Source organism: Tetrahymena thermophila (genome assembly GCF_000189635.1).
Source record: "Tetrahymena thermophila SB210 genomic scaffold scf_8254379, whole genome shotgun sequence".
Lineage (NCBI taxonomy): Eukaryota > Ciliophora > Oligohymenophorea > Hymenostomatida > Tetrahymenidae > Tetrahymena > Tetrahymena thermophila.
In genome coordinates, this window is record NW_002476163.1 from 185,169 (window position 1) to 328,537 (window position 143,369).

Here is a 143,369-nt window from a genome sequence, read left to right on the forward strand (position 1 = left end):
AAATTATTATTAAATTATTATTTTCAAAAATATTTTGCCTTCATATGTAAGAATCTTTTATGTTTTAAAATAACTTCGAATTTATATTTTTGCATAATTACTTTAATTTATATTTTTGAATAATTACTTTAATTTATATTTTTGCATGATTACTTTAATTTATATTTTTAAAATTACTGAATGATATGTTTTTTAGAATTAAATTTTTATTTGATTAGATTAAATAGAAGAATAGATTTATAAATTAATTAATTTGATCCCTATCTAATAGTTAAAGTTAAAAATTATGTAATTAACTATGAAATGTTTGTCAGAAAGAAAATTAAAAGAATGTTTTAGGAAAATTTATAAAAAAAAGTAAATTGATTAAAATAATTAAATTAGCAGCAAAGAATTGTAAAAAAGAAAACAAAGATAAGTATAAAATTGTAAGTAGAAGATAGGTAATTTGTTGAAGTGTTATTTATGCATTTAGGCTATGAAATATTTATTTACTTGTTTTTAAAGTGTTCTAAGTAGTAATTTTGAGTAAAGTTTTATGTTTTCACTATAAAAGATGGCGATGCATAGCAATAAAGAAAATAAATTTAATAAAAGTAGTAAAAAAGTGTGTATAACGTTTACTACCAGAATAATCCAGAACTGGATTTGTTTTTTATTTATAATGACAATTTGTATTAATTTTAATAAGAATATCTTTTCATTCTTTTTTGATAAAGAAGATTTAAGTGATAAGTATATGTATCTAATTACACCTTTTATGAATTCATAATATAGTTTTTTTAAAAATCAATTAATAGAACTCTCCCTCATTTCGTAAATAAATAAATAAATATTAAATAAAAAAGAATCATCCGAATCAAACAAAAAGAAGAGGTATATTAATTAAATATTCTTTATTTTGTAATTCCATATTTTACAACACACCTCATCCCTTTAACAATACTAAGACATTAGTTTATTTGCTCCTGCATTATACTTTACTTTACGTAGTTAAGCAATGAATATTATCCCATTTAGAGATGAATATACTTCATATTATTACTTATTCTGATCATTTTTCAACTTGCATATTAATTCTTAATTACTGATTAATTTAAAAACTAGACCAAACAAAAACTGCTTATATCATGTTTTATAGAACTGCATAGACCTTTGGCAGAGGATTATTTAGAGCCTTACAAAGAAATCAAAAACGTATTGCCATGACAGCATTGCCTATCTTTTTGTTTTCTCAATAGGTATCTCAAAGATTTATGGCTCAAGAGGCTGAAGCTCCATAGGAAACTGTTGAAGTTAGCCAAAACGGAAAAAGCTCAGTAACTCCTAAAGTTGATGCTACCGGAGCTATCTAACTTTGCCATAAGAATGACCTTAAAGATGGTGAATTGAAGTTATACACAGTCGGAGATAAGAAAATTCTTCTTGCTAAAATAGGTGGCTAATACTATGCTTGTGATGCTGTTTCTCCAGTAGATAATAAAACACTACTTGATTCTACTTTGCTCATTGGTGATAAAATCTACGATATAGTTAATGGTGCTATCTTCTCAATTAAGGATGGTAATCAATAAATATTCACTTACTAATTTTAAATGATAATAAGTATCCAAAATGTGTGTAATTTAGAACTAACACATGATACTAAAGATTTTACTTAATTTGTTTTCATACTTCTATTTTATTTTAAAAGGTGTCACTGAATACTCTCCTAATTTAGAACAACTTAAGGTATTAAAAGTAAATGAGACAGATGACCATGTTATCTCTGTCCGCTATACAAATGAAAAACCATTCTTTGATACTGTTAATATGAGAGGTTGGGTTCCCGATTTCACTAACTTGGTTATTTTAGGTAGTGGCATTGAAAGCATTAATATTATTAGAACTCTCCGTCAAGCTAAATACAGAGGTCTTATCACTCTTATGTTTGGTGAAGATATTGATGGCCCTTATGATCTTAACCTCTTGTTCGAAGATTTGGAAAATACTGAAAGACCTCCAATTAGAGAAAAGGAATTTTATGAATAATTCTAAGTTAAAATAGCTAAGAATAAAGAAAAAGTAAAATATATCAACATTGATGAGCAAGTCATTAAAACCGTTTAGGGTAAAGAAGATCCTGTTCCTTATTAAAAGTTAGTTTATTCCTTAGGAATACGTCCTCGTTTCCATGGTGTTAGTGGACTTGGTTTGCAAGGTATTTATCAACCATGTTCATTAACTGAATTCAAGTAGATCAAAAAGGATAGTGCAAATTTCAAGAACATCGTCATAGTAGGTGATACTGTTAATAGTATCCGTTTAGCTTGCAATCTAAAGAAAAACACTAAAGCAAATATTACTTTAGTAACTGAATCTAGCAATGTCCTAAGCAAGGATAATTTAGGAGAAGACATTTCAGCAACTTTAGTTTAAGAGTTGAAGAACACTGGCGTTAAAGTTGTCAAATCTCAACAATTAAAAGGTAAAATATTTCTTTTTCAAAATCTTTATGCAAAATAAGTTAAGTTTATGTAAGCAAGCTCGTTTAATAAGCTAAGAAGATACAAAAGATATGCATTAATTATTTAATTAAAAGTTAAAAGCAATTCAATCTATTTTAATATAAAGAAATTTACTTGAAAAGTGTAAGTCGAAAAAAATAAGGAAATAAGAAAAATTTTAATTAATTTTTAGAGCGAATGCATATTAAACTTTACTTAAATTTAATAAATTAAAGATACTGAACTTAATTAATAAATTAATTAAATATCTAATATTTAATAGCCATAGAAGGAACAAAAGCAGTAGAGTAAGTAGAATTATCAAAGGATAAAATAAAGTGCGATGCCCTCTTTTTAATGAGAGAAGAATTCCCTAACATAGATCCTTTGGAATCTAGCATGAGACTTTGCAGCGATGGTGCTCTTTATACTGATTCCTTCTAAAGAACTGTCAGTTAAAACATGTGGACTGTTGGTCCTACTGCTTCAATTATAGCTCCTTTCATTGCTTCTCGTTTAGCATACAGAAATTCTGGTGATGTCTTATTGCAAGCTCACACTACTGCCTTGAACTTAATTGAAAAAAGACTTGCTTTAAGAACCATTCCTTTTGATAAGGTTAAAGTTGGTAATACCCAAATCAATAAGATAGGTAATTTATTAACTCAGATCCATTTGATACTTAGATAAAAATTTTATTCAAACATTTACAAAAACTTATTAAGCCTTTAATATGATTCACTAATTTAAATAAATAAATAAATTAATTAATTAGGTTTCCCAGAAGTCAGTAACAGAGCTGAAATCGTTGGTGATTAGTAATCTAACAATTATATGGTTTACTACTTCAGAGATGATCAACTAGTTGGAGCTGCTACACCTTCCAGATATCGTGACTTAACAATTGTAAGAGAAGCTCTTTTCTAAGATATTATTCCTAGAGGAAAGTTTGAGATTAACATTAAAGATTTAGAAAATAAAATTTTCAGTCTTTCTGCTAAAAAATTGAACAGTAAGTTCATGGAAAATATGAGAAAAAGACCTCATATGACAAAGTGAAAACTGTTTCTCTTTAGAAAAGTTGGCACTTTGATCTTCTCTAGTAATTCTTAGACCTTCTTTATAGTAAAAATAGTAATAAAAATAAAACAAATAAAAAATAAATGCATACAAAATAATTCAATTCAATCTATTAATAATCCATCCATCCATCCATCCATCCATCCATCCATCCATCCATCCATCTACTTTAATACTATATCTATGAAAACAATTTCATCATCAACCTATTTTATTCATTATAAATAGCATTTTTTCATATCTTTGTTTTTTATTGTATACCAATCAATTCAAAACTTCTAAATATTTTTAAAACAAAATAAATAAATTTTATATTTTTAAAAATATTTTTATTTAATCTTATTTAGTTTTTTTAAGTTTAGGTTTTTATATGAATTTCATTGTTAAAATTGTTATTTACATTTATTATATAAATATTTGAAGTATTAGATCTAATTAATACTAAGTGAGTAACAGATAGTTATTCAAAATTTATAAAATAATAAAAAATAAATGATTATAATTTAAGGAGAAAAAAAATTCGTAAATTATTGAAGATATTATATTGTTTGATTCTATTGTACTTTTATTGAAAAAGAAAGAAGAATGTTTAATTAAGCTGAATTAAATGATAAAGATTAAACAATATAAAGAATTGACAGAAAGATTGATGGAATACATGCATGAAAATTTAAAAATAGTGATTGATATATTAGTTTTTATATCTGTTTGTAAAGAAAAAAAAGAGTCTAAATCATTTAATTTGTAATCTCAAAATTTATATTAAATATATTATATACATATATTGTTTTTCTGTCGAGTTTTTGCTTTTAATTAATTTTATAAACAAACATTAAAGTTTGTTAATTAACAATTTCTTTAAAATACTAAATATTAAAGAAGAATCAAATAAACAAACAAACAAACTAGCTAGCAAATAACTAACTACAAATTCAAAGTATTAAAATAGGGTAAAAGCTACTAAAGATCTTGTGACTTTAAATTATTTTTATTTTGTTTGAGTAAATGAATAATGAATCTAACGTATACATTCGCAAAAGGTTTTATATTTTTTAGTTCTTATTAGCTAATTAGTTTCACTTAATTAGGTCTTCTTTAAGATCAAATGACTATTATTTTACTTTTCAAAATAATTAAATAGACATGATCTTATTCTAACCATGTGTTTTTAACATGAATTAGCAAAAATATTAAGCAGCAAGCAGTTCCGAGAAATTCTGATGAAATAGACATGGGTAATAGTCGAAGAGCCAATGAAAAAGAAAACAGTTCTCGCTTGTACTAAAATATTGGTGGTAGTTTGATGAATAACATAGGACTTGATTAAATTAAGATTGGGAATACCTCTTAGTATTACAGTGCAGGAGGAACACAAACAAATTTACCTTCTCATATGGGTTTATCTTAAAACAGTGGGATTTCAAATCAAACAACTAATAGCTAAGGATCAAATAGCACTTAAAATGTGATACTTACTGTTACTAGAATTGTTCCATATTAATAACACCCTTCCTAAACATAACAATTGTAATAATAAATACTTAATCATTAACAATAACAATAGTTAATGAGCTCACTTTAGAATAATATGCTGTAATCTTCATAGTTTTAATAATAGTCAGGGAATCAAAATATATACTACCAAAACTATCAACAAAGTAATTCTTAGAAGGGCTAAATGAATTCCCCCACAAGAAGATTTGTTCAAAATCAAAAACCTTTACAAAATGGATAATCAAAAAAAACACAATCGATAGGAAATATACAATAATAGTAATAATAAGTAACAAATGCAAGTATAGGTATTTGAATATTATTTTACAAATTTTATTTTATATTAAAATACTTCAAACCCTCAAACTAATTACCACTATCTAAATTCTACTTTTAGTTAGAGGGTTAAAAGTTAAACTGATATTTCGATATTTACATAAAAAATATTTTCATTTATAATACAACATTTTATTTTGATTTTGAATTTTACCATCTAATTCATTCTAATCAAATAATTTTTGTATTATCAGAAAAAACTAACGAGACAGATGATGTTAATTCACCCGGAGGCCCAAGATAGATCTCAATACATGTATTAAATAAATATGTTTTGTTGATATTTTTGGTTCTATGTTTCATAAGAAATATAAATACTAATGATTCAATTTATTAAATATTTTTTAAAAATTGATTTTCAATTATTAAACAAGTTATTTTTAATATTTTGAATAATAGTATTTAAATGGATAAAGCTCTTTCTAAGGTTAAGTGTAATAAAATAATTTATCAGGTTAGAGTATGGGAGTCCATTACAATGCACAAAAAAAGAGCATGAATCATATAGAAATGGAGGAATCGGGAGGTTAAGGTGCTGATTAATCTGGTAATTGTTCAGGATTGGATAAGTCACCTAAATTTAAACCATGTAAATATGTTCTTTTAATTTTTTTCATTTTCTCTTAAAATAATTCTAAAGAAACAAAGTTTCCACCAATAACAAAGGGCTCAAGTGCACAAAGTAGCTAAAATACAAGCAATTACAAATTATAAAAAATAAAAATGTAAGATAAAGAAGTTCGAAAAAATATTGTAGCTCTTGATTCTATTTCTAGTAGTATTATTTATTTTAGAAAGTAATACAATTAATTGATACTATTTTTTTGTAATTTTTTAAGGAATGGATTAGTTTACAGGTTTAAATTAAGTTGGCGGTGTCTTAGGAAATAATACATTTAAAATTCTAAAATAAGGTTAGCAATAAGGAAGCTATTACAATTAGTTCAAGTATAAATTTATATTTATATCTAATTATTTATATATATTTATAGTAATTATTTGATTTTAGTAAAGCCATTTAGGAGAGCAATGGAATATTAGCTGTGGGAAACTCTTTGAATCAGCTTGATATGGATATAAAAGGTATAATACCTTAAGAGAATCCTCATTATTATCCATCTTATAAAGTAAAAAGAGCTAATCCTAATTAAAAGCACTCAAAAGATTTCCATACAAATAAAGATACAAAAGAAAATGGAGATAACTTATATTTAGAAGTGGTAAATTCTAAATAAATGAACGAAGTCAATCACAACTTTATTTCTTCTTAGCAAGAATTCAATTAGAACTACCCTTCTACTGCAGGCTAAGGGGAAGGAAGAGAAAATAAATTTATCGAAAATTACTCAGCTGGATAAGAAGATGCAAATAGTAATGATATAAATAGATCTTCTAGCACTCCTATGCTATTGAAGAAAGAAGCTACTAAGCGTCTTGAAAAGATAAAACATCATAATACAATAGAAGGTAATGGGAATGAAAACGAATAGTAAAACAACCGCTATGAAAAAATTACATCTCAAAAGATCAATGCAGTTTTAGGAAGTAATTCATCTAAGCATGTTGTCACTATTCAAAAGAAAGAAAAATCAAAACTAAATTTAAATAGATTTGAAGATTCTGATAGAGAAAGTGATCATCCCTAACTGAATCCACTCACTCAGAAGAAGTATTCTCATAATGGGCAATCAGTGAATGCAAAAAAGCCTATATCTGGAGCCATTTAAGCAAATACAAGTCTTAAACCTATTAAAATTTTAAAAAAATAGTAAGAAGGCGAACTTTCAGAAAATTAAAATGCTGAAACTGTAAGCATCCGCTCATCTAACATTGATTTACAGTAAACTCCCCAATAAAGCGTAAAAGAAAGTGGTAAGAAAGCTCCAAAAGAAGAACAAATTTCTTCATCGAATAATACAAATTAAGAAGAAGATTATTAAGGAGATGATGAAGACTTTAAAGGATCTTCAAATCTTAGTAATCAAGCCAAACAAAACTACTAAAATAATAAAGGAACAGATTTTTTCAAGATTAACCCCAAAGAAAATCAACTAAATTAAAACGAGAGAGCCAGCAGCAATATTAAAGGAGCTATAATAACAAACGATCAATCATCATTTGAAAAAACTCCATAAATGAGAAAAAAAACATACTAACAAAAATAAGCTATGAATTTGGGAAATAACTAGATTAAATAAAATGGCGAATTAGACAATATTCTAAATGATAGCATTCAAAAAGCTCCTTTGAATATAAAGACAACAAAAGAAAAAGAAGCCAAGCTATCTGAATAAACTATTTAAAATAATGCTGACATAAACGCCTCAAATAAAAAAAAATAGAAAAAGAAAAAGAAAAGAAACACATTAGTTGGACCTCAAGGTGGCTAAAATAATGGTTTATCCTCATTAAACTAAGGTTAAATGAAGAATGGCTAATTAGTAGGAAAATATGATAACCTTCCTAAAGAAGTGTAAAGGATAAACTAATATTAAGATTTCATAAGAGCAGTTAATTTCTCTAACAATATTGATGTTATTCCAATTTAAAAGCCTTGCTTTAAGATGTATGTTGGCAAAGGTAATAATTCTTACTTAATCAAATCAAGCGTTAAATAGAGATGGTGGCTTCAGTTAGAAACAAACAAAGATAAAGTTGATCAATGCCACATAGTGTGGACATAGCTAAGATTTAATGAATTTCTTAATAACCTCAAAGCTTTTACTGGACCCAGGATCACAACAGACAATTAAATCCTTGGTTCTGAATAAAAGATTAATATAAAAACTAACGACTCATTTGCAGATACAAACAATAACAACGATGCTTCTACGAACTTTGGTAAAAAGAATATAAATTTATTTATTTACTTAAATTATTTTATCTAATTTTATTAAAAATTAAAAATATAAATAATGTTTCCAAATTAAATAGAAAACTCCCCACTCCTAGACCACAAAATGAATTCATCAATAAATAAAGATTTAGACTCATAAAGCCAATTATAAGGAGACTTAGGGAATGCAATTGATTCAAGTGATTCAGAAACTGAAAAATTAAGATCTTTAACATCTCGTCCCACAGTTAAAAAATCTAACTCTTTAAATAATTCCCTCTCTAGTTTAAAAGCAGAGTTAAAGAAAGGCTCTCCTAACCCAGGAACAGCAAATTCATAACCATAAAATAAAGTAAAAAATCTCCATAAATAATTTTTATGCTTAGTTATTTATATTTTCAAAAAAGGAAACACGTTCTCTCACACCAAGCACTAGAGGAAATGCCCCATAGAATTAATTGAAAGTGTAAGCAACCTATAATGTAAATGCTAAGCGTTTATTCCATCCTAATGACTTTAAAAAAATTATGGAGATTCAACCTAACAAAGACTACGATTTAAGATATTTCTTTTCCTAATCTCTGCCTGATTAATTTTAACAATTCCAAAAAGTAATATATGATTTAATCTTTAAAAATTTTTTAAAAATGCTAAAAATTAAAAAATGATTTAGGAATTCGACACTTTTTAAGATCCTAACTCATTAAAAATGCATAATCACTTGGAAAATAATTGGAATCTCTCAAATAAAAAAGCTCTCTTTTATAATTTAAGAAACTATTACACAACAATAAAACAGAACCCATTCGAAAACATACCATTAACTTTTCATATTAAAGATGGAATTAATGATCCTGAATACACCAAATTTTTAGAACACTGGAAACAAAAAGAAGATGAATGCAACTAAAAAGAAAAGTTGAGATTAGAATACAAGTATTCTTCAGATAAAGCAAAGCAATCAATAGGAAGTAATATGAAGAAACCCAGAAATATTTGGATTATAAAACCAGGTGAAATTACAAACAGAGGAACAGGTATTACAGTTCTCAATGAAATAGATTAAATCACTTAACTTTTAGCTAAAAATGTAATTTTTAAATAATAAAAAAGATTTTATTAAAATAAATATTTATAAAAATTAGGATTTACACCCAAACGGTAAGCCAAAAACCTACATAGTTTAAAAATATTTAGACAATCCACTACTTTATAATAAGGTAAACAAATTTAATTATTTCAAGCAATGATTTTTATCTTAACATTGTCATTGTTTGGCTTTGTTTTATTTATTTATAAAAAAAATTAATTATGTTGCAATTTCTATACTATTTAGCTCATAATTTATTGTCAATTTAAATACTTTAAGCAGCAATATTTTTAAATTATTACAATTTAAAAGTGAAGTATTTTGTATTTAATATATAATTTTAAAATTTAAAGCGTAAATTTGACATTAGATGCTATCTGCTTGTTACTGTTATAAAAGGAAGGATGAAGGCATACTGGTATTAAGATGGGTATATTAGAACTAGTTGTAAGGAGTATAATTGCAAAAGCTTAACTAATAAAGTAAGTTTTTAAATATAAAGATTGTTTTAAAATATACAAAATTTAATAGATGATTCATTTAACAAATGACGCTGTGCAAAAAAAGTGCGAAGATTATGGAAAATATGAACCTGGAAATAAACTTTCTTATAATGATCTTTAAAGGTATCTTGACTAGAATCACACAGAATAAAAAATAAATTTCTAAACTGTTATTTATCCTAGAATGAGAGTAAATAAATAAATACCTAATTAATTTCAAATATTAAATGTAATTTATTCAATTAAGTAATTAGCTCTTGATTGTATTAAATCAACTTTCCTTAAGATGGATCCACAGAGAAGGGAAATCACCTTTGAAGTACATAACTTCTACTCACTAAAATATTTAATTTATTCATTTTGCATATAAAAGGTTTTTGGTTTAGATTACATGATTGATGAAGAATTTAAAACGTGGCTTATTGAAGTAAATACTAACCCATGCCTTGAGCTCTCTTCACCTCTTCTAGCACGTATTATTCCAGCTATGATAGAAAATGCTTTTAGGTATTTCTTTAAATTAATGTATTTATTATTTTTAATACTATTTATAAAATATTTAGAATCGCAATTGATCCCATTTTTGGATTTCCTCCAATTAATGACTGGTCAGCATCTGCTAAAAAAACATTCATTCCTGATTCAATAATGGAAAACAATAAATTTGAATTGATATTTGACGAAGCATTTGATGGTCCATCTTTACAAGCTCTTTTCGCTCAATATAATGAATAATAATGTAAGTTATATTTATACAAACAGTATTATATTAAACCTTTATCAACAAAAACTTAGAGGATATAATTATAGAAGAAGAAGAGGAGGAAGAGGAAGAAATTGAAGATGAATAATGAACATACTAAACATAATTTATATATTTAAAAAAAAGATAAAAACTACTAAATTAATTATTTTAAAGATATGTTAATTATGGAAAAAAATATTTATAATACAAAGTAATTAATATAAAATAAATAAATTAATTAATTAATTATATCTTTTTATTTGCTTATTTATTTTTAATATTGTGATTTAATTCTAACTAATTAACTAATTCAAAGTGAATAAACTAAACTCAACCTTCCTTTATGTTAAATGATAATTAAATTGTTTTTTTTTGTTGACATGAAAAAAATTGGGGTCGTCCGAGAATCGAACCCGGGACCTCTCGTACCCTAAACGAGAATCATGCCACTAGACCAACAACCCTTAATCAATAATCTTTCTTCAATTATAAAAGATTTTCTTTTAACTTTATAATTGAATAAATAAGTTTATGATAAGAAAACTATTTAAAATAAAAAATTGGGGTCGTCCGAGAATCGAACCCGGGACCTCTCGTACCCTAAACGAGAATCATGCCACTAGACCAACAACCCTTAATCAAAATATTTTAGAAAATAGAAAAAATTCTTTTCTTTTTTTGTTTTCAGTTAATAGTTATTGTGGTTTGAACTTATTTAAAAATAAATAAAAATTGGGGTCGTCCGAGAATCGAACCCGGGACCTCTCGTACCCTAAACGAGAATCATGCCACTAGACCAACAACCCTTAATCAAGATGTTTTTTTTCTTAAAAAAAATTCTGATTTGTTCTGAAATAAAATAAATTAAATTTATGAATAAATTGAAGCATTTTAGAATAAAATAAAAAAATTGGGGTCGTCCGAGAATCGAACCCGGGACCTCTCGTACCCTAAACGAGAATCATGCCACTAGACCAACAACCCTTAATCAATATTTCTTTTTTGGATCCAAAAATTTTGATTTGCTAAAAAAAATTAAAATAAAATTAATTTTACAAAAAAAAGTCATTAAATTTGATGGATGAATTCTCATTCTTTACCAATAAAATAAAAAAATAAAAATTGGGGTCGTCCGAGAATCGAACCCGGGACCTCTCGTACCCTAAACGAGAATCATGCCACTAGACCAACAACCCTTAATCAATTATTTTGTTTTGTTTTCTAAAGACTTTTCTAATTACCAAAATATGCAAATCAATAAATATACATGAGATCAAAATTTATATATTGAATTAAAAAAAATTGGGGTCGTCCGAGAATCGAACCCGGGACCTCTCGTACCCTAAACGAGAATCATGCCACTAGACCAACAACCCTTAATCAACAAATTTGATTTAAAATTAAGAGACCTTTTTAACTTGGAATAAATTAAAATTTTACTTTTCTCAATTTTCTTATTTGATTTAATAACAATTTGAAATATAAATAAGAATATTTAAGACAAATAAATATATTAAGTCAAAAATAACAAAAATAAAATTAATAATATTCTCATAGGGATTAAAAATTTTATTGTATAAATTTTATAAAAAATCTATTTTAATAAAAATAGTATTAAAGCTTTTTATGTTCATAAAGAAGTTACTGATCAAGTAAAAAAATTGGGGTCGTCCGAGAATCGAACCCGGGACCTCTCGTACCCTAAACGAGAATCATGCCACTAGACCAACAACCCTTAATCAATAGTATAATTAACTTTAAAAAAAATTTTTTTTATCTTTATATATTTTGCAGTAATTAAATGTTGCGTTGCAAAAATAAAAATTGGGGTCGTCCGAGAATCGAACCCGGGACCTCTCGTACCCTAAACGAGAATCATGCCACTAGACCAACAACCCTTAATCAGTATAAATCGAATTATTTAAATTGATATGATTATTTTTGATAATTATTGAATTAAATTTTACATTAAAAACCAAATTAAAAAATAATCTAATAAAGTAATAAAATTGTGTTAATAATTTAGTCAGAAAAATATTTTTTCTTATGACAAATAAAATTCTATATAAAAATAGATTCATTGTTTAAAGAGTATAAATCATTAAAAGGGAAAAAATAATCAATCTTTAAATTAAATTGATGTAGTAAAATAATATAAATAATTATTCTCAACTATTTTTTTGGATATTTAATGAAAAATAATTCATATTTGATAAAAGCAACAATAAAAAAGACTATAAAAACAAGATTCAATTTGTCTTAATTTGTTTTTTATATAAAGAACACTTTTATATTGTTTTATGATAAGTGTAATATTTTTTTTTTCATTTTTTTAACCAATTTATCTATCAATCTCTCTCTAAACTGAGTAACTTATGAACGAAAGGTACTTAGAGTGTAGAGTTATTATAAATACAGGAGTTGTTTCTAGCCCATTTACAGTTATTAGCATAAATACATTGAGTCTTGTTAAGTTCATTGCATAAACGGAATGCACTTTCAGTTTAGTTAATGTAAGAAGAACTTAAATTGAAGTTTTAAGCTCCTGTCTAAGTGGAGTTCACTGTATAGTTGAAACTATTGAAATCGAATAAAGTAACATTAAAACTACCAGTTGAATTAGTAGAGTTGCTTTATTCAAGGAAGAACTATCTAGTATTATTTAATTAGCAAATATTTCTTGTATAGTTCCAAGCACAACCATTAAACTTACTACAGTTGTAAAAGGTTTGGTTGGTGCAGTTAACAGCTGCAAATTATTGAGATTCAAGTGTGAAAGTGTAGTTGTATCCAGAAGTAGAGTTAGTGTAATTAGAAGTAGAGTTTTATTCAAGGACGAATTTTCTGGTATTGTTCAATTAGCAGAAGTTATAAGTATAGTTCCAAGCACATCCGTTGGTTCTGCTACAGTTTTAGAAGGTTTAGTTGGTGCAGTTAACAGTAGCATATTCAGATTCAAGGAAAAACTTTCTGGTATTGTTCAATTGGCAGAAGTTATAAGTATAGTTCCAAGCACATCCGTTGGTTCTGCTACAGTTTTAGAAGGTTTAGTTGGTACAGTTAACAGCAGCGTATTCAGATTCAAGGAAGAATTTTCTGGTGTTATTCAATTGACAGAAGTTATAAGTATAGTTCCAAGCACATCCACTGGTTCTGCTACAGTTTTAGAAGGTTTAATTGGTACAGTTAACAGCAGCGTATTCAGATTCAAGGAAGAATTTTCTGGTGTTGTTCAATTGACAGAAATTATAAGTATAGTTCCAAGCACATCCGCTGGTTCTGCTACAGTTTTAGAAAGTTTAGTTGGTGCAGTTAACAGCAGCAAATTCAGATTCAAGGAAGAATTTTCTGGTGTTATTCAATTGACAGAAGTTATAAGTATAGTTCCAAGCACATCCACTGGTTCTGCTACAGTTTTAGAAGGTTTAATTGGTACAGTTAACAGCAGCGTATTCAGATTCAAGGAAGAATTTTCTGGTGTTGTTCAATTGACAGAAGTTATATGTATAGTTCCAAGCACATCCGTTGGTTCTGCTACAGTTTTAGAAAGTTTAGTTGGTGCAGTTAACAGCAGCAAATTCAGATTCAAGGAAGAATTTTCTGGTGTTATTCAATTGACAGAAGTTATAAGTATAGTTCCAAGCACATCCACTGGTTCTGCTACAGTTTTAGAAAGTTTAGTTGGTGCAGTTAACAGCAGCAAATTCAGATTCAAGATAGAAGGTACGGTTGAATCCAGTGGTAGAGTTAGTATAATTTGAAGTTGAGTTCTATTCAAGGAAGAATTTTCTGGTGTTGTTCAATTGACAGAAGTTATAAGTATAGTTCCAAGCACATCCGTTGGTTCTGCTACAGTTTTAGAAGGTTTAGTTGGTACAGTTAACAGCAGCGTATTCAGATTCAAGGAAGAATTTTCTGGTGTTGTTCAATTGACAGAAATTATAAGTATAGTTCCAAGCACATCCGCTGGTTCTGCTACAGTTTTAGAAAGTTTAGTTGGTGCAGTTAACAGCAGCAAATTCAGATTCAAGGAAGAATTTTCTGGTGTTATTCAATTGACAGAAGTTATAAGTATAGTTCCAAGCACATCCACTGGTTCTGCTACAGTTTTAGAAGGTTTAATTGGTACAGTTAACAGCAGCATATTCAGATTCAAGGAAAAACTTTCTGGTATTGTTCAATTGGCAGAAGTTATAAGTATAGTTCCAAGCACATCCGCTGGTTCTGCTACAGTTTTAGAAAGTTTAGTTGGTGCAGTTAACAGCAGCAAATTCAGATTCAAGATAGAAGGTACGGTTGAATCCAGTGGTAGAGTTAGTATAATTTGAAGTTGAGTTCTATTCAAGGAAGAATTTTCTGGTGTTGTTCAATTGACAGAAGTTATAAGTATAGTTCCAAGCACATCCGTTGATTCTGCTACAGTTTTAGAAGGTTTAGTTGGTGCAGTTAACAGCAGCAAATTCAGATTCAAGTAAGAAAGTGCTATTATATCCAACAGTTGAGTTAGAAGTAGAGTTGGTATAGTTACTTGCGAATTATGTGAAGTTTGAGTTTAAATTCTATTCAGGGACAGGAGAAACGATTCTTTTACAAATTTAAGATTAGACATCCCAGATGCAATATGGAGCAGTATCACATTAATGTTTTCTATTTAATAAATTTGAAATTAAAATTTCATTATGCTATATAAAAATATTTTCTGGTCAGTGAGTGATGACTTGACAACTCACTATTCAGGGAAAAATTTTTTTTGATAATGAGCAGAAATTTATGAATGTGAAGATAATTATATAAGAAATTCCAATTAATAAACAAGGTTAAAAGAATTTAATTTTAATTGAAAAACTTCTAAGGATAAACAAAAATTAGCTAAAAAGGATTTTTTTGTATGAATTTAAATATAAGTATTACTCATAACCGCAGAAAGCTAAAGCATGATTATCAATATTCAAGGTTGAATCTTTGCTAATTACTTTGGATAAGAAGTTGCTGACAACTGAATCCCAAGCAGTGACTGTGGCAATTAAGCCAAATATAGCAATTATTAATTTCATATTTCTTTTTTTGCAAATATTAACTTTTTTTATAAATAAATTAATTATGATTATTTAACCCAATCTAATAATATTAAAACCATCGAAAATTATGACACTTTAATTAGTTTTTGATAATCAAAAACAAAAACAATTTAATATTCTAAATTTTGGTTTAATCTCAAAAATTTGACAAAATTAGTTAAGCTTCTTTGTTATTATTATTCATTGAATTTAGGCTAAAATAGTAGTCACCTTTTTATTATTATTAGAATAAAACTATCTAAAAGTTTTTTCTAATGTTTTAACCATTCATACTTACAATTTATTTCATTACTCAAATAAGAATGCTCATTTTTCTATTTCCATTTAATTTAATCTATTTTCTTAAAATTTTTTTGTATTTCTCAATCAATTAATCATTCAATCTTTGCAATTAAATTCTAACTTACTTCTATAGAATGTATTTAAATTTTATGTATATTTATTTGATTGAAATTGACAACTAATTATACAAAAAGATTATTTATTAGTAGTTTATTTAATTTAGGTTCTCTAATATTTGCTCTATATTGTTTTGGAATCTTTTTATGTAGATTCTATTACAAATAAAATTAAATAAATATTTTTAAGGTTTTTATTATAAATATTGGATGTATTTATTTTTGCTAATAAGCTGCGATGCGTTTTTATTTTATATAAAAAATGTAAAATATTATTGACTTTGAATAAATTTATTTTTAAACAAACAATAAAACTTTGAGAAATGAATATATTTTGAATATATCATTTAGATTTTATTAATTTTAGCTCTCTGCGTACTAAATTGTATAGCTGTATTTTAAAATTAAGTATGATAAAAAAAATTTTATTTGAAAAACAAAAATATTATTTTTATTTTTAAAAGACATAAAAATATAAAAATTCATTAAAACTGTAAATAAATTGTGTAGAAATATGTATATGTTTTACATAAATATTTTAGAAAATAAAATTTAATTCATAAGAAATAATTATTTGCTATGATAAAAAATAAATCATAGAAATTTATTAATTCTAAATATTTTTCTTTACTTAAAAACTTAATAAAAAAATCAAAAAAAGAGTGTTTGATTTACATTAAAATAAAAATAATTAAATTATTTGATTGTATTAATTATTAATTTATTACCTCCAAAACACTTATTTTGAAAATTTGAATAATTCAATCTCAAATTTAACATATTCATTAATCCTCGTTTTAATAAATAATTATTTTCTTTATAAGATTATTTACATTTTTTTTTTTAATTTTATTAATCTATAATAAAATTTTTTTATTTAATTATTTTTATACATTATTAAATTTAACAATTCTAATATGATTAATAATATTTTCTTAAGTGCTATTCCCTTTCTCCCCTTTTTAGTGCTTTCTCTACATTATAAGTATTTATATAGCTAAATCAAATAAGCTATTAAATGTTACATTAATTTATTCTGAAAATGATAAAGTTGATATTGCTTCAAAAATTAATAATTATAATTCATTGTATTTTTTCATTTTGAATAAATTATTAAGTTATTTTATGTTAGTAAAAATGTTATTCTTTTATTGTGTAATTTTTTTATTTTTTTTTAAAGTAACAAGATTTAAATAATAAAAAGAATAATTTAAAAATTTGTTGTTAATTTAATTGAAATACTTGCATTTTCTAGTTTTAAATTTTCTTTATAAAGAAGATTTTTAAATATATTTGATATCAAAATAATTCTTTAAAAGTTTTGATTATATTCTAAAAGAAAATAATCATCTGTTTGCTTTATTTTATTTGCTTTAATTTTTAAATTAACTCAAAAACTTGATGTTCTAGTCATTTTTTGTGGTATCTAGTCATTCAAGAATAAACTGATTTCTTATTTTATAAAAATACATCAATTTTAATAAAAAAAATTAATGAAGAACAATTTCACATAGTGATAAGTAATTATTTATTTATTTATTTTTGAGTCAAAATAATTAAATATTGAAAAGCATAAAATAAGCTAAAAAATCAAACAAAATAATTAATAAAAAAATGCTCTTTAAATTACACATTTTCTTAATTGTTTTGGCAATTTAGATATCTAAATTAATATCAAGAGAACTCATTTTTAACCCTTAACCAATATCAAGCATTAGAGTAAGTGACATAGATAATTTTACTTCGTTTTATTAAGACATCACTGAGGATAATAAGTGGGCGTTCCTAACAAGAATTGAGGGAGGATTTTGTGTAATATCTCTAGAAGATATTTAATAACCTACATTAGTAAGTATTGTAAAAGCAAAAGGCGCTTATGAAGTAAAAGTAAAAAAAAATTACTTATTTCTATCAGACTTAGAGGAAGGTCTTGTCATTTTTGATATAACAGACCCTCCTAACCCTAAAAAAATATATACTTTAACTACTCCAATGACAGCTTAATCTATAACTGTTACAGATGACATGAAAACTTTATTTCTAATAGCAAGCGGAATAGTTTACTGCTATGATATAAGCAACGTATATAACCCAATATTTTTATCCAAAGCAGGTAATTTAAATTCTCTTAAAAACTAATTTACTATCTTTATAGGTTTTAATTAAGCGCTTTAAAATAATAAGCTAATCTTAAATTGTAAAAAATTTCTGTAATAACTTACTCCAAAAGTAATTAAAACCTAATATTAAAACTGTATTTTATTTAGAAAAAATAGTTGATTTTGAAGTAATTAAATTTTGTTTGTAAGATTGTGATTTTGTTTTTTAATTTACACTCAATAATCGAACTAATTTAATTACTTTTTTTAAAAGGAGTTTATGCACCCAATTCTAATAAAGTAAAACTTGACAGAAATTAATAATTACTTGCTCTTGCCAATCATATAAGCGGTTTATAGATAATAGATATAAGAGATAGAAATAATATCAAATTAAGAGCAACTCAGTTTACAGGATCTTCTGCTTGGGATAGCTATTTTACACATGATATTTCTACCATTTACGTAGCTGATGCTTATTTTGGATTGTTAGCAGCATCCATAAGTGGTATTTTAGATATTCCTAAAGAAAAAGACGATTTATTTTCTTTGAATTTTAAGAGTGTTTTTTAATCACCATAACTAACGATGAGTATAGTTATGACTCAAATGGGAGATTATTTAGTATTAGGATTTAGAAGCATTGGCTTGAAACTTTTTCAAATTATAAATTAAGATTACTATTCTCTATATTATATTTAAGATATAGATGGAAGTTATTTATGCAATAAGTTAATTTTATCATCAGATGAAAAATATGCTTTTGCATCAAATGGGCATTCTCTTGTAATATACTAATCTGACTAACCTTAGATAAATAAAGATTTTCCTAATTTATTTAACACCTTCCAATCATCTTTAATAAGTAAGTTTTAAGATCCTTGGGCATGGGAAATTTTCTGCTTTAACGATAATAAACACGTTGCAGTCGCAGGTGGTAGTTCGTCTTTTATATTTTCTATTGAAAATGCTTATAACCCTGTGCTTCTTTCAACCATTCCTTCAATATAAGGAGCTGCATATGATGGCCTAACCCTAATAAATAATAATGAACCTTAGAATCTATTGTATCTTGGATTAAGTGAATTGGGATTTTACATATATGATATCAGCAACCTATCTGCTCCAAATAAAAAAAACCACATTATACCAAGTAATGTTATGAATGACTCTGATGGGTATTAAATATAATTTCTTTTTCTAATTAAATGATAAATTGAATTTTTTTAACTTAGTTTTCTTATTTAACAAAAAGTATTAATATAAATAAATAAGAATAAAAAATATTTTCAAATAAAATAATAAATTTAGAGTTTAACTTAATCATGATAATTCTTTATTGATGATCTCTAATGGAAGTATAGGAGTATCTGTATATGATGTAAAAACTGATAAATGGAACCCAATATTAATTGCAGAGTTTGTTAACAAAGGATAGTATATGTGCACTTTTGAAAAGTGTGCTATAACACAATTAAATGATTATCTTTTTTGTGCTTGCAGAGAAGAAGGGGTCGTTATTTTTAATTTTCAAAACAAAACACTACTTCCGATGTCAATTATTAAAAGAGTAGGGTCAGAATATCCTATTCTATCTGCTGATGAAATTCATTTATTTGTTGCTGTTGGGTTTTAAGGATTGATAATAGCTAATGTTTAAGATAAGTTAAACCCGAAGATAGTAAGTACTCTTCCTGTTGATGGTTGGGCATAAACTATACACTTCATTCCTATATTTGGAGAAAAGTATATCATCGCTTCTCAATTAGAAAAAGGGTAATTAACCATAATTGATGTAGAAGACTATGCTAATCCATACATATTTTCTATTTTAAACTTCCAAAATGAAAGCTCTTCAAGTTTTTGCATAACTCCAGATAATAAAAGCATTTTTATAATAGGTAATAAATATAATTTCAATTTTCTTATTTTTAAAAATCTTTTTTGTGGATATTTTTTTTTTTTCAATAATCCAAAAAATTTTATTTTTTATAGGGAATGCTGGGATGAGATTTATGCCTCTATAAAATGATATAAAAATTCACACTTAAATCAGCAAATTATCAACAAGTTCTAGCGGTAAAGTATACTATGAAATTTTAGACAAGGGATAAAAATTATAGGTAGGTTAGACAGTTTAGATGGTTTTTGTTCCTTTGGAATTGAGAAGAAAAATAAAATTTACTTAAGTCTACTATTATAGAAACTATGAAAAAAATAGTTTACCTTATTGGATGACCTTTTTGAGTAATTAGCAAATGATACAAATGACTGTAGATAAATAAGGAGCATTCAATACTTTTTCAAATGAAAAAAAGGGAGAAAATATTATAATTTTAGAAGTTATGAAAGAAATATTTGATTATGATTTTGTGAATGATTTGATTAATTAAAATATGGCTTCTGCTATTTATTTTGCTCTCTAAAATTAAGGGATTATTTCGACATATAATTATCTTGATAGTAATTTCGATCCAAATAAGTTCACATATCTTGACTTTTACACTAGTAAAATTCCCTTAAATGCTTCGACTGATAACTAAATCCAAGCTTACATAAAACAAGTTTTAGCTTTCTCAAAAATTGATTACCCTATTAGGTTTTATATTGAGAGTTCTCTAGAATTTAATTATAAATCTTATTTATAAGATCAAAAACCTTTGCTATAAACTCCATCTTATTAAATTATTGCTTACTTCAATATTAAATCGTAAGGTAAATTTATAAGGAAAACATTTGAAGGAGTTTTAAGTTCTTTCTCAGATGATTTAACTAGTGTCAAAATTGAAGGTCCATCTACCAAAGTTAATGAAATAGTTTCCAATAGTTTATAAATAGCTAATTTTACAAACAAATTTCAAGATATTCTGATAACAGGGAGAATTTCTGATTCTTCAAACTATGATCTCGAATTTTCGGAAACATATGATGTCTTTTAAAGCTTTATTAAATTAAATAACCCTGTTACATTAAATTAAAATTTACAACTGCAGTAATAGTTTAACAAATTTTATGATAAAAGCGATGTAAGTGTTGAAGCAAAGTTTTAGTTTACTTTTGATTAAAATACATTTCAAGATGCGGATGGATAATAGCTTACATTCAAAGCCTACATAGTTACTGATTCTAGTCTTGAACCTGTTGAGATAGCTTAAGGATCATCTCAATGGATAGAATTCAATCCTCAGAGTCTTGTAAGAATCAAATTGCAAAAAACTATTTTTTAATAATTAATTTTATAATAATTTTTTAGACTTTTAGTGGAATGAAAACAATAAGTTCATTTTTAACAGCTGAGAGAATAAAAATTACTGCTAGCGATGGTTTTACTGAAGTATCTGACTAGTTTACCATTTATTTTAACTAGCTTCCTTTTATGTTTACAGTTTAATTATTGTTCCAAATATTTGGCCCACTAATTGGAATATTTAGTATTTGGAGATATAGATCAAGCATTTATTTGTATAATTAAAAAACATTTGTTTTGTTAGGTAATTAAATTTATTTAATTGTAAAATAGAATTTTAATGGAATCAAGCTATATGTATTCAAATGAGACTGCAATAGCTGGGGAACTGTATAGAAAATAAATAGTCATATTTGATAATGTTTAAGATAATGCAAACAAATTGTGGACACTTTATAAAAAAGAAAATTAAAAATTCTTAAATGAAATAAAACAGATGTATTTAAAAGAAAAGAGCATAAATATAAGCGAAATCATGAAAAAAATGTTTTAAACATTTGAAAAAAACTAAAAGAAATTCTCTAGTTTAGATCCAAGAGAGTTTGATTTTGATGAAAGCAGGCTACTGAGAGTAATAAAGGGAAAATTAATTAGAATTTTGCTAAATGATGACAAAGAAACAAAATAAGTTTTGAAATATTTAAGAAAATAAGGAACAAAATATTTTTCAAAAAATGATTGGTACAAAAGATATGTATCTATATAACCTACATTTCAGGCAAGTAAGTAAAGGATGCTTAACAAAAACTAAAGCAAGTTATCTAGTTCGTAAATAGATAATCATACAGATAAAATTAATAATTAAATATAAAACGATGATATAGAAAGAAATAATTTAATTAATGAACAAGAAGTAAATTTAGAAACATATCACAATGTGTACAAATTAAGAAATAATGATAAATCTGATGAAATATAAGAATATAAAAATTTAAATCCTTTTCCTGTTTTTTAAGTGTAAGAGCATGCAATATGCCAAGATGCTGATACGATACAGAAGACTTAGTTTGATATTTATCTTTTAAAAGAATATCTTATTATAGAGGCTTCAGGTATAGATTAAAGAACATTTTCACTTAATCCAAGCAAAGGAGAGTCATTAATACTTTAATCGCATTAAATAAGCAATATTTCAGCTTTTAAAAAAGATAGTGTAATTAAATAAATTTATTTATATATAAATATATATTTTGAATAAATAATATATTGTATTCATTTAGGGGTGCTGCATGGGTTTTAGAAGATTACTTAAAGACGATTATAGACCTATAGGATTATCAATAAATAACCCACTTCCGAAATGGCTTAATTGTGAAATAATAGATGGTGTTATTCATATTTGGGGAATACCTAAAGCAAAAGATGAACCTGAAATATTAATCAGAATAGTTAATGAGCTTTAATTTACCGTATTCAGCTTTTTAATCATAATAAAAGATAAGGAAGGAGGAGAATTAAGAGATAAAATTTATGTGAAAAGTAAAGACTAGTAAAATAAAAAGTTAAAAAATTAAATAGATACTGATAGTTATATCAAAACAAAAAATAATTTAGTTTAAGGGAATAAATAAATGAAGGATGAAAAATACAAAACAAAAATATATTAAGAAACAAATTCCGAAACTAATTCACATCAAAACATATTTTAAAATACTCTAAAGTCTAATCAAAATTTATACATAAAATAAATACCCATTTAAGATATTCAATAAATATTTTCAGTTTATTCTGCTAGCAGAAGAGAAATAAAGGAGGAAAAAAATGATTCAAACGAATAAATAAGATAAATTATCAATCAGAAAGATATTAGTGTAAAAGAACTAAACCATTCTAGAGAAACTATTCCTGATGAGAATTAATCTCGATTATAAATAGGAACCCAACACACTTAAAACTGGTAGTAATAGAATGTAAAAATTTTAATATAAATTAAATTAATTAATAAATTAACAAAACATTATTATGATAAAGTAGTAAATTTTGGAATCAAAAGAGAACCTTCACTAATATAAAACATACATAGTAATTAACATTTTAACTAATATTTTTATTTCTTAAAAATATCTTAAATTTATAAAAATAGAATCAAGTCCAATCCACTGAAGATAAAATTTAAATTATGTCATAAAAAAAAGATTTAAGCAGAAAAAATAAGAACTAAGCTTTAGACTAAAACTGTTGATTTAATCATATAAAAAATAATTTAATTTTTAGATAAATTATTTTTCTGATTCTTCTGATCAAACATATTTTGCTTCCTGCTCATTCTTACTCAAGAAACATTTTTTATTATTTGATTATTGAAAAATTAATAATGATAAAAAGGTTATCTTCAAATACTAATTTATGCTAAATACAATAAACAACCACAAAATTAATTACTCATTTATTAAATTTTAGCTTTACTTTTAAAACAAAGATATATCTTTTATTTTATTCATTAAAAAGTTTCATTTTTTTATATTTTTGAAGTTAGTAATTCTATCATGTTTTCTTAGACTTAAAAAAATATTTCAACAGCAATATCATCTAGCTAAAGATAATAAACAAACTTAATTATTTTAATAGATCACTAAATTTTTTAATAAATTTAAAATATATTTATCATTTATTTCAAATAATAAGTGTATGAATGAAAAATATTTTAAAATTAAATTAAATGTTTATTCCAATAAAAAATGTATTTGCTTATAGATTAATTGATTACTTGTATTTATTTATAATTTAACACGTTTAATACATTATCATAAAGATTAAAATTATAATTTATCATTTTTAAGATATTAAATATATAGATAGATAAATAAATAAATAAACTCAACAAAATGAATTACTAAAACTGCGAAGATTGCCCTTTTATTTTAAAAAAAATGAATTCTTGCTTTTTGAATTCTAATTTTAAGGAGTTAACTGTTTCTGAATTGCTATTTGAATTTTTGTTGGTTTTTTGCTCTGTTTATCCATACTTACTTGGCTTCTACTTCTTGATTATCCCAATATTCAAGAGGACTGCAAGAAATATGATACTAAATGCAATGTTTGTTTCGAGTACTATTGGTTGTGAAATTCTAAAAAAATTGTTTAAATAACCAAGACCTGAAGGAAGCTGCTCTTAAGGACACGGATTTCCTTCTTCTCATGCAGGGTTAGCAGGTTTTTTAGTTACTCTATTTTTAGCTGAATTTTTGATAACAAGATCAAAAAGTAGATAGTTTTCTAAAAAGTAATTTTTTAAGTGAATATTTATTTAGTTTACAATAAGATTAAAATTAAAATAGATGGCACTATGGTTTTTAGCAAATTTTTGTATTTTTTACAAGTCCTTTAGTTCTCTATAGTAGATGGTATTTAAATTATCATACTGAATTTTAAATAGCTATAGGATTTTTAATTGGAGTTGTCTCAGGAATTATTATATCTTCTGCTGCTTACTATTAGTTAGATTCATAAAATTCATTTTTTATCAAACTTTTAACAAAATTAAAATTCTAAAATGACTACTAAATTGTAGATAAGCAAGACAAAAGTAAAGATTAATGAAAAAAATTGTTTTACTTGTTATTTATTTTATAAAGTTAATTTACATTTAATTTAAATACTAATTAAAATAACTAATATTTCATAAATTTAAACTAATTTTAAGTGGCTATTTATTTATAAATAAATGAATAATTAATATGATAAACATTTTAATTAAAAACTAACACTACTACATAAAAATGTTTATTTAAATAGTTTTATAAATTAGTTTAATTAAAAAAACAACAGAACATTTTAAATTAATTCATACATATAATAACTTAATATTTTAGTAATAAAATAATTGTAAATAAATTCAAAATAATTCATCGACAAATTAATTAAATTATATTTTATTAATATAATTGTCCTAAATTTTAAAAATTCTTTCTTTTAAATCACAGTTGAATTTTTAAAATCTCTCTTTTTTAATGTCTGAAAAAAGCTTACTTTTAAAATTTGTTATTTATTCTGGAGTTTATATTGGAGGCAGGATTAATTAACTGAATTAAGCTAGTTAATTCTATTTTACCTATGAAAGAGTTCTTTGAATTTGATTTTTTTTCATCTTATTATTTTATTGCTATACTTCTATTATTTTTTAATGCTATTTATTACTCATTTAAGGACTAAGTTATGGTAATTTGAACTCTACAATGCTATTGATATTGCATTACGGAGCTACTAATGCACCATAAATTATGTTATTTTAAAATATTGACAGCGATTTTTTTTATCTGTTTAAGCTTTTATGTCTTCTTAAATTACTAATAGCTTTACCAGCATCCTCTTATTCCTAAGTTAATTATTTACCATCAAATTATTCATTTAGCTAAATTGAACTATTTCTTTCTGTTTATGTACCATTGTCATGAAATGATTGGGTTTATTTATTTTACTTTAATTTGACTAGTTTAATCATATCATTTTTTGTTGTTTTATCATATAATAACAATTTTTCTGTTTCATTCTTTTAAATCAGCTACAATTTCGAGTTATCAGTTACTACTTCATTTAAATTGGACTGGTTAAATTAGCTTTAAGATTATTTTTCATATTTCATAATTATTTTCAGCTCTATTTATTTACCCTTTATAACTACTATTTTCTTTCTTGCTATTATTTTTTTTTAATTTAAGAAGTAGAAGTAAAATTAAAATACGAACCAAATTATTTGAAAAATCAATTTAATTTACATAATTTAACAGATATAATTTAATAAGTTTACTTAATAGACACATACAACTCATATAACCACAAAGAATGATAACATTTGGAAACATTTTACAATTTTAAGAGAAATTTAAACAAAAAGTAGTATAAAGATAAATCTAAATAACTTTTCTAATTAATTCTCAATAGTTTTAATATCTTTAATTTTTAAGATTATTTAAATTTGTATTGACTGTTGTTTAAGTGTTGTAGTTTTTAAAATTTTATTTATTTATTTAGTTATTTAAATTCATGGTTTTATCTTGTTGAACTGGATTGCTTGAGAGATGTTACTAACTCTCTATGTGATAATTCTTTTGATAATAGGAATTCTATTGTTTATTCACTTTGCTATAAGTTCTATCGGGATTTATATCTTAAAAATTATTTAAAGTGTTTCCATAATTCTAATTTTCTTTGTTATTTGTATTCATGTATTATAGAGTTTTACAACTATTTTAATTAAAGTTATTAACAATTTATGACTATCCACGGCTATTTTATTCATTTGGTTCTGTAACAAAATTGTAACTATTGTTTACGCTAGGAATTCTCTGCCTGCTAGTATTTACTTACTATCTATTTGCTTGGCTAGAAGTTTCCTAAATAGGTAAATATGGCCTCGTAAGAGAAGATGATGTTGCATTTCTCTAAGAAGGTATATTATTATAGCTACTAGATCTAAAAACTCTGGTTTAATTTTGATTTCCTTCTTCATTATGTAATGTATTATTTCTGCTTCTTACAGGAGTATTATCAAATATTTTAGCTCTAGTTGTCATTAGTGTAGAGTTATTAAAATTATTATTGTCATTTACATTTAAAATAGTATTTTATTTAATTTTTTCAACCTCATGTTTAAGCTATTGATTCTATAGTTGCAATCTTAAAATTTCTTCATTTTACATCTACTTTTAATTCATCTCAATTTAAAACTGCTAAAGTTATCTTTTTAAACCCTCTAGCTCTCTATTTATATTGTTATTCCCCTAGTTAAAATTTTAAGTTATGCTTCTTCTCTCAACACTAAAGTAATTTTATGATTTTTCTAAAATTTATATTTGACTTCTAAGGTCGTGATTCTTATTTTCTAAATTATTGATTATTAAAATTTATTCTTATATTTTTGAATTCAGCTAGTCTTTTATTTCTTCCATTTCCATGTAAGATTTCTACAATCTAATTTGATATTTTTTTTCAACCTACTTAATTATACTTTCTGATTCTTTTTAACTGATAAGCTCATCTTTCCCACTGTTACTAAGTCTAGAGTTGCTACCTCTCAAATGAGAACTATAAGTGTTTCTATTATTATTATTCGAAGAAGAATTAAAATTCTATAAAAACTATAACTCCCCTTCTAATTGCTGAATCCGTTCCTTTAAAACAGCATTCTCTTCTTATATATCTCTTCTGCTCATTCTATAGTCTTTTCTAGTTTAATATTCTATCTCTTCACTACAAGAAATACCTTATTACTACAAAATCTACTTAAACGTTTAAATAACCAAATGACATTCTTCCTCCATGCTATCTACTTCGTTCTTTTATTAAAATAATAATAAAATATATAAAAAGAAATTTATTTTTTTAAATAATATTCAAACTATTTTTGTTTCATTTAGAAATTTTTCTAAAGTCAATTTTTAAAGTAATTTTCATATTTATTTTTCTAAAGTCAATTTTTAAAGTAATTTTCATATTTATTTTTCTAAATTATATTTAAATTTTAATCTTTACGAGCAAACATTTATTTTCTTCCTTTAATTTAGAGATCAGATACTAGTAATGGCTTTAAATTTTAGAGTGATGAATGTACTTTAAAATTGCTTCTGTGAACTAGCTGAAATCTTTTATGTAGGATTTAGGATCTATATTTAAATTAGAAATTATTTTCTCATCAATAAATGTCTACTTGGCTGCAAGAGAACGCAAAACTATATAAATATAATCTCTAAAATATCTAGATTCTGCTTATATTTCTAACACATTTTCTAACTGTATACATGGCAGAAGGGAATTATTCTAAATTACAGATCGTTTTGGGAATATTAACTTAAAACTTTTTTCGCTTATTGGTCCTTTCTTTTCACTGTATATTATTCTGATATCAGTTAAGTGATTTAAGACTTTCAAACAGTCAGTCTAAGGTTGAGAAGATTACCTGATAATAATATTTTGAGGACTAATAATCATATTTGCACATTCAAAATCTTTTCCGATTTTAACTGGAATATTTACTATGCCACTATACAACACGCTCTAAACAGTATATTTTGTATCAGGATCCATTTATATAGGTCCTACCTTTAATATGATCCTATTTAAATAAAAAAAAAGTTAGAAAAATCCTTTAAAAGAAAAATTTAACATTTTTCTTCAAGCTTTTCAAACATATTTTCTATTTCAGTTTTGATTTTTCGTAAAATTTTACATAAAAAGTATATATTTAAAATTTATCAAAAATATTTGTATGAATTACTCAGTAGATGGGTCCTTTTTTGGATGGATGAATACACGGACATACTAATTAATATCTTGGGCACTAAATTCATACATATTTGTATAATTTTTAAAGTCATCTTATTCTTAAACGTGAGAATTTCTTGATGTAGAATTGTATCCGTTATTGTTGTTGTTGCAATTCCAACTAAAATTACATTCTACTAATTACTAATTTAAATCATAAATTTTTATAGTTAAAACAGAATTCTAAAAAAGCTTATTCGTAAGCGAATGGAGTATTTTGTAATTTTCAGACCCCTTTTCCACAATTATTTCTTCATCTTAATTGCCTTGATTGAATATTTAAGTTTTATTAATAAAATCTTTGATTTTATTCTAAAATTGCTTCATATCCACTATATATTTGCTTTAAAAATTAAACTAATTCTGAAGCTATTATTTTAAATAGTTTATTGTAGTAAATCAAAATTAATCAATTTATTTATCAAAATTGCCAAAATCTAAGTATGTTAAAAATTAAAGTGTAAATTTTTCTTTATCGTTAATTTTTTGAATTTAAATATCACAAACTCTTTTATCAATGAATTTATGCATTTAGTTGTTTATTCAATAGTTGTTTTAATATCAATTTAAAAATCTTTAATTAAATAAAATATTTATTAATTATATGTAGATTAGTGATTTAAAATAAATATTTTTAAAATAAAAACTTTATAAATAAAAATAAATTGACTTTAGTATGTATTATGAGTAAAATTATATTTTATTAAATATTTCTATTTTTAATAATACAAAAAATTAAGAAATTCTATTATAAAATAATATTGATAAATAAATTTTGAATAATTATTTAATATATTTTATATCTAATTTATAATAAAAACATACCTTGCTCATCTCCATCAACAATTACTACCCTTTTTAACAAAAAAGATTAATCTTGAATAAAAAATAAAAATATATTGAAATTAATTGAATATCTTTTAATTTTATATTTAGTCATTGAAAAATAAATGCATGTTTAGCAGGATAAAATAGAAAGAACTAAATTGAATATATTTTTCGTTTAAAAGAATCTTTATTTAATTTAAATATTAATTAAAAGTAAAACAAATAAATTAACTAAATCAAATCTTAAAAGAAAGAGATAAAAAAGTAGAAAGTTAGAGATAAACATCTCTAAACATCTACTTTTTTAAATATTATTACTAATTAGCCATATCATTCTAAATGGTAGAGTAAAGCTGTCTCATTTATTAAAAATGCCAACTAAACGAAATACAAAGGTAATTAACTACTTTTAGACTTTATATCAAATTAATTGAATTAGATGCAATAAAGAAATATTCTGTATCTAGTTTCATTTATTTGATCATTTAAAATGAGCACCTATGGTTTGATTACTAGATTCTAATATGACTATGTAATCCATGCAGGATGCTTAAATTGAATTTTGGTTAAACGGGAGTATTAAATTCATTTTAATAAACCTTCTTTTCCAACCAAAGACATTTTTTACAAAAAAGTTTCCTAAATAAATGATTAATTTTTTCAAATTAAAAGTAGGTAAAATGCTTTATAACAGAAAACAAAGAAAGAACTTTTCCATTTAGAAGAATTTTCACCTGAGAAAGATGAAACATTCAAATATAAAATAATAAATAATTAATAACAATAAAACTTTTCAATTATCTAAAAAACTTATTGACAATATAATAACTACTAATTAAATAAGATTTAATAAATCATCAACAACTTAATAATAAATAATTACTCTTTATTTTACTCAATAACTAAAACAATAATTAAATACTATTACTACTTACTAAACAACTAAACAATTACTTCATTGTAAATCTAATTAAAAATCTAATATTTATTTATTTGTATTAATTCATAATATTTATTCATGAATACCTTAATTCATTTTATTAACTAAAACTTTCATAATTCTACTAGTTATTTAGTAATATATTTTTCTCTCTCTTTTTAAAGTTTTATCTATAAAATATTCTAAAATTTACTGTTTACAACTAAAAATAACAAATTTAAGATAAAAAAATTTCTAATTTCTAATTTTATGATCAAATTCTAGATTTGCGAATTTATAAACATAATTAATTTTCATAATTTGTAAATTATTGTAAAATAGAAAAGTCTAAAGAAAAATGTTGAAAAAAGATGTATTTTTAAGAAAAGATGTCTACACTGTAAGTAATAGGTTTTAATTCAAGCATTTTTAAAAAAGCAATCTAAATCAAATAGGTTTATTCAAGTGAGAAGCAAGAAAGAATGAAAGTTTACTTTTAGTTAACTGAAGGTTCGAGATTATTTTTGCAATATAATTTATAGATTATATTATTTTTTTTAAATTAATTAGAATACAATGAGTGTATGGAGAAATGCACAAATTTGACAGATGAGTCTAAATAAGAATGCGTAAATGAATGCGAGAAAATATATGATTAAGTATTAATTAGATTTATAGAGTTTATATTTGCAAATATTTAATCTTTTTTTAGTATGTTGACAAATTAGAGACAAGATATTAAGGTGAAAATGCATAAAGATTAAATATGGAAGTCAAGAATCTTCCAACATTTGATAAAAAAATAAGAGAAGAAAGAACAGGATTCTTTTATCAACTCTTCGGCTTGAGTTTCAATGAATTTTTATATGGAAAAGATAAAAAAGCTGCTACATAGCAAGGCGATTTCGAAAAGCATTGAAAAATTAAGATTATACATATAATTAATATTTGTAAATAGCAACTTAATATTTATTATTTTTTGTTTCCTCTCAAAAAAAAAATTAAGTCTGTATTAATAAAATCAAAATAATTTTATATTTTTTAACAAAAATATTTTTGATTTAGAGAAAAATGAGAAATTAAAAAAACATATTTATTTAAATAAATAAAGTGATAATATAATTGAAATACGAAAATTAAATAGATAATATAAATATATTAAAATTATTAAAAATTGTAAACAAAAATAAATAAATAAATAAATAGATGGTGTTTTTACTTTTAAAAATATCAAAATATTTTAATTTTTCTTATTAGAAAAGTAAATTGTATGAAAGAAAAAAAAACTTTAAAATTGAACTTAAAAATAAAGCAAATTATCTTCTTTAAAATCATATTGAATAATAATAATTATTAATTTAGTGCTTAGTTTAATTTATCTAAAATCTTTAAATTTAAACATAAAAATATTTTTTATACATTTGTTAATTTGCTTGTTTTATATTATTTTTTTAAAATATAAACAAATATTTAATTATGATCATCACATAACAATAGATAGATAAATTTAAAAAATCTTGAAACAAAATACCAGTCTATAATTAACATTGTTGATAAACATTATTTTAACTCTAAAAAATATAAGAATTATTTACTATAAAATTCTTTATGTATTTTAGTTTAATGTTTATTAAAAATTAAATTGATTTTATATTATTAAGATAAAATGGTTCATATTTAAAGTACTGATGATTGACAAAAATAATTTATATTTTACTTTTATAATATTTTCTTATTAAGTTTGTTAATTGTAAGTAATATTAAATATTATAATTCATATTAATATATTTTATAATTATTGAAGAAAATATGAACAAATTAAACATAAAATAACATTTAATCAAATTCTCTTTAAAATCCAATCTTTAGTTTTTTCGATTGCACTGTAAATTTCTACTTCTCCCCACATATTGTGCCAGCAGTTTTCATAAAAAACATGGGTTTTATCTAATGAAGGAGATTCATCCATCAAATCATATCCCAATAAAGGGTCTACTAGCTTATCGACACCTGCAGTAAAAATTAAGAAGGGAGCTTTATATTGCTTATATGTAGTTGATAACACTTCTTATTAATTGATTACATTTCTAACTGTACCTGGTATTATTTTATCTGTATATGAATATGGATCTTTTGGGAAACTCTCTGAAACAGCTGGGTTTTTATTTGCAAATCCATGTTTTTGTTCTATTTTATTAATTATATTTTAATAATTGAAAAAATAAATAAATAATTTACCTATTGTTTGCATTGATGGAAATAAGGCTCCAATAGCACAAGCAATCATTTTACCAAAGGGACTATTTTTTTTATTATCTTTGATTGCTGGGGCATACATGATAACTCCTGCAAAACGATTAGGATTATTTAAAGTTAATGTATAACAAATTTATCCACCCCAACTTTAACCTCCTATAAATATTTTCTCTCCTTTATATACTTCTTCCACATGCTTAAGAAATTTTTCTACATCTTCTATTAAGGTTTGATGAGAAGAGTTGACTCCTCTTGGACCTTCACTTTTACCAAATCCTCTATTAATAATTCAAGTTTATTTATAAATAAATTTATAATTGTCTTAATAAATACCTATAATCAAATCCAACTGATTCTATTCCACTTTAACTTAAAGTTTTTGCAATATGAGCAGATCTTCCAACATGAGAGTTGAGTCCATGAAATATAACAAAGACAGCAACTCTTTTACCTTCAGCAGGATATTTATATGTATGCAATTTTAAAGGTTTTTTATTGTTATCTATCACTTGAAAATCAAACCAATTTTCAACTGGATATGTAATTCCCTCTCCAGGTACAGGGCCTCTATATTTTTCGCTTTATTCTTACTTCATTACTTCTTCAAGATAAGCTTCTCTCCATTTAGGATCCTTAAAATGAGATCCACAATTTCTACCTTCCATTGTTATTTTTTTACTTTATTTAAATATTTAATTTAATTATTTCTAAAAATTGATTGATATTATTATAATATTTTGATTTTATGTTCCAGTTTCAACCAATTTTATTATATTTTACACAACAAAAACGAATGACATTTGTAAAAGAGCACAAATTCTGACGCATTAAATGTGTATGAATGGAGGATTCGAATATTTTAGAAGATATTCGCCACAAATAATTTACTTTTTTTACAAAAATTCTTAAGACACTTCATCCAAAACAAATAACATTAAGTAAGATTATTTTTTTATTGAAAAAATGGATTAATTTTTTTGTGATTATTTGATAAAATACCAAGCAAAATCATAAAAATGATTAAAAACATAAGTTAAAATAGATTTTAAATTTTATGAATTTGCTATTGAAATAAAATAATTGATATATATGATGGAAAATTTTTTGTTATTAGATTCTAATTACTCCTTAAATTGATAGAAGGCATAAAATAAATAAAAACAAACTTCAATGATTTATAGAAATTAATTTGAAAAATTCGTTACTTAATTTTAAAATAGGAATGAATCTTCAAAAACTTCAAATTAAATTTTATGAACTAACGAATAAAATAAAATAATTAACTATTATGATGAAAAAAATTAATTTTTTAAAAATAGAATTTAATTACTGCTTAAAATAAATAGAATATTGATTAATACATAAAAAATATTTCAATAATTTATCAAAATTATTCCAAAATTTGATTGTATAATTTAAAGTAGGAAAAATTCTTGAGAGACTTTATAGTATAATTTATCAATTTTATATCAACCTAAACTAGGTATCACATTAAAAAAATGATATACTTTTTCATTTAATTCATATGCTGCCACTTCAGTTGAGCAATTTAAACACTCAGCACTAAAATATATAAGAAACAAATCCTTTTGTTTATTTATCTGTTGTTCTAATTCCTCTAAATTTTAATTAGCTAAATCATCATCCTCATGAATAACTAAAGTATTTTATGCTTGTTCTTTCTTATTTTTTTATTGTTTCCTCTTATTTTTTCTAAATTTTGACTTCATCTGTGACCTTGTAGTTGCCTCATTATCTTCTTCTGTGGGTTATATTATTTTGCTTGTATTTATTTTTACATTTTTTACACAGATAGACCTATATTAATTATCATAAAACTCATGTCTCTAAGAATCATAGCTAAGTTATACGAAGCAGCATGGACAACTTAATATAATTCCTGTTTTCTCAGATAAATCGCTTTCTTTTTTATTTTAAAAATAAATAAAATATTTAATTTAAGATAAATATTACTTAAATTCTATTTCACCCAAACATCATCTTCTTCATCCTATATGGGATTAAAAAACACATCTTCCATTTGAATTTATTTTCTCAACTTTTTAATTGCTTCTTTGTTATCCTAAAATAATCTATTTTTATCATCTACTTAAACTTCTTCATCATCAAAATCAATGTTTTCTCCATTTCTTTTTTATGGTTTATTTTCCTAATCATTTTAATCTTTCTACTCTTCAGCATAATAATCATTGAGTTCCTCTTCATCAAAGTCTGCAAACTCTCCTTAATCGAAAACAACATCTCTAAAATGGTTCTCTCCTTGAAACTTAATTTCTTTATCTATGTAAAATAAAATAAATAATTAAAAATCCACTTAAGATAAATTAAAAATAAATTTTCATACTTGTAAAATTCACTTTTAGCTTATTGAGAATGGTATTTTCTTTTTTTGGTGGTGATGGATCCCAATCATCTTCATCTTCCTCTTGTTCTACTTTATTAATTTATTGCTAGATATATTGATTATCCTATTTGTGATTATTCTACTCCTCGATTTCAACTGTTAATTTATTTTATTTTGAATATAATTACTAAGTGTCAGAATGACTTTACTATAGGTTGCAGAAGTATTTCTTAGAATCTCTCTGAAAATGAAGAATGTTAAAATTACTTTAATGAGTTATTTCTCCAACTAAATTGCTTTGTTTATTCATTCACGCTATAAAATTAAATGATTATTTGTAAAATCAAGTTGATTAAGAGCTTATTTATTTTAAATTAATTTATGTCTCTAAAATTATAATAAATATAATATTGCAGAGTAAATTGCTTATTAAATCTATTAATGGTATTTATTTTTTATTAAATAATTTCATTTAGAAATTCTGCTAATTCTTTCTAAAATCTCTTTATTTTGATCTTTTCATTAAATATTCAATTCAAAATAATGAATTTTTTTAAATATTATTCTTTAATATTATTTCAAAAAAAAAAATCTAAAACAAATTACAACAAATAGAGTTATTTCAATTACTAATTTCAAATAATAGAATCCTTTTTTAATATATTTAAAAATTTAGCTAATATTAACACATTCAAAATTTATTTCGTAATGCTTATTATTTTAACCAATTAATAATATCATTTCAATTTTTTATTTATTTAAAAAAAGAAAAATCTTGAATATTTAATAATTGCTAAAATTGTTGATTTTTTAGTTGATTTTAAGAATAAATAAATAAATTTTGTAAATTTTTAAATAATTTACTTGTAATTATGATACTGTAATGTTCTGAATTAAATTTTTAGAGCAATTTGAAAGTAAATTATACAAAAATGTATAAATTTTACATTTTAAATAAATTATAAATAGTGTTAAAAATTATTTTAATTATTTGTTATCGATTTATGGTTAATTAAAAAAGAGCGAGAAAAATTTATTAAATCTAATTTACTTTTTATAGTAGTATAAACTGAAATTTTAAAAAATTATGTAAAAAATTAATTGGTTTTTTAAAAATGAGGGATTGATTGAATGGTTAATATGATAGTAATTTATGAATGATCATTACCTTTAAATTATGTATTATGTTTAATATAGGTTTTATGGTTTAGGTTATAGTAATTCTTTCTATAAATATTTGGCAGAAATTTTAATCAATTTTAGCATGATTATTCAAGGATATTTTCTATGTATTTTTTATGACCATAAATTGAGAAAAATCTTAAAAGATTTAAGAAATTCACCATATAAAATTGCTTTTGTTTAAAAAAAAAAATTATAGGAACAAATCTCAACGCATATATATCTATTACACTGTAACTTACGTCTTTAAATATATACTTTGCTCTTTTTAAAATTAATAAATAAGTATTATCAAATTTGATATTAACAAGATTTTAGATAGTAAAAAAAAGATTATTATTTCAAAAGATGTAGTCAGAAGTGTTAACACCAGGAAATAAAGTTTAAAAATCAGAGGTTCATGATGAACATGTCAATTTGGATTTAAAAAAATAAAATTAATAATAGCTTCATTCTTAAGAAAGTTAAAAGAATAATAATAGTACACATCCAGAACCTAATTAAATTACATAAAAATATGAAAATTTATTAGGAGAGATAGCATTTTAAGTTTAAGATGCAGTTATAGGTACATCTTGTTGTTGCTGTAAGAAGAAAGTAGGAGCTCCTGTATTTCCTTCATTTTAAAATAAATTAGATGAAGTGAGATCTAGGCCTTTTAAAAGAGTTTAAATGCTTATCAATCCTACAAGCGGAGGAGGAAATGGGAAAAAAATAGGAAATAATGTCATTAAGTAGCTTACAAAACATAAAATACCTTTTGTTGCTAACTATAGCGCATCTATATTAAACTTCTATGATTTTGTTGAAACATTTGATTTCGAGGGAGAAGATCTTCTCATGGTTTGTGGAGGAGATGGCTCCATTTTTATGACTTTAAACATTTTAGCAAAAAGATAAGCTATTGAAAAGAAATTAAATGAAAAGCCAGTTAAACCCTATCCTCTTGCTGTTGTTCCTGGAGGAACAGGAAATGATTTTTGCTCATCAATAGGGTTTAATCATATTTAAGTGAGCAATTATGTAGGTAAATAGATATTTTAATTTTCTTTAACAAATTAAGTTTTTGCAAACTTTTTCAGTTATTTAAGCATAATCACAATAAATTAACTGAAAATTTAAATATTTAAGTTAAATAATATCAAAATCCTCAATTTAACTTTTATTAGAAAAATATCTTTTGGAGCCTAAGGTCAGAAAAGTTGATATTGGAAGGTGCAGACTGAAAGATGAAAATGGTAACTGGAAAAACTATTATTTTAGTTGTCAAGGTGGCGTAGGATTTGCTGGTAGAGTTGACCAAAGAGCAAAAAAATTAGGAATATTTTTTAGACTGAAATATAAAGTAGCTGCATTTTTAGAAGTTGCTTCTGCCAAAACTGATATAATGACAGTTATTATTGATGGAAAAACAGTTCTTGATAAAGGTAAAGTTAAGTTTATAGAAGTTAATAATGTACCAAGGACAGGAGGCGGATTCCGTGCATGTCCAATAGCATAAGTAATAATTAAATTTTTAATTTAATAATTTATCTATACTTTAATAATCTTTAAAAATAAATAAATTTTTTCTCACTTTAAATGGGTATTAATATGTTTATTCTTAAACTTTCTTAAATTAAATAAATCTCTAGAGAAATTATTTTTTTATTTTTTAGGTTATTTAATAATATTTCTTCAAAATAAATAATTGAATATATTTAAAAATAGGTAAATGATGGAATTTTAGATTTAATATTAATGTACTCTGATAAGACCAGTAGGATGATTAATGTGCTTTAAGCAGCAGAAAAAGATGGGCTTCATATTTATGAGAAAGAATGCTAGTATTATAGAGGTAAAGAAATAAGAATAATAAGTCATGAAAAGGACCCAATTGATATGGAAATAGATGGAGAAGATTTTAAATGCACAGAAGTAATTTTTGATGTAGATTCTGAATTGGTCGAAGTTGTTTACTGAAATAAAGGAATTTCATGACTTTCTTTTTCCTTCTATTATTAGCAATTAACAAAATACTTAGTTCAATATAAAAAAAATAATTATTACTTAAAACTATTTTTAAATTAATTTAAATTTCAAGTAATTTAACATTTATATTATACAAATTGTTTATTTTTAGACTGTTTGAAAAATATAATGGCTTGCTTTTATTTAACTACTCTTCAAATCGATTAAAAGCTATTAATTTTTTATTTTACAGTTTATAATGTAGTAATAGTATAGTATAGTGTGTTGTTGTGTTGTGTTCTTTCAATTTTGTTTCCTTTTCTGTATTTAAAATAAATTAAAAAGAGTAAATTATATTTAATAAAATATCAAGGTAGAAATAAAAAATTGTGTAATTGATTTTTAAATTAAATACATTCTAACAGCTAAAATTATTTCATAAAAGATCAATATAATTTACGAATACTATTTATTTCATTAATATCTTTACTAACAAGATGATGCCTATAAATTTCAAGTATAAAAAATTAAGCGAAAAAGAGCTTTTAGAGTTATCAAACAGTAAGTATACCAACGAATCTCCAAAAAGTAGATATAGTGATAGTTTATACTACAAAAGAAATTAGTTTTAGCAAAGATAGTAAAATGAATATGACACGTTAGGGAGTGTAAGAAGAGTAACAGAGGAAGCAAAAGACAAGTGTGAGCAAATGAAAAAAAAAGTGAAAAAAATACTTATAGAAGAAGAATTGCAGCAAGGCAAATAAAAATTGCTCAACGATAAAATAAAATTTATGGAAACAATAAAAGCTAGAAAAAATAAAGACTAAGAGTTGGTATAAATAATTTTTCTTTTAAACAAACGTTTTAAATTTAATTAGCTTCAAGCCTTGCCATTTTAATTTTGAATAAGCTTTTATTTTGTGCATTTTTACAAAATATTTGCCAAGTAGAAGTTAATTTTTTATGAAAATGTAAAGCGAGCTGAATTTTAATAGAATAATTTTTCGTTTTTGATAATTTCATTCAATATAAAATTATTTTAATTTTAGCTATAAAAGCTTAAATAATAATACTATGAGAGATAGTAATAAATGACTTAATCAGTAAAAACTTTGAGAGACCAGTTATCTTTGGAGATCAAAAGATCAAAAGAAAATCTTCTTTAATCTAAAAAGCAAGATTAAGAAGAAATTATGAAATAAAGGAAAGAAAATGAATAAATGATAAAATAATTTTCAGGGACAGTAATAGAAAAAAAGAAGGAATAAATTAATAGAGTCAAAAACGATAAAGAGATATCTTACTAAACAAAATGCAAGTTTTTTGAGTAAAAGAAATTAAATTGGCAGAGAATTAATTAAGAAAAAAGAAGAGAATACTAAACTGAGTAGACTTGGATTTTAGAAGAAATCAATGAACTAGAGAAGGAAGAATAAAAGGCACTTTCACGCTATAACAGCCTTCAGTAAAGTAGACTCGAAAAGTAAAGTTTCCTTTCCACATTTATGGGTGCCAAAAAATCTTTCTAACAAGAAGGGTTTTCTAGCAGAAACAGTATAGAAAATTCACCCATAAGAACTATCCATGACAGTGGTGAAAAATAAAAATTTGTTAACGCTTGATTATTTATAATTATTTTACAATTTGTCTTTTACTAATTATATTAAGATAATTATTTATAAATAAATATCTAAGCTGTTAAAAATTTTTATATTAAAATGTATTTACTATAATTAGATTGTATTTATTTATTTATTATTTTCTTTATTCAAATCTTTACTCAATTATTTAATATTAAATATTTATTACACCAGGGTTTCATTTTCATCTTTTAAAAAATAAATATTTCTAACCAATCATTTAAATTTAAGAAAAATAATATTAATTGATTTTTTTAACTTTATTACCTACCTAAATTTAAAATTTTTTGTATTAAATTGATAGGATTGAGGATAGATAGATAATTTGTCTTAAATATCTTAAAATAAGTTAATTTATTTGAGATATTTAAATTATTAGTATATTTGGAATTTTAATTATTTTATTACATTTTAGCATAAATAAATAGGAGATAACATATGTATTTATATAAAAATTAACTTATAAATTAAATTTAAGTTTTATAATACATGGCTTATATTTATTTTTTTATTTTGGTTTCTAAGAATTGAATGTGTTTAGGAATTGAATATATTATAACATGAAGAAAATACCTATGACAAACAAATAATTTTAACATAAATTTAGAAATGTACTCAATAAATAATCAAAAAAAATCTTATTTTATTCCTCTTTATTTAAATATTGATAGAAACAATTTATTTTGGTTGAGAATTGAAATTTTTTACTATTTTTGGTATTCAATTGATAGGAAGCAAAAATAATAATTGAAAAGTGGGAAAAAAATAAAAAAGCAATACTTAATCATGAGTTAATTAAATAACTTTTAACACTTTACTTTGGTTAAACTTGAAATATATTAATTTTGCAAAAAAATACGAAGCAATCAAACAATCCACAAAGAAAGAATAAGAAATAGAGGTTTAATTATTATTAGATTATTGTTTTTTTTAAAGAATCTGAAAATTTAGTTTAACAAAGGGATTTAGCCTAAATGTTTAATATAAAAGAGAATATCCAAACTGATTTTTTGGATGAGCAACAGGGCTCTTAAATATTTAAAGAAAAGAAGATTTTTAAGACATTAGCCTAAAGACTTCTATTGCAATTTAATTCAAAGATTTTAAATAAAATGTATTAGTTGAGATGCTATTCTAAAGAGCAGTTGTTGTATTATCGTTTCTTATTTTTTTTAAACACCATAATTTACTTATTTATTATATTGCGCTTTTTTATAATGACTAATAAATCTGATTGCTCTGATTCTTAAATATAATAACAATATGAATAGTGTAGTTAGAATATAGGCCCTACTTAGATTTAAATTATAGTGGTTCTTGCTATTTTGATTATTTTGAATATTTTAACAATAATATATGCTCCTAGATTAAGTCCTTTTTAATTGAATGTCTACATATTTATTTAGCAGCTCTATAATTGTTGCTTTTTAGTTTTTAAAGTTGATAACTACACAAGCAAGTGCTTGACGACTAGTTAATCTGGAATATGCATTAACTTATATTTGTTGATCTTAGTTTTCTTAAATATATTTGCATTAACCTATTGGATATTTAAGTGTGCTTTGTTTTCATCTTTATTTTGTAGCTTAATGATAAATTAATACCAAAAATTCTAAATAGTGGATATATCAATTAGTTCAGTATTGATTTTAATCTCTCTTACTTCAATTTATTATCATGAATCATTAAAAAAAAAGGATTTCTATAAAAATTTTAGCACCCAAAAAAAATGGTAAAGGTGGTTGTAGATATTCTAGTAGAGATTACCGTTTCCAACTATTGTGCTTACAGCAGATTAAGATATATAGGATGATTTTAAAGTTACTTTTGTAAATGATTAATTTAAATCATGCTTTAATATTCCTCAAGACAATGTGTGTCCAATTAATTTGAATAGAAGTTAATATAAGTCTAGTAGCTTTTTAAATTTACAATAATCAATATAAAGCATTTTATAATCTGTGTTTGTACCATTAAACACTGAACAAATAAATGATTCTTTTACATATTAATAGAAAAGTTAATAATAAGGAGGAGAAACATATATTTAAAAATTCAAGGCTTCACTTATTGAAAAGATATATCGTAAAGTAGAATTAGCAAAGCCTGTGTCAAAAAGTAATGAAGCGATTAATTAAAAATCAATGACTTCATAGGCATACAGCTTAAAAAAAGATAGCTCAAGAAAAAATAAAAAAGAAATACATGTAATATAAACAAATTAACAGACTCCTTCAATTTTTGAAAAAAATCCTTAAAGCATGGTATTTAGTTAAAATATTTTACCTCTGTCTTCTAAAGCTAACTAATTTGAAAATAAATTTCTGCAAATATCTCTGATGGAGCTTATAGTCTTATTTATGAATGATTGCTAAAAAAGAATTTCACTTTTTTAATAGATTAGCGATGTAATTTATTTGATTAAAATTTACTTTTATTATTAATTGGATTAATTCAAGCAAGCAACAACGAAATAACTAAATTTTTATCAAATTAATGTAAAATAATCCTTTTTTTACTAGTTCAATTATTTTAATTTATTTTCAGAGCTGTTCTTTCAGATTAAATGCACCAAAATAACCCAATTTTAAGATTACAGCAAATTAACAAAAATACATTTTCGGAATTCACCCTTTTTGTTTTGGATGAATTAAATCCAAAAATATTATTTGCATTTTAAAGAATTTAAAAAATTCATTAAGTATAATCAAGTAAAGCCAAAAAATTAAAAAAAATCTAGATCCAAGATTTATAGGAAAAAAAAATTAAAAATAAAATTTAAATATTTATAAAATTCTACATAATTAAAGTAGCAAGATGATCTGGTGTATTCTAATTGTATTTACTCCCCTATGCAAAAAGAAGCTTAAAATAGATAAAATACATAGAAAGGCTAAAATAGCGAGCCAGAAGAAAAACATTTGGATGTGCATATAGTTGATTGCTATGAAGATAATCAAGTTAATATAATGATAGTCTTAAATGACATATCTATGAAAGTAATTAGTTAATTAGCTTTTAAAAATACTTGAAGCAATTTTAATTTTAATTAACTAAAAATAGTATGACAATAAAAGACTCTATGAAATGAATAACTATAAGGATAAACTATTAGCTACTGTTTCTCATGACTTAAAAACTCCACTCAGTGCCATGATTTCTTTGGTCGAAAGCTGCTTTATTAGTATGTAATAAACTTAAATAATGATATTGGATAAGACTAATTTAATTAAATTTGTTTGTTTTTTACACTCATTTCTTTAATTAATTTACACTTGTTTCCAAATGTAAATTATCTCTTATATTAAAAATAACAGAAAAGACGAGGAAATAAAGAAAATATTGTAAGACACACTTAAAGTATCTGATTTATTGTCTCATCTTATTAATGACATACAAGATTATGGATAAATTTATAATTGCTCTTTAAAGCTTTAACTAAACAAATTTAACATCAAAGATTGTTTGAAAGAAATTTTGGTAAAAATACACTGTTTTAGATTTTTAATTATTTTGATTTATTGTTCATACTAACCACTTATTTTTATGTGTTTATTTAATAGAAGTTAATTTAATTGATTTCAATTGATTAAAATACTTCAATCATATTTTGAGCTATTTATTAGCTATCACACATTTTAAATTTAATTTTATCTAATAATTCAGGATATATTTGAAGTGAAAAAGCGGAAAGGAATTGAATTAGTTCTTGATTTTGAGCCTAGAGTAAATGTAGGAAATGCTGATATTTACTAAATACACAGTGACTCATAGAGATTAAAGCAAATTCTTCTCAATTTAATTGGAAATGCAATAAAATTTACAATGAAAGGATCTATAAAAGTTTTCTTTGAAATTAGCTCTGATTAAGAAACTATAGAAATTACTGTCACTGACACAGGCATAGGCATACCTTAAGAAATATAGCAAAAATTATTTAAAGAATACAACACATTCGATACACCTTCAGTAAAATAATAAAAAAATATTTTCTAGTTTTAAGATTTTTTTTTTGAAAGGGTTTAAATAGAAATGGAGTTGGACTGGGATTATATATGAGCAAGAAATTAGCAGGATTATTAGGTCCTTCTGAAAATATAAAACTTGTTAGTAAGGAAGGCGAGGGTTCTTCTTTTTCTTTTGTGATTTTCAAAAATTTGCAAGAGAAACTTAAAGAGAGAGCAAAACTGGAGCAAGCTTAGCAGGCTATAAATTGCAACAACTAAATCGTAAGCGAAAACAAAGAACAAATATTTGGTGAAGAAGATATTTCAGATGAGCAGAACCAATAATAATCTATGATATCTGAATTTAATTAATATAATTTCCAACATTTATTCTAAAAAAGTAAGTTCAGCTTAACAAATCTGAGTAAATCTCCTACATTCATCTAGCTTTCTTAAACAGAGAACTGGTAAAATAGCTAAAAGTATTTTAAAAATCAGAGATACTTTTAGACATCAACAAACAATACATTTATTAAATCCTATCTTAACACCAGTAGTGAGGTTGTTAAAGGCATAAAAAATTCCCCTAATTTCAATTTATCTGAAAAAAATAATCCCTAAGATTGCGAATAACTGATAAATCTTAGCCCTTAAAATACTACCATAAAGAATTTAAATTAATCAAGTTCTTTTGATAATTCTCGTTTAAACGTAAAATAAATATATTTGCAAATTATTTTTATCTCAAAAATATGATTTGACTTATTAAAAAATTATCATTAATCTTAAATTATTTATTTATTTATTAGCTGAATTCAAATTTAAAAAATATGGTTTACTCACAACTCAAGTTCAACAATAGCAATAATGCTATGAATTTATCTTCGCTTTAATTTTCTCCTTAATATCATTCATAATATAAATTAAAAACAAAGAATATTCTATTTTCTAACATTGATAGAGATATTGAGAATTCTTTTGTTGAAAGTTAAAATATTCTTATAAAGACTCCAGAATAAAGTGGAATGTAATATTTAAACAAAGAAAATAACAACATGACTGATAACTTAAGAGATAGGTTTGTAGGAGGATTAGAAGCCATTCAGTCATAGCATTCATAGTCTCCCACAATTATCCTTGATAAGTCACAATTTTAAAAAGAATCTTAAGTTAATCAAGACTATTTAAATAAGGAAGAAGATAATGATTTAGATAAATAAAAATACTTTGCTCATAGAATCACCTTTGAGTGCTTAAATCCAGTCAACAATAGAAATAATTTTAGAGAATAATAATAATCTTCGTCATCTTTGAATACTTAGATGCTAAAAGACCTTAAACAAACTAACTTAGAAGTCTCTGATATGTCTTATATTCATACAAATGAGTATTCGAATTCTGTATTAAATTAAATTTTTTCTAAAGAAACTCATATACTTGTTGTTGATGATGAAGAAATAAGTCACAAAGTCTTTTAGCATTAATTTAAACAATTTTCTACTGTAAAAATACACAGTGCTTATAATGGTGAAGAAGCTATTAGTAAAATATTACATAACGAAAAACTAATAAGCTAATATAATTAGCAGAGAAATAATGAAGGGAGTGATAGCTTTTTGTACTAAAGCTAAAATGTTGACAATTTTGATTAAATTGAATCAGTTTAAAACAAGAAATCTCAATTTTACTAAAGTAATTTTGAAGAAGAAAAAAAAAATAAAGAGAACTATAATATCAACTTGAGCTCATTAGATAGCAGTATTAATAACAGTATAAACTCTACAGAAAAAGAATGTAAATACATTCCTGATGAAAAAATGAATGAAAATCTAAACATAAACTAAATTGCAAATAGAAAATACGAATTGAACTTCAACAACATTGCATAAATAAATTAAACTAGCCTTGATAAAAGTTATAATATTTTTTAGTAAACAGATTCTCCCATAAATATTTCAGAGCAAGCATAAAAAACTTAAGAATAAGAAATCTAGAAATTTTAGACAAATAAAAATAACTAATAAAAAATAATTAAAAACGAAAGTAAAAAATTATTAGTAAATTAAGAGCTAAAGCTATAGTAGCCATAACAATTTAGTTATATATTTATGGATTATAGTATGCCATTAATGGATGGACTGTAAACAATATAAAAAATAAGGTAATTGCAGTCTGATAAGTTAATTACCTAACAAATATTTATCTTCATGGTTTCAGGATATGACTAAAAATCAGATGCAAATGAATTTTTATCAAATGGAGCTGATGGAATTATATCAAAACCCGTTAGTCAACTCAAAATAGCATAAGCCTTTAATTAAACTCATAGTTCTATATGAAGAAAATCCAAAATAAATTTATTTTTAATTTCAAAAATACTAATATAATTCTAACCTTAAAATAGATTAGAAATTAACCAAAATTTTCAAATAATATTTGATAAAATCTCAAACCTCCCTAGGCAAATAATAAATAAATAAATAATAATTTAATAGATATTTTTAATTTAATCTTCATTTTATAACCTATTTGGTGAATTAATTGTAGATTGTAAATAAATCTATATTTACTAGAGGAATTATCACTATTCTTTTCTTTGAAAACATTAATTTATTATTCTTAATTGACCTTAAATTACTTATATAAGATATTTATTAGAGTAATTAATATACATTAATCTTTTGAAAAATTTTATATTTATTCTTAGTTTACCTTAGATAACATACAATAATAAAGAACTTATTGCTTAAATAGAATTTTAATTAATTTATAATTAGATTCATTTTAAAGTAAAATGTATTATTAAATATTTCTCATTTTTTAATTAAATTAAAATCATTTTCTTTTAGAAGGCTTTTTAGTGGCTAGAATGTTTACTTATTTATTTTTAATTAACTAATTTTCAATTTCTAAAATAACTTGATATTTATTTTAAATTTACACAAAATTAATTTATATTAAAAATGATAATTAAAATAATTTGTTTAACGATTTATTTGAAGTAAAACTCATTTGAAAATAATAGTTTTAATAATGAAATATGTAATATTTTTAAGAACAAATAATTATTGTATAAAATATTTAACGAATATATTATCAGAGTTTTAATAAATCAGATAATTATTACTTACAAAAAGAAATATCTTAATCACATTCATTGACTATCAGAAACACTTATTTATTAAATAAGCAAAATTTAATAATAAATTTATTATTATTATTGTATTTTTTTGCTTTTTGGGATTTAGATTAAAAATCAAAAATAATTAAACTTAATATTAGAATATAATATTGATATAAAGGAGAGATAAAAATACTTTGTTGCTTTGGAAAAATATAAATCTTAAATCAGCACTAAGGAGTGATCTGAATAAAATTAACTTATTTACTCAATATTCTGTTAGTAAATCTTTATATTCCAAGATTAATAAATAACTTAGAATTTCATATAACAATTATCTTAATGAATGATGTTAAATTTAATAAATTTAATGTAAATAATTAAGAAATGAGCGATGCTAGCCCTACTTAAAACACTTAAATAGATGAAATTTTAGAAAAAAATGATTAAAAGTAAGCTTCAAAGCCTAAAAAAATAATTAATTCCTCAGAGGTCTTGTTGCTGAATAAATACTTGAGGCAAAATAAAGATATAATAACTTAACAAAATTATTAAGAAGTGGCATACATTCTGACTAAACTTCCTATCTTTGAATATGTTTATTCGATTAAAGGAATCTAATTTATTACTGAGTTTCTTAAAACTGGAAAGCTATTAGAAATAAATGAAAATGATTATACCATATTTGAAAATAAACCAAATTATAAGCAGCGTTTCTTTTTACTTATTAAAGGTTCAGTTGCGTTTGAAGGTACTATTAAGAAAAATAATAAACAAGATATTTTAAGTAAATATTCTCTTAAACAATTTGAAATGTAATCTTAGGTTTTCTTAACTTCTAACTATAATGATAACAATTAAAATAAGATTGAATAAAAAAATGATGTTAAGAGATTGAATAGTTAAGAGTCTGAATATGATATAGATTTCGATGACACTAAAAGTGCTTTATTTAGATTAGATACTAAAAATTCTGATACAGATTATGATGATGATTGCATATCGATTTCAAGTTTTGGTACTGCTTCCAAAAAATCTTTGTCTCCTCGTTAGCAATAAAATCATGAAGCCTTTTTGCCTAGCAAATTTAATGGTTAAAAATTATAAGTCAATAAAAACTCTACATTTAATCAAAAAAGAAGAAAATCAAATTATTTACACAGTAGCGAAATTAAAGTAAGGGAATAAGTTATTGAAAATTAAAGTAATCATTTTTCAAATTAGGAAAATTAAATAAGTGAAAATGATTAAGATTTTAAAAACCAAATAGGTAATAATTATGTTATTTAAGTAAACAAACCCAACGATAGCACTCCTTAAAACTTTAGTGAAAGAAATGATTAAAGTCATATTTCTAGAAAAAGCAGTTAAAATAATTTAGATTTTTAATAAAATGAGTAATAAGTTTCTAGCCTTTAACAATTCTTAAATTTAAATTCTGATAAGAAAATTTAGAGTTAAAGAGTAATTTAGATACCTAGTTCTGAAAGGTAAAATAAGATAAGAAGTATTTCTTAAGCTTCAAAAAGAAGAGACTCAAATGTTACCAGTTTTAGTTAAAATCAGAGCAAGTTTAGTAACAGTGGATCAAATGATATATAATCTAGTTAAATCGATAGTCAAAGGTCGTAGAATTAAAAATATGGAAATCACTTATTCGTTCAAAATAAATAAAAATCTTGTTAATCATCTATTATGAAAAAAAGGTCTAGTTTGATTAACTCACTTAAACAATCAAATAATAATAGCATCAATTCTTCTTAAGTATTAAACGAGCATTAAAATTCATAAAAATCATTATTTAAAGGACCAAACAGATCAAAAAGCTCTTAAAAAAAGTAAAAAAAAACTCAGTAAATACAATTAATTGAGAAATTTAAAACATTAAATGCAGTGGGCACTTTTGGTCACAAACTTAAATATGGGAGATTCAAAATACATAGAATAGTGACATCATCGGACAAATGTGCTTTAATTAGTTTTGATATGAAAGATTTCTAAGATCTCATTTATGGACTAGATGAGTCAGACCCAAAGATCAAGCAAATTTAATCCATAATTAATAAGCAACACTTATTTAAAGGATGCTCCTTTAGATAAATTAATAATTTAACTTTGAAATCAAGAAAAATATAACCATTTAAAAACGAAATTATATATAATTAAAATGATAAATCAAAAGGACTTTACTTCATACTAAAAGGGGAAGTAAAGATATTAATAGATGCTATTGAGGATTTTATTGATAATTAATAAACTCTGCTTAAAAACCAACCAAATAGCAAGAAGACACTAGTTTCATTTTATAAACAAGATAGGGCTAGCAATAAGTCTATTTCAATTCCGATATCAGGTTTCTAGCAATAAGAAGAAAGTTAACCCCATGAGCTGTTTATACATAAAAATAAGAATAAATTTTAAAGTTCATAATTGAAATTTAATGAGTAGCATAGAAAAGAAGTAGGAATTTTAAACGAAGGTAACTTCTTTGGGTTAGAAGATTTAGTACTTGGCTAAGCTAGATCTTGTACAATTTAGGTCAATGGTAAAGAGGCAGAAATACTATACATACCGTTAGACTCCACGGATATTTTTACATACTTAGATGATGAAGAAAAAAACAACATAATATTGAATGCAGAGGAAACTATTGTTTAAAGAAAAGCTAGGGCAATATGTAACACATCTTACTTATCAAACAATCAATTGTCAAATTCTTAAGTTGTAGGAGTAAATCAGATACCGAACGACTTAAATTGCAGTAAGTATGCCCAAACTTAACAGAACTTTAATCGATAAGTAAAATAAGAAAATACCAGCTTTGCCAATAATTGTAATAAAACTAATAGAAGTTTATCCCCAGCAACTTAATAATCACCATATAAATAGAATCAAAATATGTGTATTTCTGAAGAAGCATTGCAATTCAATTCAAAATCAAATGCTGCTTTCAAAGAAAATAACAATTCAAATATACAAATACCAGCTAGATTTTCAAAAGCCGCTAAGATAGATGATATGATTTAAAGGTATCCAAATCAACAATCTAGAGTAACACCAAAAAAATAATAAATAGAAGTTATGATTAACAATATGTTTTTAGCAAACGACTAAACCACTAGTGATTAAAATAAATCAATTTAGACTATGAATTCATAAAAGCAAAACACTGTAAAAAATTTACAAATAAATCAGCTTTTAAAAACAAACATTAGTTTAATAGTAGCTGGAAATACCCTAAACAATTTACAAAGCACGTAGTAGGAATATAATGAATAAGTAACTCAGTAAACTCAATACCTAGATAAAGATCAGATTTATGACTTACAAAATAAAAAAGTTTCAAATAAATAAGATTAAGATGATTAAACAGCAGAAGAACTTATTGATAATTAAGACAAAATGAATGATTTAATTTAATACTACAATCAGAAATAAATTTAGGATGCTAAATCTTTAAAAATGAAGAGGAGATCTCTGTCCTGCTTTTTCGAAGGCGAAAATGCTAATGATAGCACCAATTAAAATGATAAAATTGATAAATAAGATTGCAACAAATTAAAACAAGCTACTACTTTAGATCCTAATGATATAAAGAATGAAAATATTATTTGGAAAAAGGACATAATTATGTCTAACACAGAGTATAATCATTTAAAAATCTAATTACCTTCTTAAACAAGCATTAATTAATAAAAAACCCACACAGAATAATCATCTAAATTCTCTGGTAATTTAATTACTAATATGAATTAGAGAGACATTTAAATTAATTAGTAAGACAACAATGAAACTGTATCTTTTTCAAACAATTTAATTAACAGTAATCTCAGTGTAAAATATTCAAATCCTGTTTCAATATAAAAAAAACTAGATGACTCATTAAAATATCCAAACAAAAAGATAGATCTTGTAAGTAACCTTTAGCTTAATACAAAATAAAAAAGTGGTATTCCTTTAGCTGATGAAAAACTAAATTCAATAACTAATTAATATATTTAATTAAAACTACCTATCAAAAATAGTAAACAAAAGTCTCGATAAGACTTGGAATAAACTCCCTCAGTAAATTATATAAGCTAAAAGAGCAATTATAGGTACTAATAAAAAGATAAAGCTAAATCTTTATAAAGCTAATCAAATCCTATTACAGTAAAGAGCTAAGACTAAGGATTGTCATAAAAAATACCACAATATGGAAACCAAGTAAATGAAAATGTTTGTTAAATTAGAACAGCTCTTTCTACAGCTTAGAAAGCATAGAGAAATTTAAATACATCTGGTTCAAATAGAATGTCAGCTCCTAATGAGCGATCATTTAGGATTTAGTAGAATAAGCTAAAAAATTAAGAATCTTAAATAAAGCAAAACTAAGAGAATATAAATAATTAAAGCATGTTTGAGTAAAATTCTTTAGAATTCCGAAATAAGCAGGAAAGGTCATACTCTAGTTAAGGACATGCTAGAGTAAAGGTATTAAGTAGAAGCTAAAATAGACAGATAGAAAATCAGTAACTTAATTAAATGAATTAATCCTAAACGGTAAAGGCAATAAATTTAAATGAAACTCAAATAATTAATCATAGTAGAAATTAATCTAGATTATCTCCTAATTAAAGAGAATCTAGCTTTGAAAAGAAATACAATACTGAGAATTTCAGAAATTTAAAGCAAATGAATACCACTGTATAATCATATCTTACAATGAAAAATATAGATTCATACAATATGAATATTTCTTAGATGAGTACAAGCTTAAGTAAAAGACCAAACACAAAAGGAAGCTCAACTAGAAAAAAATAGCAAGGATTTTCAACAAATAATAATTAGCATATATCTGTAAATGACAAGTCTTTAAGTGAAATGAAAATGAAGTAAGAATTAGAAAATATTATTATCAATCCATCATTCAAAATAAGCAACAATTTTCATTTCATAAATTCTTATCTTTAAGAAGAGGAAGGAATCTTGGAAGGACATGAGAACATTTAAAATTAAATAGATGCTAAAAAGAATATCTTGAGTCATTTATAATAATTTTCTAATAAAGCTAGCTCAGGTAAAGATATTTAATAGTCAGAGTTTCGAAAATCTTATGTTTAAAAGTATATTTACCCTGAAGATGAATTTGCAAGGGAAGCTGACTAAAAAATTAAATTGTAATTAAGTAAATTAGAAGAAGGAAAAGATTAAAATCCTTATCTTTAAAATACAAAATTTGAAAATAATTCTTAAACATCTTTAATGCTCTTTTATAACTATATAAGAAGAAAATTAAAGCATGTCCATAAGAATGAAATTCTTTATAGCAGAGATACAACAAAAGCTAATTCTTAAGACCAAAAAAGGTCATTTTAAGTGCAGAATTCTACTGCTGTAAAAAATAATTTGAGAAAACATAAAAAATTTTTTAAAAGGAAAAATTAGATTTAAGAATTAGAATAATATGCTAACCAAAGTCTTTTGTATAATTATAATACTGAATAATAATATTTCCTAGAATAAAACATTAATTAAGAATAGTTAATCAACAAAACTATTTCTGAACTTCCATTTGATATTTATATTGAAAAAAACAACGAATTAGGCTAAATCAATGAAAAGTTTTCAAAAAATCAAAATGAAGGCTAGCAAAAAACATAATCTGAAATTAAATAAAGACAAAAAGAAATTTTAACTTAAATTAAAACATAAAATTAAACTATTAAAAAAAATGGGTCTTTACCTATAACTCCTATACCTTAATATTCATGATTGATAGATAAATCTTTATCTAAATAAATAATTTAATATTACTAATTAAGAATCTTATTATTTGTAAACACATTTCTTTATTTATTTAATCACATAAAATTTTATTTTTTAAAAAAGAAAATAACATTCAAGAATTTTTATTTCAAAATTTTACAAATAAGAAAGGCTAATTTTTCTTTTTATTATATAATATAAAAAATAAACAAAATTTAATTATAATATGTAATAAATAATACTCGTATCAACTTTGTTAAATAATATTTTTCTACTTATTTTTTTAAAAATAAAATGAAGGAATAAAATTTAATTGAATATATATATAATATAAAAATAATACATTATATTATTAAATAATTAAATGTATGACAAAAATTTTAGATATTTGGTGTTTAACAAAGCAGTGTAAAATGAATTATATATATATATAATTTATTGGAATATTAACTATTTTAACAATTTGTTTATTTATTAGTATTAGTATTCTGTAATGATTAAAGATATTTTATATTTTTTATATATTTTAGAATTGAGGTTTATAAAATTTTAACTAAGAATCAATCTTACCTTATAAAAGATCCATTAATTAGATGTGAAGGTAAAATATGGTGAAAATTATGAGGATATTCAAAATGTTTGTTGTTATTTATATTAATACCTCTACGGGTGATTCCGCGTTCATCTCTAACAACTTATTATTAAGAGCTTATTTATCTTAATATACTATTGTTAAAATACTTCTACCTAAGCCCGGTTGCAAGGTAAGCAAGCTTTTTACTCAAATTTTAATATATAAAACTTTGTTTCTCAAAGAAAATTGCTTGATTTAAGTATTCATTTTCATTTACTTACTCTTATAAAGCTTAGGGTTATTGTGAGATGGTATTTTTGTTTAACATTTTAATTTAGTTATTTAAAAATGATAGATTTATACCTAGGGGAAATGCTTCTAAGTTATCGCTAAAGGGATATTATTATTAGAAATGTACATATTGTTGATATTAATTTTAGTTCTTTTTAGTTAGTTTTTTTTTGAGCTTCTTCTTTTAATTCTGAAGCTTCTTAATGACTTTAGATGAGTTGATTTTTTTGGAGAGCTTTGTAGAATGTAGGTATTTTTTGTTTAAATTCTTCAAGGATGAGCTTTGAATGATTGAATTTAAAGTTGTGCTTCTGTTTGCGAATTCATCATTTTGATTAGAATTACTTTACTTTGAATTTAATTGTTATTATTTTGGGGATTCTTTTCTATCTGTTATTGTTATGGTTTCTTCTTAAGCTATACTTGTATTAATTTTTTCTTCAAGATCTGCTTCGACATCTATTTCAGAGTGATTAACTTATTCTTCTTTCTTTTATTTCTGGTCTTATTATTTCTCTGATTCAGATTATTTTTTTTAGTTGCTTTCTTGCAAATTCGATTAATTAGTATTTTGCTAATCTTAGTTATTGCTATTTTCTGATGATTACTATTTTTTATGATTATTCTAACTTGGTTGATTTTATTGTGTAATTTCAGAAGAACTTACAATATCCTAAATCATTATTAAGTTATTATTTTATTTTTGAGTTATATCTTATTTATTTTGAGATATTTTTTGTTGTTTTTTTTGCAAATTATTTTGAGTGAGTATTTTAGGGAAAAAATTTAAATTATCTTCAGCAAGATTAGAAAAAATTTACTTATTTCTTTGTATGTATTTATCGCAGATTTATTTTACACTTCCTACTGGTTATCCAGATTGTCTTTAACTCTAAATTAGCAAATTTATAATTTATTGTTCATTTTATGTTCCTTAAGAACTACCTCTCATTTAAGAAGAGCTATCCATCAGAGGTTATCTTTATTCAAAGCTTCGAAGTACTCTTTCATTAGATTCCAGTCTTTACTTACTATTGATATCTTTACTAGCTCTTTCATTATTTTCATCTTTATTATTTTTTGTGATTGATTTCTATATTTATCTAGATTTACTTGATTTTCTTGTAGCAATTTGATAATAGTTTTGCTGATCTTGTGGCTTAAATTATTCACTCGAAGAAAGAGACTCCTCCTCAGCCTTCATAGAATCTATTGAATTTTTTTATTTTTCAGAGTTTTTTTAATCACTGGTTTGCTGTATTTCCTTTAAATACTCTTTTTCGATTTCATCATCAATATCTGAGGAGCTGCTTACATTCTATTTTTTCTTTTTTGCTATTTAACCATTATTTTTTTGCTTTTTTTAAATTACAGGTGCTTAAGGATTTTTTTTAGGGCGACCTCTTCCTCGTGTTTTCTTTTGTGGCTACTGCCCAACAGGAGTGAGATTAATTTCATTTTAGTTGAAATTATGGTTGAAATTAATTTTATCGTTAATTAAGTTTTATGATTTATTTATGTTATTGCTTATATTTGACATAAAGTTACTGTTATTATTATATGCGATATTGTTGTTATTGTTATTTAAAATGGCATTCTTATTATTGTATTGAAAATCATTATTATATTCGTTATTACTTTTCTTACTAAAAGGAGTAGGAATGTTCTGATATGAATAGCCAAAGTTATTTTCATTCATATATCTATCTTAATCATCATATAATGTGTCAAAATTTGAAATAGGTTTGTTATTGTCATCAAACTTACTATCTTTGTGATAGTATTATGAAAAGTTACTTCCGTTGTTATTAGGGTAAAGATATTAATTAGACTGAAAGTTTTAGTGTAGAACGTTGACATTATTGCTACCATGACTTTTCTTGAAGCGATTGGATGTAGGAGGATTATTTTAATGATAGAGAGGACTTCTAGGATTGTAATTGAGTTTTGCAAATGGTGACGCATTAAAATAACCTAATCCATTACCTGTAAGGTGATAGTTGGGGAAGGGTTATTGATCTGCAAGATCAAACTGAGTGTTCATTTTTAGTTATTTTTATATTTTTTTTTCTCTTTTATTAATAACTAAGGTTTTAGTAAAATTTAAAATTTTTGATTTTATTTTTATAATAATTATTATTTAACTAAGTGTCATTAGCTCATCAGATTTCTTTAATATTTATCAGAAAACAAATTAATTATTTATAATCCAAAGAGAGATACAGTATCTTAAAATTTATAATAATTTGATATAAATTTACAGCTATTTTCTAAATTCCCTTTATAAATTAAGTTTGGTATCTTTGATGTATCTTTTTTAAATTTTTTTCATAAGTTAAAATACAAAAGATTCATAAAATATACAGATTATTACACAAAAGCCTAAGATTTCTCCCTCTAATATGATAAATACAAATTGAATAATAGCATTAATATTATTTTATATTAATAAGTAACTATCTGTGTTTAAATCTGATACCATTTATGTATTTTAAAAGAGCTTCTTCAAGATCAAAAAAACTCTTTTCTTAATAAAGGGAAAAAAAAACTTCAAAAAGCACAATTTGAAAAAATGAATAATAAATTACTCTGAGTCATAGTAAACCTTGTAAATTATTCAAGAAAAAATAGCGAATATATAAAAAAGAGAGTAGAAATTGAAAGACATTAAATTTTATTTTGAATTTTTGCTACGACTTATTCTGCATTTTTTGCTGATTTAAATTATAATTATGTTAAAGATCATAAATAAAAATTTTGATTTAGAAATTCATAATTTGAAGTAAATTGATAGATTTTACTTCATCAATTAATTTTGTTAGAATAAAAGCCTTCAATCTCTGCAGTTTTCAACTGAAATTAAAAAAGTAATTTTTTAAAACTAGAAAATGATAAGAAAGGGTTAAATAAAATGAAGACAGCCAGATAGATATAATAATTACTAATAAATAAATAATTGCTTAATTGAAATACTTGAATTAAAAATAATCCTTAAATAATAATATAACCACCATTCATTCATATATTCCTACTTCTTAGAAGACTTTTCTATATTAATAGTCTCTAATATTTATGTTATCAGTGGTCGGTCTCTCAAATTAATGATCAAACCTGATTTTCTAAGCTCTTTTACTTTTGTGCCCCACTTGAATTATTCTAATTAGATATTTATGTTTTCAAATTTTTTTAAGATCCTTTTTGTTCTGAAAATTATTGATTAGTCCTTGTAGACTAAGAATGCTTGAATGATGAAAGAGACTGTGCTTTAGATATTTTATTCATCATTTTAGGACTTCCATTAATAGGAGGAAAATCTGTATCGCCAAATTCTGAAAGAACTCTGTATGCACCAGGTCCAGGGCCTATAAACGAATTATAATTTAATTAAATTTTAGGAATGATAATTTAAATAATACTACAATAATATAAAGATATTTTTAAAAATTAGAAACTATCTATTCACCAAAAATTTTTGTTTTCATAATTCATATTGCTAAAATAAATTCTTTTTAGAAAATTTAGTTTTATTTTTATTAATGATTTTGCTTTCAAATTGCATATTTAGATTTAACAAGTATTAAAATTGAATATAAATTTTGCAAATTTTACTCAGTACTGCATCTTTATTTACATAGTTACTTCTTCCTTCTTAAGAAAACTTGCCTCCAGCAACAGAGCGTAATTTAGAATTATGATATTTTCCAATTTAAGTAAAAGTTTCATAATTATATGCACCAGGTCCTGGAATGTATTTATCTTTAACATCAAAAAGTAAAAGAGTTTGTATTTAATTTTTTTTAAATAAATAGCAAATATTTACTTCTACCCATATAAGAAAATCTAGTGCTTGTTGGAGGAGCAAAAACAGAAGCTTTACTTCCAGAATATTTAGAAACGAAATAACTTCCTGTTTTGTTCATTCCTTCAATATCGTAAGCATCTGGCCCAGGTACACTTTTCGAAGTCGAAATAGAAACTATCAAATAAGAAATTGATTAAAATCCAATTTATTTAAAATTTATATAAATTTTACAAGGATAAACTGTCCTTTGTCCCATTGAATATAAATATTTTCTTGATTTTTTCGAATCATCTACTTCATATTGTCCAGGTCCAGGAGTGACTCTACTAGGTAATATTTATCTAAACTTTATTTACTATATATTAAAATAAAATGAAACATAATCCACTATTGAAAATTATTTTAATTCTTTCCTATGATAAAAATTTAGTTCTTTCAATAAATAAATGCAAAAAACATAATTAAATAATTAAAAAAATTATTTCAAAACAAATCTTTAAATTTATTTTCTTAAATAAAGTTTGAATATGCTTTCTTTACTGTTATTTAATGAGCGAAAAATCTTATTTTTAAATTATATTAAATGGACATGCTTATTTTTATATTTGAGTTAACATTTTATTTCCTCCTAAATAAACTAAAACTAATTGTATTAATTCACCAAATTTCTTAATAAACCATTACTTCTCTACCAAGACTAAATGTGAATCCTTTTTTTTTAGAATTCTCCACTTCAAAAATGCTTATCACTGAGTACCTATCAGGACCTGGTTTATCCAAATCACCTTTTGTAAAATCGCTTTTATAACCAAATCCTAGTCCGGTTGATCGTTTATTTAATTAGCTTCCTAACTAATAAGATGCAGTTTGACAGTAGCTTTTTTTGCTATTTAAAAATCTTTCCTATTTTGGGAAACTGAATTACTATTTTGAGTGAGAAGAATTAATCTAATCATGCACAATTCTTTAAGATTAAACAGAGTCTACGGTATGAACTGATGAATGCATTTGAACAAACTAACGATTTAATTAATGTAATTTAAAATTCTGTATTTACTTAAAACTATTTTTAAATTGATTAATGATAGTTAGCCTAATTCACTTATTATTTAAAATTATTATCTTTTTTATTGATAGTCTACTGCTTTTGGTTATACTTTATTTTTTATTTAATTCAAGCTTAAACAGTATTATTCACTCTTTTTGATGTAATTTGATCAATAATAGTGTTTCAAATCCTATTCATCTATTTAATATTCATTCATATATATTTATTGCATTTTTAATTAATATAAGAAAACCATTTATATTTAAAGAATATAACTTTTTAAATAAGATTATTAAGGCCATAACCAATCCAAAATATTTATATCTTAGCTCCTTGTTTGATTTAATAATTATTAACAAGTTTTTTATTATAAAGGGTAAAATTTAATAAACAATTAGTTTTAATTTAAAAATAATTGCATATTTAAAAGGTAATGAATATTCAAAAATTAGCTAGCTATTTTAATTATCAATATTCCTATTTCATTATCAGCTCTAATAGAAAAAAATATATATAAAAAGGAATTAACTAAGCTATAAAAACCTTAATTCAAATAAACCTAACTAGGTAACACTTAAATGATATAATTAATTTTATTTTTTAAAAATATTTTAATTTTCAACAAATTATTAGATTTCTTTCAAAATATTTAGCTAAGCAAAAAATAAATAATTTAAAAACGGTATTAATGAATAAAAGTAAAAAAAATAATTATTTAAATTATAAATTTAACAAGTTTTTACAACCCATAATTTTAACCTAAAAATCTCAAATTAAATAAGTTGAATTTGCTGAGAAAAAAAGTTATTTTAACTATTTTTTAAACAAAAACAATCAAATAGAAATTCTAAATAAATTTTCAGACATTTTATGTTTATTTTAACGTATGATCGTATGCTGAGATTAGTCTTAACTTTAAAATTAAAATTTCTATTGGGTAATTAATAAAAAATGGGAGAAAATATATTTAAGTTAAAAATTTGTTAGTAAATAAAGCAAAATAATATGAATACATGTTTATGAGCATAATAATAATTACTATATTAATCTTACTTTTCTTATTAGTAATCAATTTTATTTTGTTAACAAACAAAACTTATTTATAAAGGAAAAAGGAACGAAGAAATATTTGTAAAAATCTTTTTGGTATATTAAGTACTTCCACTTAATATTTCGTCACTTTAGTATATTGTATCTACAAATACTGAATATATTTATCCTTAATTTCCTACCTCAAAAAATAAGAAAGATTCACCAAATTTTTTAAGTAGTTAAGCAACGCATAGAGCTAATAAATAATAAATTATGAAAAACAAGTTAAATACTGAACTAAATAGATAGTTTTATGCATAAAAGTGCTTAATTGTATATTATATAAGTTGGAATACTTACATTTTATAAATGAGAATTGAGATCTGTTTATAAAATGTAAATAAATTAATATTACCAGGCTCAATTTGTAAAAATAAATAAGTAAGCTAGCAAGGCAAAATATGAATGGAAAGAAAAAAGAAAATCTCCAAAGAGAATTTTGTTAATTTTTTATGATTAAGGTAGGTCTATTAATCAACTAGAAATCAAAATTAAAGTAATGATACAACTTTTTTTATCCTAAATCAAAATCTTAATGATTTTCATCATTTTTGTTTTATTTTTGTGAGGTGGTGATGAGAAATATAAATTTTTAAATTAAAAACTTAAAGATATTGATAATTTGTGTATAATCATAAATTATTAAAAAATATATCAAATTTCAAAAGGAAAAAAAAGTAAAAAAAGATATTCTTATATTCACCACATTAATATAAAATGTTTATGTCTCATCTCTACAGAAACTAGAAGGTTAGTCATTTATAATAAAATACTTCTAAAACATAACTAATTTCTTATTCTTTATTATTAGGCTGTTAGCGCTCTCTACAACAAGAACATGTTCCACTTCTCCAAGGTATTTTTCAACTTTTCATTTTGTTTGTTTGTTTGTATTGTTATTTCTGGTCAGTTTATTAAGAGAGAAAAATGATCAGAATTGCAAAAATAAACATCAATTCTCTTTGAAAAAACATTTACTAACCTTTATCACATACTAAATAATACAAATTATTTAAAATAGGTTCTTCCTAACTTTATCAATGGTGAATTCGTTCAATCCAAGGCTACCTAATTCTTCGAAGTTAGAAATCCTGCCACTTAAGAACTTATTACTAAGGTTCCTTAAACTACTGAAGCTGAATTCAACGAGGCTGTTGCAGTAGCTGCTGAACAATACAAATCCTGGTCTTAAGTAAGAAAAGCTTTTATATCTTTCAAGATAAATAAAATATTTCTTTGATCAGCAATAATTTAAATTAGCTATTTATTTATTTCATTAACATTTAAATCACGTTTTTTCATTGCTATTAAAAAGACTCCTCTTTTGGAAAGACAAAGATATATGTTCGCTTATCAAGATAAAATTAGAAAAAATATGGACAAAATTGCTGCTCTTATCACTGCTGAAAACGGTAAGACTCTTGCCGATGCTAAGGGTGATGTTATCAGAGGTCTTGAAGTCGTTGAACACGCTTGCGGTAAATATTTTATTTACAATAAACTTGAAATTGTCTTGCAATAACTTAATAAAAAGTAGCATATTAATAAAATAATTTTAAAATCAAGGTATTTCTCACATTATTCAAGGTGAAACTATCGAAAATGTTGCCAGAGGTGTTGATACTTATTCTTATAGAGTTCCTTTGGGTGTTTGCGCTGGTATTGCTCCCTTCAACTTCCCTGCTATGATTCCTTTATGGATGTTCCCCTATGCTATTACCTGCGGTAATACTTTCATCTTGAAGCCCTCTGAAAGAGTTCCTAACACTTCCTAATATCTCATGGAACTCCTTAATGAAATTAGTAAGAACCTTAAAGTTTTGAATTATCTAATAATGTATAAACCTAAAAGCAACACATTAATATTTTAGCTGAATATAGCAACAACAATAATTATTGTTTATTATTTTAGAATAGCAAAATATCAAAATATAATACAGCTCTTAGATTTTAACTATAATTAAAGCAATTAAAATTTAGCAAAAGGTCTTTGACAATTAATATTTTTACTAGTTAATAGATTTATAATCAAGAATTTCAAATAGATATCAATCAATCAAATAATAAACTGGAGAATATCATTTAATTGAACAAATTAAGATTTTAATAAGTTGTTTGCATTAAAATAGTGTTGATTTTTTTTTTTTACAAAGATTCAAATAATAGCAAGCGAATAATAAATAATAAAATTAAATTTTTTAAATGAAATATAGATCTTCCTAAGGGTGTTGTTAATGTCGTTCACGGTGGTTTTGACACTGTCAAGCAAATTTGCGAAGACAAGACCATTAGAGCTATTTCTTTTGTCGGTGGTAACAAGGCTGGTGACTACATTTATGAAAGTGGTGCCAAACATCACAAGAGAGTTTAGGTCAATATGGGAGCTAAGAACCACGGTGTTTTCTTGCCTGATTGTGATAAGGAAGATGCCATCAATGCTTTGGTTTCAGCTGCTTTTGGTGCTGCCGGTCAAAGATGTATGGCTCTCACTACTGCCGTCATGGTTGGAGAAACCAAAAACTGGGTCCCTGAAATCGTTGAAAAAGTTAAGGAATTGAAGCTCGGTAACGGTGCTGAAAGTGGTGTTGATGTTGCTCCTCTTTGCTATGCTGATGTAATAAAATATACAATTTATTTCTATATATTTTATAATATTTATATAAAAACAGCTTAAAAAGAACGTCTTAAGATTGCTCGACAGTGCAGTCGCTGAAGGTGCTACTCTTCCTTTAGATGGTAGATCATTCGTTCATCCTAAATATCCTCAAGGTAACTTCGTTGGACCCACTGTTATTGATAATGTCAAGCCTCACATGACTTGCTACTAAGAAGAAATCTTTGGACCTGCTCTTTGCGTCGTCCACGTTGATACTCTTGAAGAAGCTATTGAACTTATCAACAAGTAATTATAAAATATTTAATTTATTTTTTCATTTGAAAAAATGATTTTTAAAAAACTATTTTATCAAAACAGGAATCAATACGGTAACGGTACTGCTATCTTCACTAAATCTGGTTCTGCTGCTAGATACTTCTAAAACAATATTGAATGTGGTCAAATCGGTATTAATCTTCCCATTCCTGTTCCTCTTCCTATGTTCTCTTTCACTGGTAGCAAGCGTTCCTTCGGTGGTGATTTGAACTTCTACGGTAAGAATGGTGTTAAGTTCTTCACTCAATTCAAGACTATTACCGCTAGATGGAAAAAAGATTAAGATGCTGGTTACAAGGTTTCTACCTCTTTCCCCGTCATGAAATGAAATGATTAATGAAATTCCTTACACTTGATATATTTTAAATCCCTAAATAAATACTAAGATTCCTTCTCAACAAAAAGAAATAATAAAAATATTTTAATTTTTAAGTTTTATTTATCAATAATTTATCCAAGTAAATGTATGTCATCGAACTTCATATGAGTATTAGCACATAATTAAAATATTTCTTTTTAAAGAGAAACATATCAATTTCAATTTTCAATAAAACCAAACTAATCTTAAAAAAACAGAACTATAAATAGTATAACACTCTATGTACCAGCGAGTCTTAAAAAAGCAGAAATAAAGTGCTTAATTTATTAAAGATTTATAAGAAAATATTTTTTAATATATTTTATGTTTGAAGTAAAATAAATGCTTAAATAGGTTTAGAAATTATATATTTGAAATAATTTATACCAAATATAATATTGAATGTATAAAATTTACAAATAATAATAAATTAACAAATAAAATTTGCATAAAATAAAGAGCTTGCTTTTACAGAATAATAAATAAGTAGTAATTAATTAATTCTAACAAAAATATAAAAGTACAAAATAAATAATTTGAAATTTGAGTAGTTTATTAAGATTTAATTTAATTGGATATTAATATTATATATGTAATTCATTAATTAATTAATTAATTCATTTATTAAACAATCAATTATTTAATTAGCTTTCTTAGTTAGTAGTCGTTTATTTTTTATTCATTCAAATTTTCTATTAAAATTTCTTAATTTATTTCTTTTTACAATAAATAAAATTTGCTTTACTCACACAGAATTAGATTTCTTTCTTTATTAATCATTATTATTATCCTAGTTTAACTCTTGCTAAATATCATTTCTGCTTTATACAGTAATATGATTATTTTTATTTTTACGAATAATATTTTAGACATTCATTTCTTTTATTTTTTAGTCAAGCGATGTATTTGAGCAAAATTCTTCATTTTATCTAATTAAGACAGGCTCACTTGTGGTTCTTAGATTTTAAAACGTGATTTATTCCAAATTTGTATCTCCTTCAACCTATTTTTCTTTTGTTATAGATATTTATTTAATCAAACGAACAATAGGATTGAATTATTTATTTATATTTTTTTTCTAGTTTTTCTTTTTGTTAGCATCTTAGTCTTCGCTACTAAGTACTCTTGGTCTGTTTGTGTTAAAGTTTTATTTTTAAATTATTTATACAGGCTATACTAACTTATTTTCATCACTATTCATATCAAATAGATTAGTGTTACCAGGATTTTCACCTGCAATACTTTAAAGTGGATTATTATTATTATTATTATTATTATTGTTATTTATTTCAGATTCGTCTTCTTACATGGAATTTTATCCTTAATATTCATTAAATTAATCTTCATCAGCAGCTTCATATTCATCTTCTTCTTAATCAATTTAATCATCTGAATCGTAATAATTTTCACTCATAGTGTATTCTTATTCCATATTTTAAGCATAAAGATCTTCATCGTCATCATGATCATCGAATTCTGCATCTTCCAATGAAAATTCTTCTTCTTCTTACTCCTCCTCTTCATCAATTTTCCCATTTAACTACAATTTAAGTTTCTTTTTTTTATCTTTACTCTTTTATAAAGCAATCTTGAGCTTTCTTATTTTGTCAGACTTTTTATTGAGCTTTTAGACTAATGCCTAAACTATCTTCTTAAGAGACTGTGTATCACTACAACCATTTGCATCAAGCAATTAAGCAACTTTCTTGTTATAAATTTCCTTTTTTTTCTCATCGTTTTCTAAAATAGAATCTAATTTTATTTTTTAAGATAAATAAATAAAAAACATAATAAAAAAATATTACCTAACATAGAGAAATTATTTGATTATGCTGGAAAAGTTTCTTCGTTAATATCGATGCTAGGATTAGCAGTAAGCTCATTATTATTATTATTATTTTAATTTTCATCTGCTTTTTTGAAATCTACAGAACAGTTTTCTTCAAAATTAGAGTCGCTTAACTTTTTTTGTCTATTTTCTTCTATTTACTGAATAGATTTACTCATTTCTTTAAAATCATTCATTTAATTATTCATAAGCGCTTGTGTTGTAATTTTGGGTGTAGCTTATGATTTATTCATTTTTTATTTCAATTTTTTATATTTCTTATATTATTTTATGATAAATTCCTTTGAATAATTTATTTCTTTTACTCCTCTTTGCTTTTTTATAATTTTTTTAGTTTTTTCATGTGCTTTTTACTTTGGGTACTTACTATTTTATGTAAAAGTAGGCTAATTTTATTAAAACTATTCTTGCATATATTAATTCTGACTAGAAATATCTGGCTGCTGCTGTAACTATTACAACATATTTAATTTCTATTTTTTTTTCTTTTTCTTAGAATTTGTTTAGAGATTATTTTAATTATTGTTATTATTATTATTGCAAAAATGAAAAGAATCACTTCTGTTTTTCCTATAGCCTTGATGCTGTTAAGGAACAGGATTAGCTTAATAGACTTATTACTCTAAATTATTGATAGGTTACAAATTATTATTATTATTTTATATTATTGCAGGTTGTTACTGCTGTTAGAAAGAATAAAAATTATTCTAAAAGCTATTTCTTGGATTCGGTTGCTAGTTTGATGGTTAGTTCTATTAATTAATGTGATTATTAGAAGAGATTCCTGTATTATTTGCATTATTTATATTCTTGTAATTTTAATTATTCCCTTAATTAAAACTATTATTTTCTTGAAAGAATCCCATATTTTATTGATTGCCACTTGCAATTTACTGATTTGATTTGTTATTATTTCGATTTTATTGAGAAAAATTTTTATTTTTTTTGCTATGATCTCTATAAGCTTACTATTATTGAATTGGTTAGTTCAAATCTGATTGTATTACCTATTAATTTTACTATTCAGATGTATTGGGAGAATTAGAAATGTTATTTAAATTCTTAAAGTTATTATTGCTTTTACTGTATCTTTGATTAGAATTATTTGTACTTTATCCACCTTGATAATATTAATTTTAATAATTATTAATATTTTATGGCTTAAATCCTTTTTTATTAGATTATTAATTTTTACTATGATTGCCTTAAGTAAATTGTTGGCTTCCTTGAGAGTATCCATTTTAATTGTTATTCATCATTCCATTTTAAGTATTTTGCAAATTCATTTGTTACTGATTCTGCTGCTGCTTCTGCTACTGCTGCTACTACTAATGATATACATTTACAGATCCATTTTTCTAAATCTAACCTTGTTGTATCTATTGCTAATACTATTACGGTATTTGTGGGTTTGACTATTACTGATTTCCTGATTGAATCTGCTGTTATGCCTACTACTAAGGAGTTTGCTGAGGAGAAGATGCTTGTTGTGGCGACGTATTTTGATGCTAGTTGTGATATTGAAATTAGTTCCAATTTTAGGGTTATTAAATCTACATTTATTATGGCTGCTGATGTTGCTGAGACTACTGTTATTGTAACTGTGACTACGACTGCAACTACGACGGCGTATGATGAAGATTGTTATTGGTATTCTTCTGATTGTGTTTTAATGACGGATTTTATTGTTGAGTCTATTAGTTAATGTTTTAATATACCTCAAAATTATTTCCAAATGTATTGCTTTTTTACATAAGGAAGCTTTCTTTCTTTTAGCTACGATTAATTCTTCTTTGTTTGCTTTAATATTTTATTTTTTTGTTTATAATTGTTAATTTTAGTGAAGAAAAGTATTGATATATATAAAGACAGACAGATAGACCCCTCCCAACAAAAACATTCAAAATAGAATGTTTTATTTTATTCTATAATAAATACAAATGAATTTCATGTATAAATCACTAACAATATTTTATGAATTCCTTTTAAATCAGCACTCTAATCAAGTTTATTATTTCTCAAAAATTACAGTAGTATTTTTTGAATTTAGTTTTAAATAATTTTTTTTAGGCTAAGATAAAATATAGAGTTAGGGTAAGCTCAATTCCGTTATTAATTTCTATTAATCTAATTAATTAATAATTCATTCCTTGAAAGAAAAAGTAATTTAAAAAAGGCAAATCCACACCAATGCATAGTATTTTTTAAAAATCCTAATAAAAATATAAATTCAAATAGATAACTTTTTTGCTATTTTCCTTCTATAGTTTAAGTTTTTAAATATTGATAATACTTGAAATTATTCATTAAAATCCAATTAAGAATCTGTTAAAATATGCCATAAATTTATAGCTTAATTACAGCACACACCAAAATATAGATTTTAATTAATTTTTCACCTAAATATAAATTAAAAGTTTTTTTTACCATTTTAAAAAATATTAAAAGGTTGTCGACACTGGGACTTCCCAAGCGGTCCCCCACCTTAGTACTAACCCAGCCTTAAGGCGCTTAACTTCGGAGTTCGAATGGGATCCGGTGTTTTCACCTTAGTATGGCCGACAACAAAATTATGTGTTAATATTTATTAATTAAATATGAAATAACATAAAATTAACTCTAATTTAATAATTTAAGATATTTTTTTAAAAATTTAACTCTAAAAGCATTGATTATTTTTTAAAAATTTTAAATAAAATTTTCTTAAGTATTTAATTAAATAATAATATCATATCACTTTTTATAAAAAATTTTCTTTAAATTGAACTGTTTAAATTTAAAGCTATTTTAATTTTGAATAAAATTGATTTAAATTTTAAAAAAATAAAAATTGAATAGAAAAACAGATAATATTATTTATTTATTTAAATAATTAATAATTTATTAATATTTAATTTGATCAACTATTGTTTAATTAGTTTACCTTAATTTAGCACTAATAATAAAAGTATTATATATTTTCTTTGACTTGTTCAATAACTCTTTTCATAATGATAGAAACCTTCTTCAATCTCATTGCATCATTTGATATAAGCTCAATAGTTTTTTCATGAATTCGATTATTTAAATTGACCATAGCATCTATTTAACGACTATTGCTCAGATGATTTATATAAATTTTATCAAAATTCTTTATTAAATTATTCTTCATTACTTTAAACTTTAACTTATCAGATGATATATCAATATTTCCTCTTAAGTTAACTTATCCATGCTTTCTATATAGCGCTTTAGGAGTTATTGGCCCATAAGGAATTGACATTTTATTTTTTATGGTAGCTATAGCTTTCATTCCCTCTAATGAAGAAATGTTATTATTGAATTTATACTTATTAAGCCTTGTATTTTTAATTGACTCATTCATTTAATTTTGTAAAATGGACTATTCATTAAGGCCAATACTAGGGCTTCTTTAAAGAATTTCCTGTGATTAGTTTTTTTTTAGGCTGTCTGTATCAAATTTTGCTTCTTTTATGCTCTGACTTTGAAGCTGATTTTAGGATAAACCAGCAGTTTTAAATTATTCTAGTTCAAATTCATCCTCAGAGAATGAGTTGTCCTAGAGTGTTTTCATTTTTTACTCTTACTCATATTTGACTAATTAAATTCCTAATTACCTATAAAATGAGTTTAAATTATTTTCCTAATCTCTCTAATAAAAATAACTTACTTTAATCTTGAGTTGTTTGTTTCTAAATTATAATCAATCATTCTTTTGTGGAAGAAAATAGCTAATTCTAAGTTATTTTTATAAAAATAAGCTTTTGATATTTACTCATAAGCATAGTTTTCAAAATCTTTTTTATTATAAAACCATGAATATTTCAACAATTTTTTTAGATATGCTAATTGACGATCATATTCTCCCTTTTTTCTATAAATTTCTGCCATGTTCTTGTATCCTATGATTTTATATAGGAAAGTTTATGAGCAATTACAAACTTTTAAAAATTCTTTCCAGCTTTTTAAAGATATGTCTAAATCACTGCATAAAGAAGCAAGCAAACACTATATAAAGTTATTTATTTATTAATGTAAAAAGCTAGTAAAATAATTTAATTAAAAACAATAAAATATAAACTTTGATGTATTTGATCTACAGAGATACTGAGATATTGATGCAATTAAATGCTCTGTCTTCAATATCAGTCAATATTTTATACAGCTCACCCATGCTTGTCTTGTAATTGTTCAATTTTTAAATAAATAAGTCAAAATCTTGATAAAGTTATTAACATAGATTTGTCTGTTGTGATAATTTGCTGTTTTCATTTTAATTATTTGAAGTTTCTTTAAGTTTATTTTTTCTTTTTCTTTAAAGAGGGGAAAGTTCTATATCTATTTTCAACTATTCCTATTTTTGAATTAAAAATTATTGAAAAATAAAATTATTTGCTGAAATTCTTATGTTTACTGCTTGTTTTATATTAATAAATTCTATCTCTTAAATGTATGAGCTTGTTTCATGAAGGAAACTCTACTTTTGTTATATATATGTTTTTAACTTTTTTTTGCTATTTAATTTTGAAAGAGATTAAGAACCAATTAGCAGCTTATCACTCCTTTTATTAGGCTGAATGATATTCTATTATTTTTGTTACTAGAAGTAATAACTTTATTAATCAACAAATGATTTCTATAAAATTTCTTTGCTTCCATTTAAATCTAATTTAGAAAAAGCTCTGCTTTTAAATATATCAGACGCTTTGTGCGAAAAACTACTTTCTTCTTCTTTATTTAAGGATTAAATTGAAAATTCTCTTGCTGTTTCTTCTGTTAAAATAAATTTCTGAATTGATTCTTTCATTAAATTCTTAGTTGAGTGGAAAGATGAAGACTTTGGTTAATAGTTTGGTAGATATTTTTACTATTAATTTTATGTAGAATTTAATACTGTTTGAGAAGCATTCATTTATAATAAATTTGATTAAGTTTACTGCACTATTTTTTATACAAATTAAGCATCACTATTCTTTCTCTGGCCTCTAACTAATATTGAAGTATTTTAATTAGTGAATAATTCAGAATTAAGTGTGTTAGGGTATGATGCTGTTTAAATATTATTTGAAATATCGCTTTATTGGGTTAAATTAGTTTGGTGCAACTTATCATAAGTTTCATTGGTCTCTGCAAAAAAAGAGTTTAAAAAGTTGGTCGAAGTTTAATTAGTTTTTAAATTTTTAATACTTTAAAAGGGATTAAACTAGTCTTTTAAGTAGTGCATTTATTTGATGTTATCTTTCTTAGATATGTGGAAAGGCTGAGAGTTAATTGTTGTTTAAAAGTTTGAATTGCTTTAATCTTAATAATATGAAGTGTTTGGACTTTTTAAAGATATGTGTTTGGAGGTGTTTAAAGACTTCAATCTAATTTACTAAATATTTTTGAAAATATTTTAGCTTTTAAATTCTTGGTTTTATTAGATGTTATTTTTATTAAGAGTGCTCTGCATGCTTTAGTTGTTGCTCTCGTTTAATAAGTTAAATAATTCATTTTTTCTAGCAACTATTTCTCCATTAAATTCATTTTATTAGACTATATTTAACAAAGCATTCCTCATTTATAATAAATATATTGCACTGAATTTAGTTATGAATCTTTCCTAATAACTTAATAATTATCTCTTTTTATGTTAATAGAATTATTTTTTTATTTTATGTCCTAAAAAATTCTTAGTTTAATTGTTTATTTTATAAAATAAATGAATGTTTTTATTAACTTCTACTTAAAAAGAAATATGTTCTATCTAAAAACTACAAATCAGTTTATAATTGAATTTATTTTTTATAGATGTAATTTGCTTTAATGAAAACTAATTCAAACTATATACTTTAAAGACATATAAACTCTTAATTATCATTTTTAAATTAATTTATTAAGTAATAATATTATAAAAAATAGGCCATTACTAATATGACTAAAACAAATAATTAAAGCTCATTTATTTTAAATTATATTATTACTTAGCTTATTTTATTATTTAATAATAAATTGCTTTAATGCAAGGAAGTCATAAAAAATAAATATAATTCAAGATATAAATAACATAAATATTATAAATAATTATTAATTAATTAAGATCATATAAGAAGAACTTACTTATATTTTTTTATTACTTTGTGTGTTGTTAATAAGGGAATCAGTATCAAGTTTTCTTTTATTAAAAGAAAATCAAACTATATTTTAAAGGAAAATTGATTTGAAAAATGGAACACCTACTAGACAAATCAAGTGCTCAAACAGTGACCTACATCTCTTAATTGAAAGTTCATAATCATCGTTTTTATTGTCTTAATTTTGACTACTTTAATCTATGCCATTTTAAATTTGGTTGATAGAAAATTTCTGGTCTTTATTTTGGTTGCTTTAATTTGGAAGAAAAGGCTATTTTTAAAACTTAAATGTTTTTTTCTTCATACTTTTATCATTGTTTTCATCGTCATCTTCTTTTTAAATTGGTATAACTTTTTTCTATTGATCTTCAGCTAAAGTTATGAAAGTTCTTTCAATAAAATTAATAGGATTATTTAAGTTTCCATTGAATAAAATCTCCTTCATTATTATTAATTTACTTTTTTACTAAACTTCCTCTATTAAAAAAGAATCTAAAATCTTCTTATTTATAAGGCCATTTAAGATTAATTCAAATTACAAACTCAAGAAAACTTTAACTTAATCAGTCAGAGTTTTCAGATAATACTATACGTACTCCTTCAATATATCTACTATATGATCTAGATTAGTATAATCTCTTTAATACATGTATAGCCAGATCTCGTTAAGAATGTTAGATAAGTCTTAATTTGTTTCTTGTTGTATTTTTAGTATTTTAAATTGGATGATTTTCAATTCAACAATTTTATTTAGATAAATATTTTCCTTTCCCTCAAAAAATTGAAGACAGTAAGTACTATATTTTCCACACTTTTCTAATTCCCTCAATGTAAAACTCTCGAGTGCTATTTTATATGCAATATCAGCACTATTTTTATTTTAATCTCCTTTTATCGAAGTGTATATGTAAAAGGCTGTTTCATATTGGCCTATTGCTTAACTAGTCATTCCATTTTGAGATAAAATAGTTGCCAATTCAAAAATACCTTAAAAAAGAAAAAAATTTTAATACATTCATCTCTTTAACCATCAAATAAAAAGATAATTTACTCTAAGCAGTCCTTTTGTGATTGGTGCCTACAATTTTCTACACTAAATTGCAACTAGCTTTCATTAAAATTATTTACTCTTAGTATTAACCTATAAACTCGTAATAAAGAGCCATGTTATTTAACAGTCTGCAGTGTAGAGGATGCATCTTACCTAGATTAAAGTTAATAATTTCTTCTGTTTTCCAAAAAAGGTATTGAACTTTTTGATTTTATTTCAATATAATGTAGCACTGTATTAACAGGCATAGTGGATCAACAAGCAAAATAGATGGATAATACTTTTTTATAGATTATAAATCAATATAAAATATTTTATTGTAATGAAATTACATCTAAGCAAGATATGCACTTGTTTAAGGTTTCTATACATTCTTTATAATATCCAATAGAGAAATAAGATTTAGATAGGCCATATAAAGTAAAAAATCTTTCTTTATGCTCTTAATTGATAGCCTTAATAATAATTAAAACATTTTAAAATCAGAATAGTTAAAAATGATTAATTAAATTTCAACCTGTGAGATTTTATCCTAAATCAAGATAGTTTAAACTTGCTTCTGAGGATCACTAGGATACTACAAATTCGCATAGATCTAAATTGGAATATCTTTATAGTCAAACATTTTAGATTCGTATTAGAAGTCAAGAAAATTTTCTAAAGTCAAGATTTCTACAGGTTCTTCAACTTCCTCAGAAATGTTTGATGCATCCACAATTTTAGCAGGCTGAAATTCAAAATTAGATTAATCCTGCCATGGCATTTGCACATCGCTTTTTTCTTCATAATTCGTTTCTTAATCTACCATTTCTAATTACTGTAATATCTACTAGGCAAAGGCATTGCTATATTTATTTCTATCTCTCTTTTAGGTATCAAATATATCAGTACCATATGAGAGTATAAATTGAGAATGATAATGAATAGCATTAAGAAGTCCGCCTTTTTCAAACTAGTCAAGAGATACTTTTTAACGATAACCATATTCCATTAAAATCTATGTATTTATCTATTCCCAATATTGCTGAGACTCAGCTGAATTCTCAAAAATTAAATTTAAAGTTTCAATTATAGCTTTTTTTTAATTTGTATTTGTATTGAACTTTATGTCATTAGCTTTCTATTGCTAGTTATTCATTTCAAGAATATTTCTTTTATTAAATTTTTGTTTAAATGAAATTAATTTATTCCAGGAAATTTTATTTTATTTTACCCTCTTCTTAAAATTGATGAGGAAGTTTTTCTGCTTTGAAATGTAAACTAAGTTAAATAACACCTAATCATTCTTTTGACAGTCCTTGCTACCATTTCTTATTCAAATAAAAGTTTGACATAAGGCGTGTTACTGTGTTCAGCAATATAAGATATATACCTAGTTATATTAATTTTTTTCTCCAGTAAATAAATTCAAAAAAAACCAAAAAATTAATTTACTTAATATTTAAACCATTGCTATGTAAAGCTTCTTTGATAGTGTGACTATCATAAGGTATTATATCAAGACTATCAAATTATTTTATTAGCTTAAAAAGTTTCGTTGTTGATAGATAAAGTGAATATTATTCTACTTCTTCAATATCAAGCTAATCTTATTTTTCTATTTTTATTAATTGAAAATAGTTCATCTAATCCTACTTTTCTCTAATATTAGTATTATCTGGATTTTTTCCTAACTTTATCTAAGAAAAATAAGCTTCAGGATTTAGAGATTTCTTCTTTTTCAGAAGAATTTCAGGCCTTATTTTTCTAGGGTAACGCATTTGATTTTTATTAAATTAGCAATCTAAAAATGAGTTAATAGGATAGAAATCATTATAATTTTCAATATAAAACTAGTCTTCTTCTTTATCTTGATCAATTAAAATTGTGTCTTTTTAATACTTAACTAAATTACTCTTTGTAGCTCTGTCTCCTGCTGATTTGTGAATCTAAATTTTTTTATTAAAATACAAAAAAAAGATATTTTTTTAACTAACTATCAAAGCAAAATATAAAAAATTTTCAATATATTTATATATTTAACACTCAAATTACCTCTGTTTCAAATGTTAAAATACATTGTATAGGCTCGTCATGCTTCCAACCAAAATAATGAGACTTAATTCTCAATCTTTATCTCAGTTTTTCTGCATCTTCTTCTATTTTTTATTCATATTTTTAAACTTTTTTATAGCCAACAAAAGTCCCATCTTTTTCAATGTCTGGTCCATAAACTATATTCTTTTCATATTAAGGCCTTGCATAAACTAGTATCTTAAATCCAAGGTAGTCTACTATAACAGACAAAGGAACTCTTAAGGAGTAAGTAGGATCATACTTTCTAATCTTTATGTAACTACTGCTTATACTGTTTAATATTCTAAATTAATCCCCTCCAAACTTAATACTTGATGAATCAAAATAATCAACACCTTCTTCTTAATTATAGCTAATATCTTACAAATAATCAGGTACCAAGTTAATTTGCTTTGTAAAAAAAACTTTAGCTATAACATTCTCTTCTGGAATATAAAACATATCATCTATATCAATTTCTTTGTTTGGATCTAATTGGAATAAATCCTTAGTGCCTTGATTTTTCTTTGTGGGACTTTAACTTTTTAAATTTTAGCTACTATTTAACTCTCGAATTTTCTCTAGTTCAGGAATAGCAACCATACTTTTAAATCTAGGTTCATAAATTGGTTTTGGCTACATTAAATCCTCAACAAGAGATTTAGCAGCTCTTATCGCCTTTTCTCTAAATTATCCTAGATATAAAAATAGTTTAATTCCTTCCTTTAGCTAATCCTCAAGTGTTGATGCTTTTAAACTACTCTCTAAAAAACTATGGTATCTAAATTAATTTATAAAATATTTAACATAAATATTATTTTATTCAATAAACTTTGTCTAAAATATTTATTATATTTAAACATCAAAAATATTTTGTATTAACTTTCTGATATGAAACATACAATTTTGTAAGCTATTAATAATTATTTAAAATGCATTCAAATATTTACTCCTTTCAAAATCAATTAACTAATCAATCAATAAGACAATCTCTTAAAATTCATTCATTTTTAATACAACCAATTAATTACATATTCTAAAAAATTTAAGAGGAGTAATAATAATGTATTTTAATTGTGTTAAATACTCTTTATTAAAGTCTAAATTTGATTAAAATTAACTTTACCTAAACTCATGACTGTTTTCAGCATTTCTTCTGACAATAGCTTTTTCAATACTATCTTTGAGTGAATTGTCAGAAGACATAGGAAAATATCCTATAGTTGTATGCTATTTACCTAATCTTAATCTTTAATAGGGAGAACCTCCATACTAGCTGTTTAAATTTGAATCACTACCTATATAGGTTAGAGTTTTTTATTTTTACACTATTCTATTTGCAGTAGTCATACTCCCTCCATCAGAGATATTTTATTAAATAGCTGATTATGTGTTTCTTAAAGCTGGAGTTGATGGCACATTTTTTAATTCTTAATCACTGTTTTGATCTGAAAGCACTTGCTATGACTGTGTTTTTTGAAGTTAGCTACTTTAAACTGTTGGTTGAGGTAATAAATTGCTAAAATTAGGTATACTAGAATTACCATTTCTTTAAAAATTTCTTTTAGTTTCTAACATAGGAGATGCCACATCTTTTTCTTCTTCAGGATCTTAATTCGAAGAAGAAGATGATGACTATGATTACTACACTTTTTCCATATTTATCTTAAATGTTTCGTTTGTAGTTTTTTAATAGGATTCTGTGAGGTAAGGAATGTTTGAGAGTGTATCTTTTAATAATTAAAAATAATTTCAAAAACACAAATCTCAAATAAAATAATTAAGTCACTGACTGCTATAAAATATAAAACAATTTATTTATTTATTTATACCTTTATCGTTTTTTATTTCTAAAATGCTTTGTCTCTTTCCTTTAAAGTTTGCTAAGCGTTAAACTGTATGAGCTATATTATTTTCTTTTCTGGGTGAAGATGAAACTTACTCAAAAGAGGGGAGCTAATTAAAAGATCCTTTTAAGCTAGGCTAAGAATTTAGCTTCATTTAAGATGTATTTTTTAATGGGGATTAATCATTTCCTTTTTTAATAGGACTTGCCTTATCATCTTGATTTTTCTTTTCTTAATTCATTTTTTTCTTTAAATTATTTAAGTCTTCTTATTCATCATAACGACTAGCTTCTTCATCTTCCTCATCTTCTTCATTTAATTACTCATTAAAATTTTTAATAAATAAGTTTTCTTTTTGGTTCCCATTAAAATTTAGAGAAGATTGAGACTCCTTTTTCTAAATTGAGTTGTATTAATTTGTATTATGATTTGTTTAATCTTCTTTTTTGCTACTTTTCGCTTCAAATATCTTCTATTTTATAAACTCTGCTTGCTCAGATTTTTTACAAATGAACTCCCAAGTTTCAATGTCATTTTCCTTTTTGCTTATAATTGATTTTCTTTTCATATCAAAAAGACCCTTTTTAAGGAACTCAATTACAATTCTATTTTTCTTTTCTGAAGTTAAGTTAATAGCCTAAATATATTCTATGTTAATGCCTTTTTTAAATTTGCCACTAACTGGCTTATCTTCAACAAAATTCTTTACAGGCTTGAAATACTTCAATTATGCATCTTCAAGTTATAAAATTCTCTTAGTTTTTTTATATTATACTAAATTTAATGTGGTTCTAAATTGGAATCATCAAATAAATGTACTTCGTTGCTAAATAGCTTGCTTGATGATATTTTATGAACTTTCTTACTAAAAAAAATTCCTTATGGCAGTGCTGGCTCTGATCTATTTTCTCCATTTGTATTTGTCCTAATTGAAGGAGTTGTCATATTAGATGAAGCTTACAAAATATAATAAATATATCAAATTTAATGATAAACTTTGTATACAGCTTTTTTTGTTAAAGCTTAATTGTTTAATTAAACATCCTGTTTTTGATTACGCTAAATAATAATACTATAATAAGTAAATAGATAGATTAACAATTCAAGACCAATTCAAATCAATATTTTAAAAATGAGAAACTAAAGTATTTAGCTTAAATCAAAATAAGAGATTTTTCTGTTAAATAATATTTTTTAGAAAAGTTTTTATCATGCATATGGTCAATATATTTGAGTTTAAAATATTAAATGCAGATGCTTCTCAATTGTCCTAAAAAAAAAGTGAATTTATTTTTATTGTTTTTATGCTACAATCTTTTACCAATATTTCCCTGAAATATTAATTTTCAAACATCCTAAATATAAAGTTTTCTCTCACATATTTAATAAAAAAGTAAGAATCCTTTGAGTGGTTAAAAAAATGAATTAAAAAATAATTAAAAATCTAAAATTATTATCAAAAATCTGATTAAAATTTTGAGTTTAAATTTTCTAAAAACTTGGATGAATTTCTGGATAAGCAAAATTATTTGATTAATATAAGTGAATTAATTCTAAAATAATCTACAAATATATAATATAAACTACTTAAAAATTAAAAATAAGCATTAATTTATTTGTATACTTCATAAAAATGTTAATAATAAGATTTTGTAGAGTAAGCAATTTCAAAATAGAAGTTTATAGAGAAATTTTATTCTTTTACACTATTTTCATTCATAGGCAGGTATTTTTTGGCAAAAAGAGTCGTAAATACTTGCTTCAAGAGTGTTAAGGCAAATAAGAGATGTTTTCTAGTTTTCAGACTATTCAGGTAATTCGACATATTCTAAATCAGGAAAAATTTATTTCACATGCATCAGATTGATTGTAGCATGGTTGGTGTAGTTATAACCTGCTACCATATTTTTATCAAGCAAATATTTAGCGAGCTTGTTGAGCTCAACATGCTAGTTTGGTAATGAAGACTCAACCCAGCAAGGGAAAATAGTTCTTCTCTCTTTAGTTTCTTGTATTTAAATCTATTAAAAAAATTATTTATAAAATAAATTAGGTTTTTAAATAATTACATTTTTGATAGATTCAATAGCAGTTTCATAGTCTAAAAATCCAAGCTCCTATTAAGAAGTTCTGTTACGTGTTGATATCAATGGTAAATGTCTATATTACTCATATGGCATGAATGTATTAAACTAGCATAGAATGTTATAGCGCTTGGGCTCATCAGGTATTACGTATACTAGTCTATCATGAAATAGCTTTTAAGTAAAATATTAAATTAAATAATTAAGTAAGTAAATCAAATAATACATTGTAAGCTGTGTTTTCACAGGGTTCGCAAAGAATTGACTACTTTTCAGGGACAAGATATTTCTTATATACTTAGAAAAATCCGGAGTATGTTTAATACTTTTTAAGTTGACTTTCCAACAATTTTTATGGATTAATAATTATAGCCATTTCTAGATCATCATCATCTCCATCCTCTTGATCTATAGTGTCTTTATTTGAAATTAGTTAATTTATTGATCCTTCGTAAATCTACTCATCGAGAGGTATACCTGTAGGATTATACTCCTTGTCAGTATCCCTATCAACAATCAAAGGAGAAAATCTAGCAAAGCATCCTTCTTCCTCTTTTTCTAAATCTATGAATTATGGAATTTTAGACTTAGCTTAAAGAATGGAATCTTCACCTTCTTCATTTTTTTTAACTCTTTTAGTACCAAATATTCTCTCCTAAACTTCTGTTTCTGACATATCATTAATACTAAGTACTTGAGTTTATTTTTTTTCTTACAGTCTAGGGTCTTTCGAGGGTCTTTTAGTGAGTAATTTGCTATCATTATTTAAAGAATCTTAATTATTACCTCCCCAGCTTGATGTTGTTGTTGCTTAAGTACTTGCTGCTTCTTTTACTTAAGATGAACCCCATCCACCCCCACAACCTCCTTATACTGTAGTGTTATCTTCAGTAGTAGATCCCCATCCACCTCCTCCACTTTAAACTGAAGGTGCATTGTCTGAAGAGTTATTCCAACCACCTTCCCCAGAGTTACTTTTTTATTTATTGTTATTTACAAAAGAAGAATTATTATTATTATTATTTCTATTATTATTTCCCCTAAAATTTTATCTCTCTCCTCCTTAATTTTAATTTGAGTTGTTTCTATTATTTCCATTTCCCCATGAGCCTTATCTTTTATTCTCACCCTAATTCTAATTGTCAGATGCTCCCCATTTTTTACCATTGTTGCCTCCTCCATTATTTTCACTAGAGCTGTTGTTATTATTAGAGAAAGATGAGCCCCATCCACCAGTTCCAGACTAAGTTGAATTTTCTATTTTTGAGGATTCTTAATTCCCCCATCCTCCTGATGTTGTAGAATTTTCATTATTAGAACTATTATTACCCCACCCATCTTAAGAATCACTCTTATTAGCTTATTATTCGTTATTTTGTTTTGAGTTTCCCCAACTTCCGTTTCCTTGCTTTCCTCCTTACTAATCTTTATTTTAGCCCCATGCTCTATTTCCTCCCTATCTATTATTATTGTTATTCTAGTTGTTGTTCCCATTATTTCTAAATCTGTTGTTATTATTAGTATTGCTATTATTGTTATTATTTGTAGATGTTGAACCCCAGGAATCTCCTCCTCCTTGAGTTTAATCAGAAGTGTTTCCCCAACCTCCACTACTTGATTGAGATTCTTATTTATTTTCAGTTTATTAAGATCCCCATCCTCCACTAGATTCACTGGTTTAGTTTGTATTTGCTGTTGTATTAGTATTCGAAGAACCCCAACCTGAAGAAGCTTCAGAACTGTTTTTATTTTCATTTGTAGAAGATCCCCATCCACTAGAAGAAGTGGTTGTATTATTTTAATTAGCATCGTTTGAGGAAGCTCCCCAGCCACTTCCTCCTGTAGATTAAGAGTTATCATTAGATTAGCTATTCCAACCACCAGAGTTGTTACTTTAACCTTCGTTTGAATTGGTCTTTTTGAATGAATTATTTCTATTTTGGTTTTAAAACCCTCCACCATTATTATTGCGTTCTCCGCCATTTCTGTTGTTGTTATTCTTATTCCAGCCTCCTCCGTTATTTCCATTTTTATTCTCTCCTCCTTCTTTGTTAAAGTTCCTATTATTATTGTTGTTGTTGAATCTCCTTTATCCTCCATTGTTATCATTTCCAGATTCTCCATTATTGTTATTTCTATCGAATCTTCTTCCACCTCCATTATTTCCATTGTTATTGTTATTATTTCTATTAAATCTACCTCCGCCTGAGTTATTATTATTATTATTATTATTACTTCCATTGCCATTTGAAGAACCCCATCCTCCGCTATCAGTAGATTAGTTACCCCATCCACCTTCTGAGTTATTTTTATTGGAATTATCTTCATTTCCAGAAGTAGAACTTCCCCATACTGCTGTTGATGATGATGGATTGTTATTGGTAGATGATCCCCATCCACCTCCATTTCCTTCATTATTTTAGCTTGATGTATTATCATTGCTTTGTGCTCCCCATCCTCCTGTACTAGAAGATTGAACGGATTCATTATTAACTTTATCTTTATTACTAGAACCCCATCCTGAAGAAGATGATTTACTTTCTGTTTAAGCTCCCATAGAGTTTTAACTGCCTCCCCATATATTAGAGGAAGAATCTGACTTAGGAACTAACTCATTTTAAGATTATCCTCCCCATCCGCTTCCGCTAGTGTTTGAAATCGATTAATTTTATGTAATTGAAGTTTCATCTTTAGTATTAGATTCCCATGTAGTAGAACAATTACTCATTTTAGCAAAATCTACCTATGTATTAGCACTTTCTCTCAAAGGTTTAGAGTCATCTGTTCTCATATCACTTTATAATTATCTAAGAGGTTGATCTTCATTTCCATTTTAATGCATAGAATCTTTCTCTCCTGATGATTGCTTTTTAGGCTTTTCATTTTATTTTTCTTGTAGAATTTGCTGCACTCTATCTGTATTTATTTCTTCAAAAACAAAGCTTTTAGGTTCTTCATCTTCTGCTTCTTTATCGTCTAAAGCAGGTTACTTATTCTAAATCATGTGATTGATGTCCTTAGCTGCATCCAATTACTCACAACTTAGCTAACCACTTTCAATTGAAATATCATCTTTTTGTTCCATTTCTTAATTAACTAGAGAAACTTCCATTCTAAATTTTTGTATAAAATAGGATATCAAAATCAATTATTTTTGCTGAGATAAAAATCATGTGAATCTTCATCTCTAATCAAAATTACCTTCTTCTTAAAAGTTGCACGTCAGGTATAGCCTCTTTATCTATCTTAAAGCTCTACTTTCTTGTTTGAGATTATGTTTATTATCTTTTATGTTTTTTTTTAATTTATTCTAATTAATTTATTAATTTTAATAATCCGCAAAATCTTTCTAGCTATTAAATTAAAATTTGAATATAAACAGACACATTTTTAGTGAGAATCCAAAAGCAAATGAAATTACTTTTTTTTAGCTAAAACTCTAATAATTCAAACCAGTATTTATTAAATTCTAACAAATAACTTTTGATACTCATCTAAACAAATTTTAAAAGCTAATAAACTTAGCTAAACTCTATGATGAAATGAATGATTAGCTAAGATTATTATCCATTTTAGTTAGCATCTAATAAGTGTTATTATTTCACGATAAATAATTTTATTAGTAGTAGTGAGTTTTTATGAAAACAAATTTAATTTATTATCTTCAATTTAATATTAAAATTTTGGAGAGATTTTTGTAGAATAAAAAAATAAATATTTTATTGCAATTATTGGAAGATGGAAGGAAGAGACAAAAATAATTTTAAAATAAGTTTATTAGTAAAAATGAGTTTATATTTTTTAAAAATGTACAAATAATATTTTTTATAAAAATTAAAATAAATTATTTAATTGCAATTAAAATTAAGTTTAATATGTATTTAAATAAAAATTTAATATGATTTTCCTCCATTTTTAAATAATCTGAAATTAAAATAAAGAAAATGTCCAAATTATCGTTTATATAAATTTCAAAAAAAATTATATTTATAAAATTTCTTTTAAAAATTATATTTATTTAAAGATATATTTTAAATGAAAATTTTTGATTAAACAAACTCATTTTATATTTCACTATTTTTTAGTGTGTTAAGAAAAATAGCTTTTACCTAATCTCAATATTTAAAAATTTTGTTTATTTTTTTTATAATAAACACTTTTTCATTTTTAGAAAATGCGTTTAAAATTAATTCAACATAATAAATAAATTGGTGTAACATAAGTTTTATTAATTTATGTAAATGAGTGAATGATTTTAAAAATTTATTTATGATCATTGTAAAGTTTTTTAGTTTAGTAATAAATTTTGTAATGTTTTAACATCATAATTAACTATTTTTTATTTTTTTTGATTTATTTAAAATTCAAGCTCTTATATTTGACTTTTCCTTTTTCAAGCTTTGATTTTAGATATGAATATAAAATTAAAAAAATTAAGCAAATATTCTTAAATTGAGTTTCTTTTAACTTACAGTTATTAGTGATAATATACTTTAAGTTGATGATTAATTACAAATTTATTTCAATGGCTTAACTTTATTTTCACCAATACTCTTCTCATTATGAATAGCAAAAAATTAATACGTATACAAACTTTAGCTGATATAAAATCAAATTTACTAAAATTATAGATTGTTTAGCTTGATTGATTGAGAAGTAAATTAATTAAAAATCTTTTAATAGTTAGCTAGTGTTTCTTAAGAAAAAAATAATATTTTTTGCAGCTATCTAAATTAGATTTTTAACAGATTGTCATAGGGTGGGTAATTAGTTAGTTGTCTATAAATTTCTAAACTTATAGTATTTACAAAAATTCTTACTCTTATTTCATAAATAATGAAAAATATACTTATTTATAATAACAAGATAAATATATTGCAAGTTTTAAAGCAGTATCTAATCGAATTTTGTATAATCAAAATTTAATTTTTATTAAAATAATAAATATATTTTTTTATTTATTACTTAGATTATTTGTGGTGATACTTGAATTCTCAAAAAAAGTCAATTATAGTTACTATTAGTTTTTTTATTTTTTGCATAATCTTGAATTGTAATTTATCTGATTAATTAAATCGCTTTCTTATCTATTTCATTAGTCTGATTTTACATAATCTAAATGAATCCACAATTTATAATTCAGAGAATTGTTTGTGAGCTTTCTTTTTCTCAATTTTCTGAGAAATTGAAAGCAAATAATAAAAAAAATAAAGATTAATTAAAGTATATGTGGATGATATCTAAATTAATTTATAAAAAAAATAATATTTATTATAGCTTTTTAAAACAAACATATTTTATTACATATCCCTCTTATTTATTTATAACTATTTTTAATGTAAGTAACCTCAATTTAATTTTTTAATCATCTAGGAATAGTTAATTTTATGTTAATAAAAGTACCCAGTACTTTTTATAAAAATTAGCTAGTCAAAATCCAATTTTAATTCTTATGATTTGCTCTTATATTAAATGTAATAAACAAAATACAAGTAAATAACTACGAATATATATTAAAATATACTCTAAATCTTTAATTTAACAAAATTTACTACTTAAAAAATACCAACTATGTTGCTTATCTTTTTTTAATTTCTAAGGGCTAAGCTAAATTATTTGTTTATGAAGCTGTATTTAATTTATTTAGAAATTGAAATCTAAAATTACATTTTATCATTTAAAAAAGAAAATTCAGAATTTTTTCATATGGATATTTCTTAACTAAATCTTTTCTTCATATAAAATATGAGTTTATTTAAGTATGTATCTATGTAAGAATTATCAATTAAGTTTTTTCAAAAGCTAATCATTAAGAATTAAGATTTTTATTATTGAAAATTACAGATAAATTAACACAACTAATTAAAAAAGCTCAACTTGATTATTGTCGATGGAAGCACCTTCATTTAATTAAAATATTCTATCAAATTGATTTTATTGTGAATTATTTTTTTAATATCTTGTGTTCTATTTGTAATAAGTTTTATATAATCGAAATATAAAGAAAGTACAAGACTTTACAAGAAAAGTTATGTAGATAATGTAAAATAGCTTAGCTTTTATAAAAATTTTTAATTTCTTATTTTTTTCTACTTATTGTTTATTATTATTATACTTGTTTTAGATAAAAAAATAAATAAATAATTCAAAATGCCAATTTTAATCTATTGGAATTATTAATATATTTACAAAGAAAATTAATAATATTGCAAATAAATGCTAATATTTTTTATTTACACTTTCAAAAAAACAAGTAAATACTAAAATTTAATTAAATTTAAATTTTCTAACAATATTTATTAAGTATCTATCATCTATCTTAAAAGAATTTTAAGTTTTTAAAATTGTGAAAGAATATAAAACATCCACACACTTATTTAATTATTTTGCTTCATAATATGTAGCTGTATGATATTTTTACTGATTAAGTGTTCCAAAATTAAAAGTTAAAAAAATCCATAATAGCTTATTTTACCAATTAGAAGAATAAAAAATAGATTGCTTTACATTTAAAAAAGTAGAATATAAGACAGTGACGCACATATCGATTATAGTGTAAGATTATGTTTTAGATTATAAAATATTGAATAAATAATGATTTAAATGTCTTGTTTTTTTTTTTGTGATACTTTGAAAATGCGAGTTTCTAAAATTAATTTTTTTGTCTTCATCTCAATAAATTTCAACACAAATTTTTTAAATTAAAAATCTCTGATTATTTTTATGTAATATTTTTATGGTAAATGAGTTTTATTTAAAAATAAATTATTGTCGACAATATTTCAATATTTTCATCAAAATAAAACGAAGTATATTAAAATTGATCTTATAATTGAAGTTACTATTATAGAAGTAACTTATGATAGAAAGGAGACGTTTATAAAGAATTTGTTTTCAGTCTATCAAAAGACTTTAAACATTATCCTTTTGAATTATTTGTTTGGATATTCACCTAAATTTAATTAAAAGTTTGTCTTTTTTTATTACATAAAAACTTATATTATTTTAAATGGTAATAAATACGCATATCCAATCTATAGAAACATAACAAGTTAATAACTTTTAATTATTGTTTTTGTTTTTCTACCTTCACCTAAATATTAAAATAAATACAATTGATTTCAAAATATTTACCAGTACTATTGAATCTATTTTTTTTAGTACGCAACATATACCATTTTGTTTATCTAAATTAGTTTGAACAAAATTAGTGGGATCAACTAATTTTTTACTTTAATACGAGTAAAAACAAGAGAATTTGATCTTCATAAAAAATATTATTAGATTTTCTTATATAATTTATTGTAATGAGGCCTTTTGTAAAAAGTATAAACCCTAATTTCTGATTTAATCCTGCAACTAAATTGATACCTAGCTATTATTTAAATCACTAATACTTATAGTAAACGAATGATTGAAATTTGTATTTTATTAATTTTTTATGAATATTATAAAATCTGATAAGTGCCTAAATGCTTTCTGTAATTATTTATATAAATCATGTGATTTAAAAGCTTTTTCAATTCACTAATATATGCCTTACAATCTTCCTGACTAATTATGGGAAAATAATAGTGTAAAGTAAGATTATTTTATCTTAGTTTCAAGCGCTAGCTTATATTTTAGAAAATAAAAATTAACTTAAATATTGTATGATCTGCAATAGTTTGCTTTTTGTGGTTATATATATTTTTTTTAGTTTATTTGAACCCCTTTGAAATACCGCCTATTTCTCTCAATAACAAAGATCTGTAATCAAAATTTTTAATTAACTCAGCTTCTATTGTTAGTCACTAATTATTAGCTGGTAATTAACTTTTTAATTTACATAATCATTTAATTTACTGTTATCATTTTATTTAATATGATAAATTTTTGATTTTGTTTTTTCAAGAATAGAATTAAATAAATTAAATCAATCAATTTAAGACTTAATTATTTTTTATCCATATCTTCTTTATTATTGTATTTAAATTCAAAATACTTAAAATATTTACTTATAGCTTAATGGTGAGCATAAATTAAAAAAAAATTACTTTAGCATTTTTAAATATTGAGTTAGTAATTATTATTAGATATATATCCAGTACTGCAATCTGAAGTAAAAAAATAGTATGCTATTCATTTATCTACAGATAAACAATTTGAAGAGGAAATAAGATCTATAAAAGTTGATAAATAAAATTTAAATATTAGTTCATTAACTTAAATTCCAAATATAAGCATTTTAATCAGCATTTGCTTAATAAAATATAAGTCTTCTCAAAATTATCATCAAACAATTGATTATTTGTTTAGTATAAACCATTTCTATAGTAGCGTCTCAAAATAATCTTGAGATCTTGATAGCATGTTCATTTAAGGAGTTTTGATAAAACAAGTAAACATTTTTATCGAGAAGTTATCCAAAAGATTAAAAATGCAAGTTTATTGTGTTGGTTGAATACTTTTGTAAAAAAAACTGAAAATAGAAAATAAAATATAAAATAACAGAAAATACAGTTAATACTTATTTTAAGATTTGATATCAAAGATTAATAAATTAAACAAACTGACACAAAATGTTTAAATAAAGAATATTTTGTATGTTTGGTATTTTCTTATATAATTTTTTTGAAATAGCTTTTAGCTTTTGGAATATGATTCAATTCTGTAAAATGCATACAACGCATCTATTTCATTAAATTATTCTTCTAAAATTGTAAATAATTTTAGACCATGTTAAAAAAAATTAGGCGGTCTATTTCTTTCTTTTTTTAACAAATCTAACTCAGTAATTTAATCAAATTAAATGTTTGAGAAGCTGCACTAAAAAACAAAGAAACTCATTAAAAAAAAAACCTTTAAAAACAATTAACAAACATTTAATTAAAAAATTTAATTTCCTTCTTCTTGAATATATCTATTTACTTAATTTCCTCTTCTTTTTCCTTTGAGCAGACACCAATTTAACTTTTATTTTTCACTATTTTAAAAAAAAGGTCAGTAGGAATTGAGTTAAACAGAAGTAAAATTTATATCTGAATTTTATGGTTACATTTAGATATTTACTAGGAATAATCTAATAATAAGATGTTAAATATGTAAAATAAATGATAGTAATATTATTTCTGATTCTTTGTTTTTATTTTACAAATAATTTTGTAGCAAATTTTACAAACTTTTAACTTTCATGTCCTAAAATTTATTTTTGTTGATAAATTTTTCATCAAAAATATAGTTTTAAAAAATAACAAAATTTTACTTGAAATCAAATTGAAATGCGATAACAATTACAATGTCTGCATGTTCTGATGAACGTTCAAAAATTGAATTTTTTTAGTTTATAGAAAATAAATCCTCCTAAATTAATTTGGCTTCCAAAAGAAAGATCAGAATAAAAAATTTCCTCTTTATTATCGTGCAAAATAAAAATGTGTTTATTCAAGCAATAAATTAATTATTTAATTTTATTATTAATAAATTTTAGGTATTCTTGAGTATTCAACTATTATTTCTATTCATATATATTTAAAAATCAATAATTTTATTATAAAAACAGATAGAAATGTTTTCTTATTCTATAAAAAATGATAATATCTTCTCAAAGTAAAAATAGAATTGGAATTAGTAATTATAATTTAGGGTATAAAGAAAATCAAATAGATAATCATTGTAAACATAGAGTTAAGGATTAAAATTTTTTAAATTTATTTCTATTGTAATTCATAAGAAGTGTTGTTTGTAAGTCTTTGCAAATATTAAAGTCTCTAAAAATATTTGAAGAATAACAAATTATAAAAAAATTTTATAAAAGGTTAAAAGATTTTGTAAGACTTATTGTTTTTAATGGAATTGTTTGTTTGACTTTAATTTTATTAGATTATCTAATGGTTTATAATCATAAATTGATATAATTTTACTGGTTTTTTAATAAAATTATTTATTTTGAAAGAATTTATTTATTAATTACTATCAATTAGCTTAAATATTTGACTGCTTTATAAATATTTAAATTAACATGATAAATTCATCAGTTTTTAAATAAAAAGGAAAAAATGTAATATTTGTTTTTAATTGTAAAAATTTGTGGTATTAGTGTCAGTCAAGTAGTCTACACTTTAAGTTTAAATATGTTGATCATTGATATGTAAAAATATCCGAATGAATTGATTTCAGAATAGATAGGAATAAAAAGAGAAAGGGTGCGAATAATTTTTTCAAATTTTGCTAAGAAAATGAATGGGAACCAGCTGGCCGCTCTGTGGTATATTATTTATTAGTAATGAATTATATATCTTTCCTTACAAAATTAATTTTGAAAATAGAAAAAAATTATGCCAACAAAACTTAATCTAAATTGGTTATTCCCCAGTAGATGAAAAGAGTAAATCAAAACAATAAAAATAATAGAAGAACGGGTAATACCAAAATTACGTTTGCCAAAAATTATTTAATCTGTCTTTTTTACATATTTTTTTTTCAATTTCATTTTTATTAAGACTTGTATTCTTATTTTTTTTACAAGTGCCATTTACTTCAATATTTTTCTAAATAACAAAAAAGCTTTTCTACTAAGTAAATTTTCAGTAAAATTTTCAGAAACTGTAAAATTATTTCATATTACAGCCTAGTTGATTTATATAAACGTTTTCTCTCCTCATTTATGATTTGTTAAAGACATATTAACTTATTTTTATCAATGTATTACTTTTAACTAACTAACTAATAATTTTTCTGATTAAATAATAATTTCCTTTACACTGTTTTGCATTAGAAATCTTATTTGTTAATTAATAAAATTAGCTAAAATTTAATACACAAAGAAGGGAAGGGGTATTGTTAATTAAAGAAATAAATTATTAATTTATTTATTTACAAAGTAATTCTTCAATTTGATTACATAGAGAATTTTAATTTGCAATTTTCTTTCTTAGCGATTTGATTTCGTCAAAAATAATAATAAATTCAAATTAATTTTTGTGATGGAGATTGTATTTGATTAAATACAACAAAGATTCACAACAATTAATTAATAATTTAATTAAAACGAAAACAAATCAAAAAAAAAATTATCAAACAAAAACACAATCACTTATCCAAATCAATTAAATAATCTCTCAATAAAAAATAGAGATTAGAAGAAAAAAGTGATTTGAAACATCCTGCTTCATATTTTTTAAAAACTACTATCACACATCAATATAACCTATCATGGGCTGTGTTAATGATAAATAAGGCCAAAGGTCTCCCAAACACGCTAATCCTCTTGATTCTAAGCCATTCTTACAAGAATCAAGCCAATTATTAAAAGAATATTTAAGAATTGAATAGGAACTCTTCAAACAAAGAGTCCATCTCAACAATTTAATTTCCAGTTAAAGAAAATAAGAAATGACACTAAACAACATGTCTTTACCTAGAGGTAGCTCCTTGAATGAAAAATAAGGTGAATGGGCTGAATAAACTTATTTTTAAGAAATGCAACTATTAAGCGAACTTGAAAAGAAAGCTTTAGCTTAGCCTGCCCACTATTAAATTTTGATTGAGAAAATCAATCGTGTCCGTTCTAATTTCTCTCGCTTAGTCAAGTAATTAAACTAAATAAAGACTGCCCATATGAAGTTAATGTCTATGGGATAGAAATATGGTGTTTAAAATCAAGGAGATTTTGAAATTGCCTACAATGAATTGAAGAAATAAGAAGAAAAATTCTCTGCTTATTTTGATAGAAATCAAACCCGCAATAAAATTTCTCTTTCCGAAACAACTCAAGCTACTAATTTTAATAATTGAAATTGTTGAAATAACAATCATAATAAATACTTCAAAAATACCATGAATTTTCCATAGATTTTTTATAAATTTAATCAAATCAAATTCAATGCTGATAATTAGAAATTTTGTTTTTCTTAATAGTTAATAAATGAATGAATGCTCGAAAATTGTTTTTAATGAAAACGAAGAAAATCCTAAACTAAAATTAAAATAGATAGATAAAATTTATTTGCTAATAAAATATCCCTAAAATAAACAAATAAGAGATCTATCTATTTAGCAAATAACAAAAGCAAAAAATAACTAAAAATTTGCCTATTTCTCTTTTAATTAAAATAATTATCTCCAAAAATTTATTCAACTAACTTAATGAAGGCCAATAAAATTCTGATTAAAGCTCCTTTATTTATAATATAGAACTTCTCTAATGTATAAAAGTTACTCATGTAAATAAATAAATAAATAAACAAACAAATAAGTATAATGAATGACCCTTTTAGAGTATTTAAACCAAATACTTAGTTAATAAACTGATTTAGCCAATATTAATATATAATTAAATAAAAAAACTTACTAAATTATTTTAAATCTTACTAGATATTTATTTATCTATCTATATTACTTATATTTTTCTCTGTATCTTTATTCTTTACTGCTACTGTTTATCAATTATTAATTCAAGTAATTGTTTTCTAAAAAATCAAATCTTTCGAATATTAATTTTTTTCTATCACATCTTTTTTATTCAAATTTAGTGATCTTTTTAAATTTAAAATATATAACTCGCTTTAATCACTTTCGTTTTATAAGTTCGTTCACTCACTTGATTTATTCATTCATTTACTCTATACAGTTATTTATTTATTCTATTTGCTCATTCATTTATTTATTGATAGATTCATTCTATATATTCAACTTTAAATACTTCATAAATTTTAAAAGTTTATCACATATTTTCCCTAAGAAAACAGAGATGAACATAACAAATATATAATTATAATTTCATCAATTGAAGAATAATTTAAGATGTTTAAACGCTATTAGTACTTTTTTTAACTGAAATAACAACCAAATTATTAAATTAGATTGTAAGCTAGCTCTTACATAACTCTATTCAAAATAGATAAAATTCAAATTTAATAAAAAAAAACAACTCTAAAAAAACGTAAAAATACGCAAAGTAGTGATTCAACCGAGTTATAATTTATCTGTGTTTTTTTTTAGGAGGTATTTATCAACTTTATAAAATAGTAAATAAACAAATAAATTTAAATAAGTAGCCAGTATATAAGTCCATACTGATAATTTATTTAATTTCCTAGTAAATAATAATGCAAAGAAAATTTAACAATTTCTAATAAACATGAAGTCACTAAGAGAAGAAATAAATATTTAAAATTCATTCTTTTATTTCTTTTTTATTACTCTAAAGTATTTAAACATATAAATTTTCATTCTCAAATACTAAACCGGGGAAAAGACTTATAATTTTTTTAATTTTTTTGTAAGGGAAAAAAATAATTGGTCATTAAATTAATAGCAAAAAGTGAAAATCAGTTAATATAATTTACAAATATATTGATCTTAAAATGAAAACCATGTAATCCAACAAATATATTACTTTAAAAATAAAATTATGTCTTTATACAAACAAAAAAATTATCAAAAACTTAAAATATCTTAATTTATCGTTTTTAGCTTTGTAATTTTTTACATAATCTAATAGATCTATGATAAAAGTTAAATTTTACGCTAATTACTTTTTTAATGAGTATTTAAGTTGCTTATTTTCAACCATAACCTCCTGCTTACTTTCTTTAAAAAAACATTATTATTATTGATTGGAATTTAAATATATTTTTTTCTTATTGCTGAAACCTTTCTTCCTAAATAAAATAAGGATATACAATAAATAAAAATTTATAATGATTGATTTTATTAGAAATGAGGAATTAAAGCAGGATTCATAAATGAATTGAGGATAAAAATATTTACAAATTAGATTTTTTAACTTTTTTAATTTTTTATTCTTTTATTGCTTAACTTTAATTGTGTAAATTTAAAATGAATGGATGAATTCTTGCTAAATTAGGAAGGGATATAAATCAAATATTTTAGTTTAAAAATATAGAAAAGAGTATAAAAATATACTGAAAATCCTCTGTAATCTTAGTTGCAAATATTCTTTTTGATTCTTAACTCTAATTGCAAAAAAAAAAAATTCGTAGGCGCTTTAACATAATTTTAAATTTAACTAGCAAAATATTTGTTTAGATTCAATAGACTTTTAAATTAAGAAAATTCGTTTGATAAAGATACTTCTTTTCAGCTTATTAAATATTCCTTTTTGGATGAAATCAATGACAAAAATTTATTAGGAAATAGAAAAATAATATTTATTCTTTTGAAATTTAAAAAAATTGAAAAAAGATATTGTCATGTAAATTTTATGTATTTTATATTAAAATTAGATAATTTAGTAAGTTAAAGTTGTCTATTTCCTTTCAATTAATTGTATTCCTCCCAAAAACACTTAATAAAGTTAATATAAAGAAGCCCCATAATACTAAAATTGAAGGAGGACCTTACATAATCTTATTTTTTAATCTATTTATGTGTAACATACCTTATTAATATTAAGATTGCTTATAAATTTTTAGATTAGAAACTTTTTTTATCTTCAATCCCTAAAAAAGATAAATAGAATAATTTATTTAATTTTATAATTCAAGTAAAATTGCTAGATTTTATTCATTGATTTTACTATAAATAACTTATTAAACCATTATTGTGTTAATAAAAATTGATACTTTTATAAATTTAAATTAAAACATGTAATCTAAAAAAGTGTTCATCGAAATCAAAATTCCAAATTTTATTCATTTAATTTAATAAATAAAAGATAAATTAATTTGCTTAATTAACATTATTCTTTATTTTTTATGTTTAAAAGTCATGCCAAAAATATTTAGCTTGATAAATTAAGAGGAGAAAATATGAGTTTTATGTTTATCAAATTTAAATTTTCTTTATAGTAAGAAAACATAATCGTTTTTTATACCTAATAAATACTTACTTAAAGACTTTTAAATATAAAATAGAAAAACCTCAAAGTTTTTTGAATTAAAAGAAGCAAATTAAATTTTCTATTTTGTAAATACATCAAAATTAATATTATTAATGAGAATATTTTTTAACTATACATTTATTACTATTCAACTTTCATATGTAAATATACTAATTTTAGTTATTTTTCAGAATAGTTAATTTACTTTAGATTTGATTATAATATATTATATTTAAATACTATTCTTTTTACCAATCATATTTAGACACTATGTAATCAGAATATTTAGATAATTTTAAAACTAAATTTCCTAAATTATCAAACTTTCTATTCTTATAGGTAAAACCAAATAAATCAAAAAAATAAATTGATGTATATTTTTCATTATTTTGAATTGGAAAACTTATCTATATTCGAATTTTATGTAGCTTTCACAACTCGAAATTAGATTAAATTAAATTACAAAATAAGTATAAATGTTAAGAAATATTCCTAAAATATATAATAACATCATCATCATTTATCTCTAGCTTTTAAGAATTCTTTTAATAAGTGTATATGAATTAATCATTTTAAGTCGTTCATAACTAAGTTATTAACTTATTTTTGTTCTTTTAATTAAATTTGAAAGATTACAGGAAGTTTAACTAATTTTTGTTACCTTATTTTTAAGCATAAATTACAAACAATCAGAATATAAAAATAAAAAGTATTTATTTACAACTATTTTTTCTTTCTTTCTTCCTTAAATTTAAATAATATCAAATTATCTCAAAAGTAAACATTCATTCAAAACAAAAAATAAAACTATTAGAAAGAAGTAGTTGTCAAGAAACAATTATCTTCGCTTGTATAATTTTGAAAAAAAATAATTTTTATGATTACTTAACAAATTTAAAGTTCATTTATTTTGACATTTTTTAATTTTTTTTATCTAATTTTTTTTACTTAACTATTTTTATTTTGTAAAAATTTGATTCATTCCTAGTACTATTATCTTATTCTGCATATATTGTTTATCCTCTGTCAATAATATTATATTTATGATTATTATTTAATACAAACAAATAAATAATTTACCACATATTTTTTTTAAAATTTGTAAAATATATTTGAAGAAGTAAACAAAAAGTGCCCATAATATTGATTGGTTACAATAACAAACAAATAATCCTAGCTAAACAATATTAATACAAAAAATTTTTATATGTATTATTTATTAATTTTGATATTAGTTTACCTTTTAATACTTTAGATCCAATAACAAATAAAAGCTGGCTGACTTATCCAATTATTACAAATATTTTAAAGAAATTTTTCTTTCATTTTTTATTAGTTAAAAATTAATATTTATAACTTTATATCTTAAATTAATTTCAATTCATTCATGCTTACAAATTAATCAAAATTCTTAGTTTACTTTTCTAAAAATTTACATTTTAATACAAGCGAAATTTATCTTTTAAATTAGAAATAATACTTTAAATGCTTCAATATCTAACTAATTTGTTTCTAAAATAGTTTTTTATTTTAATAGAAACTATTTGAAAAATATATATCAGCAGATCTAATTATCTATCTATCTATCTATCTATCTATCTATCTATCTATCTATCTATCTATCTATCTATCTATATATTAAATTTAATTGTTCCCAAATAAAAAATTTATGTATTATTTTTAGAAATAGATAAGTGATTTTATGTTATTAAACTATTTAAAATGAAATCTTATTACAAATTTAAAAAAAAATAAATACCAACTTACAATTTAATCATGTCTATAAATTTAGTAAGTAAATAAAACTAAATATTACGCTTTGTATAGTCAATAGATGTGATTATGTTTAAATAAATTTAGAACTTTTTATTGGATTTAAAATAAATTATTAAATAAATAATATTTCAAATTCTGAATGTAAGCTTATACAAAAACAAATCACTTAACAGTGTATATTTTGTTAGATTAGATCATTTTTTAATAAATATAAGAATAAAAAGTTGATCATAAAGATTTTATCTAAATCTAAAATTGATAATTTTTTTGAGATAAAATCTGTCTATTAGTCATAATAAAAGAAAATTGCAGCTCAGTATATTTTATCAAAATTAATTTTGAGAATTGAAAATGGTTTTGGTTATAACTTATTTGTTTAATGGTAAACAAATTAACAGATTTAATAAAATAACAACATATTTTCCATAAAATAACTGCAACTTTGATGCAATTTATGATAATATTTGTAGTTTTATTTAATTCTACCTATAGAACAAATAAAAATAAATTAGATTCATGCATTATTTTTAATTAAACTAGACAAATAATATTCAATTTGCTTGAACAGTGTAGTGTATTCAGAATATATAATGCTTATTTTTTTAAATAGTTTATTCATACGTTATTGGTGAGATTACTTGAACAAATAATAAATAAATAAATATTTGTGTGTCTTTAAAATGTAACTTATGGCAACTATTATTCTTTAGAAATTTATATCAATAATTAGTATTTGAAGGGGAAACTGTTTGACTAATATTTCATATTCATTTTAGGTACATTGAAGCTAGAACAGAACCACATAAGGAGATTATGAAAAGTATTAATTTTGCTAAGAGGTTATTTGATACTGGAATACCCATCATTTTAAAAGGTTTATATTTTTCATAGAATTCAATTTATTCTATTCCTCCTTCTAGTGAGTTTAGAATTGGTCTTAAATGATGAACGACATTTGCCATAATACTAAAATCTACATCTTTGTGAGTTTCTTTAAAATATTTGACAAGTTCTCGGTACATAAAATTTTCACATTAAGCATTTTGATCAAAGTATAAAAAGTAATTAGAACAGATATCTTCAATAATACTCAAGTTTTTCATAAGAAAGAGCTTGTGTATTTTAAAGTGTTTATTTATTTCAGCACCAAGGCGTATATCCCACATTAATAGAATTAACCAAAAAGAGCAGTAAATAGAGTATAGCTTAAAGTAAAGGTTTACATTCATCCCAGGATTTGGTATAATGTTAAAATTTATCTATTTAATTATAAATCATGTTTTCAACAACATTTTAAAAAACATTTTCTAAAATAAACTTAAAAATAATAGTCAAAATTTAAAATAAATATTTGAGTAGAAGCTTAAAAGTAGTTATAAGTTATTAATTAATGAATTAGATTACCAAAAAAATGATTGCCATGAAAATAAAATTAAAGAGAAAGAAAAATGAAATGATATATTCAATTCTTTTGTAAAATTTTTAGCCAAAATCCAGAGTAAGGTTTCTGAGATGAAACCAACTTCTAATTGAGAGATCTGATGTGAGATTAAGAGTAGGATAAAGCTTCTTCTCTTCATATTCTTCTACTTTTTTTGCTGAAATCATATGTGAAAGCTGATTCATGACATAAATTATTCTATTTTAAAAATAAAATAGAAAAATAATTTAGAAGAAAATTCAATCATTGTAATGGGAAAGAATAAATAAATCATTGAAAGTTTTATATAAAAATAAAAAGTTATTTTCAAATATATTTTGGATCTTACCTAGATTTTATATTTCAAGGAAATAATATAAAATAATGAAGGGGTAGGTCGGTTCTTGATTATTTTAGAGTATAAAAGAAAAGAAAATATAATAAATACCTTTTGAGATGGCGTTAAGAAATAGCTGTAAACATGATAAAAGTCTAAGTTAAATAATAATCAGATAGTGCATTTGAGAAAAGGATAAAATATTCAAAAACACAATTCGATATGCATTGATCAGTAAACTGTGGAGTAAGAAGTTTCAAGCTCAGGAAAATAACTTGCTTAACTAAGGATACAAAGATACTGAAATATTCATATTTTTTAAAACTATTATTTTCATTAAAGTGTTTTATAAGTACTTTTATTAGTTTTGGTCCATATGGGTTATTTTAAAAGTCAAGATCACCGATCCCGTATGATTATGAATTAGGGTTTAAAAGTTCTTTTAATTTATCATCAGAGGGTTAGACGATAAAGCACAAATAAAAAGACGACTTTTCAATTTCAAGTCTACTCATAGCTAAATTTAATTCTTTATCTATTACCTTATCCTTTTCTTCTGTCCACTCTCCAAGTAAGAACTCAGTCATAATTTGATCTCTCGTTAAAATTTTTGTTTTGTAAATTTGAAATTTTTGAGGAAGCATAAATCCTTTTTCATAAAATGTTCAATAAAATTTGTTTATTTCTAAATGAATTCAGATATTTATTTCTAAATAAATGAACTCAATATTCTTTCTTCTATTTAGAATTGTTCAAAATAAATATTCAAAAATTATTAATAAAAAATATTTAAAAAATGTTTTAATAATAATCTTAAAAGCAAATATAAGAATTTGATATTTATTTACCATATTTGACTGTAATAATTATGGCCCTTTGTATTAAAACTATAAATAGAAGAACTATTTCTACAATGTAAACTTTACTTAAGGTTTTTATGTAGTAAATCATGAGTACAAATGTTGAAAAAAATAAATTAGAGAAAACCAATTCCCATTTTTAGATTTATTTTATACCATAAAATCCTAGATTTCGAAGAGTTCTTATATTCTTTCGTTTAAGAATAATCGCTAATATAAGTAATCCTATGATGCTGCCAAACATATAATAAATAATATGATAAAACAAGAATTCAAGAAATTAATTCCATCTAAAAATCAAATCTCTAGGTGGATCTTTAATCTCTTTATCTGTCACAAAAGGAGTGCTTTCCTTTTTTTTTTCTTAATCATTTTATGAGTTTTTTTTTCTTTTCCCAGGACTCATTTCATATTCTGGAGGTTGTTCAGGTATTACACCATCTTTACTTTATAGTATTTAACCAAGATCAACTTATCCCAACTCTGATGATTTTTGCTAGCTATTTTTCATTGAGTCTTTATCTTCTTTAAAATATTCATCAGATTCATTCGATATTGTTGTGTTAAAATATTTCATTGACTATGAACGCGGTTTTCTTCTAACAGCTGCTTCTGCCTCTCTTTCTTCATCCAGTAATCTTTAAAATTGTTGATTATTTTATTATTGAGATACATTATCGTTTGGAATAATAATCGTTTAAGTAAAATTAAGAGCATTTGCATGAGCTCCTTTTGTGCTGGAATCTGTAATATAATTTGGGAGACTTGGATATAAAGGGTCTTTTTATAAATCAATCATTTATGATTCCTTTCTAAATTTATTATTATTTGCAATCAGTATAGTAGAAGCTCTTTGCTTTTTTCCAATTCCTTTCTATTGTTGTCGATCTAAGTCTAATCCTCTTTTATAAGAATTGTTAGTATCTTAAATATGAGAAATATCATTAATAGTATTTTGCATCTGAATTTCCATTATATATTCTCAAAAATTAGTATTCAATTTCAACTTTTTTTGATAGATTCTAAAACTTTAAAGAGTTGCTCAAAGGATTTCTAATTAGAAACTAAATTATTAAATATTTTGTTAATTATGAAAATAAATAATTTTTTAATTACATTCTAAGTTTACTATTGAGGTAGATATTATAATTTTTAAAAATGAAAATATCTCTCTCTTAATAAATTAGCAAACTTTAAATAAAATCAACAAATATTTATTTTAGTAATTCATAATTCCTATTTTATTCTTTAATCATTTCAATTTTAATAAAATTATAATTTTTTAAAATTCTATTTAAAAATTACATCTTAAATGAAATAAAACATTATTTTCATTCTAATATAAAATTTAAGAAATTTATAAATTAATTGAATTAAAATATTATAAAATATTATTTTAATTATTATTTAAAAAGTTTTTTAAATTTATTTTTTAGTCTTAATTGCAGAATTTATATTTTGATGGTAAATAATATTGATTTTTAATGTTTTAGAATGATAAATTAATATTGCAAACATACTTATAGTAAATAAAACAGTTGCTGTATTTATTATAATTTGTTAATACTAACTTAATATAAATTAGTATATTAAATTATTGAAGATTCTTAACAATAAATTTAAGTGTAAAGCTTCATTTAAAATCTAAAACAATTTATTTAGTTTGTGTAAGATAATTTGATATCAATAAAAAATATGTCGAGATACGGTGTTGAAACAGTAATCGATTTTTCATCTAGCTTATATAGACCTTATAAGACTACTGAGGCTGTTTCATAGCGAGAATAGTTGAAGAATATGGTATTAAAAAAATATATGGATTTATATGGCAAAAAGTCTTCCAAACTAGCTGATGAAATTCAAAAAGAAGTAAACTATTACTTCTACAATTAGCATGTCAATGAGGCAGGAATTAGAATTCTTAAATAGAGAATAGAGAATTTAGCTAGTAACCCAGCTTTTGGAGCAACATAAATAAAAAAATAAGCAAATACAGCACTTCCTCCAGTTAGATAATCAACTGCAGAAGCCAATAAATAAACTGCACCAAATAAATAAGATTAGAGTTAAAATGATGACAATTTATCAAGAAGATCAAACGCAAGATCTAGCCATAGCTAGCAACTTGCTAATGCTGGTTTAAAAATATTAGGTTAGAGATCATAAGGAAATTAAAATTATGAATTTGATTAAGTTAGTATGTCGAGCTCGAGTAGCAGAAAGCCTAAGAGTGTTTATTATTTAGAAGGAAGGGAAGAAGATGAATGGGCTTAACTAGTTAAATTTGATGCTTCTATGTTTTAAAAGGAATAGGAAATGCTTAGGTAGAGACAATAATTAATAAAATAAAGGCTGAAAGAAGAACTTGATAAATAATTATAAGAAAAATAAAATAAAGTTGAAAAGGAAAAATAAGATCATTATGAATACATAAGATTTTAAGATGAATTAATAAAATTACAAGATGAAGCTGAAAAGAAGAAAGAAATTGAAAAATAAAACAGATTGCAAAATGAAAAAGCAATGAGAGAAAAATAAGTAAATATTTTATTTCAAAACCTAATAAATAATATCTAGAATTTAAATACTTTAAAATATACATTTTAATTGCTAATTTAAATAAAAATAAGAAATATGAGATTAAAATAAAGAGAAGATAAGAGAGAATTAGAGAGAAGGAGTTGGATGATGCAATGATAAACAGGATCATTAAAGAGTAGTAAGATGAGGAAATCAACCGTCAAAAGAGAAAGGAAAAGGAAAGAGAAAGATAAAACCAAATGCTTATTGAAAACCAAATCAACAAGTAAAAGCAAGAAGAAGAACTTGTTAAAGAGAAGAAGGAAGATATATTCTTGTAAAATTAATATGCTAAACTTCTGGATGATCAAGGTAAGTAGATTAAATGCATATGCAGCCATTTTCATGCATACTAATTATTTAATTATAACAGAGGAATTCCGAGAAAGAGAGAAGAAAGAAAGATTTGATAAAATTTAAAAATTAACTAAGAAATTCGAAAACACCATTTAAAAGGATATAAAAGAGTAAATTAGATAAGAAGATGAAAAGATGCTCTAACATATCTTAGACACCAACAAAAAAATCGAATAGGAAGATAATGAAAGAAAGCAAAAGGTTAAAGATTAAAAAGTGTTTATCAAATAGTTCCTTGATTAGCAAATACAAGAAAAGCATAATAGGTAAATAGAAGAGGAGAAGCTCAATAAATAGCAAGCAGAAATTTGGTAGAAAGACAGAGAGCACTTTTTAGACCACGAAGATAAAAAGAAAAAATATATTTAAGATGTTAACAAACAACACCAAAAGATACTCGTAGATCAAATCAAACAAAAGGATGATTTAACATTTAAAGGAAAGATGTCAATCGAAGAACTCAAACAAAATAAAGATAGAATTTAAAGAATTTTGGATTAATCTCCAGACTAAGCTTCATATAAACATGCTAAAGAAAATTCTTTAAAGCGTTCTATGTGAGTTATTGTTTATTTATACTTTATATATCAAATACCATTATCTATCTACAAATAAATTAATGAATAATCTTTTCTTTTTAATATTTTTAATAATTATCTATGTTTATTTCTTATTATTAATCTAATTAAGTTGAGAGACAAACAAACAAATAAATACTCAAAATTATACTTTGAAATATTTTTATCTTAAAAATACTTCAAATAAATAATTAATTACCTTTTACTTTAGATAAGTTTACTAAATTTTTTCTTTATAAAATTATAATTATAAGTTATTTTTAATTTTATATGTTAATAATATTTCAATAATTTGTTTAAGGTTATGCATCTAATTTTGAATTATTATTGATATACATACCATTTATTAATTCTAATATTTTTTTATTGTTTCAGTTTCTTTAAACATAATAACATATCAGGTACTTTACAATATTATATATTTATTTACTTACAAAATCTTCAAAATTAAAAATATTTATTTATTTATATTGTTCTAATAAAATTTAATATTATTTATTTCTTAAATTTATATGAATTAAAATGTATTTAAATGAAATAGTATTAAATTCATTAATATTTGAATAAATATTAAAAAATAGAATTTTATATTTTATTTACATTTTTTTTATAAAATTATACATACAACCTAAAAGAAAATTGCTTATTTGATCTAAACAAAAAATATTATTGGCATCTAGAAATTTCTAATTCAAATAGAATTACATCTATAAAAAATTATGTCTAATCTAATATAATTGCCTTCTAAAGTAAATGTTGTATTGAGATTATTAGTTATTTAACAGGCTAATTAATTATTTTATATAATGAATTACGAAATAAATAAAATATTTTGATTTTAGTCATTTAATTAAAATCATAAAATATTATTATATATATAAAGTAGTCCCTTTTTAATACGTTGCTTAATATTTTAGTAAACAGAAGCTACTTTTTGCTTGTGGGTTAGAGTATAATATATTAATCCACTTAATGCTAAACCATAAATTGCCATTTTCAGCTTTCCTTAGTAAAACTTTATATTATAATTAAGATATTCAATTATGGCTTATTTAGACCTAGCTATAAATTAAGGATTTTCCATTCTAAATGATTATGATTTTGAATCAAAAACTAAGTCTCCAAGAAGACAAAATATTCCTCTTGCTTTTATACCAAGTTCACTATCTTGAACTCCTATTTAAATTCCATTATAAAAAGGAAAGGGAGATAAAAGCAATGAACAAGCAAATAATATTCCGAGCTCTTTTTCTAATTTCATAATATCTTTTAAATTATAAATATGGTCTAAGCAATCTTCTGTTATGACAGTTTAACTTGAAAAGTTATTAACTAAAACTTTCATATCTTTTTATGTATCGTATAACTAGAACGAATTAACCCACTATTCCTTTACATCATGAATCGGATTTTATCTACTTTGGAGCATGTTATTAATAAAGAGTTTTTCTTTAAAATTCTTTTTGTATATCAGATACTCTGATTAATCAGCATTTAACAAAAATTCTTGGCTATTTTCTGGCTATCCAAGTCTACCCATAACTAAAATACTATTAATTCTAACAGTAGTTTAGCCATTCTCCTTTATAAAAGTTATAGGGATATGCTCCTTTTCTGATTGGGTGTCTAACTAATAATATTTCTATATAGAATCATCTATAGTTTTCATAGATTTTTACAATCCTGCATCTAAGACCTACAACTTTTCTTTAATTTTGCTATAAATTTGATAGCTATCTAGTGAATTTTACTCTTCTGTATAAGAAAGAAAGTCTTTAATTTAAGAAGTGAGATTATTTAAGTACTCATTCAGCTTCTTGTTTGATTATTATATTATTGATGGCGAATACACCAACTATTTTTAAAGGTGAGATCTTTTAAAGCTAGTATCATATATCTTATAGCTATACCAGATTATACTAACACTGCATCCTAAAGCAAAATATTTATTGAGTTTTAATCCGAATTATTTTGAAGTTATTTATTCTTCTTTTTTATCCTATTTTTCAGCCTCTAACTACTAGATAGATTGATTGGACTCTTAGATTTCTTAATTTTGATCTATCATAAATATATATTACTCTTAATATTCTTCAATATATCTTTAAAAAATTGTTTACTCAAAATATTATTATTACATTAATAATAAATAATATTGAATGATATATTAGCATAAAAACAATTGTATTTCTTTTTTTTACACTCAAAGTGTAATACCTTAAAAAATTAGCTTTTTAACTAAACAAAGTAAAATAGCATTATAAAAAAAAAAATTATTTTAAAGAATAAATTTCATATTTTATTTTTTAATTATAAAAATATCAAATATATTAATAAATAAATAAATTTCAAAAATAGTTTTAAATGTTTAAAATAAATAAATAAATAAATAAATAAATAAATAAATAGCTTCTTTTTGAACATATTTTTAAGATAATACAATTTATAAAATAAATAAGTAAATGAAATTCATTTTTGATTGCTGTAAAATTTTTCTAAAAAAAATTGAGCATTTGCATTATATTCCCAATCTTGCTCATTATCAAATACTCTCAAGTCAAATTTTTACTTAAATGCTTTCCTGTAAGAAAGAAGAAAGTCTATTTGATTTTAGCTTATCTCAAAGATTTACAAAATCATAAAATGCTGCATTTTAGTGTTAAATATATTTTTTAAAAGGGGATCATCGTTTTAGAAAATTAAAAACTTTGTTTTTGCATAGACATCTATACCATCAAATGTTTTAATTATAAAATCTTGTGGTTTTTATTAATCCCAAAAATTATTCTTCAACTATAAAAATATACCAGTAATCCCAAATATTGTAGAGTGATATAAAACCTCTAAAATTCCTTTTCTCATCATGAACTGCTAAGCTTATTAAGGGTCAAGACCAATAAGTGCAAGCAACAGTTCACTAGTTGAGCAATGAGTCATCTAATAATCAGCATTTTCATAATCAACTTTAAAAATATTGTATTTAAAAAAGCTCATCTACCCTTCTTTGTACATTGTTTTAATTTATGTGTGCATTTTCTATACAAATTACTAGAAGCTTTCTTCGATAAGATTTCTAACCATATCAATTTACTTATATTGTTATAGCATTTTTTATATGTTTTATAGTTCTTAAATTCTCTTTTTATGGTAAATAAGATGATTAGAGATAGTTCTTTATTCCTAGTTTGGTTACTGAGATAAAAGATCTATGATATGATCAAAATTTCCTATACCATAGCTTAAAGTTTCAAAAACCATTTCTAATGTTGCTATTTCTTAATCATAATTAATGCAAACTATTTTTTTAAATTTATTATAATTTGAGAGTCTACTAAATTGACCATCTCCCCTTAAAGGAAGGATTACATCTCCTTTTATCAAAATAACACCATCATTTAAATCATTTAAAAGCGAGCTACCAAAGTGATAAATATGCTTCACTTAATAATTTTATTACTTCAGCTCAAGACTATCTTTAACTTTTTTATCTTTTTTTATATGGTTTTACTTTTTTTATATACTTTTAAGAGTTGAAACTTAAATCTTTTGCTCTTATTCAGTTTCTATGAACTCATTTTATTCGATTGTTGCTTCATTAGTTGACATTTTAAGCTATTAAAGATAATGACTTATCTATTAATACTTTTAATTATAAATAATAAAATTGCAATTATATCCAATAATTAGATGATCTCAAATTAATTAAATTCTATCCAAACATTATTATAAACTATAAAAAAATTCCTAATTTTCTTTAAGATCACAAATATTATTAAATGTTTGAAAGGGCACATTTGCGAATCATTATTAAACCATTAGAAATTTAATACATTACTTCTTATAATTAGAAAATTTTTTAAAAGCTAAATAAGTTGTGCATGAATAAAATATAAATAAATTCATTAAAATATTATTTTAATTTATTATGAAAATTATTTTATGCATTAGCATTGCTTATTCTTGGATCTTTAAAATTGACGATAGTCTTTTCATTAAAATTGAAAAGAAAGAATCATTTTTTGAATATTTTGTGTTGTCAAAGTCATAAAATTGCAAACAAATAAATGTAGTCCAAAACTTATATTCAGAGAAGATTTATCAAAAAAATTGTTTATAAATCTTTCTTTAGCAATATTCTATTGTTAAAAATAACCAAATTAAAAATGATTTATATTGAGAGAGAAATTTAGCATTCTAAAATTTTATATTAAAACCTTTAAAATTTCATAATTATTTTAATATTAAATTTGCAAAAATGGGAAATTCCAATCAATATTTTTAATAAAACAAATTGTATAAAAGACAATTTATAAATGAATAAATAAAGAAAGAAAGAAAATATGGTATAATTGCTTATATTAATACCAAATTAGTTAATAAATCTAGATAAAAGATATAAAATTTTATATTTATTTCTCATAATTTATTTGGATAGAATTATTAAATGAATTATTTAGATTATGCAGCATAATCCCAATCTGATTCATTTTCCAATTAGGTAAGATATTCAAAATTAGGTTCTTTTTTACGAATATCAACTAATTATCTAAGCATATTCGGAGTAATGTCATAGTCTACAACAATGAAAAATTCTGTTAATAATATTCCTCCTTTACGGGCTATCGTATTATCCATATTATAAAAGATATGAAAGTTGGTATTCACCTATAAATCAATTCCATCAAAAGTTTTTATCATGCAGTATGATGAAAATTTTGTGATATTTTCATTATATAAGCTGAGGCAGTGCAATTCTATTCCAAATTCCTCCAGTGAAAAAACAAATTCAAACATACCCTTACGCATTATAAATTATTAGGCTTACTCTTAGCTTACCCCTAAAATTGCTAGCAATAATTAGCTCATAGACATCTATTCAATCTCATAAGTTCCTTCTTAGTAATTAATTTTAATAAATTTTGTCTTGTAGAATTTAATAGTGTAGTCTTTTATCATTTAAAGCAACTAAGCTTAGCATTTTTATTTAAAATTCTGATAAACTATCTCACTAGCCTATACAAATTCCTAAAAATTAGGCATTTTCGATATAGATTACACGAATTATTTTAATCTATCTACTCTTTCTTGATGTCTAACAAGCTACTAAGCAATTTAGTACATTGTTTAATTGGGCTGACTGCTGCAGAATTATATCAATTCTCCAAAATGGTCAACGCCTTTTTAAAAAGTCGTCATGTGTATATTTAGTTAGTCAATATTTTTATCTATTACTAACTTAGCCATCTTCTTATATTTGTTAAAAGTTCCTATCCTTTAGAAGTCTTCGTGATTGAAGTTCATAAGGATATCACCATTTAACAAAAACTCTCTATTACAAAAAAGATACTTTTAAAGAGGTATATTAACAATTTAGAGTTTATGCATTTAATTAGGCTAATCTTCTACTACATTTACACTATTATTATTCACTAGTACTAATGTGCTATTTTCACATTTATTTTATGAAGGGCTTTCTTTCTCTCTTTCTTCTAAAGATGAGCTTTGCTATGTATTTTCATCTTCATATATTGATTGAGGGTGGCTTTAACATGAGGAATATGAATTTTATGAAGATGCTGATGGAGAGCTAAAATTTATAACTAATTCATGATTTTGTAAATTTATTCCATATTCATCTACTGGCAGTTGTTAATTATAACTCATGTTGCTATATTGATGAAAATCTTCATGAAAAATAACTTCTTCTTCCATTTATATTCTATTTTTTATTTTTGAGAAAACCCTTTTGTATACTTGTAATACTTATTTTATTTACTAATTAATGTATTTATTGATAAAAGCTTATGAATAATTAATTATATAAATCCAAATATATGGCTAGTACTAATAGGATTTAATTATCAGGAAACTTATAATATCACCAATACCAAAATAATTATGGTAAAAAAAATGATACAAACTCAATTAAATTATACAATTAAACATATTTAATATAGAATTAATCTAATTTAAATTATTTAGTATATTAATAAAGAAAATTGAATTCTTTATTTTCTTTCTATCAATCGAAATATTTTTAAAACAGATTATTTACTTTTGGTAATTTTAGCCATTAGTTTCTATTAAATGAATTAAATTAAATTTATTTTCAATTAAAATTTCAGTTTAAAATGATTTAATTTAAAATTAAAAAAAGATTTTAAATATTTTTAAGTTATTTAAAGATTCATGTTTAAAAATAGCATTTTTAAAATTTAAATTGATAACAGTTTACATTTTATTTTGAAAGATTTTATAATTGATAATTATACAGAATTCTATCTAAGAATGGAAGCAATCATATAGAAAAGAGCACAATATAAATGGGATATTCATAAAATATAAGAACTTATTTAAATAGACATCTAGAATTTTTTAGATTATATTTATATTATTTTGTATTTTTACTCATTTTTTGATAATTTTGATAAAATTTTGATAAAATTTTTTGAACAAAATACTAATTAGCTTAATTAAATAGTAAGTTGTAATCTAACATTCTAGAAGAAAAAAAGAAAAAGTAAAAGCCTCTATGATAAGATATGATTAGGTATTATAAACAAACAAATTAAAAATTACACAATAAAATAGATAACAAAATTTTTATTTTATTGTTTCAATTTAAAATAATTTTTTTCTTATAATTAAATATTTTTTATTAAAAAATTATTTAATGGTTGCATTCATACTTTTTATCAAATATAATTATTTTATTTAACTGAATCTATTAAAATTACATTAAAGAGCAATAATGAAAGAAAATTACTGATACATTTTAAATATAAAATTCTATAAATATATTTTTGTTTTTTTGGATAACTTTAATAGGTTAATTTTTATTTACAACAATTTATTAGTAAAATTGTATTTTCATTTAACTCATAAGAAAAATCCTGATGTTTCTGAAAATGCAGTACTCAGCTAAGTTGGTACATCGTTAAAATATGCTATCTAACTTTATGTTTGTACCTTCTTTCTAGTAGAATCATAATATCTAGAAATAAATTTTTCAACTTCCTCAGAGTAATCCCAGTCTTATTCATTTTCAAAGAGTTCAAAATTAAAAGCAGAGTTTTTTCTTATCTCCATCACTTGCTAAACCATAGTGTCGCTAACTTCAAAATCAGCTATCATGCAAAACTCAGTTCTGTCTAAAAGAGTGCTCGAGCCAGTAAGTAATTCATCATTAAAAAATATACGATAGTTAATTTTTGCTTAAATAACTATTCCATCAAAAGTTCGAAGGGCTGTTTCAAAGCTAGTCTGCTATATTCTTTCACAAGCAATTTTTAAAAAAAATTTCACATGTTGACACATTTTTTAAACATTCGCTGAGTCAAATATACCCTTTCTCATAATAAACTATTATGCTTATTCTAAGTTAAGCCCCATCAAAGCAAGAAATAGCTCACTTATGTAATACTTTTTTATTTCATACATGAAATTTTCAGTGTTTATTTTTACTATTTTGAATGAATAAAATTTTAACTCTCCTTTTTCTTCCATTAACCTCACTTTTTATCTCATTTTTTCTTCAAAAGACTAAGAATTTTTCATAATTGTTTCTTTAAAAACCTCAAAATTTTCATTTGTCTTCATGCAGTCTGCTATCTAGATTTACTTATTGACAAATTATTAGTGTTTTTCTAAAATTAAACCAAATTCATGCATGTACTAGCAAGGATAATCCTTTAACATTTAGACAACATGTCTAAAATCAGAAATCCCGTCCACTGTATTAGTCATTTCTATTTCTAATTGTCTATTGCATTTTGAAAAATTGCAATAACTAATCTTTTTAAAAATGTTTAATTTTGAGAATCTGTCTGACTCTATATTATCAAAAGTGACTATCGCATCACCTTTCATTATAAAAACTAAGTTTTAATTGAGACACTTTTTTACTATTGGTTGAATTTACAATTCTTTTTTTACATATTTCTTTTCTTGTTCATCCTTTAATTCTCTTAACTTTCTTTTTAGATTCATGGTTCTTTTTTAACTTTTTCAATTTAATGTTTTTTTGCTTGATTATTTTTATTGATAGATTTTGATTTCTTTACCACATATCAAATAAAATCATCTATCTAATTTCTTCAATAAAATAGATGATTACACTAATGTTAAATATCGAGAAAAAAAAATAACATATTTTAATAAAAAGGGAAATTCAAATTTCTCAAAGTATAAATTGAGCAATTTTCTAAGACTTAAATTATTAATGAGAAAAATAAAATATCTTCAGCTTTCTTCAAAGCTTATTTAGCATTATTTACTTATTTAATTTAATCAAATATTTAAGTAATGTAACAAAAATATAATTTATTAAATGCATTTTTTATTAAAGGTACAAAAAGAGTTGGAAAATTTTATTAAAATGGGAAAAAAGATTTATTTTGCCTTTTTCTAAAAATTTTGATTGGGTCTAGCCTTAATGTTAGATAAATTATATTAATATATTATTGAATAGCTTATAATTAATTATGTAGTTTAATATATGTTAAAATAGATGGATAATTAAAATAATAAATGAATATTGTGATAAATGCAAAATATTAAATACTATATATAATACAAGGAGAAAAAATAGTATAAGACAAAATAAATCAATAATAAAAAATAAAATTAATTTGTAGCTTCTTTTTAAATAATAAATTACTTAAAAAAAAATATTTTAATTGTAAAAAATTCATTTCAATATAATATAAATAAATATATACAGTTTTTTTTATCATTGTTATATTTGATGAGGCTTTTGGCTTGTACTACGTACTATCCTGCTTTGAATAGTTATATTTCCTACCTTACTTGCTATTACTTTTTCTGATATTTAATCTGAAAATTGGTTTAATTTTTCTTACTTCGGAAGTTGTTTGTTTATTATTTGCTAATTACTTTCAAAGCTTTGGATCTAATTTAATTATTTCTTACTTTATTAGTTTTCCTTAGAAATGTATGAAAAAATAGTTTCATAATTCTCTTTAGATAGTTAAGTATCAAGAATATTTTAATTGGATTAAAATTAGATATTTTTATTTGTTTCAAAAGGCTATTTTGAATTCATATTTTCTATATCTGAAGCTGTTTAAAGTATTTACTATAGAGATGGTGGCTGAGGATCATTAACAATTTTAATTAAATCCTCTCTACTTTAAGTACAAACTTGAGTTGGCTGAGGTATTTTAATTACTATTTAACCATTTGTTTTAGACATAGGTGAAAATTAAGATTTAATTGGTGAAATTTATGTATTTGCAGTTTGATTGATAATTGATGTGTTATTTTATAGAATTGGCTTTTAAATACTTTCAAACGTACTTAAGCTTTTTTCTTTTATGTCAGGAGTAGCATTCTTACTATGAATTATTCTAAATGTAGAATTCTCTTAATTAATATTAGTAGAGGTTTATGAATTCTAAAGATAAGTACTAGGCTTAGAATATGATTTCGATCTTATCACTCCTTAGCTATTCTTGGAAATGTTATTATTTAATTTATAGCTCAATGACTCGTATATATCTTATTAATCAAACTCTGTGCTAGTTAGTTTGATTGAATTTGTTAGGTTATTATCAGTCTTCAAATGTTTATCAAATTAATCTTTCTTTATTGGAGTATTTAGAATTAGATTAGTTTACAATATTTTCTCAGTCATATTTGAGTTATTTGAGTTTGTAATACTCTTTTCTATTTAAGATTATTCTAATATTTTATCAACTTGGTTAAGATTACCTTTTTATGGGTATTAGGCATTTTTTAACAGTTTTGTGCTGTTCACTATTGTAGGTATTTTTGGCTCAGAAGTTGTTTGGTGATTTTCTGAGCTTTAAAATTTACTTTAATTTCTGTATGAGTATATTACCTTGTCAGTCAAAAAAGAAGATGAATTCTCTTTCTCTATTTAACTATCTTTCCTTGACTATTAATTAAATTATTATATTTTTAGAGGAGTTTCTTTGGATGGAGTAGTTATTTTTGTTATTGTTTTACCAGACATCCTATTTTGTAGCCCATTTATTAATTACATAAGTTCCTTAATTCTATCTTGTGAATCCAGTATCATATTATCTTTTTCATTTATTTATTTTGAGAGCAGGTCAATATATGCATTTTTTTTTAAAGAATCCTCCACTTAAGATTCAATAATCATTTTTTAATTATCAAATGATTTCTAAAGTTCTTCTAATTAAATTTATTTATTTTGAAGAGCATCCTGTATTGTTTTCATTTATATTTATTATTCTTTATCTTTATTCTGCATTATGCTTTCTAAATTCTTAACTTGCTTGATGTAAATTAAATCCATATTAGTAAAGTATTTTCTTAAGTCTTAATTTATAGATTCAAAATCTTTCTTTAAATGCTACAAAACTAATTTGTTTGCTTCGTAGTTCTCTAAAATGATAAATATTTACTCAAATAGCTTTGCATACTTTTAATGAACCTTTTTGAGTTATTCATCCCTATCTTCTAATTTAAGTCTAAAAACATTTTATTCATTAATAAGCGTTTATCTATTTTCATTAATTTCACATTGCTAGTCTTAGAGTTATTATGTTATGAAATTATTATTAGAGGAACCCTACAATGTAAAATTGCTGCTTAACTATCCAAAGTTACTATTTAAAGGATTTTCTTAGATACTCTACTTATTGTTTTCATTTCGACTTGTTGTTAATTGGCTGCTTTGATTCACAAATTAATCTTTTAAATTCTAGCTAATTGTCTAATACTTCTTGAATTAATTTGAAAGAGTTTCGCTCTTTTTTAAATTTGATCTGTTGCTTAACAACAAATTCAAATCATTGTTTGCATTTTGATTATTTACTTATACTAATAGAGAAGAATCCTGATTTTAATTTGATGGAGGCTATGACTGTTTTGTATTATCTAAAATTTTACATTAATAATATTTTAATTATTTTTAGCTTAAATTTTTAATTTAAGAATTAATTGAATACAGATTCACTAAAAATGTAATGTAATTTTGGTGATATTTAAATAAAAACTAAACAATTTTACACTCTAATGGAGAAGCCAGAGAGGAAATAGGATGGCTTTCTGTTTAATATTAGCTTTTAATTCCACTTTTTTCATTCTAATTTTTTATTAATTAAATTATTTTAGAAATACTATATCAATCATAATAAAAAGAATTATTATTCAATTCTATTTACTTAACAAAATGTTTCTGCAACATTTTTGGAAGGTGATCTGCTAATTGTGTTTTCTTCTTTGTTAGATGATTGTGAATTAAAAGCATTTGGATTGAACTAATAGCACTCATTTATACTCTAATTGAAAGAGTATTTAAAAAGTAGTATTTATCCATCAGTATCTCCTACTGCCAGACAGTTAGGATTTAATTTTATTATTGAATTTACTCTTGATGTGGTTGAGTAAATTACTGTAGAAATATTCATATTGATGTCATAAATAATAACATCTTAACCATCTCCTACACATAGATACCTAGAAGTTATTAACTCAACTGTATAAAGAGGATTTTTAAAACTAAATTCTTTGAATTGATTATTCTTTAAGTCCCAAATTCTTATTGATTTGTCGGAACCTCCACTAATTAAAGTATCTCTGTCTGCTAAATATTTCATGAAATAAACACTTTTGTTTGGCAGATGAGCTTGCAATTCTTTAACAAATTCACCACTCTACCAATTCCATATTTTAATTTAACCATTAGTTCCTGCACTTGCCATTTCATAATTATTAAGTCCAACAATACTGTTAACAAATGACTCATGGCCGTGTTCTTCATGCTAATTATTTTTTATCACCTATATAGCCTACCATTGACTCTTTCTTTTTGAAAATTTCAAAATATGAATGTAACCATTTTAGTGTCCCTATAAAATATTATAGTAATTTAAAAGTTAAAAAATTAATGATTAAATAAATAATCTTTAAAATTACTGTGGCAATCACATCTTTATGTAGCTCAAATTAACCCAAACATTAGATCTTATCTTTAAATGTCAATTTTTATATGATTTATCCAGTTTCCCAATTAAAAATTTATAAAACATTATCGCAGGCACATATTAGAATATCATTAAAACAGACTAAATCTCTACAAATATTATTTCCCAAATCCAATACTCTAACTAAAGTATTAGTTGTAGTATCCCATATTTTCAATTTAAAATCTCCTGAGCTACTGCACATAACCCTATGATTGAGTCTTTATAATTTCCAAACACATCCTTATTTATACAAGTTCTATTTTAGTTCTACATTCAACTTTTTATCTCTTTCTTCAATAGATTTTTGTAGAGTCTCCTTTGTCAGATATTTATCATTCTAATAAGGGTATTAGGTCTCTAAATTAAATTATTGTAAATATATTTTATTTATATCTAATATATAAAAAAATTATTGAAAATAAATATTTTGTTTTGCTTTGTGTTGTTTTGTTTTGGCTTTTTTAATACTAAATAAGATATATTTATTTTACTTTTAATTGTAACTTTTTTTACAAATATTTTTGTTTTTATTTATTTTTAAGTTAAGGAAGATTAAAATTATTTTGATTAAATTAAATTGTTTTATGTATTGTATTTACCTTGAGTGTATTTTGATGTATAAGCAATGGACTAGTATCCTTAAACCCAAGAAAGTATTTACAAAAAAGTATTTGAGTCAAAAAGTTGAATGATTCCTTACTTAAATTTGTTAACATTTTTGTAAAAGCCAATAAGAAGTGGGGATGAAGTTTGATTAGAATCCATGTGAATATAAACAGGGCATATTTATTCTAATTGATTAATTTATTCTATATAAACTGTATTTTGCTAAATGTCTTGTACATATCTTTCAAGTAAAAAAGTATTACTGAGAACATATAAACACTTATTTTCATTATATTAGTCATAATCCTATAAGAAATAAAAGCTATTCTCTATTTGAAGAACTCCTACATATTCTTAAATTTCTCTTTCTATAATTAAAACAGCATAATCACAAGAAAAGATTTTATCCTCAGTTTTTTATTCCAAAATATCTGCATCAGTATTACTTACATACTCTTCTTATTGATATAAGATTTGCTTAACCCTGTATTCTCTATTTTAGCACCTAAATAGGAGTCTATCTTCTTAAACTATTTAATCATTGATTAAGATGTTATCTATGTTGCAGAGCAAATATTAAGGACCTATAGCAATAGCTAGTCCTATTTCTTTGTACTCATTGTAAATTTAATCATTTTCATTTAGGTCGAAATCCTATATTTAATAGGGTATTTGCTTATTTTATGATAGCTTCTTTTCATTTTCACTTTAATTATAATTATCTTATTCATTTGATCTTTACTAGTAGTAGAGAACTCCTAGAGTATTGTGTATATCTTTTAAAAGGGCGGAAGATAAATATCCTTAAAAAAATGTTTTTTATTAGAATAAATTAGGTTTGAATTATTGATTTGTGCTCATTAGATAGGCTATTAATCTTTATGAACAATCTTTTAAAAGTGTAAAAATATTTCTCTTAAAATAGTAATACTAGATAGTTATTAATAAATCTGATTGCTATTCAATTTAATATAGCAAATATTTCTTCTTCTTATTTATGTTTAATTTAATTTTAAATACCTCAACGATATTAAATTAGAAACAATAACACTTTCTATTTAACAAATAGTTTTTAATCATTAAATTAATTTAATTATTAAACGAAAAATTAAAAGGAACAAAATGTTATTGGCTTATAAATTTGTTATTTTTTGAAAATGAAAATTTATCTGTTAGAAATGAATGAATACCTTACATTATTTATGATATAAAAATACACGCACTTCTTTAATATTTTCTTTCTAAAATACATAAAAGGCAATTTATTTATCCATTAATGCATATATTCGAAACAAACAAGTAATTAATTTTATATGTGTAAAAATGGAAATATCTGTTTTAAATTATTGAGGAAATAAGCTAAAAAAAATAAATTCATTAAAAAAAAATATTTATTATTTATTTTATTTAAATTTAAAAAATTTGAAAATAATTTTACAAATAAAAAAAGAAATAAATCTGAAGAAATGATTTAGTTGGAAAAATGGATTATTTCTTAACAAATTAAATTTTTATATTCAATTTGTTATTACAGTCAAAAATAAAATATTAAATAATTAAAATTTAGTTTTTCGAATTGTTTCAAAAAGATAACAGAAATGTCTACCAATAAATATATTATTTTATTTTTAAATATTTATAATTTATTAAAAATATTGCTTTATCTAGATGAAAACCTTAATTCAAGAGAATCTAAGGGTATTAGTTATCTAACTAGCTTTTGGTTTTATTCTTAATAAAAGCAGAATTCAATGAAAATTTTCTTTTTCGATTTCATGAAATTTGTTTTGACTTTATAAAATTTATTTGTAATTTGAAGATTTTAGGAATAGAATAAATAATTATTTGAATAGATTTAGAAATTTTATTTTTTATTAGATTCTTTATTATAAATTGTATTTATAATCAAATAAAAAGCTTTTTTTTAATTTGAAAGATATAATCTATTTTTATTTTAAATATTTTAACTTTAGTTTATTAGGCAATTACAAAATTATATTTACAAGAAAGAAAGTAAAGAAAAGTATTAATTGATAAGTATTTTTGTTTGAAATAAAATTAATAATTTATCAAATGCTAAAGATGAAAGATAACTATTTTTTTTTCAATAAAATTCATTTAGTTAAATGATAGAAGCTATTACATATAGTATATTTACAAATAAAGCATGAAATTATAATAAATTTGAAGCTATTGCTACTTAATTTATTGGTTATTTTTTTAAAGTTGAATATAAATGAAGTTATAGTTATTAAATTGATTAAATAGTAAATTCTTCTAGTTATTTTTGGTATAATATACATTCTTTCTTTCAATTATTTTAAATCATTAAGAGACTTTGAAGTTAATGAGTCTTATATTTTTTCTTAAAACAACTTTCTTATGTACCTTTGGCTACTCGTATTTGACGTTGATATACTTTAATTATTTGAAAGAGTTAAGAGAAACACTTAGCGCGTCTGAACCTACCTCAGTAATGTCATTTGTGGTATCGAATTAAAGATCCAAAGCTTACAATTTTTATAAGAAAATTAAACTGTTAGCAATTGCAATTGATCCTTTAGCTAATATATTGTTTTACCAACTTATTAACAATTTTAAATTAACTAAATTTGCTAAAGATTTAATTCCATCTCCTAATCCCACAGCACCATGCTCACCAATATTATTTCTTGAATCTATGTTTAAGCTGAAATGAGTTAAATTATTCAGTTTTTTTAAAGTGTTGCCAAGGCTTACAGCTCCACTTGATTATATTTAATTAGCATAGCATATTTTTAAATCCAGATTTGTTAAATTAACTAACTTAGCTATGCTATTACAAACGTCTTGAAAACCTTAAGACTAAATGTCATTCTTTCCAATTGTCAATTATAATTCTTTTAAATTAATCAAACAGGATAATCCTTCAGATAGACGTGTACATCCAATTACATTTAAGTTGTTATCGTGATCTATTGTTAATTTCAGAGTTTTTAGATTTTGTAGGTTTTGAAAGGATCTTGCTATAGAATGAATTCCGTGTGTTTCTAAAAATTTAAAAAACACTTTACAATTTAATTAATTTAGAAAATTTTAAATTACTTGATGGATCGCTATGATCTTTTTATAGTCTTAGGTTTACTCTGGTCTTTTTAAGATATTGAGAAAAAACTTCTGAAATATTGTCACCTATTTTGATATTATTAAATAGTAAAAATCACATAGAAAATATTAAAACAAAATTTAAGTTCATCAAAAAAGATTTTTTTTAATTGGTAGATCTAACTAAAAAAAATAATAATGAATATGAACATATTTTTTGATTTAAAAAATCTTCTACTAAACGATTTTGTAAATATTTTTTTTTTATATAAAACAATAAATTATAAAATTTTGAAGGAAATTTACAAATATTATCCAAGCTAATGTTTTTGTCAAGCCCATATCCTATGTTGTTTTTGCTGCCTATGACAAGGTGGAGTTTCTCTAAGTTCAATTTTTTATATAGAGTGATTCCAATAGCTTGAGCGCCACTTTTTTCAATATTGTTAGAATGGATGACTAAGCTCAAATCATTTAAATTTGGTATTCTTGATATGCATTCAGTTATTTCCTAAATTACTTAAAATCCTGCTTCATTTTATTGTAAGGTAAGGCTGAATGATTTTAATTTAGGCAACCATTCTAAACAACTCAACATCTATTTTGCATTCTTAATGCTGCTCCAGTTGTCTTGATGTATGGTTATTAAAAGTTTCTATAAGAAAACTATCTAGGTTAGTACCTATCCTAAATATTTTAAATGTTCCTCCTTTAAATTAGATGATTTCATTATTTCTAGAGATAATGATGTTATATTTTTAAATATCTTTATTTGGTCAACATAAAATTTGAATTCTTCAAAGCCCCATTATTGCTTTCCTTAAACTTTGAAGTGCAAGTCGTCCTGATCTTAAGAATCCTCGTATAAGGCTGATTAAATTTAAAAGTTTTGATGACTATGAATATGAATGAATTATCTGGCTATCGGGCTATCGCAGCTGCTTGAATTAAGCTCTGAGTACATTGCAAATTATATCTATTAGTTAATATTATTTAAAGATTAATTTCAATTTTTTTTTTAATTATTGTTTATATGATTAAATCTTTTTTTTCGGTCTATCAAATATTATTTCTTTGGCCAATTACTATTCGTTTACTTATTAATAAAATCCAAAAAAATACAAAAGATCGCCAAAATCAATTATTATTTAAACAAACAAACAAAATCAAGTGGTATCTACAAAATCAACAAAAGGAGTAACTTAAAAACTCCACAAATCTTTAATTTCTGAAAGAGAATAATTTATTTTGCCAAAGTTATATGCTTAACAAATAAATCAAATTTATACATTTTTTAATAAATACTTACAATAAACTAAGTGCATTTTCATTTGTTTAATAAAATCAAACAAAAAAATTTATTACTTTATTAAATTCAATATATTAGTCAAAGCTATTGAGTTACTAGTCTAACTTACTATTTCGCCAGTGTTTTCTTCAACACTTAGGATTAAAAAAATTTAGCTTACACACTTCTTAGATTGTTTAACTATAGAATAGAAGAACCTAAGAAATAAGACCCTTCAAAATTTATGTCATTACTACTTTCATCTATCAATATTATTAATTACTTTAGTTTTTACAGCTTAAAGATAGCATCTGAAATAGCTTTAGCACCTTGAACGCTAATAAAATTCCCCCATTTTATTTGTAATTTAAGATATGTAAGAGAATTGAGCTCACCTATTGCTTCAAACAAAGTGCAAATACCTTCAGACTTAATATTGCATTTTATACCAATTTCAAAAGAAAGATGTGTCAAATTGGGGAAATTCAGTATTGTATTTTTTAATAAAAAAATTCCTTATTAACAAATTTAGCAATTATTTTAGATTGAAATAGATAAATTTGTTAAGTTGCTTAGTTTCTTAAAGTTTATAGGATAGGCAAGCATATTATTAAAGCAAAAATATTAACCGATGACTAAATTTAATTTCTTTAAGTTTGACAAATTCCATAAAACTTAAATAAAATTCTTATCAGTTTGAATATTTTGCTATTAAACTTGGTCATTATCTATGTTTAAGTCTAATTCTTACAAATATTAGTGATTTTCTAGCATATTTACTATCGCGTGAATTCCATCTATTTCTATAAAAAGTTAATTTGTAGAAAAAATATTTAAAATTATGTTTACCTTAATCAATCAACTTTTCAAAATACTAGTACTCTTCATTATCCCAGCAGTTAAGAATGTGTAAATTCAAAAAGCTACTAATAGAATTTTACTCTATTTATTATTAATAAAAATAAGTAATAGAGCAAATATAATCAAAAATAGATGAACTAATTTATTAATTAGTGATTGAAAATTTTCTACATTAAATAATTTCTAACTAAAATAGATATTTTTTGTAGAATTAATTTTTTTTTTTTAAATGAATTCTTTTGTCATCTTTTTAAATTAAAATAAAATATTTTTTACATGCTTTAGTAGGAGCAGATATATTATTTTCTTTATCAATTTTTAGACTTAGAGTTTTGAGATTTTTAAGCTGTGAGATTGAATAAGCTAAGGCTTATGCTCCTTTGGATTTTATATTGTTGCTTTAAATCTCTAATTTTAAATTTTGTAAATTCTTTAGCTTCAAAATTTAATAAGCAATTAGATAAGCTCCTTTGCTCCCTATTTAATTATCTTCTATTTTCAAAGATAAATTTATTAGATCGTAACTATTTTCACAACAGGCATTTAAAAGCTATCTCAACTGTTGAAATGTGATATGGGTATTTTTTGAAATGAAGATGCTTAGTGTTGAGATTACATTTACATTTTATTATTTAACAAAGATATTTAAAATATTAGATTCAAAATATTCCATATTAATATATTAATTTGTATTTTATTTCACTAGTTAAGCTCTGCTAAAATTCTTTTTTATATTTTTTAGCTGTTATTAAAGTTCTTTCTAACTACATTTCTCTAAAGATATTTATAGAATTTTTTCTTATGGATTATAGTTGTAATTCATTTTATTTTTAATGCTTTGTTTATTCAATATTTGGATAATTTATAATTAGTTAAATTTTTAAAAATTATTAATTTATAAAAGATAAATCGCTTTAAACATTTGAAATAGTAATTATTTGTCTATCTCATCAAATTATTAAATATTTAAGTTCATAGATAAATAAATATTGTTTATATAATTTCCACAAGTAAATTTTACTCAATCTGAAATGTTTAATTTTTAAGATGCATGGTCAAAAATTAAATAAAATATAAATTAAGCTGTTCCTCCATTTGAAATTATTAAATAATGATTTGTGATAATTCAAATCATTAATAATTATGAATATTTTTTAGTTACAAATCTTAATTATTCTCTTTATATTTGATTTTAAAATGCATACGAAAATTAATCAAAATACAGAAAACTTTTTTCTCTATTTTTTTCTATTGAATACTTTAATTTAATTTTAAGAATTTATAGCAAAAAATTAAAATATCCTGCTTAGTTTTTAAGCAAAGGTATATCTTATAAATACTGATTTAAAAATTAAAAAAAATATGTAAACTGCAATTTAGTCATTTATATATTAATATTTTAAAACCCAGAGTGGCTATTTTTGATTATAAATTAGTAATAATACCGTTTCACAATTCTGATAAATTTGGAAATATTTAAAATCAAAATAATTAAATTGAAATTTGTATTATCTTAAAAAATTTTGACATCAAAATACAGAGATACAAAGAGTAACTTAATAATCTTGATTTTATTACTTTTAGATATAAAGTAAATTAAAAACAGAAAAGTACATTTTTATTTATTTCTTTATAAAAATGTATTTAGAATTACCTTAAAATATATATCTGTACTATATTTTTTTATAAGAAATTGTTAATTTTAATAATTTAAGTATTAAATTATGTTAAAAAAGTTTATTTTTTAGATTTTATTGGCAAATAAAAATTATTTAGAGGTTTATTATTGTTAATTTGTTATCAAATATAACTTTATAGTAAAAAAAGAACTTTTTTGTTAAAAATAACATACTAAATCTATAACTAAAATATAAATAAAATGAACCATATTGCTTAATTTTTAAAAGAATAGAAAAATTGCCTGAAATTACTCTATGCTTTACTATTACTATCTAGTCGTAACATTAAATTTAATAAAATTAAAATAGAAGTATAAAGTAGAAGAAAAACTAATTAAGTCTGAATTAAATTTGAAAAATAAGATTAGTAATAGTTTGTCTATATTATATAAAAAAATGTAAGAAATCAGCAAATGTAAATACATAAAAAAACTAAATATTTTTATGTAGAAACAGTCAAATTTTATAAAAACTCAAACATCATTTTACACTTAATTATTTATTACCTTATAAATTCAATTCAAGTATTTTAAAATATTAAATTTGCTTTTGATTTTTTCATAAAATTTATTAATACTTTTTTAGAAAGAAAATAAAATAACTCATTAAATCTCACAATAATACAAAAAAATAGATAAAGAAAACTGTTTCAATAATTTTGAATACCTTCTAATATCTATTAAAAAAATAAAATTTAATAAATTCAAGAATCACATTTCAGTAATAATTTATTACTTTATAAATCAAATTCAATTATTTTAAGCTTTGAGTTTGATTAAATTTTATCAAAAAATTTATTTACATATTTTAGAAAGAAATTAATTTCCTTTAAAAAAAGTTTAATATTTTGGTGTTTTTATAACAATTGATTAAATTTACATTAATTAATAATTGAGTATAATTTAATTGTTCGATAAACAATTAGACTCTAAAAATTAAGAAGTATTAATCTACTATGAAAATAGTAACTTTCAAAGTTACACTTAATTGATTAAAAAAATTGTATTTTTTGACTTCTATATTAAATATTATATAAATCTTCTATTGTTTTTAAATCCAAAAAGAAAAGAAAAAAATTAAAAATAAACTTAATTAAATAAATTTATTTTTATTTAAATAAAATAATTCTTTTAAAAATATTTAATTAACTAGTGTATTCATTAAAAAAAACTAATAAATAATTAAAAAAATAAAATATTTTTAAACTTCAATATAAAGTATTAATTAAATCCTCTATAAATTTTTATTCTAACTGTGAAATAAGAAAAGATATTGTTAAAGAATAATCTCAATAAAATCTATTTGCTTTTATCTATTAAGATAATTATTATTAAAAATATTAAATTGACTGAATAGATTTGAAAAATATTGATAATTTGTGAACAATAATTAATTAAAAAAATTACTTAAATTTACTGTAATTTTTATGCAAAAAGAAAAGATATCATAAAATAATAACCAAAAATAAATATGTTTGTATTTTATCTAGTTAAATAATTCTTTTAAAAATATTTAATTGACAAACCTATTTGTTTGAAAAATTCTAATAACTAATTTAAATCAAGAATAAATTAAAAAAAATATTTTTTTGACTTAAATATCAAAAATTATTTAAATTTTCTTTAATTTTTAATGTTAATTTTTCAAAAAGAAAGTTAGCATCAAATAATGTCAGCAAAAACTGTGTTTATTTTTATTTAATTAAATAATCTTTTAAGTAAAGTAAATTGTCTAAAGTATTCATTCAAAAATTATTATACAACTAATTTTAATTTATAGACTATTTTTTTAGAACATATACTTAATTATTAACTAACTATTTTATTAAAATTTTAATAAATATTTTTAAAAGGTTCTTTAAAAACTCAGCTTGACAATTTTAAGTTCTTTCTCATAATTATATATTTACTTATTTATTTCAATTTACTTTATTATTCTAGTTGATAGCAATATTTCATACTTCAGTTTCTTATTTTTAAAATTATTTTTATTTAAGTTATTTTTATAAGAAATAATATTTACTTGATTATCTTGCTAATTAGAAAAACTCTAAAGCTTTATTTTTTGTGATAGGGTTTTCCCTTTCATAATCCTAAATTAATTATATTTTGTAAATTTATAATTAATACAAATAAACTTTAATTTTACTGTATCAAACTAGTCTTTTACTTACTTGTAAGGCTTGACTTCTTAGATACTTACAATTTCAAAAATCCATTCATTAATTAATTAGAGTGGCAATATAATAAATATAATTGATATGCAAAATAATCCTAAACTAAAATAGTCTATATATTAGCCAAGGATCCATCTGAAAATAAAGTTACCCATCTAATTTAAATTTAATAAAATATCATTTAATAATTAGTATTTTTATATTACACAATGCAAGAAGACATTAAATTCAATTAATTCAAGCATTTCAAATGATAAATCATATCCAATAGATTCTTTGACTGTTCTTCTATATATTAGATTATATTTATCAAGCAAGTAATAAAAAATCATCCCTAAAAGAGAGATAAAAGTGCATATAGGTACTAAGGGAGAGAAAAAAAAAGTTAACCACATCGTTTTTGTAGTATCTGCATACCTCCAACCAATCGAATAACTTGGAAGTTCCATCAACCTGAATAAAATATTTTTTTATTTTTAATATTGATAAATCTAAATTAAAAAAATACTCATTAGCTTCTCTCTAAGTAAGAACCGAATTTTCTTTGTTTTGTAGTTCTTTTTCTCTTTTTTTGTTCTTAATAATGGACCAAGGATCAATAACCCATAAGATATTTGGTAAAGTTGCATTTAAAATTAAATTAAGAGTAACGCTATATACCATGTTACCTCCGTAGCCATAGTAATTTTAGAAAAAAAAAATGTCTGTAAAAAAGCTAGATAAAGCAGTATTTAAAAAAAGAGGTATTGCTAACTTAAAAGCAAAAGAAGTATTCATTTTAGTTTTAGTACTTTATTTCTCCATTTTAACTATAAGCCCAACTAAATAGGGAAGAGCGAGTTAATTGAATAAAGCTATAGATATAGACAGTAGAAAACAAAATATTTAGTCCCAATAAAAGCTATTTTAAATTTCCTATAAAATTTTTTCTATTTTAATTTTATTTTTAGCTTCATCTAAAGCATGAATTTCATGTAATCTACTATAGGCCTTTTATACTTACAAAGACTAAATGTATTTTAATAGTAAAACCAATCCCAAGCTCAAAAGCATCAAAAGTATCCACATAAATGTTGAATAAATATTTGAGATTTATCTATCACGATTAGAGCAGTGAGCAAATTCCCAGTCTATATCATTAGGTTCAGGAGCTTCTATGATTAAAATTTTTTCTTTGCCTATTTTTTAAGTATCATTATACCTTTCTAGCCTTCCATTATATAAATAATTAAGTAACTTTGTAAAAAATCCTGGTACATGCTCATCTAATACTTAATCTTTTTCTATGTATTAAAATTTATATTATAAAACCATTTGCTTTCAATTTTAATTACCTTGCTCTGTGGAAAAACTTACAAATGCTTGTCCAGTAAACTTCTCTGGCTATAAGGGAATGAGAGTTTATTTTTCTAAGATCTCATTATTTACATTGTTTATTTCTACTTATATCTAAAATAGCTCTTCATCTTTGGAATTTATTCCATTTTTTTTAAGATATTCTTACTTTTTCTTTATAAGATTTTTATATTTAAGTTCCAGTTCTTAAATTTCATCAATATTATAGATCAGGTTTACTTTTTCTACTGTTTTATTTTATAATGCAAAGTGATCTTTGATTGTTTGTTATATATTTTTCAAATTTTTTGGAATTAGTTTAATCCAAACTGAGTAGTCAGTAGGAGTTGTAAACTTTTGATCTACATCAACTTCAGTTTATCTCAAATTTTTTCTAAATTCAAAACATGCTATTACTTAGAATAGCATGGCAACAATCGAAAATTATAACGAACCACCTTCTTTAATTTAATCAATTGTATTTGCCAAAGATAATTCATTTACTAAAAGATTTGGGCATGGCTAAACTCTTTTTACACTATTAATATTAGCCTATATTTTTGAATATTGTGTTAATTTTGAAAACTTTTAAGCTTAATAATAATAAATAATAAGATTTTATTTACTTGCTAATACTTCATCCAATCATATACTTCAAGTTATGATTTTTAACAAAAAGAATCTAAACTATAGAATGCAGCAGTAGGAAGGCCTTAAATAAGACTTAAGAATAATAACATAAGGATACAGATATTTAAATAGCTAAAATAGAGAGGAAAACCAGAACCTAAAAATCCAAGTTTTATATTTGCAACAAATAAATTTATAGGAATTCTATTCTTTTTATTTTAGATGATTGTTGGTTGACAAAAATATTTATGTCAAAATAAATTTTACAATTTCATAGCCACAACATTCACAAATATCTTCATAATCATTGTCTGATGTTTTGCTTCTCTCAGGTTTTGTTTCTCTAGATTGCTATTCAATTGAAATTGTTAAAATAAAAATGGAGTTTTAAATTTTACTGCATGTTTTTTTGCCTTCTCCCAATCAGGTGGAATCAAGTCCATAAAATTGCCTCCTTTTAAAAAGATAAAATAACATACTATTACCAAAATTCAGACAAAAAGATTTGAAATACTATTGTTGCTAAAGCTATGAAGATAAGTTTGATCATTAAATGAATTGTTAATAAGCGAAGCCATTCTTTAAAAGTAGAACTATTTATTAGTCTGTTATTCAAAAATAAAATATTGTTTTAATTAAATTTTAGAAGATTATTTTCACTTAAATAACAAAATTAATCTAAATTTTCTTATATAAAAATGAAATAGAAAACAAATTGTAAATAACATTTAAAAGAAGTAACAAAAAAGAAAGAAAATACCAGTTTAATTAAAATTATTTTTACTTTTTGTCCATTTTGACAAATTTATTTTTATTTTTAGTTAAATACTTTATTGATTTTAAATTTTAAATTTCTTATTGAAGCTATTATTATTTGATAATTTTAATAATATTTTTAATATCTAAATAACATTTTTAATTATAATAAAAGATAGAATTAATTGAAGCAATAAAATTTTTAAATCTAAAGAACTTTCAAAAAGTTCTAAATTACTGAATTAATTATACAATTTTGGAAATTTAATTTTTCTTTATATATATTAAAATAGATTATTCATTATCACAAAGTTATAAAAATATTTATTGTATTTATCATACATTAATTTATAAAACGCTAAAAAAAATAATTCCTGCTGGATAAATTTTAAAATTAATCAACTACGTCTAGTACAAACAACCAAAGACTTATCAGGGAAACTTGTTAAGAATAAGTATTTTTAAGATTCATCTATTAGAGCTCCTGATATGCCAGCTACAGCTTTAGAGGAAGAAAACAATAATTAGCTCTCAAACTATTTAGTGGTAGGATTTAGCTTTATTGTGTGAACTTTAGCTTATAAATCAACTATTGATTTTTTTGTAGGATTTTATTAAATCTTTTCAATCTTAGGGCTTAAAGTTAAATATTAATAGACACTATTTAACCCGGCTGAAATAAATTACTTATTGACTGGGTCATAAGTAATATTATCAGGTAATTAATCGACATTGAGATTCTATATTAACTCTATTTCTTGATTAGAATTGTTTAATCTGAAAATTTTTATTTACCTATCAGCTGTATCTGTAGCTGCAATTGTATCTTTTCCATCAAAAGCAATACCGTTTATCATAACTCCTGCAGAATTACGCAATTTACTGCAAGTAGCAAGTCCTCCTTAAACATACTTACAATCCCAAACATTAGTTGTTTTAATTTTAAAAATTTAAATGACTAAAGTGAGAACCTTTTACCATATTGGTTAATCTTTTGGTCCTGATAATGGAGCTGAAAAGACCATCCAGTCGCTGATTAAAAATCTTTCGGGAGTTAAAAAGACAAGATCATTAGTAATTCCATTGAATTTTTCAGCCATTTAAGTAAAATGAAGATATTCTAATACTATTTATCCCTATTCGTCAAGCAAGATCTTGAAAGTATCTACTCTTTCTCCGCCAGTGTAGAAAGAATGATTAATAACATGGAGATAGTTAGAATCACGAAGATAAATTCCATGAGGAATCAGGAAGACATTATCTGGGTAATTCTTTACTTGTACTTTCTTTGCTTCTAATTTGCCTGTAGATATACCATAGACTGCATAAAATCCTCCTTTCTAAGCAATTTCAATGCTATCTAAACCTTAAAAGATTTTATGCAAATTAACATGCATAGTAATAAGGATGTCCTTGTTATAAAAAACAGAATCTTCAGGTCCAATAGAATCAAATCCTTAAGTTTGAATGTATTCACAATCAGAATACTTTTCTTAATACTCAGCAGATGTTGAGAATATTCCAACAAAATGAATTACATGAGCAATCAGTAAAATGGGCACTAAACTGCAAATAGTTTTACCTATCATTTTAAGCCTATTTATTTATTTACTTACTTATTTATTAATTGAGTATTTTTAAATAATCAATATCTTTATTTTATATTTATATTCAGAATAAATAATTATAAAAAATCAAACAAGAATTTAAAGATACAAAATCGATAATATTATTATCAAATTTCAAATTATTATTTATTGTTTTGATAGTTAATTTTGATACAATAAGTAAGATTCTGCATATTTTTATTAAACGCTCAATTAATTCTGGTATATTTCAGTAAATTTTTCTAAATTTCTAAGTAAAATCTGAAGGAAGAAAGAAAGAAAGTGCATTTTGATTATTTTTAAAGAGTCATAAAATAATCAAAATCATCTGATTATTAAATAGAAAATCATCAAAAAATAATTTTCAATTAATTTTGACTTTTATTTTTCTAATTTATATTGTGAGTTTTATTTAGTTGCAGCACATCGAAAAATTAAATTCTGCTTTTTTAAATTAGCTGAAGAGTATTTAAAGAAGATAATATTAATTTTTTAAATAAACATACATTAAATGATTTTTTAATTTTAATTCATCAGGTCTAATCAGTGATTTCTTAATATTTTACAGTCATAATATAAATTTTAAGCCCTTTTAAATTTTAATTGATCTTTGAATGAATCGAAAAATCCTTCTATTTTTAAAAATAAAAATATAAATGAAGTATTTCAAATCAGATTTTTAGAATAACTTTAATATAAAATAAAAAAATTTTTAATCATAATTTTAATAAATGAAACCTTATAAAAATTAGCATTAAATCAAAATGAAAATTATATATTTTACTACTTAATCTATAATTAAAGTGAAAGAAGATATGCATCATTTAAATATAATTTTATGTACAGAAATCAAAGTGAATTCAAAAATAATTTGTAAAAAAAAGTATCTTGAATAAACAATATATTTATTTAAAAATAAATAACGATATTAGGTTTTCATTTATTATTTTAGATTAATTAAATAGCAAGCTACACTAATAGATAGTGGTATTGATGTATTAGCTATTTTTTAATTTAAATTCAAATTTCTGAAGTGTTTTTCTTTTTGAGAAATAGACTTTTTTTATCTAGGAAAAACAATCAAATGTACTATGCAAAAAAATTAATTAAAAGAAAGTATCAAATTCTTTTACAAATTTAAAATTCAAAATTTTCAGAATTAATTTATTTTTATGTTAATTTTTTTAATGTAATATATATATATTAAGACCCTCTATTTTTAGCACAACCCATCAATATTTTAGCCTATTTTGAAAACACTTTTTTAAAGATTCAACCTTTCAAAAAATTCTTAAATCGAAGATTTTACATTATTTTCTAAGAAAATTAATAATAAATGTTATGTAAAAGTTTTAAATTAAAGTAGCGCCAAATTTTTAATAGAAAATTCTATCTAAATAAATTGGTCTTATTACTTATTTTATTTATGATATTTTTAATAAAAAATTAAATACAAAAAACTTTAATTTCATATTTAAAATGATGTATGAAATTAGTTATTTTCATCAATGTATTATTTATAATCAAGTTAAATTAAATGATAATATTTTAAAGTAAATTTGGTAATCTTGAAGTATTTACTTTTTTCTATTAAAATGAGTTATTTTTTTTAATGAATATCAAATAATAAAAAGTATTCTAATAAGATTTTAAATTAATATAACTTCTTTATATTGATTGAGTGCTACTTAAAAATGAATGATAAAACATTGAATAAATTGAAGAGAACGTATAATTTAAATAGTTGATATTAATATTTTAAACTAAAATGCTAGAAATTTTAAGAGTAATTAAAGTTCTTATCAAATAGAAAGCTCGTTATAATACTAAAAGTATTAAATTTATAATAGAATGTAGTAATATTATATTTGAATTCAAAACTTGCCTTAAAAAATTTTATTCTTATAGAATATCTATTTATAGTTATAAATAGTTATATTGGTAGTTTTTACTGATTCTGCATATAAAAACGAGTATTATTTCTAATTAATAAAAAATGCAGAATAAAAAATAGATTATCTATTCATTTTTAATCATAAATTTCCTTGATCAAAAAAAATGTATCATCTGTGAAAATATCTAAATTTTGCTTTTACAGACTGTAAGATTATTCGATAATTAATAATGAAAAATGAGAATAATCTAAATAAATTTGATAACAAAAATTAAAATGCCAATTTATGATAAATTAAACAATATTTTTTCAAAAGAATTATTTACTTATATAACAAAATACCTTCTATATAGTTGGTTAAATCATATTTCAGTAACAATAAAATTTTTCAGTAATAAATAATCTATCATTTTTTTATATAAAAATTTGTTATCTTGCTAAGTTTTACAACTAAAATAGCTCTGCTAAAATAATTGAAAAATAAAAAATTCGGATGCAGTTTTTGAATTCGTTTGTAATATTTAACCATTATCGAAGTTTCCTTGATTTTGAAATCTGAAGAAAAACTTGTACGAAAACGATAGTAAATGTTTTTAATTTTTTAATTAATAATGAATTACACCTTTGCATAATTTATAGTTAGTTTTTTTATTAATTTGAATTTTTCTAAAAGTAAATTAATATTAATTAACTCATTTATATTTTCCCCTTAAAAGTTAACATTTTTTTTTTAATGAACAAATCTTATTAATAAATAAGCTTAAACCTTAATTTAAAAATGATTACAGCTAATCAATAAATTAAGTAAATAGCAAATTAATTTTTGTTTTATTGCATAAAAGGTATAATTTTGATTAACTTATTTACAATAGATAATACATTTATTTGCTTGATACTTGTAAATAAATTTTTTAAAGGCTAATCTTTTATGGTTTTAAGAATATTAAATTATGCTTAACTAATTTTTAATATGATTTAAGAGCACAAAGGAAGAAGTTAGATACATATTAAAAATTGTAAATTTCAAAGAATAGTAAAACTAGAGGAATCAGTCTTAAAATTAATAAGTAAGAATAAATCTAAATTTGAACTCAAATTAATATTTCATAATTTATTTATTTATTTTTACCAAAATTTTCCTTCAGTATTAAAATCAGTGAATAATATACATGTATTATATTTATATAACAAAAGACAATCGATAATTAGTAGTGTATAAATATTTCTGAAAAACTATTCTTATTAATATTACATAATTTAAATTGTATTTTATGAGTAGTACAATAGCTTTTATAAATGAATTTTTAGCATTTGCTTAAGCTAATCTATTTATTTTTTACAGTTTTGAAATATTTTTGAAAATTTAGCAAACTGAACTAATTTAAGAACTGATGGAAGATCCTATTTTAATATTAATGTTTTTAAGATACAGTCTTAAAAATTACTCTCAGTTTGATTTTTTCTGATGTAATCATGAAACCTTAAAAAATTATATATTTGAGAGTATCAATCGAATTTAATTATATATATATAATGTGTTTATTACTTTGTTTGTTTGTCAGGTTAAAATGATCTAAAAAAAGGATAAGATCTTTCTTCTTCAATCAAATAGAAAAATAAAGGATGCATGTATTTAAATATATATATTTAAATTGCTTGCTATTTAAAAAGAAAAATTATTGATTGTCAAAAACTAGTCTGTCTTGTCTGTAAATTTATGAATCCCCAAAAGAAAGAAAGAATTAAATTAATTAAAAAGCAAAAAGAAAAATTATAATAAAATAAACATAAATTAATCTGAAAAAAAAAAGAAAAGAAATACCGAAAAAAGAATCTTTAAATTAGTAAAATTTGGATTGAAATAATATTCAAAAATAAACTTGCTAATTATTATAAAAAATAAACAATAAATATAAACTTAAAACAAGATATACATTTATTTATTCTAAAAAAAAAAAAATGGGAAACTGCGCTACTATGAAATAAACTACTAATTTATGCTCAGCAGCTCAGCTTTTAAAATCATAATACGAGTAGATGATTAACTAAATAAAAGCTTCTAGAAATATTTTGATTAAATAATTTGTGAAAGACTTAGAAGACCAAAAGGAGAGAGAAGAAGACTTTTCTTTCATGCAAGATCTAAAGCTAGTTAAGGAAAATTGCAGAGGCATTGAATTAAAATATTAATTCAGCACTGTTATACATTAATTATAAGAAATCGAATCGAAATTTTAGCTTTTAGAAAACATTTAAAAAAATGAATTAGAGAGAAGGGTCGCTAAAGGCATTGACATTAACTAAAAGACTAAAAAGATATTAAATGATGCTTCTAAATTAAGAGTAATTATTTATGACTATTTCTATTCAGATTTAGAAGTAACTGATGTTCCCAATGAGCTGATTTGATTGATATTTAGAGCTTTACACATTAGAATAATAAAATACATCACAATTACTTCCCATAGTGTAAATAAATGATAATTTTTCTCTCATTTTAAATTAAAGTCAAATCTAAAATTTCATAGCTACCTCTTTTGTATAAAACTACTGGATATATATATATTAGATTAAAAAATATCTTGGTACTAGTGTCATTTATAGATAAGCTTTTCTAACAAAATAAATTCGAATTAAAACTATACTAGCTTTGGATCTTTTTCAAACAGACAAGTAAACAAACTTATAAAAACTTTTATAAAATAAAAAAAACAAATCCACTTAAACTTCCTTCCTATATTAGCATATAATAAATTCAATATTAATTAAATAAACTAGAATTAATCACTTTCATTACTTTGTAAATATTGTTTATACTCCTAAATTTAATTATGTCTTAACTATTATTAATTAATTATATAAAATGATAATTATTATTATTAATTTTATATATTTTTCATTTCAAAAATGCATAGATTATTCATATAAATATCACGCTAACCTCCTTTTCTCGAATTCACTCACTTATTCAATGAATCAATCAATCATTATTTAACAAATTAATTAATTCATTCATTCATTTATATGTATTTATTTATTTTGCATATGCTTTTTGAAGTAATTAAAATGAGATATAAAAAATACTCTGAATATGTATGAAATAAAAGAAGTTAATTTAATTCTTAAAAATCATGGCTGAGAAGTTCCCTTCTTGAACAGTCGAAACATACTTGTGTATATTCTAATATAAAAAGTAATACTCTTTAATTAGGAAACTTATTATTAGTGATAATTAATTTAGCAACTGTATTACTTAAATTTTTAGCTACTTTGAGCAAAAATAGCTTTTTTATTAGTCAGATTGTTTTATGTGTAAGCAGATATCTGTTTTTTTAATATTCACGATTAATTAAGATTACTTATATTTATTTAATTGCCCTGCGTTTTTAATTCATGAAGTTTTTAAATACAAATGTTATTCATATTTTGTAAGCTATTTTTTTAATATAAAATTTTTGAATGGTTATCCAGTAGTAAACTAATAAGGAGCGAATGATAGATAATTAGATCTATAGATAGATAGTTACGTTTAAATAGCGCTAAAAAATAAAAGCAATTCTTATGAAGCTAATGTATCCTTTATTAAAAAAATTTTAATTAAGTATATGCCATAAGATACATTCTTACATATATATATAGATAGAAACATTCATAAATATTATTTTGATTTATAAACATACATACATACATATATACGTGCATAAATCATATCATATTATTCGAATAATTAAATTAATTATGTCCAGTACTTAAAGAGATTTTTATAATTTTAAGAAAGAAAAAGTATGACTCTATCTTATTTCATAAATAATTTGTCTAAAATAAATTTTAAATAGATATATTTTTCTTAAGCATTTCATTTTATTTTTATGTAAAAGTAATCTCAATTATAATTTTTTACAAATTAAGGTAGCTTGAAAGCTAGCTAGCTCTATTTTTATTTATATCTCTATCTAAAAGACATCCTATAATAAACCTCTTTATTTATTACGCTGGTCTCTTTTTAATTTACATTGCTAGCTTTGCTTTTACTTTTTAAAGAGATTTTTGATAGAACCAAGGGATGATAAAATCATAGCTAGCCATCAAAACTACACAAGAATGGCTAATTTAAGGAATCATTTTGAAGAGGTTATTCATTTTCTTAAATTGCTGTAAGGTATAAAAAAATCATAAATAACTAAAAATTAAGCTTTGAATAGTAAGAATCATTGTGCATTAAGAATCAATATAAAGTCAATAAACAAAGTTCAAATAAAAATATATTACCATTTATGTTTAAACTTATAGGTTAAGCACATGGTACATTGTCTAACTCATCTTTTTCGAAATAAATTTAATTTGAAAGTTGCCATAAATTTTATTTAATTTACCTAAATTATCAAATATTGGAAGGTAGTCAAATGAAGCGCTTTTCATTTATTTTTACTAAGATTTATATCGAAGTACTTTTTTTCGTAATTCATTCCATAATTTTAGTGTTTTCCATGACAAATTATTATGAAATTTTTGCCTCATCCTTTTTATATTCATTATTTCCATGCTTTGAACAATAAATATGATTAGGACTATATTTAGTAAGTCTGTTAATATTTCGCAGATTTTGAAAAGACTTTTTTCTTTTTCTTCTATGTCATATCCAAAAGTAGTCAAGAATGCAGTAACTATGGATGAGCATGAAAGGGCTATATCGATTGAATTATGGCTTCTCTTCTTGTAAGGCATGAATGCAATCAGACTCCAAATATATAGAATAAGCGTTACTATGATTAGAATTCCATCTTCTGTAAGCTATTCTTATCCACTCAGGTTGACAAAAAAGAAGATGAAATTTCTTACCAAAAGCTTTACAAAATCCCAGAAATAATATTTAATCCTACATAATTTTAGTTTTAAATAAAGAATATATAAAATTTAGAAGACAAATTTGGCTTTGTATATTTAAAACTAATGATTGGTTTGATCCAATCATACATAGATATTTTCTATTTATGATCATTTGTATTTACTTTACTTTGCATATCAAAAATTATAGACAAATATTTTTTGATTTGATGTAAAGAAACAAACTAGTGGCTACTAAAAAATTGAATTTCATAATTTTTAGTAAAATTAATGAATATTAATAATGCTAATTAAAGTAATAAGCTAGTCAGCTTTTTTTAAAATATCTTGATTTTTTCAAGTAAAAGAGTACCGTAAATTAAAAAATTTACTTATATTCTTAAAAGAGAAACCCATACTACCAGTTCATTTTTATCATATCTAGAGAATTTCTCATACTGAAAAGCTTTAACGCCAATAAACTAGGTACAAGCAGTGTCCAGAAAATTATGAATATTGAGATGTAGTATGAAAGAAACATTTAATAACTTTCGTTATTTGCATCTATAGAAGTATCGGCTAGTGAAAAGTTCTTATCTTCAATCTATATATAGTGAAGGCATTCAAGTAAATTATTTATTGCTATGCAAGAATAGAAAAGTCCTATTATAAGAATCAATTGCGTATTGATAGAGTCTTTTAATTGATCTTTAATCAATTTTTTTTTATGTAAAATGCAAGTGATTAAAATAACAGTTAGCAAAACAATCATAGGCCCTACTGAAGTTACTACTATCCTAGAGGGGTAGAAGGCACCTATTTTAAAAAATACTTTTGCTATGATACATTCAAGAGAATATGAAAGCTATGAGAATATCATAGATATCTTGTTCCAGACATTAAATACATGAGTGTCTAAATAAGAGCCGTATTTGCGGTATAACTAAATCATCTATTAGATTTTTATTATTTAATTTACATTAAAAAACAGAGAAATTGCATCATTTCGAATTGATAAAATAAAATAAAAGTAAACATAGTTAATAATTTATCGGAAATATTTTGAACCAACATTTTGATTCTTTATTTTGTTACTTAATCCAATTAATATCAATCTTAAGTAAGTTTTGCCAAAAAATACTTTTTTGTAATGGTTTTTGCTTTTTAGAAGTGTAAACTAATTAATTTGTTTTAAAACATAAAAAAATTTACAGGTAAATATCCCAATAGAAGTTTGGCAAAGTACACAGATTAAAAAAAATTAGCTGAGTTTCCTGCTGAGAGCAAGCCCATTTTAATCAAATATTAAACTAATTTTTAAAAATTAATATTTTAAAAAATATTTTTATAGTTGATTGTAAAATAACTTAAATTATCAAAATAAGAAAATCTAAATGAATTATTTACTATAATTTAATCAACCAATATAAAACTCAGTTAAAAAAAATCCATATTTTCAAATTTCAAGAAATTGGTTGTAATTTAAAAAATCATGATATTGTGCTTTTAGATAAATTAAAGAGATATGAGATAATAGTAATGATCAGACTTAATTGTAAAATTTTTTTATTATTCAAGGTTTACTCTAAAATAAGAAATCTTTGATTGATTGATTAATTCGTTGATCGAATAATTGATTAGTTATTTGATGCGTAATCAAATGAAAAAATAATAAAAAATAAAATTTTTACTCTGAATTTTCTTAATCCCTTTTTGATAGCTGGAATAAGCAATACCAATTAATAAAAGTAAAAATAGAATTGACAAAAGGGAAAGATTTAATATTTTATCAACAACAGAGTCACATTCTATGCATCTATCAAACCCGTATCTAACAAATTGTTTAGAGGATCTTGTGAAATTAGAATCACAAGACTAGCATAAAGCTCCTTTGTAGCCTTCTTAGCAAAGCTTTTCATTACATAAAATTCAAAATTTATTTAAATATTTTTTAAGTTTTAATGGAAAAAATAATAATTGCATCATTTATTTATTTAATTATAAAATAAAAATAATTACGTCATCTCCTTAACCATTTCCACCAATACAACTTTCTGAATATGGGCAAGTAAAAATGGACTCCTTATATCTCCAATACCTTGAGATAAACATTTAATTTAAATATTTTATGAGTAAAATTAATTTATTCAATAAGAATTAATTACCCCTTTTTAGTAAATAAGTAGTTTTTGAAGCATTCTGAATTTTAGGGATCACATTTCTTACAAACTGTATCTTAATTTGGATTTACAGTTTTTGAAAAAGTTCCTCTCAAGCACTCCTAGCAAATAAAATATTTAGTTTCTCTCGATTGCAAGATAATTTGTGTTTCTCCTTGCTAACAGGGACGAATTTCTAAAATTAAATAAACTTCAAGAGGAAACATAAAAATATTCTCTCCTCCTTAATTAGAGGTTATTTCTTCTTAGCTAATTATCTCTTTTTAAATATAAGATTGAGTTAATTTAGGGTATATTTTATTAAATTTTCTAACTTGATCTTTTAACTTCATTTTTAGGAATAAGGACATCAGGAAATTTTATTTTAACTAATATTTAGCCTTACTCTTCCCCAACTAAGTTAATATCTATCTGGAGTATATCTATTAGTTTTTTTTAATCAATAATAGATTAAATTAATAATTATAGTTTTTAATTGGTTACTATCTTCGATGGCTTTTTAATAACTCAATATCTTAGCAGCTTTATTGCTGATTCTAAATATTTATTCAAAATAATTAAAATGTTTAACATTTATCAATCAAATTTTACTTTAAATCATATTTTTTTATAATTTCATATTCCTTTTCGTTAATGTCTTATTCTTCAATAATTTTTAAATTTAAATCGATTATTTCTGATTATATAAGACGTCTTCTTTCCTCATCAGCCATGTCCCAATTAATCTACAAGTGTCTTCCACTAATATTTTTAATTTAAATGTTGTAAATAAAATCATTAATATAATTTTATCATAATTAATAAAATTTAGAATCTGTTTTCTTATTAATAATTAAAAATTCTATTGAATGCAATTAATAATTTAGTAATCTTAGATAAAATTTACCTTGTAAAATTAAATATTTTGATGATATTTTAATCTTGAACTAAAAAATCTTTTTTAATTATGCTCATTTGATCATCAAAATCAACATATTATTCCTAATAAAATAAATTTTTATTAATAAATTTAATAGTTAATTTATTTTACAAAAACTTCTTTCACTTAAATTAACCTTATATATGATCCAATATTTTATCCATAAAAATAAGCTTCGTTGTTATATATCTTATTATCATAAATATCATAGTTATTTAAAAAATTATAAGGGTAGGTCTATAAATATCGAATAGCTCCACCTATCATTGCCTCGTTTTATATAAATGTGCTTTTTTTAATCTGTATTTAAGAACACTACTCTAATAAAAGCGCTCCTCCATAAAATTGAGCCTTATTCATCTGAAACAAACAGCCACTGATTTTTAATAATTAATAAATTCAAATTAAATTAAAAAAAAAATGCTTTTACTTAATTTTAATATCTCCAATACACTTATAAAACTTTCCAGCGGACCCACTTACTGATAAATTCTCTATAAAAATAGAATGAATCAAATTTAGTGAAGACTCTTAAGTGCTTAAGCAACAACCCATATTTGAATTTCTGCAAAAATTACTTACAAATTTACATTAATCTACTTAAATTTATGAATTTTCAGCAAGAATTAACATAAAAAATATAACATTATCTTAGAATTATGATTAATAGATCGTGATTGCAGATGATTTAAATAATATAATAGGGAACTGAGGAGCATTTTGCTCATATTGAAGAGTGTAATGATGGTTCTAAACAGCATTTTATAAATTTTTAAACAACTTCAGCTTCTCTAAAAGAATTTTACCATTTTAAATATCAATTAAATTAGTTTAAATAAGCACATTTCCATCAAAAATAGTATCTATTATTTTTATTTTATCTGGGTTAAAAGAAAACAAATATGGATTTTAAAAGGTGTTGTTGTTTATTTAAATATTCTTATGGATAATGTTTCCTCCATATTTAAAGTTTACATTTGTAAGGCTAAACTCGTTGCTCTCTATAAACTTTAATTGATAAATTATTTAAATTAAAAAATTAGCAAATAAATAAAAAATAAAATTTACTGAATTAGAAAAAAAAAAATTATATAAGTAGACATAAGTTGTTTCAGTACTTTGTTCTTCAGCATTATCTACATCTAGAATGGAAATTTATTTATTTTATTTGAAAATTAAGTGATTTATTTAAGCTGATATGATAAAATTCAATCTTATTAAATAACCTCTAAACTTATTATTTTCTACATCAAATTTCTCTATTTAAACATCCCTTATACTTTCTAGAATAAAAAAGCTGCTAATTGAACTCCATTTAAAATTTTTCATCTAAAAATTAAATATCTTAACTTTCTTGCAATTAATGAACTTAAAAATATAGCCTATACCTTGGTTGTATTATTCTTAATTTTAATTGCTTTAATCTGTTGTTCCTTTTAGACGGAAATTCCTATCAAAATTAAATAAAATATGAGTTTTAAATTTAGCAGAAAAAGAATTTACGATATTTAAACATAGTTAACATTTTTAATTGTAATAAAACCATAATAAACCATATTATTATCTAATTTTATTTCAAAATTATCTAGTACTACAGATTTATAATCATTAAACTGTATTTAATATTGATCTTCATTTGTTATATAATAAAAAAATAATTAAAAATTTTTCTTTTTAAAATAATGCAGTTTCTCATTAATTAGACTAATTTAAACATTTAAAAAGGTGAAATAATTTTAAAAAAGTTATTAATGATCCCTTTAATTTTATATTTTAGACTAAAATAATGAATGAGATTTGGCAGTATTAAAAATATATAATTACTTATACTAAGCTCAAAAGATTCAAAATGGATTGCAAATATCTCTTAGTTGTTTATTTTTTCAAAGTCTATATAAGTCATTTAATATTTTTAAAGTGATTGATAGTAGAGATATATATTTTTTAAAGTGCTAATATAAGATAAATCTAAAATTTAGTTAGTATTTTGTAAGCCATGATTTAGATAGAAATATTATGGAAATTTTAAATGGTTGAACAAGTAATTAATTCTTGATCTTTCTACAATATCATTTTTATTTTTTAAATACTATCCTTGTTTAGAGCTTGACCAATCAACAGAACAAATTTACTGTCTTTTTCTAACATGAAACTTATACGTGTATAGATTATTTTAACTGCGAGCTAAAGAAAAATATTTAAAAATAAGTTTTAAAAATTAATTTAAAATTAATTACCAACTAAAACAATTATCTGTTTTCCAATTTCTGATAATTCAATAATTTCATTTATATGCTAGTCAAAGGTTGCATAGGCAATTAATTCTGGGTGATTATCTTGATCCAACTAGTATAAAGTAATTCGATTTGTAAAAACTATTGCCATTACTAAAAGAGTATCATCTTCTTGAAGGTCTTTATTGTCTTATATATCAGACCAATAGTAACTCTCAATGGACGTTTCAAATATTTTTAAATCTAAAAAATTTCTATAAGGTTTAACAGTGCTCTCTTCTTGGTTTTCAGGTAGGATACAATATAAAAGCTATTTTTATTTTAAAAATTATGAAAATTTTAATTTTTTGTGTTCAATTGTTATGGAATATTACCCTAAGAACGATTTTAAGATACTTAGATATTTAATAAATTTGAATTGAATCATAATAGATATTTACAATATAGTTTTTTTCTTCAAATATAAAACTCTTTATAAAATATCTTTCATAAGATTAGGTTTTTTGTGAGCACTCGTTTGTGTATTTAATTCGTTCTAAGAAACTTGCTTAATTGTATTTAGGTAGGTACTGTTTGTTAAGTATATGGGTATAGCTATAGACATACTAGTTTTCTAAATCCGTGCAAATGAAGCTAATAAGATTATCACTCATTGTGTATCCAATAATTATCATTCGTACAGATCTTATAATTCCTGGATTTAGTTTTTCAATCTTCATTTCAGTAGATTTCTCATGCACGTAATCATAAATTATTCCAAAATTTTTTAAATCATTTATTTCTCCTTTTTAAACTATAAAAAGAAGCACATGCTATTAATAATTAAATTCAATGCTAATTTTCTAATTGATAGCAATTTCTTTTTTTATGTTTCCCAAATCTATTTTTGTTAAGAAAAGTTGAAAAATTTTTAATTAATTTAATTTAAGATATTTTATTTACTGTTAAAAATGCATAGTTTGTATCTTCCATAGGCAATTATATATCTAGTATAGAAATCTATAAAATAATTTTACTCATCATTTTAGTCAGATATGCAGCCCATGCTTTTTTTTATTTATATTTCTAAAGGAAAGTCTATAATACCTTGTTAAATATCTGATAAATCAATCACACTTAAAATATTTTCATTTTTGGAAAAAGTCAAAGCTATTGCCCAAAAATTTCCATATTTATCGTTTTTAAAGTCAATTTTTTTTGATTTACATAAGTTGTAAGGGATCTTATGCGAGGATTTCAAACTCAAAGTTTACTATTATTATATGTTATCATTATCCTATCTATAACTATAAACTAAAATATCCTGCTAATAGAATAGAATAATGAAGTCTTCTATTTGAGTACATATCTACATATATTTAAGATAAGTTATTCATCATCTAATTTATATTTGAATTAAATAAATTTACTTCGATCAATTAATTTATCAATTAATTGTTTAAAAAGTTGCTATGTGGAGGAGATATTTAATTTGTTAGAACTTAGTTATTTATAACTAATTTTATTGAAGAATGACTATGAGTAAATATATCTCCTTTTCCTTAGGTATAGTAAAATAAAATTAGGTTTTTTTAAGAAATAGTTTTAACTATTAGTTTTTAATGATCTTAAAAGTTATGATATACTTCTTCGCTTATTTATTTTTTGTATTAAACAATTAAATGTGAACAAGAAGTTATAAGGAAATATTATTGATTAGCAGCATCAAAATGCTAAACTTCTATCAAATTTTATGCATCAAAACATCTATAGTCGCTTCTTAAATAAAATTTTTTTTCTAGAGTATTTCTGTCAATACCTATAGTGAAAGTTTAAAACAATTAGTATCCTCGTTCTTATTAAATCTTTATCTTTTGCTTTAATTATTAAATATCTTCCTCTATTTCATCATCAACTATTTTACTATCTTAGCTGATTGAATCTTAATCTTAATATTATTTCTTATTCTCTTCTTTATGATAGCGTTATTTAAGTTATTTAAAATAATTGTCAATATTTATTTATATCTTCCCTACAAAAATAATAGAATTATCTAATTCGTCTTTAAATGAACTGACATATTCAACAATTTCCATATCATCAAATTTATCTAAATTCCACACCTCAATATATCCATTAAGCCATATCCTTTATTATAAAATTTAAATAAAAAAACCTAAAAAAAAATAATTAAAAATAACAAAACCTTTGATAAATATTTTTGTTATATGTAAGAATAGTTTATTGGTCTGAGTCTATAAATATAATCTCTCCATCTACTTATTGAATTATAGGTTTTATTTTTGTATCTTATTTGCTTGAAACAATTGCATCTGTGTTATAAACATTGATAGTATGATTAATTGACACAAGTACACTGTTTTTAAAGAAGAAAAATTTGTAGTCCTAGATGTACTCTTATACTTAAAAGGATCTCAAAAGCTTGTAAGATAGAAGTTGATTATCCTAATTTAGTTTTGGCTTAGGTAGAAAAGAATAGATATTTATTATTTAATTATCAATGCTAATACAAATAAAGAAAGATTCAATCCTATTTATTATAAAATTATTGCTTTCTCTAATCATGCAATCAATTTCCATATAAAATTTCCTTCCTTTTATACCATTGTGTAATAATAAAAAATCTTTTGATGATACAAAGAATTCCTCAGAAGATTTTTATGTTTAATTTGTTGCTTTCTAAAAAATATTGAGTACCTAATCTTAATACTAATCTTCAATAAAAATAGATTATTTAAAGATTGAAATAATTTTATAAATTTTTTTATATTTACTTATTTCACTTGTGAGAGGATAGTCAAGAGTTATTATTTATTTAGACAAGTTTACTTTGTAATATTCATCGCAAATAAAAAAGCTGTTAATGAAATCAATCCTGCATATTAAAGGTTGATTGAAGATAGTAAAATGATGCATATTGTCTATGTCTTCTAATATAGTATCTGCTTTATTATTTTTACTTTAGCCTTTAGGTGGAATGAGCTTAAATTCAAAATAATTATAAATGAAAACTAATGAAAATTGATTATTTTCAGACATTTTTTTATCTGATTCATAGAGTGCTAAGACATGAGCATCTGGATCATAATATAGAATATTGAAAGTTTTTCCAAAATTTAAATCGCTTTAAACTAAAAGGTTCCCATTAAAATAATCGTATATTTATAGTTAATGCTAAAAGCTAATGGTTTGAATTGAATATCTCTTAAGATACATTATTATTTAATTTTATACATCAATAATTATCTGACTTCTCTGTTTATATTCGTAAGATTATAATTAGGACTTTTCTAATAGATGACATTCTAAATAAGGAAGTTTAGAAGGATTTTTTAATCCTGCTAACTATTCTAAAGTTTCCACACTAACTTCCTGTTCACAAAATATAAATTGAATAAAAAATAGGATTATAAAAGCTAAAGATTTCCATATAAATGGTAGTTTTCCCTACATAACCATTTCTGATATTATATTCTTTTAAAGTTGTATTTAATTTATAATGTTAAGCAAAAATAATACAAATAACAAAACATTTAATATCTATTTATTAATTTTAATACCTTAAACATTCTCATTCAAGGAGAAAGATAAAATAATTTTTTTTCTCCTTATAATTCTCCTAAAAGGATTAGTGAAAATTATTTTTTTTTACTAATTATATGATAAAATAAGAACTTTTACGGTATTTCACATTTTATTTTTATCATATTCATAAGATTAATTATAATTCAATTAAATTATATAATAAATAAAAAATCTAATATTGAATTCTACTAATTATCTATAATGTGATTAAAATCTTTTTTTAATCATACTTTTTTAAATTGAAATTTTTATTTTTAATAAATACTACAGTCTGTTTCATCTGTTATCTAAATTATAACATACTTCTCGTTTAGTTAATAATATTTTATTTCTCTTAAATAAATTCTAGATAGAGAGATAGATAAAAAAATTGTTATTACTTTTTGCACGCAAAATAAATTTAGTTATATTTAAATAAACAATAGATTTACAATTTATATTAAAAAATCATTGATTAGTTTATTACATTTTACTATCATAATTATGTAGCTTGAAATCAAAAGTAGATAAATAATAATTATTTTTGCATATTTTAGAATTTGATAAATATAAACATAAGAAAGATATAAAATTAGCTATTTACATTGAAATATATAGTTGATTGAATAAATATTTTACAAGTAGTAATTAATATATTAAATAAATGAAGTAATCTAAAATTAATAATTGAATTTTCCAGAATGATTGATTAAGCTTACAATATTATGAATCCCTTATGTGATGAAAACTTATAAATGACCTACGCTTATTAATGTTTAATTAAACTTTTGTCTATATTAATTGTAAAAATACATTAAAGAAAAATAAGCAATTATTTCTTTTCTTATTTAGATTTCGAATTATCGAAATTTGTAAATTTTTTTAAGTTAAAAAAGTATTTTCTTTACCCTTTTTGATTAATATTTTTTGTTTTATAACAAAAGCTGATTAAATAATTATAATAAATTTATTTTATATTTACATATTAATATATCTCTCTCTTTTTCGCTTTTAGCAAACCCATTAAGAATATGCAAATTATTTAACCACTTTTTATTTAAAAATTGTTATTTGTTCTCCTTATATTAATAATGATTTATTTAAATAAATTGTCTATTTAGGACTTATTCTTCGAAATTAGTTTTGATAAATTCTTACTATAATTTGCCTCTCTTTATTGGTACAAATTTATTTGTCTATGCCATAAAGTAAATATAGCAAACGAAGACAGATGAAAGCAAATTTTTTATTTTTACACTCTTATATGTGTTGGCATAGAGTTGGTTATGTCTGTAACCACTAAAAATATAAT

At 23.0% G+C, this 143,369-nt stretch overlaps 37 protein-coding genes across 37 annotated transcripts; 16 read left to right on the forward strand and 21 right to left on the reverse strand. All coding sequences in view use genetic code 6, as the record gives it.

Moving 5' to 3' along the window:
* Positions 1 to 1,130: 1,130 nt before the first annotated feature.
* TTHERM_00299570 (pyridine nucleotide-disulfide oxidoreductase) lies at positions 1,131 to 3,545 on the forward strand (the record flags this gene model as incomplete). The annotated part of the gene is made up of 4 exons (XM_001024492.1): positions 1,131 to 1,563; positions 1,694 to 2,467; positions 2,770 to 3,138; positions 3,262 to 3,545. The coding sequence occupies 4 exons, from the start codon at positions 1,131 to 1,133 to the stop codon at positions 3,543 to 3,545; spliced, it is 1,860 nt and encodes a 619-aa protein (XP_001024492.1).
* A 1,026-nt stretch (positions 3,546 to 4,571) lies between these two features.
* On the forward strand, positions 4,572 to 10,679 carry TTHERM_00299600 (tubulin-tyrosine ligase family protein; the record flags this gene model as incomplete). The annotated part of the gene is made up of 17 exons (XM_001024495.2): positions 4,572 to 4,606; positions 4,749 to 5,368; positions 5,591 to 5,652; positions 5,796 to 5,985; positions 6,037 to 6,171; positions 6,236 to 6,344; positions 6,406 to 8,237; positions 8,331 to 8,584; positions 8,640 to 8,843; positions 8,906 to 9,322; positions 9,378 to 9,452; positions 9,676 to 9,804; positions 9,854 to 10,015; positions 10,073 to 10,144; positions 10,199 to 10,332; positions 10,389 to 10,564; positions 10,621 to 10,679. The coding sequence occupies 17 exons, from the start codon at positions 4,572 to 4,574 to the stop codon at positions 10,677 to 10,679; spliced, it is 4,665 nt and encodes a 1,554-aa protein (XP_001024495.2).
* Positions 10,680 to 12,196: 1,517 nt separating this feature from the next.
* Positions 12,197 to 12,500, forward strand: TTHERM_000299602 (hypothetical protein; the record flags this gene model as incomplete). The annotated part of the gene is made up of 2 exons (XM_012800139.1): positions 12,197 to 12,315; positions 12,365 to 12,500. The coding sequence occupies 2 exons, from the start codon at positions 12,197 to 12,199 to the stop codon at positions 12,498 to 12,500; spliced, it is 255 nt and encodes an 84-aa protein (XP_012655593.1).
* Positions 12,501 to 12,945: 445 nt separating this feature from the next.
* Positions 12,946 to 15,072, forward strand: TTHERM_000299605 (membrane-anchored cell surface protein, putative; the record flags this gene model as incomplete). Its single annotated transcript, XM_012800140.1, has 4 exons — positions 12,946 to 13,165; positions 13,259 to 14,320; positions 14,381 to 14,887; positions 14,948 to 15,072. 4 exons carry the CDS (start codon positions 12,946 to 12,948, stop codon positions 15,070 to 15,072), a joined length of 1,914 nt encoding a protein of 637 aa, XP_012655594.1.
* Positions 15,073 to 17,660: 2,588 nt separating this feature from the next.
* Positions 17,661 to 23,574, forward strand: TTHERM_00299710 (MFS transporter; the record flags this gene model as incomplete). Its single annotated transcript, XM_001024498.3, has 9 exons — positions 17,661 to 18,159; positions 18,420 to 19,323; positions 19,457 to 20,046; positions 20,141 to 21,339; positions 21,399 to 21,607; positions 21,666 to 22,545; positions 22,613 to 23,302; positions 23,364 to 23,414; positions 23,476 to 23,574. The coding sequence occupies 9 exons, from the start codon at positions 17,661 to 17,663 to the stop codon at positions 23,572 to 23,574; spliced, it is 5,121 nt and encodes a 1,706-aa protein (XP_001024498.3).
* Positions 23,575 to 24,392: 818 nt separating this feature from the next.
* On the reverse strand, positions 24,393 to 24,752 carry TTHERM_000299729 (transmembrane protein, putative; the record flags this gene model as incomplete). Its single annotated transcript, XM_012800141.1, has 1 exon — positions 24,393 to 24,752. One exon carries the CDS (start codon positions 24,750 to 24,752, stop codon positions 24,393 to 24,395), a length of 360 nt encoding a protein of 119 aa, XP_012655595.1.
* A 475-nt stretch (positions 24,753 to 25,227) lies between these two features.
* TTHERM_00299730 (hypothetical protein) lies at positions 25,228 to 26,194 on the reverse strand (the record flags this gene model as incomplete). Its single annotated transcript, XM_001024500.2, has 2 exons — positions 25,228 to 26,027; positions 26,140 to 26,194. 2 exons carry the CDS (start codon positions 26,192 to 26,194, stop codon positions 25,228 to 25,230), a joined length of 855 nt encoding a protein of 284 aa, XP_001024500.2.
* A 2,121-nt stretch (positions 26,195 to 28,315) lies between these two features.
* Positions 28,316 to 28,909, reverse strand: TTHERM_000299748 (hypothetical protein; the record flags this gene model as incomplete). Its single annotated transcript, XM_012800142.1, has 2 exons — positions 28,316 to 28,443; positions 28,606 to 28,909. 2 exons carry the CDS (start codon positions 28,907 to 28,909, stop codon positions 28,316 to 28,318), a joined length of 432 nt encoding a protein of 143 aa, XP_012655596.1.
* A 1,095-nt stretch (positions 28,910 to 30,004) lies between these two features.
* TTHERM_000299749 (hypothetical protein) lies at positions 30,005 to 30,502 on the forward strand (the record flags this gene model as incomplete). Its single annotated transcript, XM_012800143.1, has 1 exon — positions 30,005 to 30,502. The coding sequence occupies one exon, from the start codon at positions 30,005 to 30,007 to the stop codon at positions 30,500 to 30,502; it is 498 nt and encodes a 165-aa protein (XP_012655597.1).
* Positions 30,503 to 30,757: 255 nt separating this feature from the next.
* TTHERM_00299750 (hypothetical protein) lies at positions 30,758 to 31,318 on the forward strand (the record flags this gene model as incomplete). Its single annotated transcript, XM_001024502.1, has 4 exons — positions 30,758 to 30,799; positions 30,855 to 30,909; positions 30,970 to 31,058; positions 31,112 to 31,318. 4 exons carry the CDS (start codon positions 30,758 to 30,760, stop codon positions 31,316 to 31,318), a joined length of 393 nt encoding a protein of 130 aa, XP_001024502.1.
* Positions 31,319 to 32,239: 921 nt separating this feature from the next.
* Positions 32,240 to 33,320, reverse strand: TTHERM_00299760 (alpha/beta fold hydrolase; the record flags this gene model as incomplete). The annotated part of the gene is made up of 3 exons (XM_001024503.3): positions 32,240 to 32,586; positions 32,638 to 32,933; positions 32,989 to 33,320. 3 exons carry the CDS (start codon positions 33,318 to 33,320, stop codon positions 32,240 to 32,242), a joined length of 975 nt encoding a protein of 324 aa, XP_001024503.1.
* Positions 33,321 to 34,124: 804 nt separating this feature from the next.
* Positions 34,125 to 35,330, reverse strand: TTHERM_00299770 (E2F-associated phosphoprotein; the record flags this gene model as incomplete). Its single annotated transcript, XM_001024504.3, has 4 exons — positions 34,125 to 34,579; positions 34,630 to 34,956; positions 35,021 to 35,176; positions 35,288 to 35,330. The coding sequence occupies 4 exons, from the start codon at positions 35,328 to 35,330 to the stop codon at positions 34,125 to 34,127; spliced, it is 981 nt and encodes a 326-aa protein (XP_001024504.2).
* Positions 35,331 to 36,550: 1,220 nt separating this feature from the next.
* Positions 36,551 to 38,164, forward strand: TTHERM_00299780 (diacylglycerol kinase; the record flags this gene model as incomplete). Its single annotated transcript, XM_001024505.3, has 3 exons — positions 36,551 to 37,229; positions 37,372 to 37,703; positions 37,913 to 38,164. 3 exons carry the CDS (start codon positions 36,551 to 36,553, stop codon positions 38,162 to 38,164), a joined length of 1,263 nt encoding a protein of 420 aa, XP_001024505.1.
* Positions 38,165 to 38,514: 350 nt separating this feature from the next.
* On the forward strand, positions 38,515 to 39,777 carry TTHERM_00299790 (hypothetical protein; the record flags this gene model as incomplete). The annotated part of the gene is made up of 2 exons (XM_001024506.2): positions 38,515 to 38,988; positions 39,205 to 39,777. The coding sequence occupies exons 1-2, from the start codon at positions 38,650 to 38,652 to the stop codon at positions 39,775 to 39,777; spliced, it is 912 nt and encodes a 303-aa protein (XP_001024506.1). The 5' UTR covers positions 38,515 to 38,649.
* Positions 39,778 to 40,658: 881 nt separating this feature from the next.
* Positions 40,659 to 46,488, forward strand: TTHERM_00299800 (ATPase, histidine kinase-, DNA gyrase B). The gene is made up of 7 exons (XM_001024507.2): positions 40,659 to 42,203; positions 42,606 to 42,794; positions 42,859 to 42,983; positions 43,113 to 43,275; positions 43,462 to 43,764; positions 43,815 to 44,453; positions 44,552 to 46,488. The coding sequence occupies exons 1-7, from the start codon at positions 40,770 to 40,772 to the stop codon at positions 46,079 to 46,081; spliced, it is 4,383 nt and encodes a 1,460-aa protein (XP_001024507.2). The 5' UTR covers positions 40,659 to 40,769; the 3' UTR covers positions 46,082 to 46,488.
* A 741-nt stretch (positions 46,489 to 47,229) lies between these two features.
* Positions 47,230 to 52,617, forward strand: TTHERM_00299810 (cyclic nucleotide-binding domain protein; the record flags this gene model as incomplete). The annotated part of the gene is made up of 1 exon (XM_001024508.2): positions 47,230 to 52,617. The coding sequence occupies exon 1, from the start codon at positions 47,251 to 47,253 to the stop codon at positions 52,615 to 52,617; it is 5,367 nt and encodes a 1,788-aa protein (XP_001024508.1). The 5' UTR covers positions 47,230 to 47,250.
* Positions 52,618 to 53,171: 554 nt separating this feature from the next.
* Positions 53,172 to 55,631, reverse strand: TTHERM_00299820 (AT hook motif protein; the record flags this gene model as incomplete). The annotated part of the gene is made up of 1 exon (XM_001024509.4): positions 53,172 to 55,631. One exon carries the CDS (start codon positions 55,629 to 55,631, stop codon positions 53,172 to 53,174), a length of 2,460 nt encoding a protein of 819 aa, XP_001024509.4.
* Positions 55,632 to 56,873: 1,242 nt separating this feature from the next.
* On the forward strand, positions 56,874 to 57,803 carry TTHERM_000299839 (hypothetical protein; the record flags this gene model as incomplete). Its single annotated transcript, XM_012800144.1, has 3 exons — positions 56,874 to 57,154; positions 57,286 to 57,608; positions 57,799 to 57,803. 3 exons carry the CDS (start codon positions 56,874 to 56,876, stop codon positions 57,801 to 57,803), a joined length of 609 nt encoding a protein of 202 aa, XP_012655598.1.
* Positions 57,804 to 60,135: 2,332 nt separating this feature from the next.
* Positions 60,136 to 62,678, forward strand: TTHERM_00299840 (methylmalonate-semialdehyde dehydrogenase [acylating] protein; the record flags this gene model as incomplete). Its single annotated transcript, XM_001024511.3, has 8 exons — positions 60,136 to 60,168; positions 60,230 to 60,274; positions 60,440 to 60,610; positions 60,734 to 60,896; positions 60,985 to 61,221; positions 61,632 to 62,032; positions 62,088 to 62,320; positions 62,393 to 62,678. The coding sequence occupies 8 exons, from the start codon at positions 60,136 to 60,138 to the stop codon at positions 62,676 to 62,678; spliced, it is 1,569 nt and encodes a 522-aa protein (XP_001024511.2).
* Positions 62,679 to 63,453: 775 nt separating this feature from the next.
* On the reverse strand, positions 63,454 to 66,457 carry TTHERM_00299850 (hypothetical protein; the record flags this gene model as incomplete). The annotated part of the gene is made up of 5 exons (XM_001024512.3): positions 63,454 to 64,460; positions 64,514 to 65,677; positions 65,753 to 66,065; positions 66,115 to 66,251; positions 66,310 to 66,457. 5 exons carry the CDS (start codon positions 66,455 to 66,457, stop codon positions 63,454 to 63,456), a joined length of 2,769 nt encoding a protein of 922 aa, XP_001024512.3.
* Positions 66,458 to 67,456: 999 nt separating this feature from the next.
* TTHERM_00299860 (hypothetical protein) lies at positions 67,457 to 70,117 on the reverse strand (the record flags this gene model as incomplete). The annotated part of the gene is made up of 4 exons (XM_001024513.1): positions 67,457 to 68,174; positions 68,228 to 68,565; positions 68,639 to 68,911; positions 68,972 to 70,117. 4 exons carry the CDS (start codon positions 70,115 to 70,117, stop codon positions 67,457 to 67,459), a joined length of 2,475 nt encoding a protein of 824 aa, XP_001024513.1.
* A 611-nt stretch (positions 70,118 to 70,728) lies between these two features.
* On the reverse strand, positions 70,729 to 76,568 carry TTHERM_00299870 (translation initiation factor eIF3 subunit; the record flags this gene model as incomplete). The annotated part of the gene is made up of 10 exons (XM_001024514.3): positions 70,729 to 71,657; positions 71,722 to 72,001; positions 72,054 to 72,176; positions 72,239 to 72,872; positions 72,935 to 73,093; positions 73,156 to 73,649; positions 73,756 to 74,557; positions 74,903 to 75,506; positions 75,609 to 76,377; positions 76,443 to 76,568. The coding sequence occupies 10 exons, from the start codon at positions 76,566 to 76,568 to the stop codon at positions 70,729 to 70,731; spliced, it is 4,920 nt and encodes a 1,639-aa protein (XP_001024514.3).
* Positions 76,569 to 77,335: 767 nt separating this feature from the next.
* On the reverse strand, positions 77,336 to 80,819 carry TTHERM_00299879 (hypothetical protein; the record flags this gene model as incomplete). The annotated part of the gene is made up of 3 exons (XM_001470964.1): positions 77,336 to 77,644; positions 77,693 to 77,881; positions 77,934 to 80,819. 3 exons carry the CDS (start codon positions 80,817 to 80,819, stop codon positions 77,336 to 77,338), a joined length of 3,384 nt encoding a protein of 1,127 aa, XP_001471014.1.
* Positions 80,820 to 88,900: 8,081 nt separating this feature from the next.
* On the forward strand, positions 88,901 to 89,482 carry TTHERM_00299880 (hypothetical protein; the record flags this gene model as incomplete). The annotated part of the gene is made up of 1 exon (XM_001024515.3): positions 88,901 to 89,482. The coding sequence occupies one exon, from the start codon at positions 88,901 to 88,903 to the stop codon at positions 89,480 to 89,482; it is 582 nt and encodes a 193-aa protein (XP_001024515.1).
* A 5,592-nt stretch (positions 89,483 to 95,074) lies between these two features.
* On the reverse strand, positions 95,075 to 97,897 carry TTHERM_00299900 (transmembrane protein, putative; the record flags this gene model as incomplete). Its single annotated transcript, XM_001024517.2, has 4 exons — positions 95,075 to 95,566; positions 95,712 to 95,946; positions 96,176 to 96,713; positions 96,913 to 97,897. The coding sequence occupies 4 exons, from the start codon at positions 97,895 to 97,897 to the stop codon at positions 95,075 to 95,077; spliced, it is 2,250 nt and encodes a 749-aa protein (XP_001024517.2).
* Positions 97,898 to 98,499: 602 nt separating this feature from the next.
* Positions 98,500 to 100,422, forward strand: TTHERM_00299910 (hypothetical protein; the record flags this gene model as incomplete). The annotated part of the gene is made up of 3 exons (XM_001024518.4): positions 98,500 to 99,462; positions 99,555 to 99,816; positions 99,878 to 100,422. The coding sequence occupies exons 1-3, from the start codon at positions 98,620 to 98,622 to the stop codon at positions 100,420 to 100,422; spliced, it is 1,650 nt and encodes a 549-aa protein (XP_001024518.3). The 5' UTR covers positions 98,500 to 98,619.
* An 873-nt stretch (positions 100,423 to 101,295) lies between these two features.
* TTHERM_00299920 (hypothetical protein) lies at positions 101,296 to 102,507 on the reverse strand (the record flags this gene model as incomplete). The annotated part of the gene is made up of 1 exon (XM_001024519.2): positions 101,296 to 102,507. One exon carries the CDS (start codon positions 102,505 to 102,507, stop codon positions 101,296 to 101,298), a length of 1,212 nt encoding a protein of 403 aa, XP_001024519.2.
* A 401-nt stretch (positions 102,508 to 102,908) lies between these two features.
* Positions 102,909 to 104,045, reverse strand: TTHERM_000299929 (hypothetical protein; the record flags this gene model as incomplete). The annotated part of the gene is made up of 1 exon (XM_012800145.1): positions 102,909 to 104,045. One exon carries the CDS (start codon positions 104,043 to 104,045, stop codon positions 102,909 to 102,911), a length of 1,137 nt encoding a protein of 378 aa, XP_012655599.1.
* An 810-nt stretch (positions 104,046 to 104,855) lies between these two features.
* TTHERM_00299930 (hypothetical protein) lies at positions 104,856 to 106,151 on the reverse strand (the record flags this gene model as incomplete). The annotated part of the gene is made up of 1 exon (XM_001024520.1): positions 104,856 to 106,151. The coding sequence occupies one exon, from the start codon at positions 106,149 to 106,151 to the stop codon at positions 104,856 to 104,858; it is 1,296 nt and encodes a 431-aa protein (XP_001024520.1).
* Positions 106,152 to 107,318: 1,167 nt separating this feature from the next.
* Positions 107,319 to 108,428, reverse strand: TTHERM_00299940 (hypothetical protein; the record flags this gene model as incomplete). The annotated part of the gene is made up of 1 exon (XM_001024521.1): positions 107,319 to 108,428. One exon carries the CDS (start codon positions 108,426 to 108,428, stop codon positions 107,319 to 107,321), a length of 1,110 nt encoding a protein of 369 aa, XP_001024521.1.
* Positions 108,429 to 109,170: 742 nt separating this feature from the next.
* Positions 109,171 to 113,887, reverse strand: TTHERM_00299950 (WD domain, G-beta repeat protein; the record flags this gene model as incomplete). The annotated part of the gene is made up of 5 exons (XM_001024522.2): positions 109,171 to 111,329; positions 111,462 to 111,537; positions 111,617 to 112,303; positions 112,371 to 112,777; positions 113,020 to 113,887. 5 exons carry the CDS (start codon positions 113,885 to 113,887, stop codon positions 109,171 to 109,173), a joined length of 4,197 nt encoding a protein of 1,398 aa, XP_001024522.2.
* A 1,464-nt stretch (positions 113,888 to 115,351) lies between these two features.
* TTHERM_00299960 (hypothetical protein) lies at positions 115,352 to 117,074 on the reverse strand (the record flags this gene model as incomplete). The annotated part of the gene is made up of 3 exons (XM_001024523.3): positions 115,352 to 116,055; positions 116,111 to 116,197; positions 116,417 to 117,074. The coding sequence occupies 3 exons, from the start codon at positions 117,072 to 117,074 to the stop codon at positions 115,352 to 115,354; spliced, it is 1,449 nt and encodes a 482-aa protein (XP_001024523.2).
* A 264-nt stretch (positions 117,075 to 117,338) lies between these two features.
* TTHERM_000299969 (hypothetical protein) lies at positions 117,339 to 119,140 on the reverse strand. The gene is made up of 3 exons (XM_012800146.1): positions 118,536 to 119,140; positions 118,248 to 118,340; positions 117,339 to 118,201 (listed from the first exon to the last, which is right to left on the reverse strand). Exons 1-3 carry the CDS (start codon positions 119,080 to 119,082, stop codon positions 117,498 to 117,500), a joined length of 1,344 nt encoding a protein of 447 aa, XP_012655600.1. The 5' UTR covers positions 119,083 to 119,140; the 3' UTR covers positions 117,339 to 117,497.
* A 2,752-nt stretch (positions 119,141 to 121,892) lies between these two features.
* On the reverse strand, positions 121,893 to 124,657 carry TTHERM_00299970 (kinase domain protein; the record flags this gene model as incomplete). The annotated part of the gene is made up of 10 exons (XM_001024524.2): positions 121,893 to 121,906; positions 121,961 to 122,030; positions 122,087 to 122,269; positions 122,321 to 122,567; positions 122,623 to 123,397; positions 123,449 to 124,001; positions 124,076 to 124,288; positions 124,347 to 124,430; positions 124,478 to 124,533; positions 124,594 to 124,657. The coding sequence occupies 10 exons, from the start codon at positions 124,655 to 124,657 to the stop codon at positions 121,893 to 121,895; spliced, it is 2,259 nt and encodes a 752-aa protein (XP_001024524.2).
* Positions 124,658 to 125,233: 576 nt separating this feature from the next.
* On the reverse strand, positions 125,234 to 126,424 carry TTHERM_000299979 (transmembrane protein, putative; the record flags this gene model as incomplete). Its single annotated transcript, XM_012800147.1, has 1 exon — positions 125,234 to 126,424. One exon carries the CDS (start codon positions 126,422 to 126,424, stop codon positions 125,234 to 125,236), a length of 1,191 nt encoding a protein of 396 aa, XP_012655601.1.
* A 3,871-nt stretch (positions 126,425 to 130,295) lies between these two features.
* Positions 130,296 to 130,745, forward strand: TTHERM_00299980 (hypothetical protein; the record flags this gene model as incomplete). The annotated part of the gene is made up of 1 exon (XM_001024525.3): positions 130,296 to 130,745. One exon carries the CDS (start codon positions 130,296 to 130,298, stop codon positions 130,743 to 130,745), a length of 450 nt encoding a protein of 149 aa, XP_001024525.1.
* A 1,392-nt stretch (positions 130,746 to 132,137) lies between these two features.
* Positions 132,138 to 141,709, reverse strand: TTHERM_00300010 (transmembrane protein, putative; the record flags this gene model as incomplete). Its single annotated transcript, XM_001024528.2, has 22 exons — positions 132,138 to 132,488; positions 132,606 to 133,212; positions 133,553 to 134,112; positions 134,373 to 134,470; positions 134,852 to 135,071; positions 135,180 to 135,258; positions 135,326 to 135,599; positions 135,655 to 135,762; positions 135,824 to 135,876; positions 135,932 to 136,081; positions 136,227 to 136,321; positions 136,371 to 136,635; positions 136,690 to 137,267; positions 137,328 to 137,709; positions 137,763 to 137,889; positions 138,084 to 138,443; positions 138,497 to 138,803; positions 138,868 to 139,373; positions 139,436 to 139,841; positions 139,903 to 140,620; positions 140,679 to 141,207; positions 141,268 to 141,709. The coding sequence occupies 22 exons, from the start codon at positions 141,707 to 141,709 to the stop codon at positions 132,138 to 132,140; spliced, it is 7,215 nt and encodes a 2,404-aa protein (XP_001024528.2).
* Positions 141,710 to 143,369: the final 1,660 nt, after the last annotated feature.